The 144,179-nt window shown below is 35.5% G+C and overlaps 3 protein-coding genes, 4 long non-coding RNA genes and 1 pseudogene across 7 annotated transcripts; 4 read left to right on the top strand and 4 right to left on the bottom strand.

The window, feature by feature from the left end:
- The first annotated feature begins 2,913 nt into the window (after positions 1-2,913).
- Positions 2,914-4,286, top strand: LOC138127172 (uncharacterized). Its single transcript, XR_011158136.1, has 2 exons — positions 2,914-3,336; positions 3,396-4,286. It is a non-coding gene; the product is annotated as an uncharacterized lncRNA (long non-coding RNA).
- Positions 4,287-33,526: 29,240 nt separating this feature from the next.
- On the bottom strand, positions 33,527-34,630 carry LOC138126583 (golgin subfamily A member 6-like protein 22). The gene has a single exon (XM_069042375.1). It carries the CDS (start codon positions 34,628-34,630, stop codon positions 33,527-33,529), a length of 1,104 nt encoding a protein of 367 aa, XP_068898476.1.
- A 1,466-nt stretch (positions 34,631-36,096) lies between these two features.
- Positions 36,097-38,755, top strand: LOC138126288 (uncharacterized). Its single transcript, XM_069042023.1, has 5 exons — positions 36,097-36,986; positions 37,057-37,341; positions 37,394-37,601; positions 37,656-38,014; positions 38,075-38,755. The coding sequence occupies exons 1-5, from the start codon at positions 36,873-36,875 to the stop codon at positions 38,561-38,563; spliced, it is 1,455 nt and encodes a 484-aa protein (XP_068898124.1). The 5' UTR covers positions 36,097-36,872; the 3' UTR covers positions 38,564-38,755.
- An 8,285-nt stretch (positions 38,756-47,040) lies between these two features.
- Positions 47,041-101,989, bottom strand: LOC138126519 (receptor-type tyrosine-protein phosphatase C-like). Its single transcript, XM_069042276.1, has 12 exons — positions 101,513-101,989; positions 101,184-101,452; positions 50,944-51,076; positions 50,670-50,842; positions 50,157-50,610; positions 49,932-50,107; positions 49,790-49,877; positions 49,666-49,742; positions 49,350-49,616; positions 47,419-47,549; positions 47,223-47,358; positions 47,041-47,171 (listed from the first exon to the last, which is right to left on the bottom strand). The coding sequence occupies exons 1-12, from the start codon at positions 101,670-101,672 to the stop codon at positions 47,124-47,126; spliced, it is 2,112 nt and encodes a 703-aa protein (XP_068898377.1). The 5' UTR covers positions 101,673-101,989; the 3' UTR covers positions 47,041-47,123.
- An 11,367-nt stretch (positions 101,990-113,356) lies between these two features.
- On the top strand, positions 113,357-114,915 carry LOC138126454 (kynurenine aminotransferase-like; annotated as a pseudogene).
- Positions 114,916-115,297: 382 nt separating this feature from the next.
- On the bottom strand, positions 115,298-116,038 carry LOC138126452 (uncharacterized). The gene is made up of 3 exons (XR_011157826.1): positions 115,875-116,038; positions 115,683-115,818; positions 115,298-115,631 (listed from the first exon to the last, which is right to left on the bottom strand). It is a non-coding gene; the product is annotated as an uncharacterized lncRNA (long non-coding RNA).
- Positions 116,039-117,115: 1,077 nt separating this feature from the next.
- LOC138126453 (uncharacterized) lies at positions 117,116-118,345 on the bottom strand. The gene is made up of 2 exons (XR_011157827.1): positions 117,915-118,345; positions 117,116-117,861 (listed from the first exon to the last, which is right to left on the bottom strand). It is a non-coding gene; the product is annotated as an uncharacterized lncRNA (long non-coding RNA).
- Positions 118,346-133,484: 15,139 nt separating this feature from the next.
- On the top strand, positions 133,485-134,844 carry LOC138126754 (uncharacterized). Its single transcript, XR_011157946.1, has 2 exons — positions 133,485-133,700; positions 133,757-134,844. It is a non-coding gene; the product is annotated as an uncharacterized lncRNA (long non-coding RNA).
- Positions 134,845-144,179: the final 9,335 nt, after the last annotated feature.

Here is a 144,179-nt window from a genome sequence, read left to right on the forward strand (position 1 = left end):
ACTATTTGCGGATTTTTCCAATATGGCGAACGTCTTCATAGATCGACGGCAATAACTGCTGAAACTTTTAACAAAATAATCTCGGATCTTGCCATTGGAAGTAACTCTGTAATAGTGACCACCGACTAGAGTTTGGTGTCAATCCGAAAAAATAATAAGGTGGCATGGAAATTTGATTACCAGTTGAAAGGGCATGTGTTTTTATGTTGGAAATAATATTTACTATTTGCGAGAATTAGAAGACGATTTATGTGGGTTAACACGGACAAGATAGGCACGAGTATCTCGGGTCAATTCAGATTGGTTTTTAAAATTGATGTCGGGTAAGTTACTAGGCCGGGTCTTCGACTCGGCTCCATCCCAATTTTTTTAAAATAGCAACTACCATTTCTGATCCTAGATATAAATGTTAAATTTAATTTTAAGCCCAGTTTTATTAACATTGTGTATGTCTATTTCTAGCCGTTTTTGGTGTAATTTGTATTTTTTGAATTTTTTTTTTTTAAGAAATTGTTTTATTTGAATTTTTATTCAAAAATCGCAGGCCTTTAAAACGCTCGCTTCACTCACGTTTTAAACTGGCCCGCTAATGCCATAAAGAGCCCAATTTACACACGAACTCGTTAAATAAACTAAACGATGTTCACGTTGAGTTGACAATTTCAAGGTCAAATAATTTAATGTTTTGGCTCTGTAATTATGTTTTGTATATAGTGACATGCAGCTAACCAACATAATGCAATTTAGCAATGTTCAATTCAATGTGAACGGTATTTACCTGCATGTCACTGTTTGCTATAAATTATTTGAAAGTTGTACTGATGATGGGCATATTCGGTGGCCGTCGTGATTAATTATGTAAAGTGATGAATTGTTATACAGTGCGTTTTTTTAAGACTGGCCAGAGGGTTTTACATGCTAATTTTTCAACCTCCTGTTAACTTTGTATTTGTAATACCTAAATGGTTGTAATAGACAATTTACAAATAAAATGTTATTTGCAAAAAATAGTGTGAACATTAATATTTTATATTTTATAACAATAGATTCATTATTTATGTTATAACAAGTTTCTTTACTTTAATAAAAATTAAATGAAATGTTGAAAATGGCCTCCAGAGGCAGTTAAGCAAGCACATATCAAAATTACAAATGTCAGGTGAAATTTTAGCCTACTGAAAATTTAAAATTAGAGCAAACGGAATTCAAAAAATGTCTTTTTGCTATAATTTATTCCTTGATTCTGGTTATTAAATTGAAATTGTTTCAATACATTATCATATCCCACAACTTTACTACAAAACTGGGTTGAATATTTTCATGAGGACAAAAGTTAACAGGGGGTTGAAAAATGTAGCTTGTAAAACCCTATGGCCAGTCTTAAAAAAAACTCACTGTATAACAATTCATCACTTTACATAATTAATCACGATGGCCACCGAATATGCCCATCATCAGTACAACTTTCTGAAGCATCCACTCTTGGTCCGCCGCTTCCAGTAAAAACTTGCAAACATCGTTTCTTGAAGAAGTTGTAGCTTTTTTCGGCTGATAGTTTCTACATTTTGTTTTCAAAAAGGAGGTGAGACTGTTGAACCTGTACAATTTATTATATTAAAACAACTAATAGCTTATTAAAAAAAACCTCTTACCTGGATACCTGGAGATATAAACGTTTTGAAATACAAACAGTGTACTCTTCAACATTGAATAACCGCGCTGATGCTGCTTTCGTCTTTTCCCTTGATCTCGGTCTGCCATTGTGTAAATATTTCCAATTCTTTCTGGTATCGTAATTTTGATTTCGTAGGCACCATTTGGTACTTCGCGGCACTTGCCTCTTCCAGGACGTCATCAGGAACACAGAATTCTTCGTCATCCATTTCCACAACGTGGTGTGCACAATCACTTTATTGACTTTGCAAAACTTTGTTTATTTTGTATTTTATTTTTTTCCATAGCAACAGATCTCTCCGAAAATGTGATTTATTTATTTTATTTTAATTTTATTTAAAATTTTGAATATAAAGTTACAGACTCATTTTCTAAGGAGTTATGTCTGGTATCGAACAAAATCAAATACAGCACTCGAGAGTAAGGCCGCTTTTGTTCACTTGAATTGCTCCGCTGCGCGTCGTGGCCGAACATGCAATTCGCGCGAACAAAAGCTTTACCTTCCTCTCTCGTAGTGTAAATAACTATTTCATAAAATCGAATTTCAATTATGGGTGAGCGAAAGTGCGTGAGCGAAAGTTGTCACGGTTCGAAAATTTCATTCCGTTCGTTTTTCGTTTTTCGCGGATTTGGCCGGAGTGGAAGGCCCATGGGTTCCACTAATGCTTGGGGATGCACCATCGTTACTTGAACACCTCGAAAGTAACCTTAAAAGTAACGAATTCAGTAAACTCTCGCTCGCAGTTAGGCTGAGAGTAATCGCATGTTACCGCGACCGTTTTGTTTGTGTCTTTTTCGTTCCCGATCCCTCATCCTCCCGTTCGCTTGTCGTTGTCGTTAATCCTTTCTACCTTGCCTTCTCTTTTGGTTTTCCTTGTCGGCTTTTCTTCGTTTTCTTTTCGTTTGGCCCCAGCTGAAGAGGCAGCTGGAATCGTGCCCTTATCCTCACAATTTAAGCGGGACGGTAGCTATATACCGTCGGGTTTGTCAGGTCGCGAACCTTGGCCCTTCGCCAGAAAAATTTCGCTCTTTCCTATCTTCTTCTTTCTTCACGGCCTAGAGTTTATCGGAGTTGAGTAGGTCTCCATAAATTCCCTTCACCTTCTCGTCCCTGGACATTTTTTTTTTCTCCTTCTTTCACGGAACTCTCTTCATCTCCCAAAACACCTGGAGACGGTCTCGATCGACGGTTCTCATCGATGATCGACGGCGTAGGCCTTTTGGTGCCTTGGTTTTGATTTTTCTAACCTATCTCGGTCCCGCTGTCGCGCGTCAAAAATTCGACCACGCACGCACCTGTCGGTTCACGATATTCCTTCTGTCGACAGCTGTTAAGGTCTGTTTTCCTTCACCGAGACTGGTTAGACTTTTTTGGGCAAGGCGATAAGTTCGCGTTTCGATGCCACTCTTCCTCTTTCGCAAAAGTACCGTGACTGGGTGAACTTCGTGGCAGCGTTTTCTTGTGTATCGCACCGATTTTCGGGATTTTCACGAAGTCTCCTGTGCCCGTCAGAAGAGTTGCGTGGTTCTCCGTTTCGTGCTGGATAGCGTACCTTTTGGAACCCCAACTCTATCGGAATTTCCGGATCTTGGGAGTCACGGACTTTTTTTTTTGGCTTTTCGTCGCCCCAAAAAAAAAAAAAAAGACCTCACGCCGACTGAGTAAGTCACAGTTTTCCCGTCGTACGTTACCTAGTGGCGTTCTCTTCTTTCTATGAAAGGGTCTTTTAAGCGGATCTCTTACGAGGACCTTTTGCCGGACCCGTTCCAGCGGATCCGTCGAGTTTCCTGTTTTTCTGGCCTTCTTTTTTCATCTCCACCGGAATCAACAGCGGCCTCAACGGCAGCAGGACCGCCGAGCCGCGAACCCCACAGGACGCCGAAGGACGACGCAGGAGGCTCAGGTCAGATCGTTCCCGAATATCATATCGCGCCTACAGGAACAGAGCCTCCAGTTTGCTCGTGCCGGGTATCTCCTCTCTCGAGGCCGCAGCCGTTTTTTTTGGCAAGGAGATAACGTCTCTTCTTTTGTTTTACTGTCTCTCTCTCTTGTGTCGCGTGTTTTATCTTGTGTGTGTGTGTAATTTGGAATTCAAACCTTTTTTTGACAATATTATTTGTAAATCCGACGCCGGTAACTTAAGAGTTGCGTTTTAATTCGATACCGTTTGTTTTGCGGTCGCACCGAGCTTGTACAAGTATCGTCGGCGGCTCGCGGGAATTTCATCTTTAGTTTTAATTTATTTTGTGCGTTACCGGTCAGGACCGTTCCTTGATTTTTTGTTTGCTTGTTTGCTGCAATCGAACATCGAACAGTAATTTTATTTTTTTTTACCAACAATCAATTGTACACATTATTTTTTTTTTATGTTCACTTATTGTAAATATTTATTGTACCAGAGGATCTAATTTGATTAAATTTGTTAACTGGGACACGTGTGTTTCTTTTCGGGTATCGGCCCCGGAGTATCCTCGGATCCGGATACTCCCGAAGCATCAGTGCCGGAGGATCCTGGCGCCCTTATCTTCTTGTCTTTCGGGTCTGGCTAATTCGTTCGCTTACCCCGCCCAAGACTGAGCTACCGGCAACAATTGCCAACCGCCGACCCAAAGTAGAAAAATACCGTGGCAAAGTGGAACCTTCACTCACTGGTAACCATGGATACAGACCCACTTTCTAGGGAGGTATCGAACAAAAACATTTGACTACCGCCAAAACAGAATTTTATTAACTCTAGATTGAACAACTTAATACCAAAACTTTAGTATGATTATGTTAAATGCGTGTCTCACAAGTTTTGTAGTACTGTTTTGTAAATAAATGTTTGTTTCCAAAGTTTTGAATTAAATATAATAAATGGTGGGGGAAGCCAACAGGTACATCCTTTTTAGTTATCACCAAAATACTGCCAACAAAAACACTAGATAATCTTAGCCAACTCGATCCCAAAAAGTTGGTGATTGCCTAATAAGTTAAATTTTCTTAACCGCAGTTCGAGATAAGATTAGAGACGACCAGGTAATTCTTTGACCGCAGTTCAGGTGTCGGATTATTGGGCTTCTGACAGCTGACCGCAGTTCGGGTGCACCGTCGAAAGCAACGTAATTTACTTGACGCTAAAATAAAAAATGCTCTAGCAAAATGTTTCAAAGAGATAAAAAGATTATCATATTCATTTCCTTTATTCTAAAATCTTGAGTTGTAAAAATGGAACGCATTTTTCACCAAACAGTGTTGCCGGTTGTATTTCTGACGTAGAATTTCATTTACGTCTTGATCTAATTTTAATTACGATTTTCATTTGCAATCCAAATTATCTTATGTTGCTCTGACAGTGCTTTGACAAGCTTTGACATTAGTGCTGGTCTTTATCATCATTCATCACATTGTACACTGCATTGTACCGTTCATTGTACATACCCCTATTAAAAATGGTGTCGTATACCAACAACGAAAAAACCGATATGGTTTTAATATACGGAGAATGCAGAAAAAATGCTGTTGCTGCAATGAATTTGTATGCCCAACGTTTCCCGAATAGACGACATCCTAGTGACATGATTTTTAAACGTCTTGAGAGGGAACTTAGAATAAATTGGCCTCTTCGTAAAAGAAGAAGAACGCACTGCTAGGTCTTTGGAAAATGAACTTCGCGCAATAGCTTCTGTGGCATAGAACCCACAGATCGGCCAGAGAAGTGTGGCCCGAGAAGTTGGCATCATATTATTCATCATATTATTCTCTACCGTGGCCAGACTTTAGTTTGTCGTATTCTGAGGGAAAATAAATTTCATCCCCATCATGTGCAGCTAGCACAAGAACTTAAGGAAACTGATTTTGAACGCAGATGCAAGTTGACAGTAACTTTATTTAGAAAATTTTATTCAGTAATGAAGCTAAATTTTCTACAATGGTAGTGTTAACAAGCACAACTTCCACTACTATGCTCAGGAAAATCCACTGTGGATACGTGAAACACATCGGCGCAAACGAGTTCCTCCAAATGCAGGTATCAGGGTGGATATTAGGTCAGGTAATAAAATGTATAGGATTATCAGGGACGGGCTAATTACACAAAAATGATACGGGAAAGCAGCTAGGTACTCTTTATAGTTATTTGTATATCAAGAATGCGAAATCGTACTTTGACGAACCGAGAGAAAAATTGTCGCCAAGGCCGCTTTGCGTAGCCAAGGTGTACACAACATTTTGTGTGCAACCCGAAAATTTGTAATTATGAAATGAACAAGTAAAATTTCCTTCATTGTCAATAAAAATAAAGTCGGCCTACATGTCGCCATGTCGCTATGGAAACGACATAAATAAAACAATTCACTTTGAGAAAAATTGCAAAAATGTCCGAAGAAAATTACGATGTTTCAGTTACGTGTACTCATCCAGAGTTAAAAATAGTTATTTGTATATCAATGATGCGAAATCGTACTTTGACGAACCGAGAGAAAAATTGTCGTCAAGGCCGCTTTGCGGCCGAGACAAGACAATCTCGAGGTCGTCAAAGGATTTCGTAGCCAAGGTGTACACAACATTTTGTTTATTGAAGCGAAATTAAGTTAATCGTAATCAAATGCGAGATTGAACCAATCATGCAGCGAGTCAAATGTAACTACGGTTGGCTTAAAAAAAAAACGGGAACTGTCAGAAAAAGTTCTGTCAGATTTTATTAAATTTTTATAGTTTGAAACGGCCTTTTAGAATTTAGGTTAAAAAACTGCACTTATGTGTCAGAAATGTCAGTTATGCAAATACAGTACAAATACTGTCAAACAGACACAAATTGACATAAATTGACAAATTAAATTTCTAATTCACATTAGGTCAAATTTCATTTCCCGTTTTTTTTAAAGCCAACTGTAAGATATTGGAGAAGTTTTTAAAAAAAGAAGTAAGTCGATAGCCCGTATACTTGTTGAGAAAATAATTTTTTTATTTGACGAGCGAACGCACGGGGCTCCTGATAGGCAGAAATAACCCGAGAACTGAATGGCACTAATGATCGTTCTCTGCGCTGATGTCAGAGTGACATAAGATGATAACTTGGATTCAACTTGCAAATCCTAATTTAATTTTAAGGCGTAAATGAAATTTGTTTTTTGGGTTGCATCGACAGATCGTCAGGCTCATTATCTTATCTGAATCGCCCTGTATGTATATACCGTGCCTTCAAATAAATTTGGAATTAGAGTAGGCGTTGAATTTATTACGAAGTTGGTAACATGGAATTTTTAAAGGCACAGCAGTGACCTTAGACAGCACAATACACGTGTTTAATAGCTATTAACATACCTAGCGATGTTATGACTATCATAACCACCGCAAATGTCGGTTTGAAAGCCAAGCTCGTAGAGCGAGGATTTTAAGACATCTAAGGTTGTTATGATTCATAACATCCGTGGTTTGTTCATTAGTTTACCGGTTTCAGAATAAGCCGAAGAGAATTGAAAACAATTAAATCCAAAAACTCGTTTTAAAATAGATTGAGTTGATTGCGATTGCATGATATGTTCAGGTGTCATAGTTACATGTTTATACAAACAGACATTTCGCAAAATGAGTTTGAATGATAGTGTTTTACTGGAAAACATCTTAAATGAAGCAGAACAAGCTTTAAATAGCTTAATACCGGAAAAATCAAAAGGCAGGTACTTATCTCAAATTATAGAGACATTCAAACAACGGAAATAAGGTTACAACCGTAAATGAAAGTGATGTTGGCGTATTTTCATAAGTAAGTAAGTGCTTCTAGTGTTAGTTCCGTAGCGTATTTATCTTTTTGTTTATAGAGTCGAGGAAATATAGCCCCTCATCATTATGGATGCCCGATGCTACGAAGTGCAGTTCATTTTTACTATAGCAGAGTTCCGTCTATTTACGTAATTATTGTTGTTTTTATTTCCGTCTGTTTGAATTAATAATGAATAAAGTTAGATATTGTCTTCATTTGTTGATTGTTGTTGACTTGTCACTATGGCAATATTACCCTACAGCATGTACTAGTAGAGTTATGACTCACCTACCATCCAACTTTTGTGAATGTAAACCAAGGCTTACTATACTGAAACCGGTAAACGTCTATTACCAACCGTTAATAGACAAAATATATAAATCACAGCCTACTCTAATTCCGAATTTATTTCAAGGCACGGTACTATTCACGATTGTTTCAAATTCGAACTATCTATGAAAATCTGAAATTTTAGTTGGCAGTATTGTGATTTTTTATAATAAAAAGTGAGTGTTCATTGCATTGTTTTTAGTGGAAAAGGTGCCTCTTAATTGCACTAATGCAATAAAGTCTTTATTGCACGTATCTGTCAACAGTCTGTCTACGATCGTGCAAAAAGTGAGTGTTTATTGCATTTTTCACACACGACGCACAGGACTGAACTGTTGTTTATGGTTGCTTTTTTCTAATTTTTTTTGTTCGATGGTAGAAAAAATGTTGTATGCAACACGTGCAAAAAGTGTTATTGAACTTGACATGTTGTCTCGCCTGCGGCTCTTGGGACAATTTTCACGTCGCGTGCAATAATAATAATCATTCACTTTTTGCACTTGTTGCATAATAGTATATTATGATACGAGTCTTATAAGAAGCATTTTATCGCACGCACGGTTTTAGAGCACGACGATCGTAGCGAGGAGTGCCCTAAAGGAGTAAGTGCGATAAAATGCCTTATAAACGAGATGTCATACAGTATTTTTTCTACTTTGCCACTTATTCAATGAAAAAAAAAATTTAAGATTTAAAACCGTTAAAGTTGAAGGATTCCACCCAAGGTCACGTCTGGGGTCTGCCGCGACACCACAGTATCCGTCAAAATTAAAAAATTAAATTTCACTATTTTTAGTATTATTATTATATCACGCCTTTTCCTATTAGGATACGCAAAACAGTATCGTTATAGCATCAGTACGAACGCAAAGTAGAAAAATAACTATTAAGTTATAATTGAACCGAACATTGCTGCCAGTTTGCTACATTTTTTAAATAAGTCAACGCATTAAGAACAATAATTGAAATGAAACATACATATTTGTAACGCAGTTCTCGTTTAAGAACATTCATAATGTATTAAAATGGGTAAATTAATCACGGAACTGCAACAAGGCGAATATTTAAAAACGAAACGTTATATGACAGGATCTGACGCCAATCTAACAAAAAAAATATTATGGCCTGCTGCGTGTTTAAAAGAATCGTGAACGGCTAATACCAAGGCTATAGTTCTCCCAGAGCTGCAGCGATTTTATGGCAGGGCAATAGTAATTATTACTCCTGTTGAGATGCCGATAAGCGACATAAACAAATCCTGTCAATCATCATTTTCGTTCTATACCTGTCAGTTTACAGGATATAGTGCTTGTAACTTCCTAAGGAATTCTGACTTAAACCCTAAATAAACCCAACAAAGACCCTACTTAAAGACATTTATTGTCATATTGTGCCTGTCAATCACTAGAGGGTCTCCGACAAATATTTTGAGTACTACCCCAGGTAATTTTTTTCTCCGAGGCCGGCTTGTGATTGACAGGTATAATATCACAATAAATTTCTTTAAGTAGGGTCTTTGTTCGGTTTATTTATGACTTAAGCCAAAATTCCTTAGGAAGATAAAAATACTATAGTACTTGGACGAATTTACGATTAGGAGTTGTACTTGCGGTTTAAACCTATTGTTGGTGTTGTTAACGTTTATACAATGGTTTAGTGGCGGCCGGGGAAAATGAGAATGACTTAAATCCCTCTGGGCTCTATTCAAATAAAACTGTAATGGTTATCATTATAAAGATTTACGATAGGGCCAAATTTTTGCCTGTCACCACCTGCAAACAAAACCCTTCTTAAATCATTCCTTCTAAGAACACAGGTATTCAAAGAAATCGGTCCCTATCGTAAATCTTTATAATGATAACCATTACAGATATAGCCCAAAGTAATTTAAGTCATTCCCATTTTCCCCGGCCGCCACTATACCCTGCCATAAAATCCCTGCAGCTCTGGGAGATCACAAAGATTAATTTTCTAGCATCGTTTCTAATAATTATTGAATACTAGCTGACCCGACAGACGTTGTCTTGTCCAAATTTCAATACCTAAATTTGTTTGTGATCGTTTTGTGAATTTGTGAAAAGCTATTGGAAATGTATAAAGAAAGTAAAAATGAGGAATTTTACATGGGAGATGAATTCTATCTGCAGTATTCTACACTGCTGAAATGTTGGAAATGTGTGATGTGCCTGGAATGTGATCGAGTTGGAACCATGCGGTTTTGTTCCAGAATTTAAGTCACAATTTAATTAAGTCAGAATTTCATGTCCAAACAAATGATTTATTTTCTTCCATTAAATTTGACGTCACAATGAATTTCGAGCAGTTTTATTGGGTAATTCAAAATGATTGTGAGTAAGTATTGCAACTATGTACGAAAATTTATGTGGCAACTGTGTGAATGGGATAGAGATGACATTTGTATGACATTTCATCAGCGTGCATTTGATGTTTTTAATTCCATTAATTTGATTTGACAACTTTCAAAATTGCGCGACTATGAACTGTCAAAGAAATGTCAACTCTATCCTACCCACACAGTTGCCACATACATTTTCGTACATAGTTGCCAGATTTATCCACAATTATTTTGAATCACCTAATATTTACATTTCGATTGCAAAGATCGATGTTAAAGTAAACAATCCGATTGGTTTGATTCCCAATTTCACAATCAGCTGTCAAATGACATTTGTGCATCTAGGCAAATAAATTGGAATAGAAGTAAAACAACTACATACTACATTTGTTGGACAGATCGCGAAAAAATACAAAAGTAAAAGCAAATGTAATTTTATTTTTTTGTTCGACACTGTCAGAATTTGAGAATTTTCTCCTATGTGAACGGATTTTGATAAATGTCACAACTTGTCAAAACGAAACGTCAAGCTAATTTTCAAGGTTTTAAGTGATTTGGAGCTCGTGGCCCACTTGTGCCAAAAAAGGCCCAATTTACACACAAACTCGTCAAATAAACTACTATTACTATACTGGATTGCTTTTTTCCAGATTTTTCTTTAAATCTTCCAAATTTTTTTTCATATACAGGGTGTCCCAAAAATAGCGGACTAACTACTTACTACCGTATCCAGGTTTAAATGTACACGAAAAAAATATGGAAAAAATTTTTCAGACAAAAAAATAAATTATTATTATTTTTATTATTAACGGTAATACAATGTAAACAAAGATGTACTCGTACATCATTACCTTGCAATGTTACCGTAGTGGATTTAAAATATTTTTTTCGATTCCCAAAGCTTTTAAATTCACTATTGTGCAGGATTTGATATTGGTAGTGAATATAGTGATAATATGTACGATTAGAGGTAGCTGTCATGACAATTTAATACATATATTTCAAAATAATTTTCCTGTTAAGTGCCACTTTCAAGGACCGCCCAATCAGTAAATAAGTCCAATAGAATTTTTTAAACATTTTTCTGACGTTTACGGTAGTCTCTTCTACACCGTAGTGCACCGTTAGTCCGCTATTTTTGGGACACCCTGTATAATACAATAAGTGGTCTAATTTTTTCCGACAAAATTTGTTATTTAAGACATGAATAGCTTTTGCAACGAAAATTAGTTAATTTTCCAAAAGCAAAAGCTACGAATGCCTTAAATGACAAATTTTGCAGAAAAAATTAGACCACGAATTCGACTTGACAATCCACCGAGAAAATTTTTATCGAGTTGACCTAATAAATTTGACGTTTCACCACTAGTTGTTTTTTCACTCAGCTGGTTGTTTTTTCACTCTGCTCGGTGTTTTTTCACTATAAATCAATTTGATTGGTCCAAATTTGAAAAATGCTGCAATTTGATTGGTTAAAAATTTTCGAGTTGGATTGACTATTGAAAACATTCAATTGAGTTATTTTCATCCCTGGGCATATAGAACAAAAAAAAAGAAATTAATGAAATATGTCGTTCCTATCGTCAGTTATGATCGAGAATGCATACAAAAATTATAATTTTTGCAGTTTGCCCAAATTTTTCGACTTTCCTTTGTAATTGTCCTGATTTTTTTTCTTGAAAACTTTTTCACGACTATAACGAACAAAACAAAAAAAAAAAATAATTATGCATATCCATCACAAAAAAGCACTTTCAGTTTTTCCCGAATTTTACAATTTTCCGGGCAACTTTTTCAGTTTTTCTTTACATAAAAACCTCATACGGATTATAACGAACATTAAAAAAAAATTAGCCAAATCGTTTCAGCCGTTCCCACAGGAAAAAGCACTTTCAGTTTTTCCCGAATTTTTCAATTTTCCGGGCAACTTTTCCGATTTTTTTTTTCTTTTTAAACCACCCCTGAAGTAAAGCGAACAAAAGAAAAAAATTATTATTCAAATCGGTCGAGCCGTTTCTGAGTTTTAGCGAGACTAACGAACGGCGATTCATTTTTATACATACAGGTGTCCCAGAGTTGCGAAAAAGCTCCATAACTTGTTTGTCATTAAAGATATCAACTATTTCTTTTTTCTAGATGATAGCTACGCTTCTACTCCATATCCGGAAAATATTGCGGTATATATACAGAGTGTCCAATATTATAAAAACACTAAAGTTATGTTTTTTTAAATGGAAACTACCCAGTTTGATTTTATTTTTTGAACTCTATGCTAAATTATGAATCAAATTTATACAGGTCGTTTTTACTTATCTGCCATCGTTTTTAATCAGTGGCGCTTTTTTTACCACAATTTCGAATTGCAGAGGTCCCTTCGAAAATTCGTACCTTCCAAATCGTTGCACATAAATTAAAATGATTGACGTTGTTTGATTTCTGATGTTTGCTGCATCTGCCGAGTGTTTACTCAACAACCTGCTCAATCGCATATGCCTGCTGCGATTTTTTAAACTTAACGAAATAAAATTGTCAAAAACTCATTTTTTTCAAATGGCACCCCGTATTTATTATTGCACTGGTCGAAAGCTTTTTTGACAAGCTTTTGAACAATATAAGGTTTGTATAGTCGAATCTGAAAATCTAGGGTGCTATCCTAAAGGTGCTAAATTTGGTGTAATTTTTCCGTTAAAAAGACAATACAAAAATCTAGTAAGCCCAACAAAAGATAATCACACAATATGGTCACTGCATAAAGATGAATCAACCAACAAAACAGTGTTGAACAATTAAACATTTCATTATTTTAGTGATTTTAAGATAGCACCCTAGATAGTGCAGGGGTCCCTTCGAAACTTCATACCATCCAAATCGTTGCACATAAATTAAAATAGTTGACACTGTTTGATTCCTGAATGTTTGCCGCATCTGTTAAGTGTTTACTCAATAACGTGCTTAGTCGCATATGCCTACTGCGATTTTTTAAATATAACAAACTAAAAATGCATTTATTATTGCACTGGTCGAAAGCTTTTTTGACAAGCTTTCCAACTGTATAGGGTTTGTATAGCCGAATGTGAAAATCTAGGGTGCTGTCTTAAAAACACTGTTTTGTTGGTTGATTCATCTTTATGGAGTGACCATATTGTGTGATTATCTTTTGTTAGGCCTACTAGATTTTTGTATTGTCTTTTTAACGGAAAAATTGCACCATACAATTGCACTATACAAACCTTATATTGTTCAAAAGCTTGTCAAAAAAGCTTTCGACCAGTGCAATAATAAATACGTGGTGCCATTTGAAAAAAATGAATTTTTGATATTTTTATTTCGTTATGTTTAAAAAATCGCAGTAGGCATATGCGACTAAGCAGGTTGTTGAGTAAACACTCAGCAGATGCAGCAAACATTCAGAAATCAAACAGCGTCAATCATTTTAATTTATGTGCAACGATTTGGAAGGTACGAATTTTCGAAAGAACCCCTGCAATTCGAAATTGTGGTAAAAAAAGCGCCACTGATTAAAAACGATGGCAGATAAGTAAAAACGACCTATATAAATTTGATTCATAATTTAGCATAGAGTTCAAAAATAAAATCAAACTAGGTAGTTTCCATTTAAAAAAAACATAACTTTAGTGTTTTTATAATATTGGGACACTCTGTATATATACCGCAATATTTTCCGAATATGCAGTAGTAGCGTATCTATCATCTAGAATAAAGAAAAAGTTGATATCTTTAATAACAAACAAGTTATGGAGCTTTTTCGCAACTCTGGGACACCCTGCATAGATGGGATGTCATTTGAACCTTAATCGATGTTGTGATTGTTGTGGGATCAAAATAAACTATTAAGGCGGTGGGGGTACCAGTAAAAATTTAACCTTATAAGTACACTCACCGGCAGAAAAAGCGGAACACCATTATTATTTAAAAATCTATCGTCGCGGTATGTGGTTGCTCTTTTTCAATCAGTCTTTTGACACTTTCTAACAGTTCGGTGACGACTAGCAAGAGGAGCCTCAATAGCATTAGCTGCATAACGGAAACAACAACAGTCTTCAACCAAAGCTACTGCTCTGGCAATATTTACACCAGCTAGAGAAATTTTTTTACGTTCTGCACTTAAATTGGAAGTTAACAACAATAAAAAATTACAAAAGTTATAAAAATCTAACCAGGTTGCTTGATTATTATAAAAATTGTAAATTTAAGAAAAGAAGGTTTTTAAGGAAAAAATTTGTTTTTATGCGAAATTGCTAATAATAGCCTATGCTAATGTTCAAGGTTATGTTTGCTATCATCGCCTCCTGGTCAAAATACATCAAAATAGGTATTATGGGAATAATTTGTTGTTGACTAATTAGTGTTCCGTTTTTTTTTGCCGGTGAGTGTAGTTATCAAAAATTTATATCTTTGTGGACGAAGTTAAACACCAGGGTGTATTTTTCTGAATAAAATAATAATAATTATTATTATTGTAACAACATTTGGGAGACAATTTGAAATTTAATTTTCAATGAAATTTGTTGGGTTTTGTAAATAGTTAATTTTAGTTGTTTTGTCTCTGTTTGGTTTTGTTCGGTTTAGTTGTAGCTCGTAGTTAAGTTAGTTTTTAAAATTCAATTCAAAAATAGTTGCACCCTCTTTCATTGGTTATTGCGCGTTAACCGATTCACAATTTCGTGCAAAATCGGGGTTGACGAAACCTCCCCCGCCGGTGAGGGACATTTTTTGGAAGAAAGAGAGACTTCGAATTTGACCGTCTTATCTTAGTGAAAACACCTAGTTTCGTAACGATAGTCTTGTGTCGTGAAACCCACTTAATTGAAGTGGCACCGAAGTCCAAAATTATCGTTGAATTCCACCCATGCTAATCGGTCCATGGTCTCTTCGCGGTCCTCATAAAAAAGGTAAGTCAATTTTGATTTAACGAATTGTGGATCACGGGGAAAATCGAACAAAGCTCTTCGTTTAGGTAGGCTTAAGTCAACTAAAACTGACTTAAGTGCCCTGGAGACAAATATTTTTTGGTCCTTCGAGCCGGATTAGTCATAATTGGTCGTTTAATTGTGGCTTTTCATTGTTAAAATTGCCAATCAAAATTTTCAAAATTCATTTCATTGTCTAGTGCAGTGCAACTAAAGGTGACTCAAGTCGCAAAAAACTACTTTGCATTTGCAACAGCACTTTTATGGCATTAGTCATTGGAAATTACTTTAAAACTGTACTTATATGGAAAATATTCAACCCAAACTATGATTTTCTGGATCCTTTGTGCCTTTATTTGGTTCAGAAATATGAAAAAAATGCTGTTGCAAATGACAAGTGATTTTTTGCAACTTTCTGTCAACTTTATATTTTTTCTCCTTGTTTGTTTAGTCATATCGTCGTCATCTTGTTAACAAATTGATCGTCAATTGTTTTAATCAATTTAAAACAAAACCAAACAAACAAAATTATTCGTTGTGAAAGCGTTGCGCTAAAAATTCGACATTTTTCTGGGAAACTACCTGGAATCATTCGGTTTTTTCCATATATCTATTAACTACTATATACTATAGAGGTAACGTCGTATCTTTACTTTGCTCGAGAGTGAAGCAAACATTGCCGTGGGTGGGAGCAGTATAGAAACATCTTCTCAACTACTTTGTTAAGAGCAAGTATAATGTCAGATTCAGATTCAAATACATTTATTCAGAAGTTTATGTAATACATGTCATGATAAATTATTGTAATAATATAATGTGCAGTGAAGCTGCCGTTGAGGCTTATGACCTCTTCAGCAGCAGTATAATAGTATAATGTGTGCATGGCAGGAATTTAAATATAGGATGTTGCTGCTGTGCGCTGCGGATTGTGGGAAAAACAGCTCCAACCTCCACCAATCAGTTGCTCCAGAAAACGAGCCTGCGCATAAGTGAACTGCGTTTTGTATCTCGAGATCTTTGCTCCACGTTACCTATAAAGGTTGTTTTTTTTATAAATTTGGCGTCGAAGTAGGCGTTGGAGAGTCGATTGAGATCGCACCACTCGTGTAAAAGCGTAAGATTTAAACAGCTGATCCGTGATCCGTAACCTGTATAGTGCGTTCACAATCCACAGTTCAACGCCTACTTCCACGCCAAATTTAAAAAAACACCCGTTATAGTAGTTAATAGATATATGGTTTTTCCCAACATCTGTTCGACAACTTGGGGTTTGGCGGGAAAAGGTCCGTCTCACTGGCGTCGATTTTATTACTAAGACTAAGTACCTGGTTTCTTTTGTTCGTTCGCAAACACGGCATTCCTTCGCAAAAACTCGCAATTTTGGTATTGAATTGATCGGCAAAAATGGTTGCAAAGGCAAAAGAGAATCGCGCCCAACGGGATTGTTTGAAGACGCAAATGTTTGAATTTTGGGAGGTTGCTAAATCTTCGCAGGAACAACCACTGCACTCGGCAATTCTTGCACACACCGCGACCCAATCTGAACCGGATTTCGCCGCGGAAGAACAAATACGCAGGGAATTTTTTGAAGCGTTCGATAAAATCGAAGCCATTTATGTCAATCATTTTCCCGAAATAGATCGTCCAGCGTCAACAGAAACAAATCAAAGCACTTCGTCGTCGTCAAACTTACGCCTGCCGAAATTGTCGTTACGCAATTTTAATAGCAACTTCAGTGAGTGGAGTTCCTTTATTCAGTTCTTTAATAACGCGGTTCACTCTCGGGCAGACTTGGCCCTAATTCAAAAATTGCAATATGTACTTATACTTGGACCAACCAACAGATATAGTAATAAAACCGCCCCCTAGTGCCCGCGTATTTTAAATAGCAGCTTCCAATTGGCTTATTCAAAACGTGCGCAGATTTTCGAAAGCCTGATGTACATCCACAAAAATTACTTGACGGCATCCGGCATCTCATTCGTTTTAACCTCGCTTCGGGAGTTTGACCACGTGTTTATGTTTGTTTGTTTTTCTTGGCATTTTTCGATTTGTATTACAAAATAGTTTTTTTTTCAAGATTTATAAGAATGACAAATGGCAAAGAACCTGCTTCATTGTGAAACAGGCTTCGGCGTATATCGTTCTACGCAACTAGGCCACATCCCCTTTTTTTATTACTATATCTGTTGGTTGGCTCAAGTATAGTTGTTTGTCGAGGGAACCCTTGAACTTAGTGAAGGCCTTAACGCTGTCAGAAGAAAACTATCCGATAGCGAATAAGGCTCTTGTCGATCGATATGAGAACAAACGAAGGTTGTCATATCATTATTGGAACAACATTCAGGCATTGCCCAAGTTGAAATTAGAATCGTTACAAGGACTACGGGAAACAAACGACAAATTCACTGAAAATCGTTCGCCCTTGCTGGCCCTAAAATTATAGAATTCGTTAGAGGACTTCATGTGGCTGCAACTGTTACTTGAAAAACTCGATCCGGAAACGCGGAAACAGTTTGAGGCCGAAATTCGCTCGTTAGGACCAGCCGAGGTCCCGAAATATACTCAGCTGACCGAATTCGTCGAAAGCCAGTGCCGAGTACTTGATTCGTTGGGGAATTGCAATTCAAAACGGTCGTCAACTACCGCGTCGTCAAATCCCAAAAACAAAATTGGTTTTGCTTCAAATTCGATCGAAACAAATTCGTCAGCGCCGAACGTACCCAACTCACAATTAACCACGTTGACCAGTTCGATTCGGTAACAAAATTGTTTTACTAGCAACCGCGGTCATCGAGGTAAAAGATGTGCGTTGCAATTTTCATCGCGTCCGTGTTATCCTAGACAATTGTAGTCAGGGTAGTTTCATAACGCAGAAATGTCTTCGTCGTCTAGGGTTGCGGTTCACACCTTCAAAGATGCACGTGAAGGGAATTAATCCAGGCGCCGAATCCATTTCTCCTGGATTTTACCGGCGATCAGCCGTCCAGTGTCGTGGACATTAATCGTTGGAAACACATTAAAAACTTGAACCTCGCGGATCCGGAATTTAATAGACCACATCACATCGACATGCTTCTCGGTGGTGACGTTTACGCCACTCTTCTTCGACCTGGGGTTTTGTTGGGTACAAACTCAGGTGAGCCCACCGCGATAAATACCATATTTGGTTGGGTGATAAACGGCCCTGTAGATTCTCGCGTTCCATCGGTGGTAAGCACTCACTGCACCATAATGGAGTCGGAACCATTAGAGGTCACTTTGAAACGTAGATCGTTACCTCAATTGGAATTGTGCGGTGCTCAACTCTTTTCATTCATCAGTACGTACGCTCCATCTATGAAAGCGTTTCTAGTTTTGCTTCCGTGACCGCCTGGACCGATTCGATGATCGTCTTAGGTTGGCTCCGTTCATCCCCTCATAGATGGAAAACATTTGTGAGTAACCGCGTAGCGTACATTCAAGAAAAAATCTCTCCCGCGTCCTGGCGTTATATCCGGTCAAGTGACAACCCCGCCGATTGTGCTTCTCGCGGGTTGCTTCCGGCAGAATTGAAAAATCATCCGCTGTGGTGGAATGGTCTCACATGGTTGTGTCAACACCCGGACCACTGGCCAATCGAACTTTCTACGGCGTCTCCTACCGATGACACCATAATTAACAGTGAAACGCGCCGCGCTGTATTGTTAATTAGCACTGAAGATGCTGTCGATCTAGATCGGGTGATAAACAAATTTTCGTCGTTGTCCAAAATTGAAAATATCGTGGCATATCTCCTTCGGTTTGCAAACAATTGTCGTGTGTCAAACTCCACTCGTCGCTCCGGACCGATCACTAAGAACGAACACGTTGCAGCACTGAAGATTCTTGTGAAGCATGTCCAACGTTCGTCCTTTCAGGATATTTGCCAAAAATTGAAAACCAATCTGGCTTGTCCGAAGTCGATTCAACGCTTAGCCCTCTTTCTCGATGAAGATGAAATCATTCGTGTCGGAGGTCGCCTCTCCAACTCCAGACTGTGTTTTAACGAAAAACACCCCGCGTTGCTTCCTCGATCGCATCGTTTTACTCGGCTCCTAATTGAACACACCCATAAGGTTCATTTGCATCCCGGTTTGAAAACGTTACATTTTCTGCTATTACAAAATGTTTGGATATTATCTCCGCAAAGAACCATTCGATCGGTAATAGCGAGGTGTAACAAATGTTTCAAGGTGCGTCCTATTCCATTAGAGCCACCCATGGCACCCTTACCGGCGCACCGAGTCCAGCAGTTGAAACCCTTTCAATGCGTGGGTATCGACTTCACGGGTCCATTTTTTGTTACACAAATTCGCCGTCGGGGGGCGAAATCTACAAAGGCATACTTGTGCATTTCAGTCTGCTTCTCCACAAAAGTCGTTCACTTGGAGCTGGTGTCAGATTTGTCGACGGAGGCCTTCTTAGCGGCCCTGCGACGTTTCATCGGGCGTCGTGGTCGACGCAATCGAATCGTTAGCGATTGCGGTACTAACTTTCAAGGGGCCTTCCGACAAGTGCGAAAATTTGTGCAACCGCGGCTGAACAGGAAAAAATCGATTGGGATTATAACCCACCTTCAGCTCCACACTTCGGTGGACTGTGGGAAGCCGGAGTGAAGTCTGTCAAGACTCATTTGCGGCGGGTTGTTGGTGGCCAAATTTTGACTTTCGAAGAATTGATCATTGTGCTTGTTCAAATTGAAGCAGTGCTCAACTCGCGTCCGCTATGCCCATTAAGTTCTGACCCCAACGATCTTACCGCATTGACACCGGGTCATATTTTAACCTTAGCACCGTTGACATGTTTGCCCGAGCCAAATTTGAGGCACGTCAAGCTAAATTGCCTCTCGCTGGCAGCTGGCGCTGGCACCGCGAATACCTGCACACCTTACAACAGCGGTCCAAGTGGCATAAGCCTCAAACAGACTTGTCTCGGGGTACTGTAGTGTTAATCAAGAATGACCAAGTTCCACTCTTGTAGTGGAATCTGGGGCGTGTCGAAGACATCCATCCCGGTGCCGATGGCGTAATCCGTGTCGCGACTGTCAAGACAAACGGCGGCAGCTTTCGACGGCCTGTCGTAAAACTGTGCCCTCTGCCTTCGCAATAATAGAAAAATGCATCGCATTTTTGGCGTGCAGAATGTTGGGCTTTGTAAATAGTTAATTTTAGTTGTTTCATTTTGTTTGGTTTTGCTCGGTTTAGTTTTAGCGCGTAGTTTAAGTTAGTTTTAAAAATTCAATTCAAAAATAGTTAAACCCTCTTTCATTGGTTATTGCGCGTTAACCGATTCACAATGTCGTGCAAAATCGGAGTGGACGAAACCTACCCCGCCGGTGAGGGACATTTTTGGAAGAAAGAGAGACTTTGAATTTGACCGTCGTATTGAAAATACCGAGTTTCGTAATCATCGTCTCGTGTCGTGACACCCACTTAATGGAAGTGGCACCGAAGTCCAAAATTATCGTTGAATTCCACCCATGCCAATCGGTCCATGGTCTCTTCGCGGTCCTCATTAAAAGGTAAGTCAATTTTGATTTAACGAATTGTGGATCACGGGGAAAATCGAACAAAGCTCTTCGTTTAGGTAGGCTTAAGTCAACTAAAACTGATTTAAGTGCCCTGGACACAAACAGAGTCAGTAATTCAGTGTTCCTGTTTAATTCTGTTTGTTCCATTTTTAATTGTGTTTGTTTCTTGATGTTGAGGTTTATTATTGTATAGAGTCAGTACTTTAGTGTTCTTTTCAGAGTTCTAATTCAACAACAAATTATGTACATTCGGCCTGGTCTTAACAAAAGTCTAAATTTAAACATTTAAAATTATGGTGGAAAACGGAAACTGTTATTTCAAAACTTCTAGAGATATCGAAAAGTTGTCGCGATCGGCGTAAGTAACAAGTAAAGTAGAACCGAGCTGATTGGTCACTTTGGTCAAGTAGGGGTTGCGAAAGTGGGATGCGTCAAAAATGATAAAACCGAATGCGGAACGGGAAAAGGAGCTTTTTTTGATTCACTCGGGGTTCGATCTCCAAAGTAACCGGATGTACGTTCGGTACCTCCAGCAGTCGTTTTATGATCACGTGCTTTACATTTACATGGTAAATTATTCCTCTAATTCTTGTACTTAAATTGTAGTCGCGGTTTAATTATTCACACAACATTAGTTCATTATCCTGTTAAAATAAAGATTATATTATTTTCGTTAAGCATTTGATGACCACGTGACTATTTAGAATCTTGAATTAAATTCTTTATCGCAAAGTATGTGATCTTCTTGCATTTACCGATTGAGGAGAACGTGTTCTCGCCAAGGCGATCTAGTACAAAATTATTATAAAACATCTTCATTAATTATTCGTTGCTTGGGAGTCTTCGCCGTCGGGGAAGCAACCGCTAGTGTCCGTCGCACTCAATTAGCTGTGGTCCGGCGTAAGTGCACAAATAGCTGCGTCACCCGTAAACGGGACAGTGACCAAACTAGGCCAGCTGACACGTGAAAAGGAGAGGTACCCTATAAGTCTCTTATAACCCTTTTCCTTTTTATTTTCACCGGAGTAGACCAGGCTTTGACTGAAGGTTTCCAGGGTTATCGCGTCGGGTTTAACAAGTCAAATCTAAATCGGATCACATAGTTCGCCTTTCAAACTCGTATAATGCTGTTCGCGTCAGAAACTTCTATATTTGCCCAGCTTAGTCTTTTATTTATGGGTCATCTCTCAATTCACAGGACGAAAGCCAAATCTCATTGAGTCAAATATCCACCAACGTCTTTATTAAATTCACTGATTTATTCACACTGTTTGTTGGGACCAAACGCCACCACCCTCAATTATTTGTTAAATAAAATTTAAGTGAAGTGTGCTCAATCGTTTTAATTCTATTTTTTGAAAAACCTTCCGAAGCTACGGCCTCTCGTTAGAACCTAATTAAACAAAATGAAAAATAAAACACAACTTAGGATCCATAAATATTTCTTTCTCATTATTGTTGTTTCGTATTTTTCCGCAAAAATTTCATCCCAGGGAATGCGGCATCCGACAATACACCAAATGAGGGAGGAAAGTTTCATCGAGGAAAAGTCAAGGAAGTCGAAACGTTTCAATATTTAGTATTTGAAAAGGTTTTCGCACGATGACAGAACCGATATGATCCTACTTACCTTAATTGCTTAATAAAAAATGTGTTTTTCAGGATCATATCGGTTCTGTCATCGTTTCAATATTTAGTGTTTCAAAAGGGGTTTGCATGGTATATTAGGTGTCATTGTTACATTTGGTTTTTTATACAAATAGACATTTTGCAAAGTCAGTTTGACTGATAGTGTTTTACCGCAAAACGTTTTAAATGAAGCAGAACAAGCTTTAAATAGCTCAATACTGGAAAAATCAAAAAGGCAGGTATCATACAATACATTTTTGTTTATGCAGTCAAAGAAACGTAGTCCCTAATCAATCATTATGGACGTATTACTCGATGCTGCGAAGTACGAACACAAAAGACGTCTGAAAAGCTTACATTACTAGGAACTAACTTGTTAGGATGTATAGTTCATTTTTACTATGGCAAGCAGGAGTAGGTACAGTTACGATATTTAACGTACGACCGACGTTAGAATATCGTACCACGATGGGGGACGTGACGAGCCTGGGGGAGAGAGAGGACACTTAAAAACACCGCGATTTAAACCATTAACATCTTCGGAAAGGTCGCGGATCTCTAGTACTCCAGAACACCGTGCATGACTCGTGAAATACGAATGCGTCACCGCCGTCGAGTGGATCAATCCTGGGGCACTCAGAAAGGTAATCGGCAATCGCCTCCGCGCGAATCAAAGCGACCACCGGAAGCGGAAAAGACCTCACCTCATCCCGGAGGCCACATCACCTGGAGACAAGAAGGAAAGATGCCCGTTGTCCTCCTCACGAACCCCTTACCCCTCAAGGCCACTGGCCCACAGAACCAGCCCACCAGCCCATTAGCTCCGGCACCTACACTGGTCCGGAACAGTTCCGGGCGAGCACGGAGCTGCTCCACCGTCCAGGTCCACCACCCAAAGGTCGTACTCGGACCGCGCTAACCTAATAAGTAGCATTCACCTTAACTATTTATTTCCCTTTTTGAATCAAACTCAGCAATGCTGAAAATTATATTGTTTTAAGATAACGGATGTGTTATTTACATCCCATCCCCCTCGAAGCTACACAGTTGTCACGTACCAATCCGGGGCTACAACCAAAGGGTTTGTAGCGGTACCTATTGAGGCCTATTCTGTAACTTTTGTGTTAAAATTGACAGGGATGTTAAAAGTTTAATTATAACCAAACTGTTAAAATTTTAACATGGATGTGTATTCTGTAAGGTAATTTTTAAAGCAACTGTTATAGATTTTTTTTTCTTTATACCATACTGTTATTAGGATTTATCAGTACTCAATGCTTGATTGTTATGACACCTATAACAGTCTAGGCCGTTATTCAAAATTATCAGACCGAGGCCGTTATTTTTGCTGCCCTTGCTACGGTTACGGCACAAATGACAACTAAATTTAATTTTAAAGAGAAATGTCAGTCTTACAAATAAATCATCGTTAAATGTTAAGTATTATTGGTATAAAGAAAACTATAAAACAACATACGGCCGATATGGATACAACAGACTCGGTTGATTATAAAATCGAGGCGGAGCCTCGATTTTACAATATCTCAACCTCGTCTGTTATACAGGGTGTTAGGGAATGTTCTCCCAAGAATTTCAGGGTGAGTTTGTGAGGGAAAATGTGGTCGAAAACCTTAATACCATTTTTTTCTAACATGAATGGTTTTCTTAAAAATAAAAATTTTAAATAGTGCCCCACTGTTTGAGAGCTTTTGCACCATTTTATTGTTGTGATAATTAAATAAATAGTTAACATTTTGTAATGAAAGTCAATTGCTTAGCGATCAAAAACAACAATGCCTCATGTCAGATTTTATCGAGTACCTACTGTCACAATGACGTTTCGGTTTTAAATATTTCCCTTGAATAATAGATCATCAAAAACTACCAGGACTGCATTTTTTATTGACAAAATCAATAATTATATTCGAAATATTTATCTAGATTCACCACAACCGTGAGGTAAGTCCCCTTTTATTGCTGCAATGAACTGAAATTATTTGTGCAGCTTCATTTGTGATACCAGATCTCGATCAACCTCTAAAGGGATTTGAAATCGAACACTGACCCTAATAAGATTCGTTAATTTCTGTGTAACTTTATTTATTTGTATTGAAAACATTCATAATAAATGATTAAAATATTCTCCGTTTGCCATTACATAAGCATACCTTCGCACAGCAGCATTGGCATTTCCGCTACATTCCCCATACACAAAATGCATATCTGCATACTCCTCGATAGAATATTCTAGCATTGTAAACTATTGTAATCTTTGCAGGCGACGGATAAAAGATATATCAAGTCAAAGTTTAGACTTTGACAGTAGTAAATTTCAAATCGTTACCAAGCAATTATTTTTAAATCGAAACATACAAGCAATATTTCAGCAGTCCCAAAACAACAGGGAACAATTTTATTTTCAGAAAACGGTTCAATTTATCCAAAAGCGGTATAAAGGTTTTCGACCACATTTTCCCTGATAAACTCACCCTGAAATTCTTGGGAGACCATTCCCTAACACCCTGTATAACCCATATCGGCCTAATACCGTTATACAGGCTGTTTGATAAAAAACGCCTCAACCCATAACTTTTTTATTTATTATCCGATTTCAATGAAGAAAAAAACCAAAGATATGGTTTTTCATGCGCTACGAAGTAGCCATAAAAAAATTTTTTTTGACTTTATTTTCAGTAGCTAACGATAGTCAACTTTTTTTTTTAATGGACACATGTAATTTTTTAGGCTCAGTCTGGTAAAGTTCTTTTTCTGAATCTAATGATGTATTAAAAGTTATCGTTTGGTCCATAGCTGACTGAAAAAAAAATAAAACAATTTTTAATTGTGGTTAGCTTATTATGAAATTTTTAAGTGTGCCGTGAAAAACAATTGGAATACAAATAGCAACAAATGTGAGTATGAAAATTTTCAGGTGCAATTTTGAAGAGTTTTATTATTATTTTATTGGAAAACATGAATAATAATACATCTATCCTTACTTTTTCTATTAATTTTTTGTTTTTGACTAATTACGATTATTATTACACTCGAACATAAAATAATAGTCAAATGACTGCTATCCTGCATGACTGACAATGTTGTTATTTTATACTTAAATAAAAAAAGTTTCAAAAAAGCGGATGAAAATTTCTAAGCTGACGTTTAGATGACATTTATCGTATTTGGATTCCGATTGTTTTTCACGGCACTCTTAAAAATTTTATAATAAGCTGAACCACAAAAAATTGTTTTATTTTTTTTTCAGTTAGCTATGAACCAAATGATAACTTTCAATACATCATGAGATTAAAAAAAAAAAACCTTACCAGACCAAGCCTAAAAAACTACATGTGTCCATTTAAAAAAAAAAAAGTTGACAATCCTTAGCTATTGAAGATAACGCAAAAAAAAAATTAATTTTATGGCTGTTTTGTAGCTCTTGAAAAACCATATCTCTGATTTTTTTGTTCATTGAAATCGGGTAATAAATAAAAAAGTTATGGGTTGAGGCGTTTTTCATCAAACAGCCTGTATACTATAACACGCATGTTAACACTGACAACGTTGTCATATCATACAAATACGTTTCTCCTTTACTATCTCATATCATATCATAGTATCTCTCCTTGTTCTGATATTTAATTTTGACGTCTGTCATCATATTTTAGATTTTCATCATTAAAAGATTCAGAAAATGAGCGTGCGTTCAAGACTACGCATTACAACACGGCAACTAGAAGCTCTTGTTGCCTTTCTGAAGAACAATAAGGAGAATTTAGCGGAAAACAGAAAGCTGTTACAAAATGAAGCTGGGATAGTAGGTAGAAAGCAAATGGATAAACTTAAAATAGTAGTTTATTTGATGAGTTTGTGTGTAAATTGGGCCCTTTTTGGCACTCGTGGGCCTTTAAAACGCTCGTTTACGAACGAGTTGAATACGTTTTTTTGTTCGACGAGCCCCTTAAAAGCTCCAAATCGCTTAAAATTTTTAAAATTGGCTTGACGTTTTGTTCTGACAAGTTGTGACATTTATCAAAATCCGTTCACACAGGAGAAAATTCTCAAATTCTGACAGTGTCGAACAAAAAACAATATTAAATAATGATCTTGAAGGTCCAAAGCGCTCAGTAGAAGAGTGGAAACGTGTATTTCACTACTAATTCGTCTTGAAGAAAATATGCTTTTAAGGTCTTTGGGGATCTAAAAGCAAATACCAGAAGAAGAAATGGTGGTGGGTCAGTCAAGGAAAAACCTCTGACTGATATCAAAGAACCAATTTTAAACATACCTACTACATACCTACGTAGTATTGTTGTAATTGACGATTCACCAAACGTTTCTGAACCTGGACTTAACATAGGCGGAGATATAATAAATCTTGTGGGAGACGTAGAAGCAGAAGGAAGTGATAATGAAGATGTTGAAACATATTATTAATTATCTAAATAACAGAACCAGAGCCAATAACAATGGATGCACCTAATATGACACAACAGGTACCAGAGAGACAAAGAAAACGGAAATTGCCTCAAGTGTCGCTGCAAGACAATTTTAATCCAGTTGATCTTATAAAAAGCCAAGAAACATTGGCTTCATCTACGAAAAGTTTAGCTGAAGCTATCAGTGACTAGGTCGAAGCTATAAAATATGCCGTCGACAAATTGTAAATCAATGTCAACTCATTTTTCTTCGTGGACCTGGACCACGATACACTTACAGCTTGCTCATTGTAGCTTGAGCTGTGAGGGATGCGCAAAGTTGAATAAAGAGATCCGATAAAGAGGCTCTGGAAGCAGCAAAGAAATGCGACAAAATTAGTGTTAGACCACTGCGCATCCGGCTCTCACAGCTCAAGCTACAATGGGGAAGCTGTACAACGGTATGACAAGTAGCTGTGCGAGAACTGGCGAGCACTGCGCATGACGTCATGTGCGAGGCACTTATAAAGGAGCTTATGGCTGGTATCATTGTGTTTCATGAAAATTGGTAGTAAAACTAAGATTAATAGACTTTTATACATATTAAATATATTGTTATATTACATATATCATATATTATTATATCACTATAAAAAAAATTATGATATTATGTATGTACTATTATAAATACACTGACCGGCACAAAAAACGACTCACCTCGCGACTCACTTTGAATTTTAAGTATGTAATTCATTGTCTTAGAATTTTTTTTTGGTATCATGTTGTATTGGTAGGTGCTATTTAAATTACTCTTTGCCAAAGAATATCCGACAAACAAAACATTAAACATAGGAAATAAGATTTTAATGAAAAATGATGTTATTTTTTAGAAAAAAAATGTACGTTATAAAACATTGTAAAATTTTAACAGTATTTTGAATTAGTATCTCGTATTGTCAAATTAAAAATTTTAACAGGTAAAACAACCGACAAAAACACAACATGGAAGTAGCGCAAACTTTTCAATAATTTATTTAAACAAAACAATTCGGTTGCCATGGTGACCATAGCACTCCCCATCATTGAAAATATCCCAATTTAACTATTATAAAAAAAAATAAGCACAAATATAATTACCTAAATTTTATTAAAAGTAAATTATTACTTTTTGAATTATTCCAATTTTAACAGCGAAAAATTACCGAGATTTACTACGAATACAGTTAAGAACTTTTCTAGTAATTCTTAAGTCCATAAAGGGTACCATAAACAGTCCATGGCAACCTCTTTTGTGGATCGCCCAATTTAATAATAAATCATGGCAGAATTCTGCACTGCATCTGCATCAAATTCCATTTATTTCAAAAACCGGTAATGTTTTCATGATCTCAATGACACTAAATTTTTCCTACATGTTTGAAAGGACTCTCAGTGAAAAATTGTGTAAATTAATGTACTTACCTAGCTGTTATTGAATTAAACCGAAATATTTACCTGTTTCAGTAAAAAATTTGAAATTTTTTCAGAATGTTCTACAGCGATACATAATCATTCCTGAATTCTTTGAGAATTTTAAATCAATTAGAAGTAGGTGTTTTCCATCAATGCAATAACCAGTTAAAAGAACTCATGGGCTCTTGCCTCGCATATGACGTCAGACAGGACGTTCGGATGCGCGCTGGCATACCGTTGTAAGTGTATCGTGGACCTGGACCTATTAATAATGTTTATTTGTTTTTTTCTTCTTTCCAATTAAACTATGTATCTGTAAACGCATCTCTTTTCCTTTGTCCTTGAAGGAAAAATATATTTGAACATTATTTACCATAATGGTTTGCGAAGTTATAAATTCCACCATTTTCTTCTTCATTTATGTCAGGATCAGGTCAAGGAATTCGAAAATGTTGATAGATGTTATGAAGCACTTCGCAACTCTAAATGATTTTGGGTGCTTAATGTAATGTAAACAGTAATGTAAAGTTCTGTCTTTCAGAAGACATCTAAATTATGAATTGTGAAAATCGTTGTTTAGATCTGATACTATCAAGTTTTGATTGCAGTGTTATGCTCGATTCCGCTCCCCTGTTAATTGGAAGTGCGCTTCATCCTCCTTTATTTTGTATTTGTTCTCTAAAGTCGCCTTGTTGCAAGTTTTTCAAGAGTTCCAGGAGTTGCCGCGGGGAAGAACGATTTAATTTCCGTAAAGCTAACCTGTCGGGTCTTGTTACGATTTAAATTTCGCGGCAAATCGTAAATGCTAGAAGGTTCGCGAACGTTCCAGAACGGGCTCTCGGACCCCGACTTCCGGTGTCGGCCGCGACAAATTTGCGAGAGGAGGGGAAAAGATATAAAAGGTGGAACGGACGCCATTTTAGGGTTTTCGACAAGTTCTCGGTAGAGACATTTACGACCGAATCCGTGTGTGTGTGTTTGTGCTCAAAGGGGGAGATTAGGGGGTGTTTTCTCAATGCAACAGGTGCTGGCGAACCCGTGCAGGAAGACCGAAGCGGCTGGGAAATCGTCCAGCAGGAGCTCCAACCGTACGCTGCGGCGGATTTAGGCTTCCTTCACGAGGGTCAACGACCCTACGCGTCAGCGGATCACTTTCGCCACCCTGTTGGGCCGGCATCATCCCCCAGGATCCCACCAGAGAGCAGGACCTCACACCGGACAGTCCTTGGCCGAGGAACCCGAGTCCAGGAGCAACTCTTATCTGGCAAGGTCCTTCAGTGTCTTTCTTTTTCTGTCCGCCATTTTGGCACCTTTCTTTTACATAGTTTTGCGCTATCAGACCTGAAGTGACCTCGCCAGAAACGACGCGCCGGCTGGCACTCGGAAAGTTTTTATTACATCTCATTATCCTTTTTTTTACACCGGGGCTATCTCTTACTTACTTTCGTTTATTCCTAGGAAGGGTCGAGGTGAGGAAGGACCCCGAGGACTTTCCGAGGATACGGACGGCGTGATAGACCAGCGAGGGAAAAGGGACTCGGAGGACCTTACTCCAGCTCACTTTTCCCTGGACTCTCCTATTTGATTCCAAGCCCTAGACCCGGTGTAAGGGATATTCATTTTCACCTTCATTTTATTTTAATAAATTTTGAGTATAGCCTGGTAGAACCGGCACTTTTTGTGAATTTAAACTAGTAGTTTAAGCGCCTTCTGCGTTTTAATTTTGGATTGCATCTTGACTCATCACCTTCTTCATTTTTTTGGACTTTTGAATTTGTTAATTTTACCCTAGAGTCATTACTTTAACTTGGTATTAATTGTATCATTTTGAGATTAAGTTCTATTTTCTTCTTTTCATTAGACTACAGTGTATCGCCCGCAGTGGCATCTATAGGAACCGGACTCCATTCGTGATTTGGGTGTAACTTTTAATTCAAAGCTTTCGTTTAATGATCACATTGATCTTGTGGCCCAATCAGCATTTAAGTCTCTGGGGTTTATAATGAGGAATAGTCGAGAAATATCTGACGCTGATACGCTCAAAACCCTGTATGTGACGTACGTTCGATCACGTCTTGAGTATTCTTCGCTAGTTTGGTCACCCATCTACAATAGTCACATTTCTACGCTTGAAAGGGTACAGCGAAGGTTTCTCAAGGCTGTTGCTTGTTCTGTAGATGGAGTTTATCCTCCTAGAGGTTATCCTCAGGAACTCCTTCTTGAAAGATTTAATCTTGTGTTGTTGGTTTCAAGACGTGTGGAGCATTCAATAATTTTCCTGTATAAAGTTCTGCATAATTTATATGATTGCCCTTATATACTATCTAAGATCTCTCTACGAGTTGCTCGACCTAATTCCAGAACTAAAAGTGTATTTTACATTCCGACTGTCAGAACTAATGTAGGAGAGAGCTCTCCACTGATTCAGGTGCTCAGGAACTACTCGGAAGTTGAGAAGTTGTTAGATATTTTTGTCTGCTCAATTCCAAGTATTAGGAGTTGCTTGAAACCAACATTGGCGAACAGATCATAGCTGCTGTCTTGTACCTTGTCCTTTAAATGGGCTTCACCTGTTGGACATTGTAAAGAATAATAATAATAATAATAATAATAACAGCGCGCAAAATGTGAAGTACTAGCGGCTAGACTAGGAACTGCGAGCGGAAATATAGCGGGGGTTGAAGCTTTCTCGCGCGGGTGGTTGAAGGGTGGTAGGTCACTTTTGTTTGGTTTTTCGAAACGAACACACCTTGCGAAGAGCGATCCAGTTTCTCAAATTTGTAAGTTAAATCTGACTCAATTTCACTACCGTCCCGAGTAGATATTTGTGTCCCCGTGAGGAATTCGACGTTTTTCATTCACCTGGGTAATTTCTTCCACGTTCGTTGGTTTTTTTGTTTTTGTTTTGGGACCAGGACCACGTGGTAAGGGTATGTTGTAGATTTCATTTTGTTGCATGCTGTTTCTTTAAGAAGCGCCCATTTGTTAATTTTAAGCGTTATCTTTCTCCCGGGAGGTTCTTTTTTTAGCAATCTGGTAATTTCAAAAATTCGGAGCCGTCGTCCGAACCGCGTGCGTCCATTTTGTTTTTCTTTCACTAACATTTTCTAACGGCACTTGACCCGCCATATTTTTTATTTAGTATTGCCAGCGAGTATTGTATTCCTTTTTTTAAAGCGTTTTTATTTTATCGTTATTCAACCTGCGTTTTGTTTTGCTTATTCTATCATTGTTTAATGTTGCGTTTTGTTTTGCTTATTCTATCATTGTTTAATGTTGCGTTTTGTTTTGCTTATTCCATCATTGTTTAATGTTGCGCTTTGTTTTGCTGGATTTTCTCAGCGTCTAATGTTACGCTTTGTTCGATAGAATTAAACTCGGGTTTTTCCTTCGTGTTGTTGCTAGATTTCGGAAAAGTTAAAGTAAAATGTTGTAAGTGCGCCCCTGTGGGAGCTAGGTGACAATCACGAAGTCGTGGGGTTATTTAGTAAATTTCTGTGGAAGCTACGGTTATTTAGAGCCGTTAGCGGGGGCGGACCTTAGTCTTTGCGGGAGCGGCGTCGGGATGTTTTCGTGAAGCTTCCGTCGACGGTTATAGAGACGGGGTTTTGTCCGGACACGGTTGGTTGGGGACGGCGGACCTAGGTCTTTGCGGATGCGGTCTAGGAATGCTAATCGTACGACCCCGGAACGCTCTGTCACTCTTGCTTGGTCGGTGAAGTAGTCTGACGTTCATTAATACCCCGAATATTTATAAACGTCGCTTGATTTCAAGATGATTCAGATTATTCTTCTGAGTCCCCTCGCGGCCGAAAGTTTGTTACCGCCAGCTCTAAGCTCCCGTCGGCGTACCTTGACTGCGTAGTTCCAAATTAAACATTGTTTTGTCATTAATCGAATTGTAAAATATGAGTAATATCTGGGATACGGTTTTTGAACAGGGTTTTTCATCCGTCCCTGTCTGTAATAACTGCATTCTGATTTGTTTACTTGTTTTGCAAGCTTTAACCTCTCATTTTGTCTGTTATGTACCCGTTTCCTGTTATTTCAAATATTGTTGCATTCATCTTGTCGTTTATCTTTGTGATGTACTCAACTAGTTAATTTCTTGTACTTCGTTAAACTTAGTTTCTGTCTTTTTGGATTCGTTTAATTTTTTTTCATCAAAGTTATTGCAGGCATTTTTAATAAAAGGTATTTTGCGTCCCTCACATGTGTGTTTTATTTGCGGCACTCTTCCAACTGGAACCCTCATCGTTTGAATTCCGAACCTTTTTCCGCCAAAAGAAAGACACAACGTAGGGCTCCTCCGATTCGATGACGATCACGACCACATTTGTTACCGTTTTGCGCAGGTTCGAATATTTGGCGGAAAAAGTAATGTATTCAAATCATTACAATACAACTCGCCAAATTTCCATAGCCTACTCTGGTCTAAAACAAAAGTGAATGCACTATAGATTAATTGTCAAATCTGAGGTCCAGGCGTAATTGTTTTTAAAAGAACTGCTAACACGATTATTAATTGTGTAGTGAAATTTTTTAATAAACAATTGTCACTGTCAAAATTAAGTAAAAAACCACACTGTACTACCCTAAAATGTGCACTGTATAACAATTTTACACCAAATCATAGTTAAGGTTATGTTCACTTCACTTGCCGTACAGTTCGAGACACAGAATTTCGGACATCACTGTCGATATACTGCCAAAAAATGTAAAATAGGCTTTACATTATTAACCTCAAGGAGTGACATGCGACTGACTGGACAGAAAATAAATTTCAAAATTTAAATTTTGAATGTCACATTGACAATAAAGAGTGATTTACATCGCAATTTTTTGAAGTGACAGAAAAATGATGCCCGAAATTCTGTGTCCCGAACTGTACCTTTCTCCGTAAATTTATTTTCAAAACAAATTTAATGAGAAATTAGGAGAAATCTTTTTCGAATTTGAAATAAACTCTCGCTCGTCAGAGCACAGGGTCAGTTACATTAAAAAACTGTTGATATACTTCGTCCAGCGAGAGATTGGGAGATTTTATAGTATATTACATACCGAGGAGGAAAGTGTTCCATTCCTGTCGAGAGAACAATAGTTTACCGAGAGGCGTGCTCTCGAGGTGAACTAGTTCTCGAGACACAGGAATGGACTTTCGCCGAGGTTTGTATACTATTTTATTCACAATCAATCATTTAATAAAACAAGCAACATTATTATAATAAAAAATAAATAAAAACCAACCTCCGTAATATTATCGTTTATTTCGGCAAAATATTAAAACTTCGTAGGCGCGCACGATTGAGATTGTAGTACTACTACTTTACTTTATTTTACCCTACGGGCTTTAAAGGATTCCTATACTTTACACAGTTCTAAATAAACTTACAATTCCAAAATCATTCTTTTTTCTTTTTTAAATTAACCTACATTTTCTTTTATTCCCCACCCCTCTCCTTCTCTATCCTTTCCCTCCTCTTCCATACCTCTTTCATCCATCCTATCTCTCTTCCGTCTTCGATCAGTATTTCTCCCCGTTCCTTTTCCTCCCTTTCTCTCATTTCACCGCATCCTCTCCACATGTGCTCGATCGTCTCTCTCTCCTCACGGCACATCCTGCACATTCTTTCCTCCTCCTCCATCCAGTACTTGTTTTCTCTCTCTTCGTTCCCACATCTAAATCTCGCCATCATTTTCCTTTCTTTCGTGCTCTCTCTCCCCAGATACACCGGAACATCCTCTGTCACGCACCTTTCATACTCCCTGTTGTACCTCGCTTCTCTGATTCTCTCCCTTCTCTCCTGCTTGTCCGTATCTCTGTCCCTCTCGCTCAGCTCCGCACACATCCATCTTCCTTCCGCTCTCATTCTTTCCACTTCCTCGCTGGCATACCCGTTCCTCCTACAGTACTTCTCTCTCTCCTTCTCATCCGCGTTCTTTTTCTTTTCTCTATAGCACTCAGTCAGTATCCTGCATTCTTCCCTTCCGCCCATTCTGTCCTCGAACTTTGCCGCTCTCTTTCCCCCTTTTACTCTCAGCTTGCTCCTCTTGCACTCTTCCCTCACTATGTACCCTGGTGTTTCTCTGTCCACTCCTAGCACCCATCTCAAATATTTCTCTTGCACCCTCTCCACCTCCTCCCGTTCCTTCCATCCCCATATCTCTGCTCCGTACATCGGCACGCTCTCCACCATGCTCTCGAACATCATCATTCTCCTCCCGAACTCGCCTCCCCACATTCTCTCTCCTATTCCCCACACACATCCAACTACCTTGTTCGCCTTCCTCACTACCTCTCTCACTTGCGCCCTGACTGTGGCTCTCTCGTTGAAGGTGTAGCCCAGGTACTTAAACTCGCTCACTCTTTCTCTCTTGCTTTCTTCCCACTTCCACTCGCTCTCCTCATTCTTCCTCTTTCTCTTGCTGAACACCATCATTTTCGTCTTCTCTACATTCACTTCCAGCTTTTTCTTTCTCACATACTTTTCCAGGTTCCTCATCATTTCTTTCATCTCTCTCTCACTCTTTGCCACCATCACCATGTCGTCCGCAAACGCCAGGCTCCATACTTTCTCCCTACCCACTACAACCCCCCCCCCCCCCCCGCCTGCGCTTTCTTCAACATTTCGTCCACATCCGCTACGTATATCGTGAACAGCAGGGGACTGAGCGGGCAGCCCTGTCTCACTCCCTTTGTTGTCTCAAACCATTCGCCCTCTTTCTCTCCCACCTTCACCTTGTTCCTCGTTTTCGCATATATCTCCTCGACCTTCCGCACCAGCCATTCACTTATTCCTCTTTCTCTCATACATTCAAACATTTTCACTCTGTCAACCTTGTCGAACGCCGCCTTGAAGTCTATGAACAATGCGTACATCCTCCCCCCTTTCTTCCTCAATTCGTTCCTTGCTAGATGGTCCAGGATGTACACATTGTCCACAGTACCCCTTCCTTTTCTGAACCCTGCCTGACTATCCGGCAACACTCCCTTTTCCTCGATTTCCCTCTTCATCCTTTCGCTCAAAACAGACGCATACAACTTATACCCCGTGTTCAGGAGAGTTATTCCTCGGTAGTTTTCCGCTCTATTTTTCTCGCCTTTTTTAAAAATTGGGCAGATTACGCCTTCTCTCCAGTCCTCCGGGAATCCCTCTCCTCTCCATACCCCATTCATCAGTTCCACCATTCTCTCTACCATTCTTTCAGTCCCATACATCCACGCTTCATTTTGCACCCCGTCCCATCCCGGTGCCTTTCTCTTTTTCAAGTATCTTATGTGTCTTCCCACCTCCTCCGCTGTGGTTTCTGTTTCCTCCATCACCGTCTGCTTCTCTTTCCTTTGTGTTCCCACCTTTCCTTCTTCTTTCCTCCCTTCCAGCAGTCTCATGAAGTACTCTTCCCATTCTTGTATTGTTATTTTCTCGCTCACAGGTTCCTTTTTCTTCCTCTCTCTGTTTATGTATTTCCACACCTCCCTCTCTGTTCTTATTTCTTTTATCTCTTTCTCCTCCCTTTCCCTCTTCTGCTTCTTCTTCTCTCTACATCTCTCTCTGTATCTTCTTTTCGCTTCTAGGAATCTGCTTCTGTCAATTTTGTTCCTCCTCCATCCTCTCAGCGCCTTTACCACTTCCCTCTTTGCTTGCTCACATTCTCTGTCCCACCATCCATTTTTCTTTCCTGCCCCTTTCGCTCCCCTTACTATCACCTCCTTTTTCTTCGTCGCTTTCTCGATCACTTCCTTTAGCTCTGTCACCATCTTCTCTATTTCCTGCTCCTTGAATGTTGCTTCCTCCAGTCTCCTCCTGTACTCTCTCACTCCATGTTCACTCCACACTTTTACTGTCACCTTCTTCTCCTCCTCTCTCATTTCTCCCTTTTCCTTTTCTTCTTGGTTCGTTCCCTCTATGGTAATTTCTAGAGGGAGATGGTCGGAGTCCACTCTTTCTCCCACTTTGAACTCTTTCACTCTCTCCCATGCTGCCTCATTTACTATTGCGTAGTCTATGAGTCTAGGGCCCGGATTTTAGGCAAAATGGACTATTTTTATTTTTTAAGGCACATGTATGAAACTTGTCTATAAATGATTTCTGGCTTAATTAGAGTAATTAGAGCCATATTTGATTCTGCCTATTCGGCCTAAAATGCCCTTTAAATACCTATTTTACCTTTTAACTGCCTGAACATGCCTAAAATGACCAAAAATCAATTTCATTTTTGCGGTTTTTTCCCAATTTTCGAATTCTGGGAAGTTTACGGTATTGAAAATGTAAAAGTGGTACCTCAATAAAATTTACAATGCTTTATGATTTTAAAATTTAAGGAGATGTAATTACTGAAATGTACAAAGTGCAGTACAATACAGGAATTACTTTTTCGCTTTTACGGTTGGGACCATGATGTCAGCGGTAAATACTCCGACAATACCTAAGTACCACAAACCATTAGACTGGACTGGCATAAATTACAGAGTTTATCTGTTTGCCTCTGTTCGAAGGGGTGCAGGTATACGCGGTCTAATGTTTTCTGATACTTAGGTATTGTTAGAAGCTTTAACGTTTATAAAATGGTCCTTGCCATAAAAACGAAAATTAAAATCCCGAAGTGAAACAATAAGAGAAACCTTAAGGGTGTCATTTTCTAAAAATTTAAGAAATATAAAATTAACCATCTCCTCTGAAATTTGGTGGGAGACGTAAATATAAGCATTACAAATTTGTCATTTCTCGTTTACTTTATCTCCGTGCAGTGGTCGTGTTTCTTGTGAACCTGTTTAAAGTGAACATAATGCCGAAACAAAAAATTAGTTTACGCGAAAAAATATTACAGTGGACAAGCAAGAAAGATTTATATGAAATAAAATCAACCCGAGAAATGTTTTGTAAAGCTTGTGGTAAACTGGTAAGTTAAGCATAATTAAAAATATGTCATTTTATATTTTTTACTTATTTGAAAATTTTATTTTTTGTAGTTTATATGCGAAAAAAAATGTCACTTGCAACAGCATGAGCAAACGGCCATCCATAAAGAGAACATTATGACACCGCTTCGGCAAACGTTGCTGACACAGAACTTGGAGGAATCGGCAAATAGTACATTCAATATGGAACTTTGTAACGTCTTTTTAGCTGCCAATATACCATGGCACAAACTACAAAATCCTGCGTTTCAGAATTTTCTGACAAAATATTGTGGTAGAAAAATTCCGGATGAGTCTACTTTACGGAAAAATTATTTACCAAAATGCTACAAAGATGTATGAACATACTATCTTTTAATATTTAATTTAAAATTATTTTCACTTTTAGACTATTGACCGCATTCGGAATGAGCTGGATCCTTTTAACATATGGGTTTCAGTTGACGAAACAACAGATGCACTTGGGCGATATGTGGCGAATTGTCTGGTTGGGAAACTTTCAGAAGATGAACCTGGAAAATCTTATCTTTTGGCGTCTAAACAATTAGAAAGAACAAATCATGAGACAATAGCTAGATTCGTAAATCAATCTTTAGGTAAGGGTTTTTCACTTTTTTAAATTTATTTTGATTTAAAATTTCTATGCGTAGAAATCTTGTGGAGTACCAGAGTTGTTGCTGAAAAGTTTCTTTTGTTTGTAACGGATGGAGCACCATATATGATAAAATCTGGTAGACACCTTAAGGTGTTTTATCCAAAAATTGTGCATGTCACATGCTTAGCGCATGCTTTAAATCTAGTGGCTGAAAAAATTCGCTATCAATATGAAGATGTGGATAATTTAATTTCGAACGTGAAAAAAATTTTCGTTAAGGCACCTTTGAGAGTTGAAATGTACAAAGAAAAACTAAAAGAAATGCCACTGCCTCCACAGCCAATTTTAACACGATGGGGAACATGGCTTCAGGCTGCTATGTTTTACAGCGAACACTTTGATTCCATTAAAGAAGTAAGTATATAAAAGATAAGCAAATTAATTGATTGTTAAACTGTTTTTAACTACTCACAGGTTGTCATGTCCTTTGATGGAAGTTCTGCTGTTGCTATTCAAAAAGCACAGTCTATAATGAAGAAACCCGGAATAAAAAACCAATTAATTTATGTTCGCAGTAATTTTAAAATAATCTGCGAAAGTATTACTCAATTGGAAAAAAATGGGTTACCTTTAACCGATTCAATCAAAATTGTTGAAAACGTATTTACCTCCCTAAAAAAATCTCCAGGCCCTGTAGCAGCAGTAGCATTAAAAAAACTTGAAGATGTTACTGAAAAAAATCCTGGATACAAATTTCTTCTAGAATTGGCAAGAATTTTTAGAGGTGAAGATGTGCCGGAACATGACACCAAAATGGAAGAAATTTATTACAAATTTGCGCCCATTACCTCTTGCGAGGTAGAAAGAAGTTTTTCAAAATATAAGTCCATTTTGGTGGATAACCGACAATGTTTTAAAGTAGAAAATTTAGAGCAATATCTTGTATGCAATGTAAATACGTAACAATGTAAATAACTAACAAACTTGTAGTATTGTATATTAATTAATAAAAAATAATTAGTAAATATCTTGTTGTGTGTACCTACTTAAAACTTTAAAAACACATTTTTTAATTTAATTAACCACAACTTTAAGGACCTAGTATGGCTTATTTTCAGTTTTTAAGGGACTATTTGCAGTAGTTTAAGGGACTATTTTAGGCACCTATTTCCGACTTTTTAATTGCCTAAAATCCGGGCCCTAATGACTGTTTCCCCCCTGCTTCCTACGTATGTCACTTCCCCTTCCTCATCCCCTCGTTTATTCCCGTTCAGCACTTCCCATCCATTTTCTTCTATCCACTCTATCAGCCTCTTCCCCTCTGCATTTTCCACTTTGTCTTTCGTTTTTCTTCTCCCATCCCCTTTCTCTTCTTCCCAATTTCTGGCTCCTCTCTCTCCAATTCTCCCGTTAAAATCACCCCCTAACAGCATGCATTCGTCCCTGTCCATCTTCATTGTGTTCTCGACCCGTCTTGTTGTTTTCCTCATCTCCTTGCTATATACTGTTACTATTTTCCACCATTCGTTATCTATATGAACGTTTCTTTCCATGTATCCCTCTTCTTCCCCCTTTTCTTTTTGTTTCTCTTCAATTCCCAACTTCACCCCTGTTATTATTCCCCCTGCAGCTCTTCCTCTTTTTCTTTCTCTTTTTGCCCATTGTCCTTCCCATTTATATTCTTTCGGTAGCGTCTTTTCTACTTTTTCTCAGCTCTGTTTCTCCACCCAAGTCTCCACCAGTCCCACTACCTCGAATTGTCGTACATAGTCCCAAAATTCATCCCCTCTTTTTCTTAATCCCGCTACGTTCCAATATAATACTTTTGCTCCTTTCCTCCCTTTCGTACCTTGTTTCTCCTGTTCCCCCTTGTGCTTTCCTCCCGCTTTCCCTTTTTTTTGTCCATCTACCCTTTTCTTTATCCTTTGTCCATTTCCGTTGTCTCCCTTTCCTCCATCTCCTCTTCCTACATCTACTGAAAAACCTCCAGTCTCCCCTTTTCTTCATTCCATCTCATCTGCACCCCCTCTATGGTTATTTTCATGTACCCAACTTTTAGATCTTTCCCTTGTCTCCTTTCTTCTCTGGCGCGATTGAGATTGTATTAAATTTTAGTTCACAAAAGTCAAACCAAATTGACATTTGCTCACATTTTTTAACAAACAAAATGTGCGATAGTGAAATAGAGTGTACCCTCCCCAGAATTGCGGGAATCCGCACAGAAATTAACACTCAATCTCTTACCTGAGAAAAGCAAATTACGATACCAGAAAAATGTACAGAGATTTTTGCGATTGGTGCGACTGTAGCGCCACCACAGGTCAGTTATGGGTTTCATTACTGACCGCTTACGACTCATTACTGACTCCTTTTTTCACCATTACTGACCGGTTGATGTGTACACGAGTAATCGCTCACTTTCTAACCTTGAAGAGGTTAGAAAAGCTGTATGTTACTAACCGATTGTGAATAAAATGATAAAATTGTAATCCAACACTACTAAATCCACTAGAATACATTAATTTGAGCATCATTTCAGGGCAAACCATATTACTGCTTGAAGGTAAATAAATATATAATTTACGATAGGTAGTACTTTCTCTGCGTAGAATTTAGTGATTTTTATGTCAACCAATCTCTCACTGAAGAAACTATACACAGTATTGTTACGAAAATCACTGTTTGGTTCATACCAACATGACAACGTTTTGTTTATTTGTTTATTAAAAAATTTCAATTATACCTATGAACAAGTCTTCACCATTATTATCTCAATTATTGCTGTCTGGATCTACAGAATTAATTTGTCTCGGAGTTCTACAGCAATTATTGGCAAAATGATTTAATTTTTTACATTTGCCGCAAGTTTTATTGAATGCCGGACATTTATTTATTGTATGACTTGTTCCACAACGAGTGCGATTAGATATGTATTTATTGTTACCTCGGGAACTGCTGTTGGAGCGATTTTGATCTGTAGTCTGCCCTGTGTTTCCCTGAAATCGTCCTCGTTGTCTGTTTCCTAGGTCTCGGTTGCCTGGAGAATTTGACCTGGACGTAGACGTGATTCTGTCTATGATCCGGGGTTGTTCATTCGCTTCGCTTGGGATTTCGATTCTTCAATAATGTTGCAAGTCTTGATTGCTTTCTGCAGGTCTGGCTCCTCTTGAAGAAGACGCTGTCTGATTACCCCATTGTTTATACCGCGTATTAACATAAATTTGATGAGTTCATCGTGTAGATTTCCAAAGAAGCAAACCTTTGCTTGTCTTTTCAGGTCTGTGATGAATTGCTCCGTGGTCAGTTCTTCTGCTTGTTGCATGGTGAAAACGTTAAATTCGTGTGTAAATTAGGCTTTTTTTGTCTACCGATCTCTTTGGAAGGGTAGCACATAAGCAGTTCCCCCTTTAGTTGAGTTGGAAGTTGGAACGAAAATATACAACAAATAAAATAACAACGGCCGCACCGGGCCAGAACCGAAAATAAATGAACAAACGGCACCGTGAAACAAATGATATGATATTAGGAATAGACACTGCAAATGGGATGACTAAAACCCCCAAAAATCATCCACAAACGATGGCGCACCACAATCTTTTCAATCTCTAAGGTTACACAACATGTTACGTAACATTGCACAACAAGACTCAAGATTACAATAACTGACATCCTAGCTCTCTAAATGAATAATACGCTCCTCGGACTCTCAGCTCTTCAGGATAGCATGCGGTTTCCGATCACGAAGTTAACCTAGTTCTCGCCCCCCTGTCTCCTAATTTCTTCCTTGCGGCGTGGTCGTCCAAGTCCCTGCGACACCTAACTCGTTATGGGTGCAGTGGCCCTGGCTGGTGTCCTCCGAATCGCCACTGCGGAGACTACAACTGATGAAACAGAGGCCTTCCACCGAGGGCAGTCGGGAAGCAATGCGACCAGGATAACACGTCATGAAAGAGCCCCGCAGGAACGACGACGGCTCCCCCACGTCCGGCTCCTATGGCATGCACTCGTTTTTCATTGCAACGTGGAAACTACCCTCGCGTCGACAGCCTAACTTCGGCCGAACACTTGCATACGTTTTTCCTTGTGGCAAATGGATAGCCGTTCCCTAAATGGACTCCTGTTTTTCCCATTTAAATGGCTGACGCAACATGGTCGGTTAAGAGTTCCTACCTTCCTAACCCTAACTCTGAAAATGAACTCGCCCAACGGATTCCGTCTACCGGGTAAATTTATTGCGGCGTTCCCCCAAGAATTTACCCACACTCTCAATTCTTACTTCTCACCAGCTTATCGGAATAACAAATCGAAATAACATTCCTGCTAGACACGTGTTGTTGATGAGATTACACTACAGGTCGACCAGAACAGCTTGGCGAGTGACGCAGTGGACTGAAATCCCTCCCACTAGCGGAGTGCACTTGTCTGTTGGGTCTGGAAGTGTTTAGATCGTGTACAAACGGACGAAAATAAGCGCTTCAAGCTTCAAGTGAACAGCATGTCCGGGCTGTTTTGAGCAGATTTGCTTCATTGAGTGTACCGTACCTACAACCATAGCCATATCCTTGTTTTACAGAGACTCGCTCGTTTCCTCTTGTGCGCATCTCATACGCCAAGCTATTCTGGTCAAGCTTTACCTGAATTCCAACGCGCAGACTGACGGCGACGCACAAGGTTCGAATCTCTAAGCGACCAAAACGTGTCTCCTCCGCGATTGGTTTATGTTTTAAACACCGTGTTTCTAATCCGATTAAGAAAGACAATACACTAAAATTATACAACTGGAAATTTGTCACAGCAAATACTCAATTCCAAACTAAGACATTCAAGGTTCACAAAACAAGTTCGAACGATTGAAAAGCTGAAAGTCGAGTTCCTGCATTACCCATCCCGTAGCCAGAGGAAACGATCAAAAATCAAATCCTGCCCCTTCCTTGCTGTCTTGACCTTCGATCTTGTGTGTCTTATTTCCTCTCCTAGTTCTTTTGGTGTTTGTTTCGGCGGCGGCCATTTGAATTCAAATTGTGGTTTTACACTAGATTTTTTATTAAACTATGTATATCTGTTTATAAATATGTATTTTAAAATATTTTCGAGAAAGCTATAGCTACTTTGAACCAAAACAATTGTGCATTTTTAAATTAACATCTAAAGAGCTGATAGTTAAAAGAGACTACATCTCGAAAATTTTGTATGTCACTGGTACGGAACCGTTGATTCCTGAAGGCGGATACTTTATGGACTCCCTTAGGCCCAGTTGTACAAAGCGTTGTCAAGTTCGTTGTTAAAGTTAACATAATGCCAAGCGAACGGATTGGGGTATATTATTATTAACATTGGATTTGAAGCAGCCAATCAAATGGGCGTATTTCCGACTTGACGCGTTGTTAGCTGACAAGATGTTAACTACAACCGGGCCTTAGGCTAGGGCCACACTACAGACTATAGTCCTACAGAAACTCTAGTGGAATTCGGCTTTGGTTGTAAATTTAACAATAACAACCCAAGAATAAGATTTTATTATCAAGTAATAACCGTTGTCATAAATACAACTACCACTACCTGTAACATTCGTGCCTGAAGCTAACATTGCGAACCCCAAACTGACAACCCTCATTAGCATTTATCAGTAGGATTATTGCTGCAGCATAAAATTCTATTTTTCAAGTGACAAACATAAATTTACAACCAAAGTCGAATTCCACTAGAGTTTCTGTAGGACTATAAATAATTGGCCGATAATTTAGTCCGATTGGGTAGCTTCCGCGCACATCAGGCAAACTAAACTGTTTGGTTGGCTATTGGTGGCGTTGGTGCGCAGACAGTCGACTATTAATCGGCCGACTGCTTATGCACAGTTGATAAAATCAATGCGATTTTAATTAAATATGACATCTGACATAGGATAAAGATATCCTTTAGTTCAACATATCGAATACCTTTCATAATCATAAATTAAAAATCAAAATTTTTGCACTGTGCGAGGACTCACTGCTGATTTACTACATGAAGCTGGTCTTTTTTCAATTTCTTCAATTCTAATAATGAGTCATTAATTAAGCAATAAGGGTAATGTGAAGGCGGGGAGAAGATAGGTATAAATTAATCAAATCATTGTCCATCCAAAAACACAGGAAAGCAGTCGGACATTAAGTTTTGAAGGCACCACGGGTGATATAATGATACGCCCTCGGTCGGCGTACGAAAATTTGGTCGTAACTAAGGCGGCCCCTAGACGGTCAATAATATTGCACAATACTTTTATTGTGCAATATTATTGTATGACCTCTCGAACCCAAACGATCAATATTTATTGCACAATAATATTGACAGCACACAAGCGTCAATACTTTCGCCATATGAGCAGGACCGTCAACATTTCTTTGTAATACCATAAGCTTGATTCATATACATCGTCTGCACCAGTTCCTGATTTTAAGGACTGGTGGTGTTTTTTAAACTCCTTCCGATAATTCGTTCTTAAAGATTTAAATTTTTTTTTCACATCATCTTTGGTTGCGTCGGGATACATTTCCTTATATTTCACTAATAATGTTTCATATGCACTGTTCTTTTTATCCCGGTTATGACATTGTTTGCTTTTAACGTTCCATAGAGCTGGCAACTCTCTATATAGGTGAATACATTCCATAATAAAATCTCTTTCTTTACTAATTTTCTGCTTCCCCGCCATGTTGAATGCGAACATCTTTCTTCTTCGAATGCTAAACATGGACTAAACAATATTGCGCAATATTAATCCTATACGGTTCAATGAAAACCTATGGTGCAATAAAATTTAAACTCGTAATATTGTGCAATATTATTGACCGTCTAGGGGCCGTCTAAGCAACGAAGACCTTATAACGCCCTAGAGCCTGTTATTTGAAGATAATGCCCTAGGGGATTATTTCTCTAATAACGTATCAGAAAACTGTGTCATTATCGTTCAATAACAACACAGTAGGACATTAAAGTTCTTTGTTGCTTAGTTACGACCAGGTTTAATGTATTTGCAAACAATTTTTGATTGAGTGATATAAATTAATCAAACTATTGTCAATCCAAAAATAGACGAAACTAGTTAAACGTAGAAGGCACCACGGCTGTTATAATGATCACGACCTTCTAAATAGTCGAGACGCAAACGCTCTCTCCGGCCTGTTCATTTGAGCAAAATACCATTATGTACTTGTAAGCCGTTTGGCGCTAGTGAACGGGGGATTTGAGTTCGGAACCACGCGATTTGAAACTTGGCTTTCTGTCATTGTGTTGTCACTTTGTCGGATAAAGGCATTTTAATCGAAATTTTCTGTTAGTTAAGCATATTAATTGCATAGATAATCGTTCCTAATATACATATTCTTAAATACAACGAAATTTATGGAGATGTGAGTATGAATTTAATTATTTCACGGAATTCAGTACTTGCTATAATACCCACAACATTGGAAGTAGATGAAGGAAAAGAATATGAAGATTTAAGCAGGCAAAGGAGTGTTTGCGGTGACAGAGAATGTTTCAGTCGGGATCGGTACATTAGCAGCACTATTGGAAAGGCTTGCCTACAACATTATGTTAGTGAAGAATATTTTTCAAATACATTTTAAATTATTGCAAGTCCATTACTGATTAAAAGATTTTTGAAATCCCTACCTGGGCAAATATTTAAACTTTCTGAAGCCAATTCATTAAATGTTTTTGTCTTTTTATAATCCTTACACGTCTCCAAATAGCATTTTACATGCCATCTTTTTGACATTTAACGTTTCGCGCCAATTTCGGCGCCGGCAAAGTAGCGCCAAAAATGAACAGGCCGGAGAGAGTCAAGCGTCAAGCGTCTCGACTATTTAGAAGGTCGTGATAATGATATGCCTTCGGTCGGCGTGCACCCCTCGGGCACCCGGAGGCCCTCGGGTTTCACTCTGCCGACCTCGCGCCTTGTCAACCTTATAACACCCTTGACATAGTGCGTATATTTAAATTTATCCTCAAAGTAGGCGTTGAAGACTCGATTGTGAACGTACTATACGGATAAAGGATCACAGATTAGCTGTTTAAATCTCCGCTTTTACACGAGTGGTCGACTCTCCAAAGCCAAATTTGAGGATACATTTAAATGAAAGCACGATACCTTAATAACTATAAGTGGCCCATACACACTCCGGAAATCCTTAGAGGAAAAAACTGTGCAGTCCTGGCCTTCGGTATTTCAGAAGTCGGCCTGAATACCCCCTCCGCCATACACGATCTGCAAATCTTCTGAGAAAAAGCTGTGCAGTCCTGTGGAACGAGTGTTTTATTGCAACGTTCATCTCAACGATGCGATACAAATTCAATGAAGGTTCTTAATTTAGCGAACCTATTGAGACCATTACAGTGCCAAGTAATAATTAACATGTCAACCGAAAATTATTATACATTATTAGGTACGGTTGGTTTTCCATTCCAAATTTTATCATAGTTCGTTTCAACGATGATGATGTGAGTTGATCAACAAATTGCAATAATCTAAACCAGCACTAAAACAAAAATGCTCTTCTGATATCTTAATGCTTTCCCGTCATATAATCATGTTCCTTACTAATTTTGGTTGAACTGTTAAAAAAAGCATCCTCTGACAAACATTTCAGGTATGATCTACTATGACCACTTAAATTTTTGCCTGAATGGCAAGAAAATGTCGAACAGTCACTGACAGAAAAAAAGTTACATCCGGTGCATCACTGAATCAGTTAGTTCTACATCAAAAGAAAAAACCATCCAACTCAGTCCCAAAAACATCGTGAATGGCTTATACGTATGTTTCTCTTGGATACTTCTAACTAAAAAACGACTAAACGTGTTTTGATGGGTTTTCTTAATTCTAGTTTTAAATTTGTGGTCAAGCAAGCCGTTTCTCTCTTTTTTCCAAACGTAAGTCATCCGTCATTTGTTATGATAAACGACAAATTGAAGTTTTCAGTTTGTTTTATATTATTTCCCCAACTCTTTCAACGGTTTTTGAAATTCGCATTGATGGTCGTCTACTTCCATTCTTTCATTCTACTCTTCCTGTTTCACAAAATACTTATTTGACACTTGATGAAGCCACGCTATACCTTATCGCAAACAAAAGCAAACACAAGACCATATTACCACAATTTTTTTAACACGTTATTTTATTAGTAAGTATGTATGTTCATCAAATCACTGCCAATACTTATTGCTAATCAGTTACAAATTGTTTTACTTTGAATGTAAAATGTACAGTCGCGAGCAATAAATTTTGGTCGTCAATGTCACTCTTTGACGCAATGGAAAATGCTCCATTATAAACATCATAACCTATCATCATGTTGAATGGTATTAATTGTCATTTTTTTCTCATTTTCTTGACACTTTGTTGAGATGGTCATAATCAGGCAGGGATTTTTTTTTAAATTTGTCACATTCTAACCAAATTTTGAAATGACATTGACGACCAAAATTTATTGCTCGCGACAGTAGTTAAAATACATGTTTTTGTTCCACAAATCTACAGTATTTACGACACAATATCTCTTACTATTAAGTGAGCCAGTTTATATTGCTCCTGTAAAACAACGTAGTTATAACAGTATTACGTGTTGTGCTGAATTCTCACCAAGTCTGACACCATGTTTGCTCTAAAATTTCTCAATTCCATCGTAAAACCGTAGAAGTCAATTTTTTCCGTGATGGGAAGTGCTCTCAGTACAGCATCACATAAAACAATGGTTCCACATCGACCTGCTCCGTTTCTGTAAAACATTTTTGCACAATTATACATTAATGAATTTGTTTTTGTTCTGAAAAACTACTTGCTATGAACTATCACTGGGGCTACATGATGAGGGATCTTCAGTAAATGGTTCATAAATTCCTTACATGTATGCGATGTTAGATTTAGATCATTATCTATTTTCCATGAGTTATAATGCAACTGATCTATCTAAAAAATGTTATAAACATTAGTCAATTTTATGTCGATTAATACTGAATTTTCATTTCAACTAAAAATGCATCTCCATAAATACGTTTTTTGTTCGACACTGTCAGAATTTGAGAATAATCTCCTGTGTGAACGGATTCTGACAAACGTCACAGCTTGTCTAAACGAAATGTCAAGCTAATTTTAAGCAATTTGGAGCCTTTAAGGGGCTCATCGAACAAAAAAAACGTTGTATTCAACTCGTTCTTGTGTAAATTGGGCTTTTTTGGCAGGAGTGGGCCAGTTTAAAACACGAGTGAAACGTTGAATAAACAAGTTACGTGTTATACATATTTGCATTGTTCATTTGGTCGTAGAAAATGCTTATTTACGAAGCGTGTGCGAGAAGACATTTTTCGCACATGAGGGCATTATTTGAGGCACAATCGACGAAGAAGCGAGTGTTTCATTTGCGCGAATGTGCCGAATACATCTTCTCGCGTCGAGTTTTGTACAATATTTTTTGAAACGAGCATTAGCATTTTTAAATTATTACCCAATAGTTCCTAATTTAGTGAATAGATGGCGCTTGCCCAAGTGTCAATCCAATTAATATCATTTATTTTCATTCTTTCGAAATTTTCAACATCCAAATTGGAGAAATGACTTTTCGTAATCCAAATTTTATTATTATCAAGTCAAATTATTTTCAGAATCCTCAAAAAGGTCAATGCTTTTTTAATAATTTTGAAGCACTAGTGCGCGAAATCTACGTTCGCGGTTAACTGTTGCGTTTGCGAAATGTCATTGTGAAGTTAGTGAGTTCAAAAAGTATAGTATGTAACTCTTTTATAAACTTCTCTAGACACTCGTTTATTAAACACTCGCTCCGCTCATGCCTAATAAAACTCGTGTCTAAAGTGCCGTTTATAGTAAATCTTGTTGCGTAACATACTATCCCTCCGCCACCCGGAGGCACGGCAATTTTGCCGGAGTACATACACTATTACGGATATTACTATCAAGTAATAGTGCAGTGCTTATCAACATAATTCTGTGTCAATGTTAAGGAATTTCCTCACGATATGACATGAGTACAATAATATACCTTTTTGAATTTCAACTACCAATGTGTTCTCTATATCCAGAATTTTTAAATTTTTAAAAAGAAATTGCGGTACTATTCCCGTTGCTGAAATTATAAGTGGTAAAATAGAAATTTATTCTAAACTCCAAAGATTTCTCATAGCAACGGAGAGCTCTAAATATTTATTAATTTTTGTGTTATATGTCTGTGTCATATTATGGGAATTTGGAACAGCTATATCTAAAAGATATGCTTGCTTTTGTTGTTTATTTAAAATAATAATGTCTGGTCTGTTATGCTGAATGTGAATGTCAGTTAAAACTGTGCGATCAAAATATAATTTGTAATGGTCTTTTTCCAAACAACTTTCTGGTTTATAAATGTAATGTGGTTGTGTATCCTTTAATAAATTGAATTTAACAGCTAAATTCATGTGTATAATTTTAGCGAATATATCATGACGTTTCTTATATTCGCTTTGAGCCAAAACGGTGCAAGAAGAAGTGATGTGTTCAATGGTTTCCCCTTCAGTTCCGCAAATCCTACATTTATCGATGATCGATTGTAAACCGCATATGTGTTTTTTATAATTTCTTGTATTGATAACACGATCTTGTATTGCAAATATAAAACCCTCAATTTATTAAGGCGTTTGGCAAATAATTGAAATAATATAAATAATTTGATATTTTAAACACGACTTTCCAAGATATCTTAATATCTACAAAATCCACCTGTCTACTTTTTCCCTTGCGTTGCACTTGCAGTTTGCGATGAATATAAAACTTATTATTGCAAATTTCGTTTAGGCTAACTCGTATGTCATCAAAACAGACGGGATCGCCTTTTATTTTGGGCCAATAATAAACAAATTCTTCATTGGGACTTGAAATCATAACGATATGATTAACGTTTTCTTGCCAAATCATGTGCCAAAAATCGTTAATAGTGTTCTCTAAAGGATTTTGAGTGACAATATATTCTTTCTCGTTATCGGAAATCTGGAATTGTGGAGGTGAGAAAACATTCTTTACGTTTAATACAACTCACTTGAACATAACTTGCATTAATGTAATCTGTAGACCTACGTTCCTTCTTATTATTTAATTTCACACGATTCACGTCATCTAAAAATCGCAAAATATTACATGACGACAAAATACTTTAGATTTACATGGAAGAATGCTCTGGTCTTGATTTTTGGGGATATTCTCTTTCTTCAGACTTTCCGTGTTGTTCTTGAGATAACCAGTAGGAAAATCCTGAAATTTAATGGACGTAGAAATAGTGCACACAAGCTAAGTTTAAAAACATACCGAAAACTGATCATCGATAAATGTGCAAGAGGGTTCGAACCGCAGTTTAACATATTTCAAGTAATCCTTTCTGCAAATTTTTTCCCATCCATCATTATAAATACGTTCGTAAACAGTTTGATCTTCCCTAATATTTAACATTTCTTGCATGTCATCAATTTGGTTATGTGAAATTTCTACGATTTTATTTAACTACCTAATGAGTTTAAGTAGAAAAAATTATACCTTTCCATTGAATTTCCAATTTGAATTTTATTTTCCTTATTAAGAAAATATAACAGCACGCCATCAGAGATGCAATCAACACAATTGGAAGAATTATCAGCAGGTACAGAGGGTTGAAGGAAGATGTAGCGAGATCACTAGATCTCTTGTCCTCTATTACACTCGTAGCATTCTCATCTATAACATTCCTACTATACTTTTCGTAATCCAGTAAACTGGATGTTGTATTTATTTTTTCATTTAAAGCATTTTCACAAGTTATATTTGTAGTATTTTCAGTGGTGCATATGTATCTTTTATTCTCTTCACAACTTAGATTTGAAGACAAATATGCAGTGTCGCCAATAGCCGAAAACCCTGTTTCATCAGAGATATGGTTCGTTGTTATTGATATGTTGAAACAAGTAGTAAAGTTTTTCAATGGAAATTGTTGTTTTTTCCATCTTCCGTTGCCCTAAAAAGAGATCTCTTTAATCGTGGTTAAGGTATATTAATTTGTTACAATAAAGTTACAATAAACGATTCAGTTATATTATTATGGATTGAGTTTAATAATTGAATTGTAATATTGCAGCCAGGACACATTGCCAAATACATAGAAAAACATCCTGTTTCTACAGTTGTGCAGTTTTCTAGTTTTGTGTAGATCGTTTCTGTTCTACTTTGAGTCGTTTGTAGATAAGTATCTGTAATAGATAGATCCGAATATAAGTAAATGAAAACAATTAATTGTACACCGAAGCAAGACAAAATTATTTGACAACATAATATTGTCTTTATTACTTACAGTTGTGCAGTTTCCATGTGTCCATTGCATTGCTGATGTAATATTGTGAAGCATTAACATTTAAGGGGATATAACACCTCCTGCTGATATTGGCACACTCGAATTTATTGTTTTTTAGTTTTAGGTGATACCACTGAAAATGTCAGCGAAAATAATAAACCAAGAAATCACACATTGGTAGTTTAAAAATTGATTTATCTAATTTTTATTTTAAATAAATCTGAAATAAGTATAGTAATACAATTCTTTCGAAAACAAATTTCATACTACTGACGTTTTCACAAATTCCACGGTACATGGTAGTACCTTATTTCAATTACATCATTTTGGGCATAAGTGGCGCTCGTCGTCGAGAAGAGTTAGTAAAATTGACAATCGATGACATAGAAGATGTAGGCTCTGTGTTGATTGTGAAAATCTCGGACTCAAAAACTCATTCTGAACGTTCTTTTACTGTTTCAAATGCGAAATATGTATATTGAGATATATATATACCCCGTGTCCGTTCTCAAACTCGAACATAGGCAATTAACGTTTTTGCTGATTCCTGCTCGCCAATTGAACTTACAGGTAAGGTAATGGTATCAAAAGAAAGATAAAATTATTGCGCTTGAAATGATACCAGTAATAAGATTAAAGGTGCTATTTTTATTTTAATATGCTAATTTAAAACTTGGCGATTTTTAAATATGACATGCCATGATTTTCAAATTTGACAGCATTTGTCAAAAAATTTGAAATTTGTTGGTTTAAGTCAAGTGAAAAATGAATTGTTACTCCAATGAAGAACGAATTTTTATGGTAAAAACCTTTTACAGTGGCGTTAGTTTGCGGAGAGTTAGAGATTTGTTTGCCGTAAAGTTTCATACCAGACCTATACCTTCTGTTAGTACTATTCACAAATTTGTACAAAAATTTAAAAGATGTGCAAATATTTCTTTAGAATCAGAAGCTAGGGGTGGTAAGTAATAATATTTTGTATTGGTAAGAGAAAATATTCAAAAACAATAATTATATCGCAGGAAATAGACAAATAGTTGACCGCACGGAAGAACGTGTTTTGGCGATGGTAAATTTGGACCCAACATCCAGTTTAAGGCAAATTTCCCTTGAAGTAGGTTTATGCAAATCGCGGATACAGACTATCCTCAGAAAATATAAATATCATCCCTACAAGGCACAGTGCCATCAAGAGATATTTGCTGTTGACGAAGAAAGTAGGAGTGCCTTCTGTTATGAAATGCAGGAGCGTGCTAACAATGATCGTCGCTTTCTGTCGGCAATTTGCTTTACAGACGAATGCACTTTTACGTTAAATAACGAACCAAATGTTCAAAACACGCGATATTGGGCTCAGGAAAACCCTGGAGTTAATATTTCTACTCGAACTCAGTATCCTCAAAAAATTAATATTTGGGCTGGGATTTTTAATAACATTTGAAATAGAGGGAAATTTAAATTCAGCAACTTATTTAGATTTATTAGTAACTAAGGTAGGACCTGCATTGGAAGAAGTTGCAAGAGAAAATCAGGAAATCTGCTTCCAACAAGATGGCTGTCCCGCGCATTTCGGCCTAGAAGTTAGAAATTTTTTAAATTATTCATTGCAAATTGTTGGATTGGTAGAGGTGGTGCTATAAATTGGCCAGCAAGATCTCCTGATTTAGCACCTTGCGAATTTTTCTTGTGGGCTCACCTTAAAAGCAAAATTTACAAAAGACGCCACCCAGATATTAATTCTTTGAGAGAAACAATAACTGCCGAGTGCGCGTTAATTACTGAAAGGCAGTTGGCTAATGTAAGAAATGCTTTTTATAACAGATTGGGGTATTGCTTATTTCAAAACGGGGGGTTATTTGAATATTTATTGTAATTTTACCTTTTTCTTTAGTTTCTTTGCTTTTTTTTATTAAGAATTTTATAATAAAAACTGCTTTTAAAATGTTAATTACTTTATTATTATTAATTCTTTAATGTGTGATGTATAAAAATAATAGCATAATGCCTATAAACTGAATGCACAATGTTAATTGCCTATGTTCGACTTTGAGAATGGACACTCGGTATATGTATATATATATGTATGTAGAAAGGGACTTTCGGGGAGCTTCTTTATTCGTTGTCGTACGAAGGTGAGGATTTCACTAAAATTCATCTAATTTTTACCTGAAGCCATTTTTATAAGGAAAGTAAAGAAAAGACAATTTTTGCAAAAAAAGTATACAAAGATACTTATGGGGTGTTTTTTTGGTTTGTAGCAAAGCTAGACGTTTGAAGGAATTTTGGGGAACCTTCAGGACTTTCGAGGAGTTTCGCAGCAAAATTGGTTGCCTAAAATTTCACAACTTTTTATACTCTATTGGGACTTTCGAAGACCCTAAGTTTAAGCGAAAATAGTTGCCTAGCTTATGCAGTCTTAACTTCAAGAAAAAAATCAGCAGTATTAATTAGCCCCTGAATTAATTAAAAATACGTCAGGCCAACTTTATAAAAAAATATTCCTCTTTGTGAATTCACTTTAAAAAAAGATACTTTTGGGGAATTCGTGTTCTTCAAAAGTACCCCTACGTGATATCAATTTTAAGGTTATATTCTATTGGAAATGATGTTACAGACTACGCTGGCCTATCTGAGATTTTTAAAAAGATCTAATTATTTTGGAGACAAAGCTGACATTAAATTGCTATCCACAGGAATCCCGCTGCAACCCCATTCTTAAAAATGTTAAATATGAAACGGAAACGGGTGACCCTTCTAGTACAATTTGGCGTAATATTTTTTACAACCGATTTTACTTGATTGGTTATTAAAAAATACTCAAAATTCCTTGAAATTGTCCCAAACACAAACAAATAAAAAAGCCGGATTCCGAATCATTTTTCAATTCCCGCAAAGGTACCTTTGGGGAATTAGTGTTCTTCAAAAGAACCTTTACGTGATATCAATTTTAAGGTTATGTTCTATTGGAAATGATGTTACAGACAATGCTGGCCTTTCTGAGCCTTTTTAAAAAGACCTAATTATTTTGAAGACAAAGTTGTCATTAAATTATTATCAATAGGAATCCCGCTGCAACCCCATTCGTAAATATGTAAAATATGAAACGGAATCGGATGACCCTTCTAATTTTTGGCGAAATATTTTTACAACCGATTTTACTTGATTGGTGATTAAAAAATACTCAAAATTTCTTGAAATTATCCCAAACACAAATAAATAAAAAAGCCGGATTCCGAATCATTCTCCAATTCGCGCAAAGGTACTTTTGGGGAATTCGTGTTCCTCAAAAGTACCTTTACGTGATATCAATTTTAAGGTTATGTTCTATTGGAAATTGTGTAACAGACAATGCTGGCCTTTCTGAACCTTTTTAAAAAGACCTCATTATTTTGAAGTCAAAGTTAACATTGAATTGTTATCAACAGGAATCCTGCTGCAACCCCACTCCTAAAAATGTAAAATATGAGACGGAATCGGGTGACCCCTCTAGTATTTGGCGAAATATTTTTACAACCGATTTTACTTGATTGATGATTAAAAAATACTCAAAATTCCTTGAAATTATCCCAATCACAAACGAACAAACAAGCCGGATTCCGGATCATTCTTCAATTCCCGCAAAGGTACTTTTGGGGAATTCGTGTTCCTCAAAAGTACCTTTACGTGATATCCGTTTTAGGAACATGTTTAATTGGAAATGATGTTACAGATTATCCTGGCCTTTCTAAGCCTTTTTAAAAAGACCTACTTATTTTGAAAACAAAGTTGTCATTAAATTATTATCAATAGGAATCCCACTGCAACTCCATTCGTAAATATGTAAAATATGAAACGGAATCGGATGACCCCTCTAGTATTTGGTGAAATATTTTTATAACCGATTTTACTTGATTGGTGATTAAAAAATACTCAAAATCCCTTAAAATTATCCCAGTCACAAACGAATAAACAAGCCGGATTCCGAATCATTCTTCAATTTCCGCAAAGGTACTTTTAGAGAATTCGTGTTCCTCAAAAGTACCTTTACGTGATATCAATTTTAAGGTTACGTTCTATTTAAAATGATGTTACAGACAATGCTGGCTTTTCTGAGCCTTTTTAAAAATACCTAATTATTTTGAAGACAAGTTTGTCATTAAATTATTATCAATAGGAATCCCGTTGCAACCCCATTCGTAAAAATGTAAAATATGAAACGGAATCGGGTGACCCCTCTAGTATTTGGCGAAATATTTTTATAACCGATTTTACTTGATTGGTGATTAAAAAAACCTCAAAATTCCTTGAAATTATCCCAAAAACAAATAAATAAAAAAGCCGGATTCCGAATCATTCTCCAATTCCCGCAAAGGTACTTTTGGGGAATTTGTGTTCCTCAAAAGTACCTTTACGTGATATGCCTTTTAGGAGTATGTTCAATTGGAAATGATGTTACAGACTATGTTGGCCTTTCTGAACCTTTTTAAAAAGACCTAATTATTTTGAAGTCAAAGTTAACATTGAATTGTTATCAACAGGAATCCTGCTGCAACCCCACTCTTAAAAATGTAAAATATGAGACGGAATCGGGTGACCCCTCTAGTATTTGGCGAAATATTTTTACAACCGATTTTACTTGATTGGTGATTAAAAAATACTCAAAATTCCTTGAAATTATCCCAAACACAAATAAATAAAAAAGCCGGATTCCGAATCATTCTCCAATTCCCGCAAAGGTACTTTTAGGGAATTTGTGTTCCTCAAAAGTACCTTTACGTGATATGCGTTTTAGGAGTATGTTCAATTGGAAATGATGTTACAGACTATGCTGGCCTTTCTGAACCTTTTTAAAAAGACCTAATAATTTTGAAGTCAAAGTTAACATTGAATTATTATCAACAGGAATCCTGCTGCAACCCCACTCTTAAAAATGTAAAATATGAGACGGAATCGGGTGACCCCTCTAGTATTTGGCGAAATATTTTTACAACCGATTTTACTTGATTGGTGATTAAAAAATACTCAAAATTCCTTGAAATTATCCCAAACACTTAAATAAAAAAGCCGGATTCCGAATCATTCTCCAAATCCCGCAAAGGTACTTTTTGGGAATTTGTGTTCCTCAAAAGTACCTTTACGTGATATGCGTTTTAGGAGTATGTTCAATTGGAAATGATGTTACAGACTATGCTGGCCTTTCTGAACCTTTTTAAAAAGACCTAATTATTTTGAAGTCAAAGTTAACATTGAATTGTTATCAACAGGAATCCTGCTGCAACCCCACTCTTAAAAATGTAAAATATGAGACGGAATCGGGTGACCCCTCTAGTATTTGGCGAAATATTTTTACAACCGATTTTACTTGATTGGTGATTAAAAAATACTCAAAATTCCTTGAAATTATCCCAAACACAAATAAATAAAAAAGCCGGATTCCGAATCATTCCCCAATTCCCGCAAAGGTACTTTTGGGGAATTTGTGTTCCTCAAAAGTACCTTTACGTGATATGCGTTTTAGGAGTATGTTCAATTGGAAATGATGTTACAGACTATGCTGGCCTTTCTGAACCTTTTTAAAAAGACCTAATTATTTTGAAGTCAAAGTTAACATTGAATTATTATCAACAGGAATCCTGCTGCAATCCCACTCTTAAAAATGTAAAATATGAGACGGAATCGGGTGACCCCTCTAGTATTTGGCGAAATATTTTTACAACCGATTTTACTTGATTGGTGATTAAAAAATACTCAAAATTCCTTGAAATTATCCCAAACACAAATAAATAAAAAAGCCGGATTCCGAATCATTCCCCAATTCCCGCAAAAGTACTTTTGGGGAATTTGTGTTCCTCAAAAGTACCTTTACGTGATATGCGTTTTAGGAGTATGTTCAATTGGAAATGATGTTACAGACTATGCTGGCCTTTCTGAACCTTTTTAAAAAGACCTAATTATTTTGAAGTCAAAGTTAACATTGAATTGTTATCAACAGGAATCCTGCTGCAACCCCACTCTTAAAAATGTAAAATATGAGACGGATTCGGGTGACCCCTCTAGTATTTGGCGAAATATTTTTACAACCGATTTTACTTGATTGGTGATTAAAAAATACTCAAAATTCCTTGAAATTATCCCAAACACAAATAAATAAAAAAGCCGGATTCCGAATCATTCCCCAATTCCCGCAAAGGTACTTTTGGGGAATTTGTGTTCCTCAAAAGTACCTTTACGTGATATGCGTTTTAGGAGTATGTTCAATTGGAAATGATGTTACAGACTATGCTGGCCATTCTGAACCTTTTTAAAAAGACCTAATTATTTTGAAGTCAAAGTTAACATTGAATTATTATCAACAGGAATCCTGCTGCAACCCCACTCTTAAAAATATAAAATATGTAACGGAATCGGTTGACCCCTCTAGTATTTGGCGTAATATTTTTACAACCGATTTTACTTGATTGGTGATTAAAAAATACTCAAAATTCCTTGAAATTATCCCAAAACACAAATAAATAAAAAAGCCGGATTCCGAATCATTCTCCAATTTCCGCAAAGGTACTTTTAGGGAATTTGTGTTCCTCAAAAGTACCTTTACGTGATATGCGTTTTAGGAGTATGTTCAATTGGAAATGATGTTACAGACTATGCTGGCCTTTCTGAACCTTTTTAAAAAGACCTAATTATTTTGAAGTCAAAGTTAACATTGAATTGTTATCAACAGGAATCCTGCTGCAACCCCACTCTTAAAAATGTAAAATATGAGACGGAATCGGGTGACCCCTCTAGTATTTGGCGAAATATTTTTACAACCGATTTTACTTGATTAATGATTAAAAAATACTCAAAATTCCTTGAAATTATCCCAAACACAAATAAATAAAAAAGCCGGATTCCGAATCATTCCCCAATTCCCACAAAGGTACTTTTGGGGAATTTGTGTTCCTCAAAAGTACCTTTACGAGATATGCGTTTTAGGAGTATGTTCAATTGGAAATGATTTTACAGACTATGCTGGCCTTTCTGAACCTTTTTAAAAAGACCTAATTATTTTGAAGTCAAAGTTAACATTGAATTGTTATCAACAGGAATCCTGCTGCAACCCCACTCTAAAAAATGTAAAATATGAGACGGATTCGGGTGACCCCTCTAGTATTTGGCGAAATATTTTTACAACCGATTTTACTTGATTGGTGATTAAAAAATACTCAAAATTCCTTGAAATTATCCCAAACACAAATAAATAAAAAAGCCGGATTCCGAATCATTCCCCAATTCCCACAAAGGTACTTTTGGGGAATTTGTGTTCCTCAAAAGTACCTTTACGTGATATGCGTTTTAGGATTATGTTCAATTGGGAATGATTTTACAGACTATGCTGGCCTTTCTGAACCTTTTTAAAAAGACCTAATTATTTTGAAGTCAAAGTTAACATTGAATTGTTATCAACAGGAATCCTGCTGCAACCCCACTCTTAAAAATGTAAAATATGAGACGGAATCGGGTGACCCCTCTAGTATTTGGCGAAATATTTTTACAACCGATTTTACTTGATTGGTGATTAAAAAATACTCAAAATTCCTTGAAATTATCCCAAACACAAATAAATAAAAAAGCCGGATTCCGAATCATTCCCCAATTCCCGCAAAGGTACTTTTAGGGAATTTTTGTTCCTCAAAAGTACCTTTACGTGATATGCGTTTTAGGAGTATGTTCAATTGGAAATGATGTTACAGACTATGCTGGCCTTTCTGAACCTTTTTAAAAAGACCTAATTATTTTGAAGTCAAAGTTAACATTGAATTGTTATCAACAGGAATCCTGCTGCAACCCCACTCTTAAAAATGTAAAATATGAGACGGAATCGGGTGACCCCTCTAGTATTTGGCGAAATATTTTTACAACCGATTTTACTTGATTAATGATTAAAAAATACTCAAAATTCCTTGAAATTATCCCAAACACAAATAAATAAAAAAGCCGGATTCCGAATCATTCCCCAATTCCCACAAAGGTACTTTTGGGGAATTTGTGTTCCTCAAAAGTACCTTTACGTGATATGCGTTTTAGGAGTATGTTCAATTGGAAATGATGTTACAGACTATGCTGGCCTTTCTGAACCTTTTTAAAAAGACCTAATTATTTTGAAGTCAAAGTTAACATTGAATTGTTATCAACAGGAATCCTGCTGCAACCCCACTCTTAAAAATGTAAAATATGAGACGGATTCGGGTGACCCCTCTAGTATTTGGCGAAATATTTTTACAACTGATTTTACTTGATTGGTGATTAAAAAATACTCAAAATTCCTTGAAATTATCCCAAACACAAATAAATAAAAAAGCCGGATTCCGAATCATTCCCCAATTCCCGCAAAGGTACTTTTGGGGAATTTGTGTTCCTCAAAAGTACCTTTACGTGATATGCCTTTTAGGAGTATGTTCAATTGGAAATGATGTTACAGACTATGCTGGTCTTTCTGAACCTTTTTAAAAAGACCTAATTATTTTGAAGTCAAAGTTGACATTGAATTGTTATCAACAGGAATCCTGCTGCAACCCCACTCTTAAAAATGTAAAATATGAGACGGAATCGGTTGACCCCTCTAGTATTTGGCGAAATATTTTTACAACCGATTTTACTTGATTGGTGATTAAAAAATACTCAAAATTCCTTGAAATTATCCCAAAACACAAATAAATAAAAAAGCCGGATTCCGAATCATTCTCCAATTTCCGCAAAGGTACTTTTAGGGAATTTGTGTTCCTCAAAAGTACCTTTACGTGATATGCGTTTTAGGAGTATGTTCAATTGGAAATGATGTTACAGACTATGCTGGCCTTTCTGAACCTTTTTAAAAAGACCTAATTATTTTGAAGTCAAAGTTAACATTGAATTGTTATCAACAGGAATCCTGCTGCAACCCCACTCTTAAAAATGTAAAATATGAGACGGAATCGGGTGACCCCTCTAGTATTTGGCGAAATATTTTTACAACCGATTTTACTTGATTGGTGATTAAAAAATACTCAAAATTCCTTGAAATTATCCCAAAACACAAATAAATAAAAAAGCCGGATTCCGAACCATTCTCCAATTTCCGCAAAGGTACTTTTAGGGAATTTGTGTTCCTCAAAAGTACCTTTACGTGATATGCGTTTTAGGAGTATGTTCAATTGGAAATGATTTTACAGACTATGCTGGCCTTTCTGAACCTTTTTAAAAAGACCTAATTATTTTGAAGTCAAAGTTAACATTGAATTGTTATCAACAGGAATCCTGCTGCAACCCCACTCTTAAAAATGTAAAATATGAGACGGATTCGGGTGACCCCTCTAGTATTTGGCGAAATATTTTTACAACCGATTTTACTTGATTGGTGATTAAAAAATACTCAAAATTCCTTGAAATTATCCCAAACACAAATAAATAAAAAAGCCGGATTCCGAATCATTCCCCAATTCCCGCAAAGGTACTTTTGGGGAATTTGTGTTCCTCAAAAGTACCTTTACGTGATATGCCTTTTAGGAGTATGTTCAATTGGAAATGATGTTACAGACTATGCTGGCCTTTCTGAACCTTTTTAAAAAGACCTAATTATTTTGAAGTCAAAGTTGACATTGAATTGTTATCAACAGGAATCCTGCTGCAACCCCACTCTTAAAAATGTAAAATATGAGACGGAATCGGTTGACCCCTCTAGTATTTGGCGAAATATTTTTACAACCGATTTTACTTGATTGGTGATTAAAAAATACTCAAAATTCCTTGAAATTATCCCAAAACACAAATAAATAAAAAAGCCGGATTCCGAATCATTCTCCAATTTCCGCAAAGGTACTTTTAGGGAATTTGTGTTCCTCAAAAGTACCTTTACGTGATATGCGTTTTAGGAGTATGTTCAATTGGAAATGATGTTACAGACTATGCTGGCCTTTCTGAACCTTTTTAAAAAGACCTAATTATTTTGAAGTCAAAGTTGACATTGAATTGTTATCAACAGGAATCCTGCTGCAACCCCACTCTTAAAAATGTAAAATATGAGACGGAATCGGTTGACCCCTCTATTATTTGGCGAAATATTTTTACAACCGATTTTACTTGATTGGTGATTAAAAAATACTCAAAATTCCTTGAAATTATCCCAAACACAAATAAAAAAAAAGCCGGATTCCGAATCATTCCCCAATTCCCGCAAAGGTACTTTTGGGGAATTTGTGTTCCTCAAAAGTACCTTTACGTGATATGCGTTTTAGGAGTATGTTCAATTGGAAATGATGTTACAGACTATGCTGGCCTTTCTGAACCTTTTTAAAAAGACCTAATTATTTTGAAGTCAAAGTTAACATTGAATTGTTATCAACAGGAATCCTGCTGCAACCCCACTCTTAAAAATGTAAAATATGAGACGGAATCGGGTGACCCCTCTAGTATTTGGCGAAATATTTTTACAACCGATTTTACTTGATTAATGATTAAAAAATACTCAAAATTCCTTGAAATTATCCCAAACACAAATAAATAAAAAAGCCGGATTCCGAATCATTCCCCAATTCCCACAAAGGTACTTTTGGGGAATTTGTGTTCCTCAAAAGTACCTTTACGTGATATGCGTTTTAGGAGTATGTTCAATTGGAAATGATGTTACAGACTATGCTGGCCTTTCTGAACCTTTTTAAAAAGACCTAATTATTTTGAAGTCAAAGTTAACATTGAATTGTTATCAACAGGAATCCTGCTGCAACCCCACTCTTAAAAATGTAAAATATGAGACGGATTCGGGTGACCCCTCTAGTATTTGGCGAAATATTTTTACAACTGATTTTACTTGATTGGTGATTAAAAAATACTCAAAATTCCTTGAAATTATCCCAAACACAAATAAATAAAAAAGCCGGATTCCGAATCATTCCCCAATTCCCGCAAAGGTACTTTTGGGGAATTTGTGTTCCTCAAAAGTACCTTTACGTGATATGCCTTTTAGGAGTATGTTCAATTGGAAATGATGTTACAGACTATGCTGGTCTTTCTGAACCTTTTTAAAAAGACCTAATTATTTTGAAGTCAAAGTTGACATTGAATTGTTATCAACAGGAATCCTGCTGCAACCCCACTCTTAAAAATGTAAAATATGAGACGGAATCGGTTGACCCCTCTAGTATTTGGCGAAATATTTTTACAACCGATTTTACTTGATTGGTGATTAAAAAATACTCAAAATTCCTTGAAATTATCCCAAAACACAAATAAATAAAAAAGCCGGATTCCGAATCATTCTCCAATTTCCGCAAAGGTACTTTTAGGGAATTTGTGTTCCTCAAAAGTACCTTTACGTGATATGCGTTTTAGGAGTATGTTCAATTGGAAATGATGTTACAGACTATGCTGGCCTTTCTGAACCTTTTTAAAAAGACCTAATTATTTTGAAGTCAAAGTTAACATTGAATTGTTATCAACAGGAATCCTGCTGCAACCCCACTCTTAAAAATGTAAAATATGAGACGGAATCGGGTGACCCCTCTAGTATTTGGCGAAATATTTTTACAACCGATTTTACTTGATTGGTGATTAAAAAATACTCAAAATTCCTTGAAATTATCCCAAAACACAAATAAATAAAAAAGCCGGATTCCGAACCATTCTCCAATTTCCGCAAAGGTACTTTTAGGGAATTTGTGTTCCTCAAAAGTACCTTTACGTGATATGCGTTTTAGGAGTATGTTCAATTGGAAATGATTTTACAGACTATGCTGGCCTTTCTGAACCTTTTTAAAAAGACCTAATTATTTTGAAGTCAAAGTTAACATTGAATTGTTATCAACAGGAATCCTGCTGCAACCCCACTCTTAAAAATGTAAAATATGAGACGGATTCGGGTGACCCCTCTAGTATTTGGCGAAATATTTTTACAACCGATTTTACTTGATTGGTGATTAAAAAATACTCAAAATTCCTTGAAATTATCCCAAACACAAATAAATAAAAAAGCCGGATTCCGAATCATTCCCCAATTCCCGCAAAGGTACTTTTGGGGAATTTGTGTTCCTCAAAAGTACCTTTACGTGATATGCCTTTTAGGAGTATGTTCAATTGGAAATGATGTTACAGACTATGCTGGCCTTTCTGAACCTTTTTAAAAAGACCTAATTATTTTGAAGTCAAAGTTGACATTGAATTGTTATCAACAGGAATCCTGCTGCAACCCCACTCTTAAAAATGTAAAATATGAGACGGAATCGGTTGACCCCTCTAGTATTTGGCGAAATATTTTTACAACCGATTTTACTTGATTGGTGATTAAAAAATACTCAAAATTCCTTGAAATTATCCCAAAACACAAATAAATAAAAAAGCCGGATTCCGAATCATTCTCCAATTTCCGCAAAGGTACTTTTAGGGAATTTGTGTTCCTCAAAAGTACCTTTACGTGATATGCGTTTTAGGAGTATGTTCAATTGGAAATGATGTTACAGACTATGCTGGCCTTTCTGAACCTTTTTAAAAAGACCTAATTATTTTGAAGTCAAAGTTGACATTGAATTGTTATCAACAGGAATCCTGCTGCAACCCCACTCTTAAAAATGTAAAATATGAGACGGAATCGGTTGACCCCTCTATTATTTGGCGAAATATTTTTACAACCGATTTTACTTGATTGGTGATTAAAAAATACTCAAAATTCCTTGAAATTATCCCAAACACAAATAAAAAAAAAGCCGGATTCCGAATCATTCCCCAATTCCCGCAAAGGTACTTTTGGGGAATTTGTGTTCCTCAAAAGTACCTTTACGTGATATGCGTTTTAGGAGTATGTTCAATTGGAAATGATGTTACAGACTATGCTGGCCTTTCTGAACCTTTTTAAAAAGACCTAATTATTTTGAAGTCAAAGTTAACATTGAATTGTTATCAACAGGAATCCTGCTGCAACCCCACTCTTAAAAATGTAAAATATGAGACGGATTCGGGTGACCCCTCTAGTATTTGGCGAAATATTTTTACAACCGATTTTACTTGATTGGTGATTAAAAAATACTCAAAATTCCTTGAAATTATCCCAAGCACAAATAAATAAAAAAGCCGGATTCCGAATCATTCCCCAATTCCCGCAAAGGTACTTTTGGGGAATTTGTGTTCCTCAAAAGTACCTTTACGTGATATGCGTTTTAGGAGTATGTTCAATTGGAAATGATGTTACAGACTATGCTGGCCTTTCTGAACCTTTTTAAAAAGACCTAATTATTTTGAAGTCAAAGTTAACATTGAATTGTTATCAACAGGAATCCTGCTGCAACCCCACTCTTAAAAATGTAAAATATGAGACGGATTCGGGTGACCCCTCTAGTATTTGGCGAAATATTTTTACAACCGATTTTACTTGATTGGTGATTAAAAAATACTCAAAATTCCTTGAAATTATCCCAAGCACAAATAAATAAAAAAGCCGGATTCCGAATCATTCCCCAATTCCCGCAAAGGTACTTTTGGGGAATTTGTGTTCCTCAAAAGTACCTTTACGTGATATGCGTTTTAGGAGTATGTTCAATTGGAAATGATGTTACAGACTATGCTGGCCTTTCTGAACCTTTTTAAAAAGACCTAATTATTTTGAAGTCAAAGTTAACATTGAATTGTTATCAACAGGAATCCTGCTGCAACCCCACTCTTAAAAATGTAAAATATGAGACGGATTCGGGTGACCCCTCTAGTATTTGGCGAAATATTTTTACAACCGATTTTACTTGATTGGTGATTAAAAAATACTCAAAATTCCTTGAAATTATCCCAAACACAAATAAATAAAAAAGCCGGATTCCGAATCATTCCCCAATTCCCGCAAAGGTACTTTTGGGGAATTTGTGTTCCTCAAAGGTACCTTTACGTGATATGCGTTTTAGGAGTATGTTCAATTGGAAATGATGTTACAGACTATGCTGGCCATTCTGAACCTTTTTAAAAAGACCTAATTATTTTGAAGTCAAAGTTAACATTGAATTATTATCAACAGGAATCCTGCTGCAACCCCACTCTTAAAAATATAAAATATGTAACGGAATCGGTTGACCCCTCTAGTATTTGGCGTAATATTTTTACAACCGATTTTACTTGATTGGTGATTAAAAAATACTCAAAATTCCTTGAAATTATCCCAAACACAAATAAATAAAAAAGCCGGATTCCGAATCATTCCCCAATTCCCGCAAAGGTACTTTTGGGGAATTTGTGTTCCTCAAAAGTACCTTTACGTGATATGCCTTTTAGGAGTATGTTCAATTGGAAATGATGTTACAGACTATGCTGGCCTTTCTGAACCTTTTTAAAAAGACCTAATTATTTTGAAGTCAAAGTTGACATTGAATTGTTATCAACAGGAATCCTGCTGCAACCCCACTCTTAAAAATGTAAAATATGAGACGGAATCGGTTGACCCCTCTAGTATTTGGCGAAATATTTTTACAACCGATTTTACTTGATTGGTGATTAAAAAATACTCAAAATTCCTTGAAATTATCCCAAAACACAAATAAATAAAAAAGCCGGATTCCGAATCATTCTCCAATTTCCGCAAAGGTACTTTTAGGGAATTTGTGTTCCTCAAAAGTACCTTTACGTGATATGCGTTTTAGGAGTATGTTCAATTGGAAATGATGTTACAGACTATGCTGGCCTTTCTGAACCTTTTTAAAAAGACCTAATTATTTTGAAGTCAAAGTTAACATTGAATTGTTATCAACAGGAATCCTGCTGCAACCCCACTCTTAACAATGTAAAATATGAGACGGAATCGGGTGACCCCTCTAGTATTTGGCGAAATATTTTTACAACCGATTTTACTTGATTAATGATTAAAAAATACTCAAAATTCCTTGAAATTATCCCAAACACAAATAAATAAAAAAGCCGGATTCCGAATCATTCCCCAATTCCCGCAAAGGTACTTTTGGGGAATTTGTGTTCCTCAAAAGTACCTTTACGTGATATGCCTTTTAGGAGTATGTTCAATTGGAAATGATGTTACAGACTATGCTGGCCTTTCTGAACCTTTTTAAAAAGACCTAATTATTTTGAAGTCAAAGTTGACATTGAATTGTTATCAACAGGAATCCTGCTGCAACCCCACTCTTAAAAATGTAAAATATGAGACGGAATCGGTTGACCCCTCTAGTATTTGGCGAAATATTTTTACAACCGATTTTACTTGATTGGTGATTAAAAAATACTCAAAATTCCTTGAAATTATCCCAAAACACAAATAAATAAAAAAGCCGGATTCCGAATCATTCTCCAATTTCCGCAAAGGTACTTTTAGGGAATTTGTGTTCCTCAAAAGTACCTTTACGTGATATGCGTTTTAGGAGTATGTTCAATTGGAAATGATGTTACAGACTATGCTGGCCTTTCTGAACCTTTTTAAAAAGACCTAATTATTTTGAAGTCAAAGTTAACATTGAATTGTTATCAACAGGAATCCTGCTGCAACCCCACTCTTAAAAATGTAAAATATGAGACGGATTCGGGTGACCCCTCTAGTATTTGGCGAAATATTTTTACAACCGATTTTACTTGATTGGTGATTAAAAAATACTCAAAATTCCTTGAAATTATCCCAAACACAAATAAATAAAAAAGCCGGATTCCGAATCATTCCCCAATTCCCGCAAAGGTACTTTTGGGGAATTTGTGTTCCTCAAAAGTACCTTTACGTGATATGCGTTTTAGGAGTATGTTCAATTGGAAATGATGTTACAGACTATGCTGGCCATTCTGAACCTTTTTAAAAAGACCTAATTATTTTGAAGTCAAAGTTAACATTGAATTATTATCAACAGGAATCCTGCTGCAACCCCACTCTTAAAAATATAAAATATGTAACGGAATCGGTTGACCCCTCTAGTATTTGGCGTAATATTTTTACAACCGATTTTACTTGATTGGTGATTAAAAAATACTCAAAATTCCTTGAAATTATCCCAAACACAAATAAATAAAAAAGCCGGATTCCGAATCATTCCCCAATTCCCACAAAGGTACTTTTGGGGAATTTGTGTTCCTCAAAAGTACCTTTACGTGATATGCGTTTTAGGAGTATGTTCAATTGGAAATGATGTTACAGACTATGCTGGCCTTTCCGAACCTTTTTAAAAAGACCTAATTATTTTGAAGTCAAAGTTAACATTGAATTGTTATCAACAGGAATCCTGCTGCAACCCCACTCTTAAAAATGTAAAATATGAGACGGATTCGGGTGACCCCTCTAGTATTTGGCGAAATATTTTTACAACCGATTTTAGTTGATTGGTGATTAAAAAATACTCAAAATTCCTTGAAATTATCCCAAACACAAATAAATAAAAAAGCCGGATTCCGAATCATTCCCCAATTCCCGCAAAGGTACTTTTGGGGAATTTGTGTTCCTCAAAAGTACCTTTACGTGATATGCCTTTTAGGAGTATGTTCAATTGGAAATGATGTTACAGACTATGCTGGCCATTCTGAACCTTTTTAAAAAGACCTAATTATTTTGAAGTCAAAGTTAACATTGAATTATTATCAACAGGAATCCTGCTGCAACCCCACTCTTAAAAATATAAAATATGTAACGGAATCGGTTGACCCCTCTAGTATTTGGCGTAATATTTTTACAACCGATTTTACTTGATTGGTGATTAAAAAATACTCAAAATTCCTTGAAATTATCCCAAAACACAAATAAATAAAAAAGCCGGATTCCGAATCATTCTCCAATTTCCGCAAAGGTACTTTTAGGGAATTTGTGTTCCTCAAAAGTACCTTTACGTGATATGCGTTTTAGGAGTATGTTCAATTGGAAATGATGTTACAGACTATGCTGGCCTTTCTGAACCTTTTTAAAAAGACCTAATTATTTTGAAGTCAAAGTTAACATTGAATTGTTATCAACAGGAATCCTGCTGCAACCCCACTCTTAAAAATGTAAAATATGAGACGGAATCGGGTGACCCCTCTAGTATTTGGCGAAATATTTTTACAACCGATTTTACTTGATTAATGATTAAAAAATACTCAAAATTCCTTGAAATTATCCCAAACACAAATAAATAAAAAAGCCGGATTCCGAATCATTCCCCAATTCCCGCAAAGGTACTTTTGGGGAATTTGTGTTCCTCAAAAGTACCTTTACGTGATATGCCTTTTAGGAGTATGTTCAATTGGAAATGATGTTACAGACTATGCTGGCCTTTCTGAACCTTTTTAAAAAGACCTAATTATTTTGAAGTCAAAGTTGACATTGAATTGTTATCAACAGGAATCCTGCTGCAACCCCACTCTTAAAAATGTAAAATATGAGACGGAATCGGTTGACCCCTCTAGTATTTGGCGAAATATTTTTACAACCGATTTTACTTGATTGGTGATTAAAAAATACTCAAAATTCCTTGAAATTATCCCAAAACACAAATAAATAAAAAAGCCGGATTCCGAATCATTCTCCAATTTCCGCAAAGGTACTTTTAGGGAATTTGTGTTCCTCAAAAGTACCTTTACGTGATATGCGTTTTAGGAGTATGTTCAATTGGAAATGATGTTACAGACTATGCTGGCCTTTCTGAACCTTTTTAAAAAGACCTAATTATTTTGAAGTCAAAGTTAACATTGAATTGTTATCAACAGGAATCCTGCTGCAACCCCACTCTTAAAAATGTAAAATATGAGACGGATTCGGGTGACCCCTCTAGTATTTGGCGAAATATTTTTACAACCGATTTTACTTGATTGGTGATTAAAAAATACTCAAAATTCCTTGAAATTATCCCAAACACAAATAAATAAAAAAGCCGGATTCCGAATCATTCCCCAATTCCCACAAAGGTACTTTTGGGGAATTTGTGTTCCTCAAAAGTACCTTTACGTGATATGCGTTTTAGGAGTATGTTCAATTGGAAATGATGTTACAGACTATGCTGGCCATTCTGAACCTTTTTAAAAAGACCTAATTATTTTGAAGTCAAAGTTAACATTGAATTGTTATCAACAGGAATCCTGCTGCAACCCCACTCTTAAAAATGTAAAATATGAGACGGAATCGGGTGACCCCTCTAGTATTTGGCGAAATATTTTTACAACCGATTTTACTTGATTAATGATTAAAAAATACTCAAAATTCCTTGAAATTATCCCAAACACAAATAAATAAAAAAGCCGGATTCCGAATCATTCCCCAATTCCCACAAAGGTACTTTTGGGGAATTTGTGTTCCTCAAAAGTACCTTTACGTGATATGCGTTTTAGGAGTATGTTCAATTGGAAATGATTTTACAGACTATGCTGGCCTTTCTGAACCTTTTTAAAAAGACCTAATTATTTTGAAGTCAAAGTTAACATTGAATTGTTATCAACAGGAATCCTGCTGCAACCCCACTCTTAAAAATGTAAAATATGAGACGGAATCGGGTGACCCCTCTAGTATTTGGCGAAATATTTTTACAACCGATTTTACTTGATTGGTGATTAAAAAATACTCAAAATTCCTTGAAATTATCCCAAACACAAATAAATAAAAAAGCCGGATTCCGAATCATTCCCCAATTCCCGCAAAGGTACTTTTGGGGAATTTGTGTTCCTCAAAAGTACCTTTACGTGATATGCGTTTTAGGAGTATGTTCAATTGGAAATGATGTTACAGACTATGCTGGCCTTTCTGAACCTTTTTAAAAAGACCTAATTATTTTGAAGTCAAAGTTAACATTGAATTGTTATCAACAGGAATCCTGCTGCAACCCCACTCTTAAAAATGTAAAATATGAGACGGATTCGGGTGACCCCTCTAGTATTTGGCGAAATATTTTTACAACCGATTTTAGTTGATTGGTGATTAAAAAATACTCAAAATTCCTTGAAATTATCCCAAACACAAATAAATAAAAAAGCCGGATTCCGAATCATTCCCCAATTCCCGCAAAGGTACTTTTGGGGAATTTGTGTTCCTCAAAAGTACCTTTACGTGATATGCCTTTTAGGAGTATGTTCAATTGGAAATGATGTTACAGACTATGCTGGCCATTCTGAACCTTTTTAAAAAGACCTAATTATTTTGAAGTCAAAGTTAACATTGAATTATTATCAACAGGAATCCTGCTGCAACCCCACTCTTAAAAATATAAAATATGTAACGGAATCGGTTGACCTCTCTAGTATTTGGCGTAATATTTTTACAACCGATTTTACTTGATTGGTGATTAAAAAATACTCAAAATTCCTTGAAATTATCCCAAAACACAAATAAATAAAAAAGCCGGATTCCGAATCATTCTCCAATTTCCGCAAAGGTACTTTTAGGGAATTTGTGTTCCTCAAAAGTACCTTTACGTGATATGCGTTTTAGGAGTATGTTCAATTGGAAATGATGTTACAGACTATGCTGGCCTTTCTGAACCTTTTTAAAAAGACCTAATTATTTTGAAGTCAAAGTTAACATTGAATTGTTATCAACAGGAATCCTGCTGCAACCCCACTCTTAAAAATGTAAAATATGAGACGGAATCGGGTGACCCCTCTAGTATTTGGCGAAATATTTTTACAACCGATTTTACTTGATTAATGATTAAAAAATACTCAAAATTCCTTGAAATTATCCCAAACACAAATAAATAAAAAAGCCGGATTCCGAATCATTCCCCAATTCCCGCAAAGGTACTTTTGGGGAATTTGTGTTCCTCAAAAGTACCTTTACGTGATATGCCTTTTAGGAGTATGTTCAATTGGAAATGATGTTACAGACTATGCTGGCCTTTCTGAACCTTTTTAAAAAGACCTAATTATTTTGAAGTCAAAGTTGACATTGAATTGTTATCAACAGGAATCCTGCTGCAACCCCACTCTTAAAAATGTAAAATATGAGACGGAATCGGTTGACCCCTCTAGTATTTGGCGAAATATTTTTACAACCGATTTTACTTGATTGGTGATTAAAAAATACTCAAAATTCCTTGAAATTATCCCAAAACACAAATAAATAAAAAAGCCGGATTCCGAATCATTCTCCAATTTCCGCAAAGGTACTTTTAGGGAATTTGTGTTCCTCAAAAGTACCTTTACGTGATATGCGTTTTAGGAGTATGTTCAATTGGAAATGATGTTACAGACTATGCTGGCCTTTCTGAACCTTTTTAAAAAGACCTAATTATTTTGAAGTCAAAGTTAACATTGAATTGTTATCAACAGGAATCCTGCTGCAACCCCACTCTTAAAAATGTAAAATATGAGACGGATTCGGGTGACCCCTCTAGTATTTGGCGAAATATTTTTACAACCGATTTTACTTGATTGGTGATTAAAAAATACTCAAAATTCCTTGAAATTATCCCAAACACAAATAAATAAAAAAGCCGGATTCCGAATCATTCCCCAATTCCCGCAAAGGTACTTTTGGGGAATTTGTGTTCCTCAAAGGTACCTTTACGTGATATGCGTTTTAGGAGTATGTTCAATTGGAAATGATGTTACAGACTATGCTGGCCATTCTGAACCTTTTTAAAAAGACCTAATTATTTTGAAGTCAAAGTTAACATTGAATTATTATCAACAGGAATCCTGCTGCAACCCCACTCTTAAAAATATAAAATATGTAACGGAATCGGTTGACCCCTCTAGTATTTGGCGTAATATTTTTACAACCGATTTTACTTGATTGGTGATTAAAAAATACTCAAAATTCCTTGAAATTATCCCAAACACAAATAAATAAAAAAGCCGGATTCCGAATCATTCCCCAATTCCCGCAAAGGTACTTTTGGGGAATTTGTGTTCCTCAAAAGTACCTTTACGTGATATGCCTTTTAGGAGTATGTTCAATTGGAAATGATGTTACAGACTATGCTGGCCTTTCTGAACCTTTTTAAAAAGACCTAATTATTTTGAAGTCAAAGTTGACATTGAATTGTTATCAACAGGAATCCTGCTGCAACCCCACTCTTAAAAATGTAAAATATGAGACGGAATCGGTTGACCCCTCTAGTATTTGGCGAAATATTTTTACAACCGATTTTACTTGATTAGTGATTAAAAAATACTCAAAATTCCTTGAAATTATCCCAAAACACAAATAAATAAAAAAGCCGGATTCCGAATCATTCTCCAATTTCCGCAAAGGTACTTTTAGGGAATTTGTGTTCCTCAAAAGTACCTTTACGTGATATGCGTTTTAGGAGTATGTTCAATTGGAAATGATGTTACAGACTATGCTGGCCTTTCTGAACCTTTTTAAAAAGACCTAATTATTTTGAAGTCAAAGTTAACATTGAATTGTTATCAACAGGAATCCTGCTGCAACCCCACTCTTAACAATGTAAAATATGAGACGGAATCGGGTGACCCCTCTAGTATTTGGCGAAATATTTTTACAACCGATTTTACTTGATTAATGATTAAAAAATACTCAAAATTCCTTGAAATTATCCCAAACACAAATAAATAAAAAAGCCGGATTCCGAATCATTCCCCAATTCCCGCAAAGGTACTTTTGGGGAATTTGTGTTCCTCAAAAGTACCTTTACGTGATATGCCTTTTAGGAGTATGTTCAATTGGAAATGATGTTACAGACTATGCTGGCCATTCTGAACCTTTTTAAAAAGACCTAATTATTTTGAAGTCAAAGTTAACATTGAATTATTATCAACAGGAATCCTGCTGCAACCCCACTCTTAAAAATATAAAATATGTAACGGAATCGGTTGACCCCTCTAGTATTTGGCGTAATATTTTTACAACCGATTTTACTTGATTGGTGATTAAAAAATACTCAAAATTCCTTGAAATTATCCCAAACACAAATAAATAAAAAAGCCGGATTCCGAATCATTCCCCAATTCCCACAAAGGTACTTTTGGGGAATTTGTGTTCCTCAAAAGTACCTTTACGTGATATGCGTTTTAGGAGTATGTTCAATTGGAAATGATGTTACAGACTATGCTGGCCTTTCCGAACCTTTTTAAAAAGACCTAATTATTTTGAAGTCAAAGTTAACATTGAATTGTTATCAACAGGAATCCTGCTGCAACCCCACTCTTAAAAATGTAAAATATGAGACGGATTCGGGTGACCCCTCTAGTATTTGGCGAAATATTTTTACAACCGATTTTAGTTGATTGGTGATTAAAAAATACTCAAAATTCCTTGAAATTATCCCAAACACAAATAAATAAAAAAGCCGGATTCCGAATCATTCCCCAATTCCCGCAAAGGTACTTTTGGGGAATTTGTGTTCCTCAAAAGTACCTTTACGTGATATGCCTTTTAGGAGTATGTTCAATTGGAAATGATGTTACAGACTATGCTGGCCATTCTGAACCTTTTTAAAAAGACCTAATTATTTTGAAGTCAAAGTTAACATTGAATTATTATCAACAGGAATCCTGCTGCAACCCCACTCTTAAAAATATAAAATATGTAACGGAATCGGTTGACCCCTCTAGTATTTGGCGTAATATTTTTACAACCGATTTTACTTGATTGGTGATTAAAAAATACTCAAAATTCCTTGAAATTATCCCAAAACACAAATAAATAAAAAAGCCGGATTCCGAATCATTCTCCAATTTCCGCAAAGGTACTTTTAGGGAATTTGTGTTCCTCAAAAGTACCTTTACGTGATATGCGTTTTAGGAGTATGTTCAATTGGAAATGATGTTACAGACTATGCTGGCCTTTCTGAACCTTTTTAAAAAGACCTAATTATTTTGAAGTCAAAGTTAACATTGAATTGTTATCAACAGGAATCCTGCTGCAACCCCACTCTTAAAAATGTAAAATATGAGACGGAATCGGGTGACCCCTCTAGTATTTGGCGAAATATTTTTACAACCGATTTTACTTGATTAATGATTAAAAAATACTCAAAATTCCTTGAAATTATCCCAAACACAAATAAATAAAAAAGCCGGATTCCGAATCATTCCCCAATTCCCGCAAAGGTACTTTTGGGGAATTTGTGTTCCTCAAAAGTACCTTTACGTGATATGCGTTTTAGGAGTATGTTCAATTGGAAATGATGTTACAGACTATGCTGGCCTTTCTGAACCTTTTTAAAAAGACCTAATTATTTTGAAGTCAAAGTTGACATTGAATTGTTATCAACAGGAATCCTGCTGCAACCCCACTCTTAAAAATGTAAAATATGAGACGGAATCGGTTGACCCCTCTAGTATTTGGCGAAATATTTTTACAACCGATTTTACTTGATTGGTGATTAAAAAATACTCAAAATTCCTTGAAATTATCCCAAAACACAAATAAATAAAAAAGCCGGATTCCGAATCATTCTCCAATTTCCGCAAAGGTACTTTTAGGGAATTTGTGTTCCTCAAAAGTACCTTTACGTGATATGCGTTTTAGGAGTATGTTCAATTGGAAATGATGTTACAGACTATGCTGGCCTTTCTGAACCTTTTTAAAAAGACCTAATTATTTTGAAGTCAAAGTTAACATTGAATTGTTATCAACAGGAATCCTGCTGCAACCCCACTCTTAAAAATGTAAAATATGAGACGGATTCGGGTGACCCCTCTAGTATTTGGCGAAATATTTTTACAACCGATTTTACTTGATTGGTGATTAAAAAATACTCAAAATTCCTTGAAATTATCCCAAACACAAATAAATAAAAAAGCCGGATTCCGAATCATTCCCCAATTCCCACAAAGGTACTTTTGGGGAATTTGTGTTCCTCAAAAGTACCTTTACGTGATATGCGTTTTAGGAGTATGTTCAATTGGAAATGATGTTACAGACTATGCTGGCCATTCTGAACCTTTTTAAAAAGACCTAATTATTTTGAAGTCAAAGTTAACATTGAATTGTTATCAACAGGAATCCTGCTGCAACCCCACTCTTAAAAATGTAAAATATGAGACGGAATCGGGTGACCCCTCTAGTATTTGGCGAAATATTTTTACAACCGATTTTACTTGATTAATGATTAAAAAATACTCAAAATTCCTTGAAATTATCCCAAACACAAATAAATAAAAAAGCCGGATTCCGAATCATTCCCCAATTCCCACAAAGGTACTTTTGGGGAATTTGTGTTCCTCAAAAGTACCTTTACGTGATATGCGTTTTAGGAGTATGTTCAATTGGAAATGATTTTACAGACTATGCTGGCCTTTCTGAACCTTTTTAAAAAGACCTAATTATTTTGAAGTCAAAGTTAACATTGAATTGTTATCAACAGGAATCCTGCTGCAACCCCACTCTTAAAAATGTAAAATATGAGACGGAATCGGGTGACCCCTCTAGTATTTGGCGAAATATTTTTACAACCGATTTTACTTGATTGGTGATTAAAAAATACTCAAAATTCCTTGAAATTATCCCAAACACAAATAAATAAAAAAGCCGGATTCCGAATCATTCCCCAATTCCCGCAAAGGTACTTTTGGGGAATTTGTGTTCCTCAAAAGTACCTTTACGTGATATGCGTTTTAGGAGTATGTTCAATTGGAAATGATGTTACAGACTATGCTGGCCTTTCTGAACCTTTTTAAAAAGACCTAATTATTTTGAAGTCAAAGTTAACATTGAATTGTTATCAACAGGAATCCTGCTGCAACCCCACTCTTAAAAATGTAAAATATGAGACGGATTCGGGTGACCCCTCTAGTATTTGGCGAAATATTTTTACAACCGATTTTAGTTGATTGGTGATTAAAAAATACTCAAAATTCCTTGAAATTATCCCAAACACAAATAAATAAAAAAGCCGGATTCCGAATCATTCCCCAATTCCCGCAAAGGTACTTTTGGGGAATTTGTGTTCCTCAAAAGTACCTTTACGTGATATGCCTTTTAGGAGTATGTTCAATTGGAAATGATGTTACAGACTATGCTGGCCATTCTGAACCTTTTTAAAAAGACCTAATTATTTTGAAGTCAAAGTTAACATTGAATTATTATCAACAGGAATCCTGCTGCAACCCCACTCTTAAAAATATAAAATATGTAACGGAATCGGTTGACCTCTCTAGTATTTGGCGTAATATTTTTACAACCGATTTTACTTGATTGGTGATTAAAAAATACTCAAAATTCCTTGAAATTATCCCAAAACACAAATAAATAAAAAAGCCGGATTCCGAATCATTCTCCAATTTCCGCAAAGGTACTTTTAGGGAATTTGTGTTCCTCAAAAGTACCTTTACGTGATATGCGTTTTAGGAGTATGTTCAATTGGAAATGATGTTACAGACTATGCTGGCCTTTCTGAACCTTTTTAAAAAGACCTAATTATTTTGAAGTCAAAGTTAACATTGAATTGTTATCAACAGGAATCCTGCTGCAACCCCACTCTTAAAAATGTAAAATATGAGACGGAATCGGGTGACCCCTCTAGTATTTGGCGAAATATTTTTACAACCGATTTTACTTGATTAATGATTAAAAAATACTCAAAATTCCTTGAAATTATCCCAAACACAAATAAATAAAAAAGCCGGATTCCGAATCATTCCCCAATTCCCGCAAAGGTACTTTTGGGGAATTTGTGTTCCTCAAAAGTACCTTTACGTGATATGCCTTTTAGGAGTATGTTCAATTGGAAATGATGTTACAGACTATGCTGGCCTTTCTGAACCTTTTTAAAAAGACCTAATTATTTTGAAGTCAAAGTTGACATTGAATTGTTATCAACAGGAATCCTGCTGCAACCCCACTCTTAAAAATGTAAAATATGAGACGGAATCGGTTGACCCCTCTAGTATTTGGCGAAATATTTTTACAACCGATTTTACTTGATTGGTGATTAAAAAATACTCAAAATTCCTTGAAATTATCCCAAAACACAAATAAATAAAAAAGCCGGATTCCGAATCATTCTCCAATTTCCGCAAAGGTACTTTTAGGGAATTTGTGTTCCTCAAAAGTACCTTTACGTGATATGCGTTTTAGGAGTATGTTCAATTGGAAATGATGTTACAGACTATGCTGGCCTTTCTGAACCTTTTTAAAAAGACCTAATTATTTTGAAGTCAAAGTTAACATTGAATTGTTATCAACAGGAATCCTGCTGCAACCCCACTCTTAAAAATGTAAAATATGAGACGGATTCGGGTGACCCCTCTAGTATTTGGCGAAATATTTTTACAACCGATTTTACTTGATTGGTGATTAAAAAATACTCAAAATTCCTTGAAATTATCCCAAACACAAATAAATAAAAAAGCCGGATTCCGAATCATTCCCCAATTCCCGCAAAGGTACTTTTGGGGAATTTGTGTTCCTCAAAAGTACCTTTACGTGATATGCGTTTTAGGAGTATGTTCAATTGGAAATGATGTTACAGACTATGCTGGCCATTCTGAACCTTTTTAAAAAGACCTAATTATTTTGAAGTCAAAGTTAACATTGAATTGTTATCAACAGGAATCCTGCTGCAACCCCACTCTTAAAAATGTAAAATATGAGACGGAATCGGGTGACCCCTCTAGTATTTGGCGAAATATTTTTACAACCGATTTTACTTGATTAATGATTAAAAAATACTCAAAATTCCTTGAAATTATCCCAAACACAAATAAATAAAAAAGCCGGATTCCGAATCATTCCCCAATTCCCACAAAGGTACTTTTGGGGAATTTGTGTTCCTCAAAAGTACCTTTACGTGATATGCGTTTTAGGAGTATGTTCAATTGGAAATGATTTTACAGACTATGCTGGCCTTTCTGAACCTTTTTAAAAAGACCTAATTATTTTGAAGTCAAAGTTGACATTGAATTGTTATCAACAGGAATCCTGCTGCAACCCCACTCTTAAAAATGTAAAATATGAGACGGAATCGGTTGACCCCTCTAGTATTTGGCGAAATATTTTTACAACCGATTTTACTTGATTGGTGATTAAAAAATACTCAAAATTCCTTGAAATTATCCCAAAACACAAATAAATAAAAAAGCCGGATTCCGAATCATTCTCCAATTTCCGCAAAGGTACTTTTAGGGAATTTGTGTTCCTCAAAAGTACCTTTACGTGATATGCGTTTTAGGAGTATGTTCAATTGGAAATGATGTTACAGACTATGCTGGCCTTTCTGAACCTTTTTAAAAAGACCTAATTATTTTGAAGTCAAAGTTAACATTGAATTGTTATCAACAGGAATCCTGCTGCAACCCCACTCTTAAAAATGTAAAATATGAGACGGATTCGGGTGACCCCTCTAGTATTTGGCGAAATATTTTTACAACCGATTTTACTTGATTGGTGATTAAAAAATACTCAAAATTCCTTGAAATTATCCCAAACACAAATAAATAAAAAAGCCGGATTCCGAATCATTCCCCAATTCCCGCAAAGGTACTTTTGGGGAATTTGTGTTCCTCAAAAGTACCTTTACGTGATATGCGTTTTAGGAGTATGTTCAATTGGAAATGATGTTACAGACTATGCTGGCCATTCTGAACCTTTTTAAAAAGACCTAATTATTTTGAAGTCAAAGTTAACATTGAATTATTATCAACAGGAATCCTGCTGCAACCCCACTCTTAAAAATATAAAATATGTAACGGAATCGGTTGACCCCTCTAGTATTTGGCGTAATATTTTTACAACCGATTTTACTTGACTGGTGATTAAAAAATACTCAAAATTCCTTGAAATTATCCCAAACACAAATAAATAAAAAAGCCGGATTCCGAATCATTCCCCAATTCCCACAAAGGTACTTTTGGGGAATTTGTGTTCCTCAAAAGTACCTTTACGTGATATGCGTTTTAGGAGTATGTTCAATTGGAAATGATGTTACAGACTATGCTGGCCTTTCCGAACCTTTTTAAAAAGACCTAATTATTTTGAAGTCAAAGTTAACATTGAATTGTTATCAACAGGAATCCTGCTGCAACCCCACTCTTAAAAATGTAAAATATGAGACGGAATCGGGTGACCCCTCTAGTATTTGGCGAAATATTTTTACAACCGATTTTACTTGATTGGTGATTAAAAAATACTCAAAATTCCTTGAAATTATCCCAAACACAAATAAATAAAAAAGCCGGATTCCGAATCATTCCCCAATTCCCACAAAGGTACTTTTGGGGAATTTGTGTTCCTCAAAAGTACCTTTACGTGATATGCGTTTTAGGAGTATGTTCAATTGGAAATGATGTTACAGACTATGCTGGCCTTTCTGAACCTTTTTAAAAAGACCTAATTATTTTGAAGTCAAAGTTAACATTTAATTGTTATCAACAGGAATCCTGCTGCAACCCCACTCTTAAAAATGTAAAATATGAGACGGAATCGGTTGACCCCTCTAGTATTTGGCGAAATATTTTTACAACCGATTTTACTTGATTGGTGATTAAAAAGGTTCAGAAAGGCCAGGATAGTCTGTAACATCATTTCCAATTGAACATACTCCTAAAAGGCATATCACGTAAAGGTACTTTTGAGGAACACAAATTCCCCAAAAGTACCTTTGCGGGAATTGGAGAATGATTCGGAATCCGGCTTTTTTATTTATTTGTTTTTGGGATAATTTCAAGGAATTTTGAGTATTTTTTAATCACCAATCAAGTAAAATCGGTTATAAAAATATTTCGCCAAAAACTAGAGGGGTCATCCGATTCCGTTTCATATTTTACATATTTACGAATGGGGTTGCAGCGGGATTTGACTTTGTCTTCAAAATAATTAGGTCTTTTTAAAAAGGCTCAGAAGGGCCAGGATAATCTGTAACATCATTTCCAATTGAACATACTCCTAAAACGCATATCACGTAAAGGTACTTTTGAGGAATTTGTGTTCCTCAAAAGTACCTTTACGTGGTATGCGTTTTAGGAGTATGTTCAATTGGAAATGATGTTACAGACTATGCTGGCCCTTCTGAGCCTTTTTAAAAAGACCTAATTATTTTGAAGACAAAGTCAAATCCCGCTGCAACCCCACTCTTAAAAATGTAAAATATGAGACGGAATCGGGTGACCCCTCTAGTATTTAGCGAAATATTTTTACAACCGATTTTACTTGATTGGTGATTAAAAAATACTCAAAATTCCTTGAAATTATCCCAAACACAAATAAATAAAAAAGCCGGATTCCGAATCATTCTCCAATTCCCGCAAAGGTACTTTTGGGGAATTCGTGTTCCTCAAAAGTACCTTTACGTGATATGCGTTTTAGGAGTATGTTCAATTGGAAATGATGTTACAGATTATCCTGGCCCTTCTGAGCCTTTTTAAAAAGACCTAATTATTTTGAAGACAAATTTGTCATTAAATTATTACCAATAGGAATCCCACTGCAACCCCATTCGTAAATATGTAAAATATGAAACGGAATCGGATGACCCCTCTAGTATTTGGTGAAATATTTTTATAACCGATTTTACTTGATTGGTGTTTAAAAAATACTCAAAATCCCTTAAAATTATCCCAGTCGCAAACGAATAAACAAGCCGGATTCCGAATCATTCTTCAATTCCCGCAAAGGTACTTTTAGGGAATTCGTGTTCCTCAAAAGTACCTTTACGTGATATCAATTTTAAGGTTATGTTCTATTGGAAATGATGTTACAGACAATGCTGGCCTTTCTGAGCCTTTTTAAAAAGAACTAATTATTTTGAAGACAAAGTTGTCATTCAATGACAATAGGAATCCCGCTGCAACCCCGTTCGTAAAAATGTAAAATATGAAACAGAATCGAGTTACCCCTCTAGTATTTGGCGAAATATTTTTATAACCGATTTTTCTTGATTGGTGATTAAAAAATTTTTTAAATTCCTTGAAATTATCCCAATCACAAACGAATAAACAAGCCGGATTCCGAATCATTCTTCAATTCACGCAAAGGTACTTTTAGGGAATTCGTGTTCCTCAAAAGTACCTTTACGTGATATCAATTTTAAGGTTATGTTCTATTTAAAATGATGTTAAAGACAATGCTGGCTGTTCTTAGCCTTTTTAAAAAGACCTAATTATTTTGAAGATAAGTTTGTCATTAAATTATTATCAATAGGAATCCCGCTGCAACCCCATTCGTAAAAATGTAAAATATGAAACGGAATCGTGTGACCCCTCTAGTATTTGGCGAAATATTTTTACAACCGATTTTACTTGATTGGTGATTAAAAAATACTCAAAATTCCTTGAAATTATCGCAATCACAAACGGATAAACCATTCTTCAGTTCTCGCAAAGGTACTTTTAGGGAATTCGTGTTCTTCGAATGTACCTTTACGTGATATCAAATTTGAGGTTATGTTGTATTGGAAATGATGTTACAGAGTATGTTGCCCTTTCTGACCCTTTTTATACAGACCTAATTATCTTGAAGACATAGTTGACAATAAATTATTATCAGCATGAATCCCGCTGCAGCCCCATTCTTAAAAATGAATGAACGAATGAGAATCTGATTGGAATAGCATAAACATAACCGACATAACCAAAAAATCTTTTTGATGTCATCTCAAGTTAAAAAATTCGGTCATTGCCAATTACGAGACAAAAAACCACAAGTGCTTTTCAATTGTTTTATTGCCAACAGACTCTGTCATTGTTCATCACGTGAAAATAGAAATTGATGTGTCTGAAGATTTTTTTCACAAATTGTTTGTTTACAATTTATGAAATTTAATCCACGGTTAATGGGTGCAGTTTACATCCAAAGGTGTCCAGGGGTTCTTTTTTCTCAACAGTACCTGTCTGAACGTGCATTTCAACACCTTACTCTACATTATATAAAATAACACACCGATACGTTTTAATTATTATTATTTAAATAAAACAAAATGCATATTTTATTTTCAGTAAACAATCAACTGCTTGTTAGAAATACTTCTCAAAACCTAAAAAATTAACATTTATTTCATCAAAGTACAAGATCGTTCCTAAAAATCTTGCCCGACTTACTCCTTCTTACAACACCTAATTAGGCCCCATATTTTAAACAAAGGATACATTACATTTCGATTCTAAATCTATAAATAGTTCATTCTCTGGAAATGAGGATCAAGCACCGATCAGGTGTTCAACATCGCCGTCCTTGCAATGGCTTGCAATAAAAAATATTATGGGTGTTTACAAATTACTACAGCTAAAATATACAGCGTGTTTGTTTAATATTCCGCCACATTATGTTAATGCAAAATACAATCAATTTTCCCTCAATCATTTTTACCTTAAACCTGAATTTCATTCTCTATTAAAAAAATGTTTGCAAACAACTGATTTTTTTTGCTTATGACTCACATTAAGCCGGAAGCCAAGTATCAGTTTTACAATTCTTGAGGTTATATAGGTATGTTCTACTGGAAATGATGTTACAGACTAGGCTGGCCTTTCTGAGCCATTTTAAAAAGACCTAATTATTTTGAAGACAAAGTTGACATTAAATTGTTATCAACATTAATCCCGCTGCAACCCCATTCTATAAAATGTTAAATGTGAAACGGAATCGGGTGGCCCTTCTAGTATTTGGGGAAATATTTTTTTCAACCGATTTTACTTGATTGGTGATTAAAAAATACTCAAAATTCTTTGAAATTATCCCAATCAGAAACGAATAAAAAGCCGGATTCCGGATCATTCTTCAATTCCCGCAAAGGTACTTTTGGGGAATTCGTGTTCTTCAAAAGTACCTTTACGTGATATCACTTTTAAGGTTATGTTCTATTGGAAATGATGTTACAGAGAATGGCATTTCAGAGCTTTCTAAAAAAAGCCTAATATATTGTAATTAGCATGTACAACATCTCTTCGGTGCAGGCGACTTTTTTTTTTTTTTTTTTTTTCATTGTGTGGATGACAGACAATACTTTTTTTTGCTTTATCCTCGAACGCTACACTTCCGGATTTGCAATTTTTCAAGTTCGTACATTGTCAAAGTGAAATCCGTTAATTCAGTAATTGAATACATAGGATGCTGCAGTTCCGGATATTTTAATCATTTTACGGAAATATTCAATAAAATTCTGGAAGTGCCGCGTTCACGAAGACAAAGTTAACATAAAATTATTGTCAACAAGAATTTCGCTGAAACCCAATCTTAAAATTATTAAATATGAAAGAAAATCGGGTGACCCCTAATTTAAAATATCCTTTTCAGACGACCACTGTGAAATATGACACATTTCACACGGTTTCTCCTTAGTGAAAATTTAAAATTGCAAACGATTTCAACACGAACACGAACGAACAGCCTAACCGTGTAGAATGAAAAATTTGAGAAATCTGATTGGCCGACAGCTGTGTGTTTTTATATTGTACACGGGCCGATGATTAACGATGTCTATCTCCCCGCAACGGCATAATTATTTTGTCCGCAGCTCTGTCGAATGATATTTGAAGTTTGAAGGGATGCCGAATATTAGCGTTTTTTTTTGTGGTCGTCGGAAAAATATCGTGTATACCACGTGTTGAAAATTCGATTTCACACTCGTTTACTTAAGCCACGCGCCTACGGCTTGTGGCTCAATTCTGCAAACTCGTGTGAAATCTTTCATTTTCAACTCTTGATATACAATATACTATTCAATGGTTAATTATAAGAGAATGCATGTTTTTGTAACAGCTATTGGCTCCCATTTGCTATTTAAATTCTTTAAAATGAGGGTTGCCAATTGCTTCCTAACGACATTTTAAGGTCAACTTTCTCATTAAAATATGTCTTCTAGAAAATAGAATTTGATCTGTCCGAAGATTGTTTTTCAAAAATTGTTTGTTTGCATTTTTTCGAAATTAATTCACCTTTTATGGGCGCACTATACATCCAACGATACTTTCAAGGAGTTCTTGTTTCTCAACAGTACCAATCTGTATCTAGGGGTTGCGCAACAAATTTCGAAAATATAATTTTATGTAAAATTTAATATTTTATAAATTGACGGGGGATGGGGTGTGGAACGTGTGCGGTGGAAGTCCTAAAATACTTTTCATTTTGTTCATGTCATCTCCAATTAGACAGTTTATAAGCGTAGTACAAAAATAAATCAAAAATGCTACATCAACGGGAGTGGTAAGAATAGCGTAAACATCGGGAAAGGCTCCATTTCAAGCGTTCCCACAGCGAAACAAAAAAATCGCGCGGGAAAGTTTTACAACTTCGGCGAAAACTGATCGTTTGATTTAATGACGCCGGCTATACAATATGTACTTATCAGGCCTGGAATGAAGATTACGTTTTTAAGATAAACAGAAAACACGATCTTAATATTACTTGAAGAGCCGATTCTATGCACTAATATTTTTGTCGAATTAATTTAATTAAAAATAAATAAATTAATCCAAACACATTAAAACACAATCTTGTCCGGGTTAATTATTCAACTAGTAATACTTCTTATAATAATGAATTAATAATTAATTGAGAACGAAAGACCAACAATTCCACAATTTCAGAAGAATTGGGATAATATCAATACCAAACGAATAATTGCCAATGACTTAAACTTTAAATCACCTAGAGACTTGGCTCGTTATAAAGGCGGCCTTACACCAAGGCAACAATTGGCAACATGTTGCCTGCAACATTTTCTATTAATCTTGCCGGTGATTACTAAAAAATGTTGCGGGCAACATGTTGCCAATTGTTGCCTTGGTGTAAGGCCGCCTTTAGGCTTTGCAATGCCGAAAATCTTGGTTACATGCAATACCTTCTCCTAATATTGGTACTCTTTTAGATAACACTTCCTTCCAAGTTTGTATTCGTTTAATATTGGGTTGTAATCTTTGTACACCTCATATTTGCAAATGCAATGCGAAAGTTGACGAAATTGGCACCCACGGTCTAAGCTGTTTCAAAAGCAGTGGTAGATTTTCAAGACACACTGAAATTAATTCCATTATCAATCGGTCTTTGACTTCTATTCATGTTAATTCAACTTTAGAACCAAACGGACTGTCTCGGGATGACGGAAAACGCCCAGATGGGATTAAAGGTTTGGGACGTTACTGTTGCAGATAGCTACGTTTTGAAAACTTCTGAAGTTTGCAAACGCAAACATAGCAAATATAGTTCAATTATTTCATCAAATTATGTATTTAAAGGTTTAGCCTTTGAAACCTTAGACCCTTGGTGCAAAGAAGCCATCGATTTCATTAATGTCATCGGAATCCGCAAAGGTACCTTTGGGGAATTCGTATTCTTAAAGTACCTTTACGAGAAATCAATTTTAAGGTTATGTTCTATTGGAAATGATGTTACAGAGTATGTTGGCCTTTCTGAACCTTTTTATAAAGACCTAATTATCTTGAAGACAAAGTTGACATTAAATTATTATCAACAGGAATCCCGCTTCAACCTCTCTAGTATTTGACGAAGTATTGCTTACAACCGATCCTACTTGATTAGTGATTAAAAAATACTAAAAATCCCTTGAAATTATCCCAATCACAAACAAATAAATCATTCTTCATTTCTCGCAAAGGTACTTTTGGGGAATTCGTGTTCTTCAAAAGTACCTTTACGTGATATCAAATTTGAGGTTATGTTCTATTGGAAATGATGTTACATAGTATGTTGCCCTTTGTGAGCCTTTTTAAAAAGACCTAATTATCTTGAAGACAAAGTTGACATTAAATTATTATCAACATGAATCCCGCTGCAGCCCCATTCTTAAAAATGAATGAATGAAAGGGAATCTGATTGGAATAGCATAAACATAACCGGCATAACCAAAAATCTATTTAATGTCATCTCAAGTTAAAAAATCCGGTCAGTGCCAATTACGAGACAAAAAACCACCAGTACTTTTCAACTGTTTCATTGCCAACAGACTAAGAGGTCGATTTCAAGTTGACTTGCAACTTGTATTGTCATGGTAACGGCACAAAATTGCAAATTTGAGAAAGATGACGCATATTAGTAATTAATGTGTACGACAAAGATAGCTACACATTTGTGCTGCACCACCTATTTGACACCCTGACTTGAAATCGGGCTCTCAGTCATTGTTCATCACGTGAAAATAGAAATTGATCTGTCCGAAGATGATTTTTTTTACAAATTGTTTGTTTGCATTTTATAGAATTTAATCCACGGTTTATGGGTGCACTTTACATCGAAAGGAGTCCAGGGGTTCTTACTGTACATTATATAAAATAACACACCGAGACTTTTTAATAAAAAAATAAAATAAAAATAACACCCTGTATAAAATAACACACCGATACGTTTTAATTGTTTTTATTTAAATAAAACAAAATGAAAATTTTATTTTCAGTAAACAATCAACTGCTTGTAAGAAATACTGCTCAAAACCTAAAAAATTAACATTTATTTCGTCTGAGTACAAGATCGTTCCTAAAAATCTTGCCCGACTTACTCCTCCTTACAACACCTAATTAGGCCCCACATTTTAAACATAGGCTACATTAAATTTCGATTCTAAATCTATAAATAGTTCATTCTCTCGAAACCAGGGTCAAGCACCGATCAGGTGTTCAACATCGCCGTCCTTGCAATGGCTCGCAAGGTACTTTTGGGGAATTCGTGTTCCTCAAAAGTACCTTCACGTGATATGCGTTTTAGGAGTATGTTCAATTGGAAATGATGTTACAGACTGTGCTGGCCTTTTTGATCCTTTTTAAAAATACCTAATTATCTTGAAGACAAAGTTGACATTAAATTATTATCAACAGGAATCCCGCTGCAATCTCATTCTTACAAGTGTTAAATATGAAAGGGAATCGGGTGACCCCTCTAGTATTTGGCGACAATTTTTTACAACTGATATTACTTGATTAGTGATAAAAAACACTAAAAATGCTTGAAGTTATCCCAATCACAAACGAATAAATAAGCTGGATTCCGAATCATTCTTCAATTCTCGCAAAGGTACTTTTGGGGAACTTACGTTCTTCAAAAGTACCTTTACGTGATATCAATTTTATCGTAATCACAAACGAACAAAAAAGCCGGATTCCGAATCATTCTTCAATTCTCGCAAAGGTACTTTTGGGGAATTCGTGTTTTTCAAAAGTACCTTTACGTGTTGTCAATTTTGAGGTTATATAAGTATGTTCTACTGGAAATGATGTTACAGAGTAGGTATGTCCGCCTCTCTGAGTTTTTTATAAAGACCTAATTATTTTGAAGACCAAGTTGACATTAAATTATTATCAACAGGAATGCCGCTGCAACCCCATTCTTAAAAATATTAAATATGACAGGGAATCGGGTGACCCTCTAGTATTTGGGAAATGTTTTTTACAACGGATGTTAATTGATTAGTGAAAAGAAAAATACTTGAAATTATCCCAATCACAAACGAATTAAAAAGCCGGATTCCGAATCATTCTTCAATTCTCGCAAAGGTACTTTTGGGGAATTTATGTTCTTCAAAAGTACCTTTACGTCATATCAATTTTGAGGTTATATAGGTATGTTCTACTGGAAATGATGTTACAGAGTATGTCGGCCTCTCTGAGCCTTTTTAAAAAGACCTAATTATCTTGAAGGCAAAGTTGACATTAAATTATTATCAACAGGAATCCCGCAGTAACCCCATTTAAAAAAAATATTAAATATGAAATGGAATCGAGTGACTCTTCTAGTATTTGGCGAAATATTTTTTACATCCGATTTTACTTCATTAGTGATTATTAAACAGTACTAAAAATACTTGCAATTGTCCAAATCACAAACGAATTAAAAAGCACTGATTCCGAATATACCTTCGATTCTCGTAAAGGTACTTTTGGGGAATTCGTGTTCTTCAAAAGTATCTTTACGTGATATCAATTTTTTAAGGTTATGTTCTATTCGAAATGATGTTACATAAACATGAATTTATATTATTAAAAAAACAAATCTTGAAGACAAAATTGACCCTAAAATGATATTAGAAACTAGAAATTATAAATAGAAAATGGAGTCGACTAACCTTTCGTTTAAAAAGTCTTTTCAAAGTTTTTGATTCAAATCTTTTTTGTAAGTATAGACCACCTGGAGTCTCCTTGACATAGATTAAAGATTGCAAAAGTGGATAAAGTGTCTCTCAATAATTGAAATTTATTTTAATTCTTTACTTGCATTTTTTATTTTCTTAACAGTTTTCACAAAAATAATTTTTAATTTTACAAAATTTACAAAAGGAGTAGTTTTTCAAATGGTTGAACGCAAAACGACAAAAAAATATCCTTTCCCGTAAGGGAACAGAAACTCCTTGAAAGTATCATTAGATACAGTCAATGAAGATTATGTACCTAATGAAACTTTCAGGGAGTTTCTGTTTCTCAAAAGTGCCAATTCGTATGTAGAGGGTTGCGGCACAGATTAGTAAGGCAGTTATGAGGAAAACAAAATTTTTGATTAGCCATTAATGTTGTGACAGTTTTTAAGATGATCGCATCATTTTAAAAAACTTCTACGAGATTTTGTTTTTTGAAAAAAAAAGTGGAGGGTGAAACTTGAAAAAAAGTTACTGTTTGTTCGTCATCTGAAATTAGACAGTTAAGGTTTGTAGTATTTTCCTTTTTTGTACATAAAAAAGTTTGGGGGTTGAAAGGGGGTGGGAGGGTATTTTCTTGTCACACTGTTAACATTAAAACTAAGAATTCTTAGTGTGAACAATCAATGCTAAAAACAAAAAAATTATGGGAGCAAATTTACAAAAGGGGGTAGTTTTTCAAAGGGTTGAGCGTAAAACAACAAAAAAATATAATTGCCCTTGATAATAGAGTTTATGTATCTAATGATACTTTCAAGGAGTTACGGTTTCTCAAAAGTACCAATTCGTGTGTAGGGGGTTGCGGCACAGATTTGTAAATAAGCCAGTTATGAGCAAAACAAAATTTTTGATTAGCCATTAGTGTTGTGACAGTTTTTAAGATCATCACAACACTTTAAAAAACTTTTACGACATTTAGGAATTGTGAAAGTTAACGCAGGGGGTGAAAATAAAAAAAAATACCGTTGATCATTATCCGAAATTAGACAGTTAACGTTTGTGGTATTTTGCTTTCACAAACATAAAAAAAGGTTGGAGGGTAACTTCTTATCAAAATTGTTAACATTAGAACTAAAAATTCTTGGGGTTAACGAAAAATATTGCAAAAAAATATTGATTATTCATTGGATTTATTTCACAAAAAGAGGTAGTTTTACAAATTGTTGATTAAAACGGGATGAAGAATATGATTGATCATGTGGAAGAACTTATTTAAAGGCAGATTTTTATTATGCCAAAATAAGAATAATAATAATAATTTATAAACATTTTGTCAATTAAAATAAGGGTTGAAAACCAGTTTTATGGCAATGAAATAGCTGTCCAAATTTGAAAATAATTTCGTAATGTATTTCACCACCTAGGGGACAATAGCCAAGTTAAACTCATTACAGTGTCGATACAGTGTTAGTTCATGTAGTGGGCAGCACATCCCAATGAGATCTTGATACCTCAAAGGTACCTTTCCGTTGCATGGAATTTCGAGGAGCTCCTCGAAATTCCCAAATTCTCCTCGAAAGTACCATTCCGTGCTACAAATCTCCTCAAAAGTATCTTTCCCCATACATTGAGATATATATATATAAACATATATAATATATATAATATATATAATATCAAACTGTTTCGACAAATGTATACTCAGAGCTTACTTAGTCATTTGGAGCATTTAGAACAAACTTCTCTCTTGTTTATTTTGGTCACTTGATTTTTAAATTTTGTACATTTACTCTTTAATTTCTTGACTTTTGTTTAATGAATAGGTATAGTTCTTTGGATTTTTATATTTAGAAGACAAATCTCTACAATACTGTATAAAAAAAAATGTACAGTGCTATTTGAAAAAAAGAAGCTGATGTTCATTTGTCTAAAACTAGACGCAATATGTTTTTTTTTATTTAGTTGGTATTGAAGTGTTTTCAAAATTATTTCTTTTGATGTGTCATTTATTCAAATCGGATAAAAAAATAAGCAAGATACAGCATCAAAGGTTTTTCGTCAGTCACCCTGTATATATCCCAAGTGCAAAATTTTTTATCGGAATTTTTTTTGCTAATGAACGAAAACATCCATAAATGAAGTCAGAAGACCAATTATTATCAAATAAGAGCACGAGACGAAGTCGAGGGCTTTTATTTGATAATACAGTAGAACCCCTCTATAACGAGAACTCAAGGGACCAACATACTTACTCGTTATAACCGATTTTCGCTATAAACAGTCATGGACAATAAAAGTTTATACATATGTATTACGAAATAAATTTATTAAATAAGAAAGTTAAATACACATACAACTAATGTTTAACAAGATTTAGTGAAAAAAATCTGTAATTTTAGTTTGTTTGCGGTAATGGAGTATTTTAATCTTATCAATTGCACTTTCTAAATATGCCAAGTTATTAAAAAGAGCATCGTGATGAGGTGTGGAAACACCCATTAACAAAAACTCTCTAACAGTTTTTAAACATTGTTCTACATTTTGAATATTTATTAAAATTTCTTCATCATCTTCTTCTTCCTCTTCCTTTTCGCTATCACTATTGTTTTTATTTTCATTGTAGACTTCTTCAATAATTTCCTCATCCGTTAAAGAGGCGCAAGTGGCAATGTTTTCATCGAAGTTGAGGAATGCGTTATCTTCACTGTCGTTGATTTCATCTGTTTGAATATTAATCCATTCCGCTAATGGAAGATCATCATCTTCATCGAAGTCCTCTTGCCGCCATTTGGCATGTTGAAAACAGTTTTTAATTGTTTTTGTCTGCACAAGTGACCACGCTTTGTGTATGTAATGTACAGCATCCAGAAGACTAATTGTACTTCTTTTTTTTTCTTCTAAGTCCTGCACTAATCGTTTCACCAGAAGTTTCCTATAGTGCGATTTTAAAGATCTTATAATCCCTTGGTCCATTGGCTGTAAAACTGAAGTCGCATTAGGAGGCAAAAATTCCAGTTGAATATTCTGTAAATTTTTTATTTGTGGATGTGCACTATAGTTGTCTATGAGCAACAGAATTTTCCGATTTAATTTTCTGTCCCATCCTCGTAACACTTCTTCAAAAATAGCACTTGTCATCCAAGCCCTTTTGTTTGATTGGTAATCCACCGGCAAGTTTTTTATTCCTTTAAAGCATCTAGGCTTAGCTGACTTTCCAATCACCAACAATTTACATTTTTCAGAACCTGTCATATTTGCACAAACGAGTACAGTAATTCGTTCTTTAGAAAGTTTGCCGCCTTTGCAAGTCTCGTTTTTAAACTTGAGGGTTTTGTCCGGAGTAAGTTTCTAGAACAAACCTAATTCTTCAGCATTAAAAATGTCTTTATCTGCATATTTTTCACGGAATTTTGGCCAAACATTTGATAACCAGTTTTTTATACTTTCTTGGGGAACACTTTTTGATTCACCACATATTTTACCGCAATTGATGCTATGTCTACTTTTAAACCGATTCAGCCACCCATTTGACCATTTTAACTCCGGAGAATTCCCAATTTTTTCCGAAAATTGTTCTGCTTTTTCTTTTAACATGGCCCACTAATGGGCACATTGGATTCGCGATTCACTCTAAACCAAGTAAGGACAGCTTTATCTAGTTTGTTGCCGATTCTTCAATATCTGCGGGAAATCTGTCGTCGATATCGGCATCGTTAACGTCGTTTTCTTTGCATTCCATGTTTGCGAATGCAATAATGTGGAATTGAAAGTGTTTTACAAAACGAATGAAAACTTTTTTAACGTTTCTAATAAACAAATGTCAATACAAGACTAGCTACCTGATTTTTGCCGCAGAAATTAAAATAAACATCAAAAATACGACTGCGTTTTTTAATGCAATGCAAACCAGTTGTATAAAAAATAGATGTATGATGGACGTGTTAAAAGTGATTTTATTTTGTTCGTGGGGTTGGTCAACTCGCTGCGCTCGTTTCCGAATCTACCCCACTTACAAAATAAAATCTCACTTTTAACACTTACATCATAAATAACTATTGTCTAGTTTTAAAAAAAGATACTCGTATCTTGGCGCCATAAAGGAGGCAAAAATGAAAGCAAATGAATGTTTTGTAAGACATAACAAAGGTAATCCCAAAGCCCTTTGGAGCATCATAAATCAACATAAACCTAAAAAAGACCTTCAGTGTATATAGTTCTCCCAGAGCTGCAGCGGTTTTATGGCAGGGTACCATTGTATAAACGTTAACAACACCCACAATAGGTTTAAACCGCAAGTACAACCCCTAATCGTAAATTCGTCCAAGTACTACCCTGTAAACTGACAGGTATAGAACGAAAATGATGATTGACAGGGGTCTGTTTATGTCGCTTATCGGCATTTCAACAGGCGTAATAATTACTATTGCCCTGCCATAAAACCGCTGCAGCTCTGGAAGAACTATACTGCATTCATTTTAAATGTTGGGTTTTGTAATAAAACTTGCCTGCTTTGACACTTGTCCGAAACTCAGTGAATCTAAAACTGTGTTCAATATATTCGGGTCCAAAATTAAAGAATGGTGGGATCGAGATCAACTTTTAGAAGACCAAGTGAAACCATTAACATTTGTTGCCAATACTGGTGAATCATCTAGTGAATTTGATTCAGATGACGATTAATTTTTTATTTGTTTACGTATGTTATTATTTATTTTTTACTTACTTTAAAAGATACATGTAATGGATACTTTACTAATTACTCTTATTTCTTTATTAAGTAATCTTATTTGTCAAATACATTATTTAAAATCAACAATCTCTTTACATTTTTTTGGTCACTGATCACAAAATGTGTTTTAATTTTTTTTTACTTGTGGATATTTTAACGTCTCTTTCTTTTGCTCGTCGATAAGATGGTGAAAGTACGACGTGGTACCAGTTTTATATGAACAGAGGGATTCCTACTTTACGGTACCGATACAATGAAAATTTGCCGCTTTCGTAATTTATGGTGTTTTGATTTTACAACTTTACCATAACACCAATACCATAACCATAACATACCATACCATAACAGCAAACGAGTTTAATGATTATTTCTCATCTATAGCCGATAAAATTATCTCCAGTTTACCGACAACCACAGATAGTCCCATAAATATAATGAGGTCCACGAATGTTACTGATGCCAAGTGCAATGTTTTTTTTTTATTTTCACGAAGTTTCGGAAGTAGAAGTCAGAGATGTAATTAAACAATTAAAAAATAATAACACCAAGGACATTTTTGGATTTTCGACGTCTCTTGTAAAAACGGTGCAGAACTGTTTGATCTCGCCCTTAACTAAATTATTCAACTGTGCTGTTAAACAAGGGTTATTTCCCGACCAGCTTAAAAAAGCAGCAGTGGCACCGATTTTTAAGAAAGGCGACGCTGAGGATGTAAATAATTATAGACCCATTTCTGCATTGCCCATCTTTTCTAAAATTTTTGAAAGACTTATGTTATCTCAAATCATCAAGTTCTTGGATAATAATAAACTACTTACACCCTACCAGTTTGGTTTCAGAAAGAACTACTCAACGACTTTAGCAATTCTCCATCTTACGTGTAACATTTTAAACAGCTTCGAACAAAATGAATTTTATCACACATATTTTCTTGATTTAACCAAAGCGTTTGATTGTGTATCGCATGAATTATTAATCAAAAAACTTTTATTATATAATTTCCACCAATTACAAGTACAAAATTTATTTTGTCATTTTTAAGTGATCACTGATCATACTCAAATTGTTCGTACAAATGGGTCTTACTCAGTCGAAAAGAAGATTATCCACGGTGTACCTCAGGGATCTATACTTGGTCCCATTCTCTTTTTAATTTTTATTAATGACCTCCCAGGATATTTATCAAATAAAAATGTCACAATGTATGCCGACGATACGACTGTTAGTAATAAGGCCAAATCTTTAACCGAACTGTTGACTAATCAAAAGAATCTTCTTACACTAGCTGAAAACTGGTTCATATCAAACAAATTAACTCTAAATAAAGAAAAAAAGATCTCTATAATTTGCACCTAAAAAACTATGCCACTGCAGAAACTTTTTCTAATTTTACAAAATTCTTGGGGGTTTTTATAGATAAACAGCTAAATTGGAATAAGCATGGTGATGAGGTGGCCACAAGGATATCTAAAAATTTGTATCTCTTACGTAACTTGAGCGATGTCTTATCCCAACAGTATTTAAAAATTGCTTATTACGCTTTAATTCAGAGTCATCTACAGTATGCCATTTTGGCATGGGGTCATTCACCTTCGCGGCATAGACTGTTTAGGTTGCAGAGAAGAGCCATTAGAAAAATTGCAAAATTAGGGTACAAGGATGACTGCCACGAATATTTTCACAAACTCAATATTCTTACTCTACCCTGTCTATACATCTCCAAGTGTCTAGATTAGAACATATTATGAAAAATCTTGATTCCTACCCTACTCTTGGTGCATTTCATGACTACCACACCCGAGCCGAAGCCATTAGCTTTAAACCAATAAGACTATCTAAATCCAAGGATGGTATAAATTATTTTTGCATAAAATTTTTTAACAAACTTCCGACAAAAATAACAAAAACCATTAATGAAAAGATGCTGTTGAGTAAAATCAAATCATATCTTATAGAAAAATCATCTTATTCGTTTGAAGAGTTTTTAGAGAATAAATTCACTGATTTTACATGATATGGGTGCACAAAGTCTTGTAGTTAATCAATAATTTTTCTTTGCTTTCTTTTTTGCTCTTTTAGTTTAATTTTTTTAGGTGAATTCTCTTCTAGTTAAATCTAGTTGTCTGACGTGTGCAAATACGCTGTATCTTCGCACGAATAAACTTATTAATATTATTATTATTGTTTGGGGCCTAATGGGGGCTCCAGGAATTGCTCGGAACCAAATGGGGCTCCTGGGTTTGCTCAGCCTAATGGAGGCTTCACTGGTTTGACTGTAGGCGCGCGTGAACTGACACACCGTATCGCTTTGTGTAAAACCTTTATTTACATTTATACAATTCTTTGGACCGTACGACCGTACTCGAGATGTTGGGTAAGAATGACTTCTGACTTGTGACTCTGACTGTTCTACCCTGAGTCCATCTCGGTACTGTCGTCTCAAATCTCTCTCTTCACCCACGCAGGGGTGGTTCTCGGTTCTGAAAGGAGGGGGGTGGCTCTACGCCCCGACATCCTGCCCCCGATTGAAACAATCGTTTCAATGAACAAGATTATACGAGCTATTAAATTACAAAATATTCATAACTACGAACTACGTATCTACATTTTATCATTTTACGAATACAAATTTCAAAAAACCTAATATGTGACCTTAAATTAATTCAATTGATTAATTATCCTTAACTAATGAGTAATGACAGTCTTTTCTGATAAAAATTGCGCCACTTCACTGCACAAAATTGCCCATGAAACATATCACCACTGCACTAATCGTCGATGGGGAGTACGCACAGATTTCTGACGGCTCGTTTCGTGGTGCCTGAGTCCGTCTTCACCGTGGCCACGCGGATGATGTCGTCGGCGCCTGGGTGGACGGCTGTGACGCGACCAAGTTTCCAGGTGAGCGGGGGTGTGACCTCCTTCAGAACTACCAGATCGCCTTCTTTGATTGCTGCGCTGGAATTGCCCTTCTGCCATTTTGGCCGCTCTTGCAGCTGGCCGACGTACTCCTTGGACCAGCGGTTCCAGAAGTGCTGTCTCATCTGCTCTAGGTGCTGCCATCGCGTCAAGCGGTTCTGGGGAACGTCGACGATTTGATGCTCCAGTGGGGATGTCATCGCCGTGCCAATCAGGAAGTGTCCGGGTGTTAAGACGTTTAAATCGCTCGGATCTTCAGTCAGCGGGCACAAGGGTCGCGAATTGAGGCAAGCTTCAATACCTGTCAACAATGTGTACATTTCCTCATATGTTAACGAGGTTTGGCCAATTACGCGTTTGATATGCCCCTTTACTGCTTTAATTCCGGCTTCCCAAAGACCTCCGAAATGAGGTGACCGGGCGGGTATGAAATGCCAATTGATATTAAACTCCGCTAGGTGTCTTAACACGATGTTGCCGAATTCGTCAGCCAAAAACACGTCACGTAGGTCCCGTTGAGCTCCAACAAAATTGGTGGCGTTGTCGGAGTAGATATTCGCTACCATTCCTCTACGCGCGATAAATCGTTTTAGGCCGTTCAAAAAATTCGCCGCGGTCAAATCGCTGACGAGTTCTAAGTGAATCGCCTTCGTTGAAAAGCATACGAACAGACATATGTAAGCTTTGGTAGTTTTTTTACTACGAATCCCGCCGATTTTCAAGAATATGGGACCGCCAAAATCAACGCCACAGTTAGTGAACGGCCTGCTCGCTTTAACTCGGTGCGATGGTAGATTGCCCATAATCGGGTTATTGTCGTGCGGTTTTGTTCTGAAACATGGGATGCACCTGTGCACGACTTTCCGAATTTCACTGCGGCCATCTAACGGCCAGAATTTTTCGCGTACCGCCGCTAGTGTGGCCGTTGGTCCAGCATGTAGTTGATCGCGATGTGTGTTTTCAAGTATCAGTCGGGTTACGTGACCCTTTGGCAAAACAATGGGATATTTTTTGTCGTGTGGGTATTGTGAATTGGACAATCGTCCTCCCACTCTTATCATCCCCGAATTGTCAATGAATGGGTTTAACAGTTTTAATTTACTCTTCGAGTTTACCTGTCTACCTGCTTTTAGGTCCCGTATTTCGTGTTCGAAATTCGCCTTTTGCACCAGAAGTATTATTTTCTCTTCCGCGTTTTGCAGTTCCGCTGTCGATGGATGATTATAACCGTTTTTTGTTATTCTCCTTTTGCAAAGATCGGCAAATCGAAGACATAAAGCTATTATCCGTCGTAGTTTCCGAAATGTGGAAAATTGATTGATAACCCAAAGATTTGGGTGACTATCATCCGTCCCGGTGACCGTAAAGGTTACTACCTGTCGTAATTCCGGTACTTCGTCCGTGATTTGTTGTGCCGTCTGTGAGGGCCAACCATCTGGGTTTTGCGACAGCCAGTGCGGTCCCGTGAACCATAAATTATTTATCAATAATTCGGAGGGATAGACTCCGCGCGATATGATGTCTGCTGGGTTATCCGCCGAGTTTACGTGCTTCCAATTTTGTATGTTCGACAGATTTAGAATTTCGCTCACTCTATTCGCAACAAAGGTTTTAAAACTACCGGGAGATCCTGTCAGCCACGCGAGTACTATCGTAGAATCTGTCCAGTAGTGAACCGTATCAGCTTTGATTTTTATTATATCTTGTATGTTTGATATTAACCTTGCTAATAGGACAGCTGCGGCTAATTCCAAACGCGGTATGGAAATAGTTTTTAACGGTGCTACCCGCGACTTCGCACATAACAATTTTACGGATATTTTTCCGTTTGCATCAATTACCCTTACATATACGCAGCATCCATATGCAACTTGGGATGCATCTGAAAACCCGTGAATTTCGAGTGACTTATACGGATAACTTTCAATGACTTTCCTCGGTATTCTGATTTGGTTTAGCAAGTGTAATTGATTCAGAATTATGGTCCAGCTGGTTTTGAGGTCCTCAGGTAGTTCTTCGTCCCAACCGATTTCCCGTTTCCATAACTCTTGCATAATGAGCTTTGCTTTTACGATGACCGGACCGATTAATTGTAAGGGGTCGTAAATTTTTACAATCGCCGACAAAACCTTGCGCTTGGTAAATATTGATTGAGGATTTTCGCTTTTGACTTCGTATCTTAGGTTATCGTCACGACAATTCCACCATAACCCTAAAATTTTTGTGTCGCCGTTTTTATCAAAGTTTATTAAATGCGAATCAGCGTTATTTAGGTCCGGCAGAAGTTGGTCGTGGTTCGCCGCGAATTTCCTAAGTTCGAATCCGCCGCTCGCTAATAACCTTGTTAGTTGTTCGCGTATTTGATTGGTTTCTTCTATGCTGTTAGCGCCGGTTAATGCGTCGTCCATAAAGAAATCGTTTAATAGGGCCGGGTAAGCTGCAGGGTATTTATCTTTTTCTTCTTCTGCGAGTTGTTGTAAGCAACGTATCGCGAGAAAAGGTGCGCAATTTAACCCGTAAGTAACCGTCGCCAGTTGATATTCTCGAATCGGTATATCTGGACTTTCTCTCCACAAAATGGTTTGATATTTCCGATGTTGATCCGCGACAATTATCTGCCGGTACATCTTGTTGATATCCGCCGTGAAAACGTACTGGTGCGTCCGAAACCGAATGATGATATCAAACAAGTCGTTTTGTAGTTTTGGACCGACCATAACCGCGTCATTTAGACTAACACCTGTGGTCGTTTTCGCGTAGGCGTCGAAAACTACCCTCAGCTTTGTGGTGGTGCTCGTTTCCTTCGTGACCGCGTGATGCGGAAGAAACACCCGCTCGTTAACGTTCATTTGGGTTGGTGGTACTAGCTCCATATGATTGAGTCGGATGTACTCCTTAATAAATTCCGTGTAATCACGCTTCAACGCTGGGTCTTTTCGGAACTTATTTTCCAATGATAAAAAACGTTTTATGGCCATCTCTTTTGAGACGCCGATATTGGGGCCATTTAGCTTGAATGGTATTTCGACCGTAAATCTACCCTCAGCATTTCGAGAACACGTGTTTTTGAAATGGGTTTCGCACTCGATGTCCTCCTTTTTTACAATTACGACTCTTTTGTTCGTTGGATATTCGTCCACGTCCCAAAATTTGGAAAGTTGTTTATTGATGGAGTTCAATGACACGTTACAAAGAGTCCCGTAAGATGGTTTACGACCTGCAACCATATCGCCCCCAACAACCCACCCCAGGATTGTTTCTTGCAGATGTGGGTTGTTTCGAGTTGCCTTGATTTGGCCGACACTTAAAACACGCCAGAAAATACTGGACCCCAATAAAACGTCTACTTTTCTGGACACATTGAATTCTGGGTCCGCCAGATTTATGTTACCCGGAATTTGCCGTGACTCGAACTCAAAGGAAGATAACGGTAATTCTTCCGTAATTTTATTTAACACCAAACAATCGATGTGAGCATTGAATGGGTTATGTAGCGATTTGAAATGAATTTGCGCTAACTGCCGTGCACAACCCTGCAACCCTTCTACCGTCGTTATCGGCCAGTTAACCGGCTTCGTTCCGATCCCTAACCTTTTGACCGTTTCCTCACTGATGAAGTTAGACTGGGAGCCTGGGTCTAATAGCCCACGGCATCGCTGCCAGTTGCCCTGACTATCGCGAATTAAAATCTCCGCCGTTGCGAGTAGATTTTGTTTGGCTTTTCCGACTGATGAGTAAGTAACAACTGAAGTCTGCACGTTATTTTCTACATGCAAAAGAGAATTATGTTTCTCCTTGCAGTACCGACATGCTCGCGATTTGCATTGTGAGGCTTCGTGGCCTTTTCGGAAGCAGTTTTCGCAGACCTTCCATTCTTTGACCTGTGTGACCCGCTGCGCGATAACTAAATTCAAAAATTGAGGACATTGGTACAGTCCGTGCGCCTCTTTGCACATGTAGCACTGTATTTGTTTGTTTGTGCTAGCGTTGCACAGCGTCCTGTCCTTGCTGAAATGGTTCGCGGAGGTCTTGTTATTTGATTTGGGCGTCGCGTTGTTGGTTTTTGCGCTCTGTTGCTCTGCGACGCTGAGCGATTCCAAAGTTACGCATTTTTTCTGCAAAAAGGATTTTAACGTCTCAACAGTCGGTGGATCCGGACCCAATTGAGCTTCCCATTCGCGCTTTGTGAAAAAGTCCATTTTCTGACTTATGATAGGTACTAATAAACCCGACCAATGTTCCGTGGGTTGCCCTAGATTCGTCAACGCTGCGAGGTTGATGTTGAAATCGTCAACTAATTTTCTCAGCGACTGATACGAGTTTTTCACCAGCGGAGGCAGGTTTATTATGGCGTACGCGTGTTCTTGTATTATGAGGCGTTTGTTTTCAAATCGAGTGATTAGTGTTTCCCATGCTACCCTATAGTTTGCCTCTGAAACCGCAATTGATTCTATTGCCTTAAGGGCTTCGTCTTTTAAGCAACTTCTAAGGTAGTGGAATTTCTCGATACTCGTGTACAGATTGCTATCATGTATCAACGCCGTGAATGTGTCGCGAAATGACAACCAATCCCAATAATTACCACTGAATGTGGGTAATTCTAGTATGGGCAATCTAACATTGCTGTTACCGGTACCATGGCTTGATACCGATGGGGTGAAGCCCGTCGCGTTAGCGATAGTCGCGGCTTCATTAACGGTGGCGGTTTCTATTTTCTCTAAAATGGTCGATTCAATGTTGTAGTACGCGTTCTCAAAATCGGCGCGCTCGTTGCCTTGTAAGGCCGTTTCGTCGAGTACTTCGATTTGTAATTGAACCGCGTCAAATTCTTTGAACGCCTCCCGTAAATTCACGAGACGTGTCTTTAGCTGAAAAATGTTACCGTCGCCGAAATCCCTTACGAAGTTAGATACACGCGTGACGGCGCTCTTGATCGTACCGCGACGTATTCTAAGTGATTTCAATTCTTGCTCGTTAGCCATGTTTTTAGGAAATGTACACACTAATCAACAGATAAAAAAGGCATGCACTCTACCTTTGCCTCTGTCGCTGTGGCTTCCTCGATGTCGATACGATCCGGCTCGAAGGACCAATGTTTGGGGCCTAATGGGGGCTCCAGGAATTGCTCGGAACCAAATGGGGCTCCTGGGTTTGCTCAGCCTAATGGAGGCTTCACTGGTTTGACTGTAGGCGCGCGTGAACTGACACACCGTATCGCTTTGTGTAAAACCTTTATTTACATTTATACAATTCTTTGGACCGTACGACCGTACTCGAGATGTTGGGTAAGAATGACTTCTGACTTGTGACTCTGACTGTTCTACCCTGAGTCCATCTCGGTACTGTCGTCTCAAATCTCTCTCTTCACCCACGCAGGGGTGGTTCTCGGTTCTGAAAGGAGGGGGGTGGCTCTACGCCCCGACAATTATTATTATTATTATAAAAAAAAATATGTATAATAAACTTATTTTATTACGTATCCCACCTCCATTATTATTATTATTATTATTATTATGCTATGGTATTAAAACGCCTGTCCGTCCTTTTTGACATATCCGATATAAATCATGTAGGGTGTTCATAGTTTTATTTAGTTTTTTAAGGTAGCAGTAGCAGCAGTGCAAAATAAATTAACAAAATTTTGCATTAATGACAAATTAGTCATTGAAGAAATTTGCTCGCATAATTATAAAATAGAATACATGATCTTGCAACTTAATTTTTTTGTAGTTTTCTAGCTCAAGGAATACATATTTTTGTACCTGACCTTGTGTTCCATCTTTTGTCCCATTGTGTCTCTGACTAAAATTCATATTCCAATAAGATAAGCTTCCATTCCTAAGAATCTCGTCAAACTCTGTGTGAAAATCATGATTGTTCTTAAATATTTCCCATCGTTCGTCTATAACAATATCGTTTATGTGATGATTGTATTCTGCGGAATTAATAACTTTCCAAACATTCGTCTCTTCGACTTTCTCTGTTAAGAGAAGGGTAATCGTAGAATTATCTAAATAGGATGATGAATTACCTGGAACATATAATTAGCAGTAGCAAGAGTGGGTAGAAAACTGTAGTAACACAAATTTACCAACGTAAGTACCATCTTTTCCCGAACCGTCATTAAAAAATATTCCAGGACTGTCACCATCCACTACACAGTACTTAGTAGAACTACTATTTTCACACACAGCAAAAGTAGAAAATAGAAGAATAAATGGTACATTATTAAACGTCTTACAATTTGTCATAGTGATTATAAATTTCTAAACGGTTTATTTAATTTTATGTTTTATCTTATGTGTTATCTCAGATATAAGATAATATAAATTTACCATTTATCAAGAACCTCAAATACTACGGATTAAACATTATTCTGCAAATAAGGATATGATAACACCCAAAAACATCTGGCACAAGAGAAAGCTTTTATTGCATCTTGTTTTATAATATTTATGTAGTTACACATTTGGAACTTTTTTTTGGACACACATATTTACGGTTTACAGATTCACTTGTGAGACACGCTGTAAACACCAATGTTCTACATTAAAACTGGAAGTTACTATAAAAATGTACTCACTTTAATCGTTATCTTTCCAATGATGAGTCATTTGAAACATGCGTTATCAACATAAATAGAAAGATTATTCAGAAATTTGTTCAACCTATACTCGAATATAAATATAATAAATCTGAAGATTCTGAATTTCTTTTATCTATTTTGACTGCAATATGAGAATTGCCCGATAGATTTCTTAAAACATTATCCCACTAAAAATTTCGCTACAAAATTCACAATTACTTTCTGTACAAACTGTATATCATTTATTAATTCCTCTGTTGCGGTTCATTTGATAAAATTATTATTATCAAACCGCAAATTTGTAAGGTACCTACATTTTATTTAAAAATAACACTAGGTACACCTTTTTCAATTGTATTTCAGAAAACATCACATGTAATTCAGATTAGTTAATTTGATTTCAGAAAACATAAATTGTAATTCAGATTTGTCAATTGTATTTCAGAAAGTGTTAATTGTAATTCAGAATAGTAAATTCAATTTCAGAAAGCGTTGTTTGTAATTCAGAATAGTTAATTCAATTTCAGAAAGCGTTAATTGTAATTCAGAAAGTATCAATTGTAATTCAGATCAGCAACTTACTTGTACATATTCTTGTCTCAAACAACCATGTATGTACCTATACAGGGTGTTTTCGAAGTTGAGGCGTTTCTCATAACATCTGATAGTATGCGTTGTTCTAAAGACTTTTAGCCAAAATCACCTTAGTAAAATGTGTATGGCAATGAAGATGCAATAAGTTAATTTTTTTGAAAATTTTGAAACCGGTCCTGCTCAAATTTGCGCTGATTTGTTAGAAATTAGAATTGACACAAAAAAATCAAATGAGCATGGACGTTAATCAAAAATACTGTCATAGTTGTCATTTAATTGTCGGAATGGCTTTATCATTACGGAAATAATGAGCTCACAAATATGTTGCTAATCTATGGGCAATGTTATCACCACTATCACGTTATCAGAATGCAGCTGCAGCGTCCAGAGAGTACGCAGAGCGATTTCCAGAAAGACACGATCCTGGACCACGTCAGTTATTAATCTACATAGTACAGCCAAAGAGTAACTATATAGTCTTTGGTACAGCGGAGAAATAAACAGGACCGGACTCAAAATTTTAGAAAACAATAAAAATATACAATTAATTATCTCCGCTAATACAAACATTTTACTAAGAAGATTTAGGCTAAAATTCTTAAGAATAATGTATAGCATCTCGTGTTACAAGGAACGCCTCAACTTCGAAAAGACCCTGTATGTATAGGTTGTATTTTTATTCAATATAACAATTCTTTACAAAATTAACAGAATACAATCATATTTAACGGCCTACTAATATGTCATCCCTTGCTAAAGCGACAGCATGATGTATGGTGGTGTGCTGCGCTGCACGAGCACAATCTCCCCGGTAATAGTATCTTTTGCTGCATCAATAATTTCCTCCAAGTAAACCAATCTTTGTTCTATAACCCCAGGTGCCACTACTTGGGGAACACGAAGATGAGTTTTCGTGTAACACTTAACTTTAGGCCAAATATACTCAATAGGATTTAACATTGGTGAGGTCCCAACCTTAACAGTGTTGCGGTAGCTCCATTGGTAACTGCTTCAAGTCTCGAATGGCACCGAGCGTTATCACAAACTATCACCAAATCTGCTAACTGATTTCCCATTTCTTGCCAGTGTTGTAGGAATGATGTTGCCCAAGCATTGGCCAAATTTGCGGTGAATGACCCTCTACGCCGCTCCATTGTTACAATTCCTGCTGTCGAAATTGCTACAATTTGATGTACATTGGGACCTCTTGCCGCTGAAAGCTGCTGTATTGCTCTCAACCCAATATGAGCACGCCCTCTTGTTCGGCGGCAAAACAAATTAAAATTCGTTTCATGGATCCAAACAATTTGTTTGCCTTTCTCTACATATGTAATGGTTCAAAGCCTGAACATATTCTGCGTTTCCGTTTGTTTTCTTCTATGTTAATGGCGGCTGGTTCACAATGTGTTTGTTTTATAGTGAAAACCCTTCCTTCCAAATAATTTCCCACTGTGGTTACCGATACCATATTTCGGAAAATTTGCAAAATTTTCTGTTGTAGCTGCTTTAATGTGACGCTGCACTCTTCTTCTACCCATGAGATCATTACATCAATCTGTTCATCAGTTAGAATTTTTGGTTTAATGCCTCCTTTGTGTAACATAAAGTCACGTCCTGAATGCACCCATTGAAATGCTGTCTTATATTTTACATCTAATGCTACCGCCAGAGCTACCCAATCTTCGCCTTTGTTGGCACATGCTACAATCCTTTCTCGATCTTGGCACATATGTTTCTTATAACGTTGTCTTTCAATAGGCTCACTTTCATTCGAAATAACTCTACAAATTGGACAAAACACTTCTGGACCATTCTGTAAGCGTTCAGCACATTTTCTGTGTAACCGGTGTCTACATGGCAGCAATCGAATCACTGCATTTCTTGCCATTGATACTCGACAAATTGCATAATTGTCTTTTTCTATAATTGATTCCAAAAATTGAAATTCACGCATAGTTATCTGTGCCTGAAGTGGGTCATTTTCTAACGTGTATTTTTTTTTTGCATTGTTAGTAAGAAACCATAGAAACCATACAAAACAGTGTGTGAAATGCAATTTCTCGCATACGACTATTTCTGTTTTTCATTTCACGCACTGTTTTTTATTAGTTACCTAGCAACATGGTCACTGCATTGAAACTTCAGAGTTCCTTCAAAAATTTCAAAGGCTTATACTGCCTCGACCTTCGTCTCGGCATAAAAGACCTTTTCATGCACAAAAACACTCTCTTCGCGCACTTAATATAAAAATAACTATTTAAATTCATCATAAAAAATATTGAACACTTTCTGTCAAACTTTTCTGTTTAATAATTATTGCAAACATACATTACCAACAGAATAACAAACTTTGTTTTTACATAGAAGTACCTACCTATTTTGAGAATATCATTTTTACATCAATAAAGTAACGAATTCTGAATTACAAATGACGGACTCTGAATAACAATGTATGCTTTCTGAAATACAAGTTCCTAATCTGAATTACAATTAAGACTATCTGAAATTCATTTCATTAATCTGAATTACATACTTATAACGCGTTCTGAAATACAATTAACTATTCTGAATTACAATTTACGCTCTCTGAAATACAATTTACTAATCCGAATTATAATTCACGTTTTCTGAAATATATCTTACCGTTTCTGAATTACACTTGAAAAAGGTGTAGATATAAAAATATTCAATTTGGGTTTGATACATAGCAAAATTGTCCTTTTTAGGTCTGCTTAGTTGATCTTTGTCAGGATTTGTATAACCTTCTTTTCCTTGTTATAGCCTGTACCTTTGTGTTAAACATGACTCACTTTAATGTAACCGGGTTTTGCTAGTTTTTCTATTGAGCTTTACCCAATTTTCATTTTTTAAAATTACAAAATGTCAAATTCCGTCGGGCTCATTATCACTCGTGAAATACCCTGTACAAATACACAGGGTGATTCACGTAGTCAGTTCTTGTTTGACTTCCCAAAATTAAATATCAAAAATTGGTAGCCGACTATAATCGACTGCTCCAAGTTCAAATAAAATACTTTCAAAATGGTGACACTTCCGGAAATATCGGAAATTGACGCCATCTTTGTTTTTTTAAATGGAAAGGTCCCATTTTGATTTCAAATTTCGATTCTACGTTAAATTTTGAGTTTAGGAGGTCCTTTTGTCAACACTTATCTGTCATCGTTTTTGACCTACTCGTATGTCATCTTTTTCGCAAAAAAGCGGGGTTGCAGGGATTCATTAAAAAAATGATCACTTCTGAACCATTGAAAATAAATAATTGTTTTTTTTTTTGTTGAATAGGTACCTAAAGGTTTGGCCGATCTTTTGCGCCGCCATCTTTTTTATGTTTCATACGCCTACTGCAATTTTTCAAAATTGATAAATAAAAAATGTTGAAAACTTCATTTTTAACTTACCCAACCAAAGGTGGGTAAGTTATTGTGATCGGTTCAAAATTTCGAATTGCTAATTTCATCAGATCTTTGAGGTCCCCTGAACACGTTTATGAAGTTTTTAGAATGATGTCTGTCTGTGCGTCTGTGCGTCTGTCAGTCCCACTTTTCGTTCTCCCACGATTACTCAAAAACGCTTTGACTGATTGCTTTCAAATTTGACCAACACAAACTTACCCGTGGTCTTTCGAGTTGAAAAGCTGTTGGTGTCAATCGGACCACGGGGGGTGGAGTGGAAGAGGATGGGGCTAGGCCGAAAAAATAATAAGGAAACATGGAAATTTGATTTTACCGTTTGAAAGGGATGTGTCTTTATGTCGGAAACGATGTTTACCATTTGCGGATTTTTCCAATGTGGCGGACTTATAATAGTTATTTACACAATTAGTGGGATAAAAGCAATATTACAGGATTCGAGTGTGAAGATTGCAGATAACGAGGGCGTTAGCCCGAGTTCATCTGTAATCACACGAGTTTCCTGTAATATGCTTTAGCCCACGTGTTATGTACAAAATTTTATCTAAGACCGCCCCGAATTAAAAAAAAAGGTAAATCTTATTTATTTCCGCCAGTTTCATTACACCACTCAGTGGAATAATGACTTCCTTATCCCACTGAGTGGGGTAATGAAGCTCACTTATCCCACTGAGTGGAGTAATGAAATGCGTCCGGTAATGAAGTTCCTTATTCCACTCAAATGAGTGGGATAAGTGCCATTTATCCCACGGGATTAGATAACGTTATTTACGTCTTCATAGATCGACGGCAATAACTGCTGAAACTTTTAACAAAATAATCTCGAATCTTGCCATTGGAAGTAACTCTGTAATAGTGACCACCGACTAGAGTTTGGTGTCAATCCGAGTACGAGGGGTGGAAGAGGGTGGGGGTTGCTCGAAAAAATAATGAGGTGGCATGGAAATTTGATTACCAGTTGAAAGGGCATGTGTTTTTATGTTGGAAATGATATTTACTATTTGCGAGAATTAGAAGACGATTTATAACACGGACAAGGTAGGTATCTCGGGTCAATTCAGATTGGTTTTTAAAATTGATGTCGGGTAAGTTACTAGGCCGGGTCTTCGACTCGGCTCCATCCCAATTTTTTTTAAATAACAACTACCATTTCTGATCCTAGATATAAATGTTAAATTTAATTTTAAGCCCAGTTTTATTAACATTGTGTATGTCTATTTCTAGCCGTTTTGGTGTAATTTGTATTTTTTGAATATTCTTTTTTTATCAAGAAATTGTTTTAATGAATTTTTATTCAAAAATCGCAGGCCTTTAAAACGCTCGTTTCACTCACGTTTTAAACTGGCCCGCTAATGCCATAAAGAGCCCAATTTACGCACGAACTCGTTAAATAAACTAAACGTTGTTCACGTTGAGTTGACAATTTCAAGGTCAAATAATTTAATTTATCCAATTTTGCCTTATAAAGTCATGTTTAAATACTTAGATACTAGTTTAATGAATAATCGAATAAAATTTTAATTGCTCTAGCGGTTTAAAAATGTCAAGTAAATGTCAAAGAAAATAAATAAAAATCTATTAAACAATAATTATACATACATTACAGGTATTGGGAAGCAATTGTTCATAATTGTATCATCCATTTTCTAGATTTTCACCTTCTATACGTGTATACGCCGTAAAGACCTAATTTTATTAGGAGTACTTAATATTGGATAAAATAATTCACTGTCACACCGATTTTTTCTTTCTCGTGTCGTGTTGGCTTTGTTTGTAAGTGAAAAATTATCAAAAAATTATGAAATGTACCTTACCAATAGCCAGGTAATTAGAAGTCGCGATTTCTTGCGTGCGCGTATACGATGCCCCACCTGGTATTTGTAAATCGCTTATGAAACTACAATAGGTGACGTTGTCAAATCTTCTCTACGATGACATATGTCAAAGTTAAGCCAGTCAACTTTTTTTTTTAAATAGTACACTATACATTTCTTGCCTATTCTTGTAAAGCTTTTTTTTCTACATTTGAATATGAAAAAAAATTAACACTTACATCAGAAAAAAATCGAGAAAAATAATAAAATATGATTTAATTTATTCGAAAGCGTTATTTTCTAAAAAGAACTAGTAAGCCAAACATTTGTAAATTCGCATTATGTTGGTTCCCTGCATGTCAGTATTTACAAGACAACCACGTAGCCAAAAAATAAAATGATTTGACCTTGTTTGTTTTCAAGCCTCGGGTGTGCCTCGGCCAGAAAACTGATACTCGGACGAAATACCAAATCCATACTGAATTTACTATGCTAAATTCGCGTTATGTTGGTTCCCTGCATCGCACTATTTTAAGAATTACATAACCAAAAAATAAAACTATTTGACAGTGAAATACCCGATCCATCCTGAACTTACTTTATTCGAATATTAGAATTTACACTTATTCGAATTTTACATAGTCACCTATTCAAATATTCGAATAATTCGAATACGATTCCCAAGACTCATCATGTCATTCATGCACTATCAAAATTCAAATACATATTTTCATCGTGTATGCATTCAAAGCGGTATAGTCAGGAAGAAGTTAGGTTTCGAAGCCAGATGTTATATCATAGTTATTTATTTAAATGTAGGTTATAACATAGCTATTTATTTAAATGTAGGTACGTTAATAATTGACGCTATTAATGTCAAAATTCAATTGTCTCCATGGCTAACTAGCTCTTTTTAGAAAATAACACTTTCGAATAAATTAAATCATTTTTTTTTTTCTCGATTTTTTCCTATTGCAAGTGTCAACTTTTTTTACACATTCAAATGTAGAAAAAAAAGCTTTACAAGAATAGACTAAGAAATGTATAATGTACCATTTAAAAAAAAAAGTTGACTGTCTTAACTTTGACATATGTCATCGTAGAGAAGATTTGACAACGTCACCTATTGTAGTTTCATAAGCGATTTACAAATACCAGGTGGGGCATCGTATACGCGCACGCAAGAAATCGCGACTTCTAATTAAATAAAATTGTCGAAATTTTTCAGACTTACCTGGCTATTGGTAAGGTACATTTCATAATTTTTTGATAATTTTTCACTTACAAACAAAGCCAAAAAAAATTAAAATGTAAATTTCAACCAAAAAGTCAAATTCTGATTTTTATACTAATCTACCCAGATTCACTTCCTATAATTATTTATGAAATCTACGGAAAAAAATACCAATTAGATTTTGAATTAAACGCAGTTTTACATTTCAACTTTCAAAATCATTTTTATTTATGACCTGCTACTTGTGCTATCGTAAATTTAGGTGACAACGGAAACTGTCAATTTTATGGCAAAAAGGTTTAAAACGGTCGGCTATACCTTTGTTGGGAAATTATACCCTTGTGCCGTAAATCACCCGTCTGGTTTACGTTTAAATAAAAAAGCGAATTATTTAGCTAACCAAGTCAAAATTTGTAATTCTGCCACCAGGGTTTGATGGGCTAGCAGATACAGATTCATTTAGTGTAAAAACTTTATAGGTAAATTAACAGTTAATTTCAGAAAACGAATAAAACTGTTACGGCCTCATTCATTAACAAAAAAAATTTAAAAAATTCTCAAATAAACCTTATCAATAATTAGTCAGGTAGGTATATAAAATTTCGCCAATTTTATTTAATAGAAGTCGCGATTTCTCGCGTGCGCGTATACGATGCCCCACCCGGTATATATGGTTTGCTATACTTTTTTCTTAAAATAAAAAAGATATTGGGGCGCGAATACCAATCTGAATCACCCGGTATAGTGATATGCAGCTAACCAACATAATGCAATTTAGCAATGTTCAATTCAATGTGAACGGTGTTTACCTGCATGTCACTATTTACAAAACATAATTACAGAGCCAAAAATAGTATATTATACAGGGTGACTGACGAAAAACCTTTGACGTTGTATCTTACTTATTTTGTATGCGATTTGAATAAATGACACATTAAATGAAATAGTTCGAAAAACACTTCATTATTATCCTATTCGATATTTTTTTCGACATCTATTTTTTGACAGACGATAGCCAACTTTTTTTTTTCAAATTACACTCTATATATTTTTTTATTCGTTCTTATAAAGAACCTTCTTCTGAATATTCGTACATTAAAAGAAAAAATAAAAAATGTATTTTAATTGAAAAAAATTGAAAATCAAAAATCAAGTAATCAAATTTGTAAGCAATACAAAATCTATTCTGGTTGCTCAAAATTTCCTCAATGCTGTTGCAGACACTGCAACCTACCTACAAATGAATATTCAGAGCTTAGTTAGTCATTTCGAGCATTTAGAACAAACTTCTCTCTTGTTTATTTTGGTCACTTGATTTTTAAATTTTGTACATTTACTCTTTAATTTCTTGACTTTTGTTTAATGAATGGGTATAGTTCTTTGCATTTTTATATTCAGAAGACAAATCTCTACAATACTGAATAAAAAAAAACAGTGCTATTTGAAAAAAAGAAGGTAATGTTCATCTGTCAAAAACTGAACGCAATATATTTTTTTTATTTAGTTGGTATTGAAGTGTTTTCAAAATTATTTCATTTGATGTGTCATTTATTCAAATCGGATAAAAAATAAGCAAGATACAGCATCAAAGGTTTTTCGTCAATCACCCTGTATATGCCGTTCACGATTGTTTTATTAGCAGCACGTTTCACTTATTTATTGATTCTTATTATTTATATTTAAACATGCCCAGAAAAACAAGACACTTAATGAACATTTAACCTCAAAATTACAAGTCTCAACAAATTGTACACTAGACAGCGTTGCCGATAGTAATTATCGAGGAAAATGCGACGTTGGTGGTTTTTTGATTTTTGAATTTTATACGCTGATTTTTTTTATCAATGAACCATAGGGATTTACATGGTATAAACTTTATTTCTCGTTAATGGTGTTTCTACTTCTAATTTCAAAATTATTTTTTGCACACTGTTAGCTTACTTAATTTTTTATAAGATCTGATAGTTTTTTTTTAAATGTTATTTATTATAATCTGTTTCAAAATCAAAAATCCACCCACACTGCATTCTACCTCGAAAATACAACCGATAACGTCGCCAACTTTTGTTTTTAGTGTGTTTGCAAGCGTCAGAAAAAAGTGGGGTTATGAAAGAAAACTTTTGACAGTCATTTAGGTCGTAATTCGTCGTGTTTTTTTGTTCTCATTTTATTATATCACTCAAAAGTTGTATAGTCTGCTTTTTAATCAAAGAACCAGGACCTGTTGATTTAGGTTTGTAATAATAAAATTTTACTAAATATAGGGAATTTAATGATATCTGTTGGCTACGACTGCCAACGCCTGTCATTTTTAATTCCCTTGAAAATACGCAAACTCGCATTTAAAATTTGAACGTGTTATTAAAAATTTCTTGCAGTTATTTTGAAATTAGCAGTAGAAAAGCTATTAACACGAAATAAAGTTTACATTAGTAAATCCCTATGGTTCATTGATAAAAAAATTCACTCTAGGTATGTAGGAAAAAGCCACAAACTAAAAATCGTTGCTGACTGCTCCGAGTACCTGGTTGTTTAAAAGATTTGTATATTTCTGATCATTCTCATTTATAGATTATTTGTAACATAAAACAATTTGAGTCAAAAGTGAATGTAATAGAGGTATTTTCAAATTTGGTGGCGGAAACAAAAGACTGAGAAATGTCACAAAAATGTATTGTCAGTGTCGAATTTCTCATAAGCGCCGTAAAAAGGAATGTCTAGGAGTCTAGGTAAATTTAAATTTTCGTTAAATAGATTGAAAAATTAATTCTAATAATTATTATTATCACTAATTACATTATTGTTGTCGACATGAACTAATAAAATGTGGAAAGTAGTTTTATGTTTCTTTTTTTTTACACAACAAATATTTTTAATAAAAAAATTCAGTCACTCTCGTCACTAGAACTATCTGCACCTAAGTTTATGATAATTTCTGGAACTCTTACTTCTAGGCGATGTTCATTTAACAAATAGTTATCTTCATTTGCAATAACACCACTACAAACATTTTTCCAAATTGTATTAAACTTAGTATCGCTAAATTCATTTTCCGCTAAAATTTTTGCGTCATCCAGTTTGAAAGTTACGTTTTTTTTTGCCACACTGTTTTTTACCAAAGCCCAAATTTTCTCTATCGGATTAAGATCCGGATGATACGGAGGTAACCTCAGTATATTATGACCATGTCTCTCTAACAATACATCAAATTTATATATTATATGCCGCTTTTTGTGTCTCTTGATAATATCATATAATTGAATCTTATAACTATTTTCGTCAAAGGGTATATTTTTCTGCATTAGCCACTCTTTCATTTCTAACTTTCTGGACACGGACGTAGGAGCACGGTTTAATTGTACATTGTGATAAGATGCATTATCTGTTACTACCACGCTGTTTTGGGGCAAATTTGGTATCAACTTCTCTTTAAGCCACCTTTCATAATTCTCTGCATTCATATCATCATGGTAGTCTGAACTTTTACTTTTACATCCCGACTTAAAAATTAACAAGGCATTTGGCACGAAACCCATTTCTCCGCCAGCATGAACAATAATCAGTCTTCTTCCTTTAGAAATTGGTGCTAGCAGACCCTGTGCAGATCCATCGGTCCAACATTTTGTGATAGTATGTCCTGCATTGATGTAGGTTTCGTCCAAATAGACAATAGGCCTTCCTTCACGTCGGTATTCCTTAATTTTGTCTAAGTACTTGAACCTTAGTAACCTTATTTCACTAGTTTCGACCAGAATTTTTCTGTTATCGGGAGTCTTGGCCCATTTAAATCCAATTTTCATTAAAACTCTTCTTAGGGACGACGTACTACCTTTCCATCCATAGTCATTTTTTAACTTTAGATTTAAGTGCTCCATAGTTACTCGACATTTTTCAGTAATATGAAAATTATAAACAAAATTTCGAAAATCACCTAACTCATACTCTTCCAAATTAGTGACCGTACATTTTCGGTGTCTTTTTGGTGGTGAATTCAAAATAGGAATTCCATTATTTCTCTCAGCTGAATCTTTACGTTGTTTTAAAATTCGCTCGACGCTTCTGAGGGAAACTTTTGTACATTCGGAAACCCGTTCTTTAATTTTTGTCACTGGTTCACAAGGAAAAGTTATTCTCATATAATCAAACGTATTACAAATTATTTCTCTAGTTTGACCGTGAATAACTTTCTTATTGCCAATATGCTGCATTTTTGTCGAAATCACGATATCACGAACGTCTCTGAGAAATTTGACACTGACAATACAATTTTGTGACATTTCTCAGTCTTTTCTTTCCGCCACCAAATTTGAAAATACCTCTACGAGTATAATGTGCATCTGTTGAATGTCAGTTAAATGACAACTGTTCATCACGTAAATATTATAATTAAACTAAATGGTATTTATTTGCAAATTGCTGTGAAATATCGCTTGGATGGTTGTAAGAAACCTACTACTCAAGGACTTTTTACGTTCGTTTCTAAATTATTCTATCAAACAGTGCACTCGAAACATTCGTTTGTCACTTGTGAACGCATCATCAGACATTGACGACAAGTTCAAATTACCATCAAGATACGCAGGAAGTGAACAGAGCATCTGGGTGGAGTATCTTGAATTGTTTTTAAAATACAAATCTTTAAATTTAGGACACGGATTCCCAGATTATTGTTCACAAAAACTCGTCGTCGCCGCATTGGCAGAAGTTGCCAACAGTGATAATTCATCAATATACAAGAGGATTTGGTCATCCGCGTACGGTTACCGCTATTGCTAAATTATATTCTAAACTAATTGATCGTCAAATTAATCCTGACACTGAGGTCCTCGTCACAATTGGAGGCTACGAAGCCCTCTTTTCGATAATAAACGGACATATAGATTTTGGCGATGAAGTTATTATCATTGAACCGTATTTTGATTGTTACGAACCCATGGTGAGGTACGCTGGTGGTATATCGAGATTCATACCGTTGAGAAGAGCGAACAAAGACTCCTCGACAGACTGGGTTTTGGACAAGAAAGAGTTAGAGTGCCTTTTTAATTCTAAAACAAAAATTATAATCGTGAACACTCCCCACAATCCTTTCGGGAAAGTTTATAGAAAAGAGGAACTGGCACACGTAGCGGATTTGTGTAAGAAATGGAATGTTCTATGCATTGTTGATGAAGTGTACGAGTGGATAGTCTACGAACCAAATGAACACATCAGGATGGCCACCTTGCCCGGCATGTGGGAAAGAACAATCACAGTTGGTTCCATTGGAAAAACGTTCGGTGTTACTGGATGGAAAATGGGTTGGGCTTATGATCCTGCAAACCTGATGGTCAATCTGCAGATGGTCCACCAGAATTGCATCTACACGGGCGTCGCACCCATACAAGAAGCCGCAGCCATCGCTTTCGAGAAAGCGATGACCACTTTGAACCAAAAAAATTGTGTATTTAAGTCAACATCTAAAGAGCTTATAGTTAAAAGAAACTACATGGCAAAGATTTTGTGTGACGCTGGTATGGAACCATTGATTCCTGAAGGCGGATACTTTATGATTGCTGACTGGACTCCTTTAGAATCTCAAGTAGCTCTCAGTTCCGAGAAAGACAAATTCAAGGACTACCGTTTTACCAAATGAATGATTAAAAATGTGGGATTGGGTGCAATTCCCCCAAGTGCATTTTTTAGCCAAGAACATAAGTATTTGGGTGAAAATTTTGTCCGATATTGTTTTTTTAAAAAAGACGAGAACTTGCAGAAAGCAGCCGAAATACTGAAAAAATGGACAACTGAAAGAAATAAATGATGTTTGTATATACACAATTAAACACAACAAATGAAGCTTGTACATTTTATGATGTGCAATATTTTGTAGATCTTTTAAATAATAAGTATGTATTAATAGTCAAAAAGTAGGTACAAAAGTTATGAATAGTTATATGAACATTAATACATACAATTAACTAACTTATCATAGAAAGCAACATTTAAGTATACTTCTCTTGGACACTACTAACTAAAAAATTACGTATTTTGATGGGGTTTTCTTAACTCTAGTTTTAAATTAGTGGTCAAGCAAGCCGCGGTTTGCTCTTTACAAACGCAGGTCATCTTGTAAGTTGACAAATTCTTCAGATACAACCACATTTTGATTATTCTGTCATTTGTTGTGATAAATGATGAACGGAAGTTTTTAATTTATTTTATTTTATTTTCCCAACTCTTCCAAAGGTTCCTGAAAGTCGTATTGATGGTGTTCCACTTCTATAACGTCTACACTTCCTGTTTGACTAAATATTTGGCAGCTGATGAAGCTACACCATACCTTAACGAAAACAAAAGCAAGCAGCAGCTCATTTGACCACAATTTTTTTAACACGTTATTTTATTAGTAAGTATGTATTATCATCAAATCAGTGCTAATACTTATTGTTAATCAGTTACAAAATTTTACTTTAAAAGTAAAATCTATTCAAAATACATCTTTTTGTTCCACAAATCTGCAATATTTACGACACCATATCTCTTACTATTAAGTGAGCCAGTTTATATTGCTCCTGTAAAACAACGTAGTCATGACAGTGAAACTTGTTGTGCTAAATTCTCACCAAGTCGGACACCATATTTGCTCGAACATTTCTCAACTTTACGGTAAATCTGTACAAGTCAATTTTATCCGTGACTGGAAGTGCTCTTAGTACAGCATCACATAATACAATGGTTCCACATCGACCTGCTCCGTTTCTGCAAAATATTTTTTGTATAAATTATACATTAATGAATTTGTTCGAAAAAACTACTTGCTATGAACTACAACTGGGGCTACATGATGAGGGATTTTCAGTAAATGGTTCATAAATTCCTTACATGTACGCGATGTTAGACTTAGATCATTATCTATTTCCCATAAGTTATAACTTATAATGCAGCTGATCTATCTAAAAATTAGTAAGTACATATAAATATTAGTCAATTTTATACTGATTAATAACGAATTTTCATTTCAACTAGAAATGCATCTCCATTTCAATTTATTAAAGCGTTTGGAAAATAATTGAAATAACATATAATTTGATATTTTATGTCTTACTAATATCGCGTGTTCATTTAAATTTCTGCTCAAAGGTGGCGTTGAAGGGTCGATTGTGAACGCACCACTCGGCAGTCTGCTCAGTAAAAACACAAATAACGCAAAAAGTGGGGTTATATTTAAATAACTGCTTCGAGAAATTTAAATGAACACCCGATGTATTATGTGATGTTAAGAACTTCGATAAACTATGGCATTAAGAATGGCTAACATTAACAGTAGCAGTAACACTAAGATTTCCTCCAGTTAAATTTAACGATCTGGTAGTAGATGTGGAAGGTTCTCCGGCTATAAATTTCACTACTTTGTTTTTCGATGAACTACTGTCTTCCAAGAACCCCTCTGCAACGCTCGAACTCCTCCAACTTCCAATATTCTTCTTCGTATGCTCCTTTAGCTTCTGCATCAACAGATTTTCTGTTGCTCTCGCAGCTGATTTTAGAATTTCTTCTGGAATTTTACTAGTTTCCTTCTAATCGCTGATTTTTGCACACTTTTCGTTTTAAACAAAAATTGCTTTTGTTTCTTCATAGTTTAAGAACTTCACTAAATACCAAATTCATAAACTACTTTGTAATAAACGACAAACTGTAACGGTAAACTGTATCATCAATAATAATTATTTCCAGGATGCAAAATTACTAGTAAGACATAATAGTTATTTATGCATCAAGGGAATTACATAGGTCATAACGACAGAGGGCAACGAGTACTATCCTGAGGGTCCCTTTAGGGCCCGAGGGGAAGTAACGTTGCCCGAGGTCGTTACTGACCTTGTAATTTACGCGATTCATAAAATATTTTATGCGCTGCCAAGCAATTTTGGCCGTTTTATTTACCTCATTAGAGTGCATAAAAGGGTAATTTATTGCTCTAAAGCATTGGCGTAATTTTTATGCTCTAAAGAAAATTCTATTACATGAAATTGCGTATTTCTTAATAAAGTAACAATTTAATTAAACGAAAAATTTACTTCTACTTTAGCATTGTTACAACTATTAATTACAATCGAAGGTAAATTGATTTTTTCTGAAAATATTTGATTCTGTCGATTTTGAATGTTCAACTCCGCATTTGTCTGAAGAATGGAAACTCCTTTACTTTTCTTATCCTCCGGTTCTTCAGTGTAGTCATTTGAAAAAGCACTGGATGTTGATGGGACTACTGTTTTTTCATGTTGACGTTTCCCTTGAATTTTTTCGGCTATCTTGAGCTTGTTTTGAATATTATCTTCTATATATCCTTCTGCGATTGTACCAGAACGCCAACCTCCGTGACGTTTTAAGTCTGTAATATGTCCATTGTCCACCAGAATCTGCAAGTAAAGTAGCGGAACTGCGACGCAAACAATGTCCGGTATAAGATTTGGGGTCGGGAAGGTTCAAATATGTTGCTACTTTTGATGGAATGTTTCCAAACGTATTTCTGCCTACGGGTTGCGTGGAACATTTCCCATTTTTGTAAAAAATGAAGAATCGATTATGTTTAGTATGTGGAGGCCGCAAAACAAAGTACTTGCGGAAAAGTTCTAAGAAATTTTGCTCATTTTGTATTATAGTAAACCGTCTTGATACTTTTGTTTTCGTTTCAGTTAGTCTTATCAGTATCGCAGAGCCCAAATCCTCAATTTCTTTTGTTGTTAAAAAGCACAACTCTTGCGATCTGCAAGCACCGGCAATTCCTACGATTACAGCAACCTAGAATAATTACAAATTAACTATTGAAATATAAAAGCAACAAAGTAATTTACCTTGATCATTAAATACGTATCATCTGGTGCTTCCGTAATAAATTTGTCAATTTCGCTTTTTGAAAGGACTTTTGACTTTTTAGGTTTGTAAGTATCACATTGTCATATAGTCTTCTTACCATTTTCAGCTAAATTGAAAAATCTTTTGCACACAAAAGCAAATGTCTGCCACTTGTTTACAAAATTTCGTAGTTACGGTAGTTTGGAAAAATTATCAATCTTTGGCTACTTTGTTTAAATTAATACCAAGGAAATTTTTGTGTTGGTTTTTTCAATTTTTGAGGGCAGCGCATAAAATTTTGTATGCATTACGAGCATAAATTGCATTTTGCTGCTCTTATCGTCTTAATGCCCTCGGCTAGCGCCTCTGGCATCAATATGACAATGCGAGCAGCAAAATGCAAAATTATGCTCTTAATGCATAAATAACTATTATTCCATACTAATAAAATTAAATCCAAAAAAAATTGTTAAGGTTAAATTGAGCGAACTGTCATGTAATGTCATGTCATATCAGACGAAAAAAGTGCGACATCAAAATCATGTTTTTCTTCAAACGTCCGTAAATTATGACATTATCCTGCTGCATTGATAATGCTAAAGTGTCACTTCATTGTCATGGCATCTAACGAGCTGACGAGCGGCAAATAAAGTTATTATCTCCGCTGAGGGCGTCCGTGAAGTTATTATCTCCGCTGATGAGCGGCAGTAAAGTAAACTAGCTAAATCATTTGAAATTCCTACCTGGTTTCTTAACATGTCTTAAATAATTTGTTATGAAGGTTAGAAGAAAAAATAGTATGTGATATTCGGAGCAAAAATGGTTTTATGTGCTTTGGCTGGTTTGTCTGCCTCACTGCGTTCGGCAGCCAATCTACCAGCCGCAGCACATAAAACTTCATTTTTGCTCCTCATAACATAATACAGCGTGTCCCAGAATTAGCGCCATACCCTTGTATGGCAGATACAGAATCGTTTAAGAAACTCATTTTTGTAAAAAGAAAGGTCCAGACTAGAACGGTTTAAGAGTTAGATGCTATTAAAATTGACCAATGAGGAGACAATTTTTCAAATTGAACTTAAGGACGTTGAAAGTGAGCCATGTAAAAAATCTAAATCCAAGTATTAATGAAGTTTGAATGATTTTTTTTTGACAATACGTTTCTAAATGTCATAAGATAGATGGTTATTTTAAAGAAATTCCATGATCACGGAAAAAAAAACTACAAAAACCTTTATTAGAAACCATGGTTTTCAATAACAATTTCACATAAGATGTTCAAACTGCCTTCCACCCACTTCAATACACAGAGCTGCTCGTCGCAGCAAGTTATTTTGAACATTTCTTAACATTACAGGTGTCAGAGTCGCAATAGACTCCTGCAGTCTGTTTTCCAATTCTTCCAAAGTGTCCACTGGCTCACGGTAGATGTAGTCTTTAAATTGATTCCACAGAAAAAAATCCAATGGCGTGAGATCTGGAGATCTTGGAGGCCAAGCTACAGGACCTCCTCGACCGATCCATCTATGCGGATACCATGTATTCAGCACTTGCTGAGTTAACCTTGAATTGTGGGGAGGGGCACCGTCATGCTGAAACCACATTTGTCTCCTCAAGTTTAAATCGATGTCTTCTAATAATTCCAGAAGATTGTTTTCAAGAAAATCTGAATAATTTTCACCATTTAGACGTCGAGGAAGACGAAAAGGTCCTATCTAAAAAATACAAACATTAGAAACCTTGATTAAAAGTGAAACACTAAAGTTATTACCAAGCAGTCATCAATTATTCCAGCCCACACATTAATACTAAATTTTTCTTGAAAACCTCGAACTCTAATAATATTTGGATTTTCATCCGCCCAGAAGTGCCAGTTGTGAACGTTAAACATCCCTTCTCTTGAAAATGAGCATTCATCGTTAAAAAATATATTCCGAGCGAAGTTTGGATTCAGATCATTTTGCTGCAACAGCCATCGGCAAAATCTTATTCTTCTAGGATAGTCTGCTTCTTGAAGGTGTTGAACCCTCGTATAATGATAAGGATGTAACTGCTGCTCTTGAATAATGCGATGTGTAGTGGATTTCGAAGAACCAACCATACGCGCAATTACACGAACACTTCTTCTTGGGTCATCATCCACAGCTTCAAGAACTGCTTCTTCCACTTCTACTTCACGTGCCTGACGTGGAGCTCCAGCTACACCTTTTTTTACTGGAATTACACTACCCGTTTCTCGAATTCGATTGAGTAATCTTAATATGACATGATTGTCGGGATGACGCCGATCTGGAAAACAGATGGCATACTCACGAGCAGCGGCTGCTGCGTTACGGTCACATTGGCCATAGAGGATGGCCATTTCTAAATATTCTTCATTAGAAAATGACATGACTGACAAAATTATAAAAAAAAACGTCCTCATTGGTTAACTTAAATAGTCTCTAACTCTCTAATCCTTAAAGCCTGACCAATTTTTTTGCAGATTTGGATTTCTTTAGTGATCACGATTCTGTTATTCATCGGTATGGCGCCAATTCTGGGACACGCTGTATACAGAGTGTCTATAAATGATTGTGGGATCCAAGTCGGCTTTGATTGTTTGCCGACTCTTTCACCAGAAATCGAATAATATTTGTCTGAGCTACGATATGCAACCCCGAATAAATTGGTTTTCCTGGTTGCCTATTGCCTAGCTTGACAAAATTAACGCTTACAAAATAAAAATAAATTAATGAAATGCATTATTGATAGATCTCAACTCTCTCAACAAATTACGTATTTATTGAACACTTAAGAAGAAGGTAAATAACATCAGTGACTTAATTAAAAAATGTAGCAATGAAAATTAAAGAAATGGCTCGAAGTGTCCTCCATTTTGCTGTAAACATCTGCTTACTCTCATTTTCTTATTTTCAAAAATATTTTGTAACATCTGTTCATTGATGTTACGACAACAGTTGGTAATCTCTTCCATTAACTGATTTAAATTATTCATTTGTCGTTTATACACTTCATTTTTCAAGTAGCCGAACACAGAAAAGTCTAAGGGAGTTAAGTCCGGCGAACGCGGAGGCCAAGGCGTATTTGTACCTCTACTTATGACACGATCACCGAAAAAGTCACTTAAATACTGTAGATTTGCTTGAGTTGTATGCGGTGTCGCACCGTCTTGCTGAAAATAATCATACTGAAGCTCTTCATCATCTAACTGGTTAATGAATTCATTCAAAATTAATTCCCTGTATCTCTCAGCATTAATAGTTTGATGAAAAAATATAGGACCAATAAGTCTCCTGCGCGAAACTGCAATCCATACGCCAACTTTCATTGGATGTAAGGGGGCTTCAACAAACACATGTGGATTTTCAGAACTCCAATAGCGAACATTTTGTGAATTAACGTATCCTGATACATAACACCAAGCTTCATCTGAGAAGAAACTCAAGTCTAACAATCTGTCATTATTGAGATTATTCTGAAACCAGTTACAATAATTTATGCGGCTTTCAGGGTCATTAGGCAGGAGCTCTTGTACAGTTGTTACTTTGTACGGATGGAAATGCAAGTTCTTTTTAACAATTTTATGACATGTACTGCGAGGTACACCAGTCTGAAGAGCCAGTCTTGTAAGGGATGTTCTCGGATGCTCTTCTAAAGTATCTCGTATGTTTTCAACTACATCTTCCATCACCTTGGGACGACCTGATGATTTCCCATTTTCAACACTACCAGTAGCAACAAAACGATCAACAATTCGATTAATGTGAGCTGCAAGGGACTTTTCTAAAATATTTTGGTCCGGGTAGTTGGCTAAAAATTCTTCTTTACAAGCTTGAACGCTGTATGTCCATTCTCCGTCTCTTTTAATACCGTTGCGGTAATAAGACATTATAATGAACTTATTTTGTTCAAGTGTGAACACCATTTTAGCAATTACTTCTAAAATATTTGAGAGGTAATAAAATTATAAAAACAGATAAAGACAATACGTTTGTACTATGCCGGCCAAAAAATTTTGGCCGTCATTGTCTGTCAATTCAAAAAAAAAAAAATGTAATCCGTACTTTATTGTCATTATGATTACCGTCTTGATTATGAACGTTATTTTTTGGGTGGAAAATTTCAAAACTCAAAATTATTTTGTCATTTCTACTACACAGAACGTTTACCTCAGGTTATCTATGTACGATTGCTCTAATTTTGTTTATTCATGTCGGATTTTTGGAATATCTGAGCTTCAAACAGTTTAAATTGATTGTCAACATGACAAGAATCGAAAGTTGGGTTACGATTCCTAAAGGTTTATTTACACTTTACTTGAATGTCAAGAAAGTGACGGCCAAAATTTTTTGGCCGCCATAGTAACACCACCGGAAGTTATCTAGCTTTGAAAAAAGCTTTTTTTAAACAATAAGCAGACCAGGATCGCAAGAAACAACAAAACAAGACTTCGAAAGCGGAAATGAGGTTAAGTTGACTTCGTGTTGACAGCTTGTGAATATATTTGACAATTTGGCGAATTTGGCGGTTAGTAGTCGACGAATTTAAAGGGGTTGGCAAATTCAAATTCCAGAGCCCTCTGCGATCCCACATTCTTTTATAGACAGTCTGTACACAATCGTGAGTACTATAATATGTTTCAAAATCAAAAATCCACCACCTGTTGAATTATGTTGGCAGAAAAAAAGAAATCCCTAGAATAAGTTTCATTTTTTGGGTTTGCCCAACCTCCCGCCAAAATTTGACATTGAACTGTTAAGTTTATTTACGTAACACAAAATAATTATTATGTACAAACAGGTGGTAGCTACCGTATCATAACTTTTGAGTGATATGATAAAATGAGAATAAAAAAACACGATGAATTACGATCGAAATAACTGTCAACAGTTTTCTTTCATAACCTCACTTTTTTCTGACACTTACAAACACACTAAAAACAAAAGTTGGCGACGTTGTCAGTTGTATTTTCGAGGTAGAATGCAGTGTTGGTGGATCTTTGATTTTGAAACAGATTATAGAGATATTTTCATATTTGGTGGCGGAAACAAAAGACTGAGAAATGTCACAAATTTGTATTGTCAGTGTAAAATTTCTCAAAGACGTTCGTGATTATGACAGAAATATATACATGACCGCTCACAAGAAGTATTCTATAACTCCCAGACCTCTGGCAGTGTTATGCTTAATATGGGAGTTCCACAGGGGTCAATACTGGGCCCTCTACTATTCATCATCTATGCAAACGACTTTGAATCAAACATAACAACAGCAACTCCATATCTTTATGCAGATGATACCACCTTGGTATCTGTAAATTCCAATCCTGCCGCTGTAGAGATTCAATCTCAGCAAAGTTACGGTGAAGCAAAACAGTGGTTCTTAATGAATCAAATGACATTAAATGAAGAAAAAACTGCACAACTACATTTCACGTTGAAATCTTTCACATGCAATGATGCGACTAATCATGAAAAGTTTCTGGGGGTCGTCATAGATTCAAAATTAACATGGAATGAACACATAAGTGAAGTTGCAAATAAACTCTCCAGACAAATATATTTATTCAGAAGTTTGAATCAAATCGTGTCAAATGAAACTTTAAAGTGTGTGTATTACGCTCACTTTCAGTCAATCATGAACTACGGTATCATTCTGTGGGGACATAGTAGTGGGTGTCAACGACTTTTTCGACTCCAAAAGAAAGTCATCCGGTTACTAGCCAGGGCAAAGAAAAGGGATTCCTGCAAACCGCTGTTCATACAACTGAAGATACTCTCTCTGTCTTCTTTGTACGTGTATAGGTGTCTAGAATATGTAGTGCAAAAAAGGTCGTCTGTTGATAGGGCACAGGATGTTCATCAGCATGATACCCGTCACAAAACAAACTTATACTTACCATGTCACAGACTTGCAAAATCCATAAAGCACTTTGAGTATCTATCACCTAAATTTTATGACGCCATCGAGAGAACAGTAAGAGAACAGCCAACCAAAGTATTTTTAGCGATTGTTAGAAATTTTCTAATAAACAACCCATTATATGATTACAATGAATTTTTTAGCATTAGTAAACATTTAACTTTATAAGTATGTAGTTAACAAAAATTAGTATTTTTATGGACGAAGTTAAACCTGTGTATTTATGGGTATTTTCTGAATAAAAATTATAAGAAAAAAATATTTTTTTTTAAATTATTAAAAAAATTTGTTACACAGTCTAGGACTGGTTTACAAATCTATGAGGGGCATGATTACCAACTCAATAGACCGGGACCAATGGCTTAACGTGACTTCCGAATGACGAGCTTTTTTTTTTTTTTTTTTAAATTTCGCCTATTATTATAAATTTTTTTTAATTATAATTAAAATTAATTATAATTTAAAAAAAAATATTTTTTTTTTTTTTATAATAATAATAAATAAATAAATGTCAATAAATTCGCTCTCTAATAAAAACGCGCCAAATGTTGTTGCAAGTGCTTCACTGCAATCCAATGGTGCTACACTAGTTAGAAAATGGACTATGGAAATGAATATTTTCATTATACGGGAATATTTTCGGATCACGAAACTACAGGATGTTGTGAGTACTTACAGGCTTGATTTATTTAAAGCATTCCAAAGTAAGTACCCCCAGTTTCCTGTTACTATTCAAAATTTAGCTGACCAGAGGAGAGCCATTATGAAGAAAAACTATATCCCTTCGGCAATTTTAGGAAAGATAAAAAATGATGTAAAGTTAGAATTGTCAATTAATTATTCTGACAATATGAAGTTTCTAATAATTTAGTTGAAAATTCTGTTGAACCGCAAAGTTTACAAAGTTTACCAAATCATAATGACTCTTTCTGTTATCAAAGTAATTCAACACCAAACAACACGATACAAAACGACATAAATAATTTAGACTTGAGTTATAATGATATACATGTTATTAATCAAAATTTTTACTACCATCAAAATTTTAAAGAACAAATTGAAGATGAATTTAATAGAACTCTGAACGAATTTGAACATATAGAACCATTTAATAGACCACTATTACCTAAACAACAAAGCTCCAAAAAATTCTTTGCAATGATTGAAATTTTAAATCAATTCATTTTACCTAAATTTGTAAATAACACGACAAGTTTTAGAAAATTACACAGTATCATATATAGTGGAGCTTTAACAATTATCAGATTAAATGGTTCAAAAGAAATTGACCAGACAAATAATATAAAAGCTAAAGAATTACCAAAATGGGAACGAAGACTAAATAAACGCATTAACAATATCAGACGAGATTTAGGTAGAATAACTCAATATTTAAAAGGTATAAATTCGAATCATCTAAATAACTGTATTAAATCGATTTTAAATAAAAACAGAATACATTATTTAAAATATAACGAATATAATGAAACACTAATAGAAATTAAAGACACTTTATTACAAAAATTGAATATTTATTCTAAACGATTAAAAAATTAATTAATTAATTAATTAATTAAAAACATAGTAAGTTAATGTCAGTGTCAAGTTGTGAAAATTTTTCTCCAGTTAAAAAAACATATATTGGAAGTAGTCGTTTGAGAAGTGGAACTTCGGATGCTTTACGTAATTTCAAAGTGTCTACACAAGACATCATTGATGCAGGTCCGTCGAGTTCTTTTGATTTACAACAATCTTCACAATGTTCCTGGATTTTTGACAAAAGTTTTAACAAAAGTGAGAAAATTTGTTTAAAATGTGACATTTGCCATAAAGAATTTTTGTCAAAACGTGGATTAAACATACATCTTGGAAAAAGCCACTCGAATAGCTCTATTGTTACAACAACTTGTTCTTCTAATAATAAATGTGAGATTTGTCCAAATTCAAGAACCTTTGTTAACGCTCATGGTTTAAAAATTCACAATTCCAGATGCCATAAAGAATCTTTTGTTAATATATCACCGGTTGAAGAATGTAAGAGTTTTCAAGAAAGAATTGCTAACTTTAAATCTAATGTTCCCGTACTCAAAAGAATTCCTAAAGGTGCACGAATTTCAGTTGCAAACAAACTATCTTCCGTGATAAATGCTTGTGTTAACCTTAAAAATACGATGAATGCTTGGGAAGAACTTTTTCTATTTTCTTATAGGATTTTGAATATTTCAACTAAAAATTTAAAGGATAAATCTTTGACTTCAAAAGTAAAGGAAAACATCTCTCATTATGAAGTTCCTAATACATTTATTAAAAAAAAGAATTCAAAATTTTCCGTTTACAAAACAGCAGAGAATAAAATTAGCGATGGTGACATCCGTGGAGCTATTCGTTTACTTTCTTCGTCAGATGTTTTTGCAGCAAACAACTCAGATACTTTTGCTCAATTAGAAGAAAAACATCCTCCTCCTTCTAGACCACTTAATCTACCTGAAGCACCAAATGAAAATGTTGATTATTTATCAGTTTCTGAAGATAAAGTTTTTAAAGCCATAATGTCTTTTCCGAATGGTTCTTCAGCTGGTTTAGATGGCATAAGACCACAACATCTAAAAGATTTAATTGGTAAAAGTTCATGTGATGCTGGCCAACGTTTGCTGTCTGAAATAACGCGTTTATGCAATTTTATGTTCTCTGGGAAAATAATTTCGAATTTTACACCTTTTATCTATGGAGCTTCTTTATGCGCCCTGTCTAAGAAAGATGGTGGAATACGCCCAATCGCTATTGGATCAACTTTTAGACGCCTTGCATCGAAATTAGGATGTTATTATCTTTCTGGAGAGATTTCAAATTATCTTAAACCAAAACAACTTGGTTTCGGTACGAGAAGTGGTTGCGAAGCAGCTGTGCATTCCGTAAGATCATATTTAACAAACTATTCAGCCGAAGTTTTTTTGAAGATTGACGTTAAAAATGCTTTTAATTCTGTTGAACGTGACTCACTGCTGATAATGGTTAACAACAAGATTCCCCTGATTTATCCTTATTTATGGCAATGTTACTCTTCTCCTTCATATCTGATTTACAATGGAAATTTAATTTATTCCCAAGTTGGTTGTCAACAAGGCGACCCCCTTGGTCCTGCTATATTCAGCTTATCAATTCACCCGACCATTGAAAGACTTTCGTCGCACCTTAATGTTTGGTATCTGGATGATGGCGCTTTAGGAGGTTCAGCTGAAACTGTTTTAAAAGATCTGGAAACCATTATAGTTGAATTTGAAAAAATTGGGTTATCATTGAATTACTCTAAATGTGAATTATTCCTCTCTCCTGATGTTTCTGAAGAACGCAAAATCGACATTTTGAAGAAATTTGAATCTCTTTCTCCAGATATTAGAAAGACCTCTGCAGAAGATTTATCTTTACTTGGTTCGCCGTTATTTGAAGATGCAATGCCTAATTTTTTCTCAACAATTTTGGAAAAATTCGACTTGTTAGTGAAAAATATCGAAAACATAAAACCTCATATGGCTTTATTTCTGCTACGTCATTGTCTTTGGATTCCGAAACTTAATTATTTTCTTCGTTGCTGTCCTTTTTGGAAATTCAAAAATTATTGTAAAGCTTTTGATGAAAAAATTCAATCAACCTTGGAAAAAATTTTGAATATTAAATTATCTTCAAACTCATGGAATCAAGCATCACTTCCATTGGATTTTGGTGGACTAGGTATCCGTTCAGTGACTGATTTATCTTCAGTTGCATTCCTTGCTTCAATACATTCTTCAATTGCTCTCATCGGATGTATACTCTCTCCTTTAAACAATACATTTGAGATCAAATATTTGTCAGAAGCTCTGGATTGTTGGAAGCTCCTCTGTCCCGGCATTGAGATACCTGATTCACCTAATTTGCAAAGACTATGGGATGCTCCAATTATCAACAAAAAGTTTAATGAAATTTTGGATTCTTCTGATCATTGCAATAAAGCAAGACTGCTAGCTGTTTCTGAATTGGAATCTGGAGCCTGGTTAAAAGCTCTACCATCTTCTAACCTTGGTACTTTATTGGACCGTCAAACACTTCAAATAGCTGTTGCTCTTAGAATTGGATCTGAAATCTGTCATCCACACATTTGCATTTGTGGCTCTCAGGTGGATAAATGGGGTCATCATGGTCTTTCGTGTTTAAAAAGTGCTGGTAGAATTCCACGCCACAGTGCCTTAAATGATATTTTAAAGCGTACCTTCTCTTCAGTCAACATTCCTTGTATTATTGAACCTTACGGATTGCTTCGTGAAGATGGTAAAAGACCAGATGGGATTACTTTAATTCCTTGGAAACGTGGTAGAACACTTGTTTGGGATGTAACATGTGTTGATACCTTGGCTGCAACACATTTAGATGGTTGTTCAAGAAAATCAGGTTCCGCTGCTCTTTCAGCCGAAAAATTAAAACACGGCAAATATTGTACAATTAAAGAAAATCATAATTTTGTCGCATTTTCGTTAGAAACCTTTGGCCCATGGAGCCCAGATGCTAAAGAGCTTTTTAAAGATATAAGCAAGTTGCTGCTTGAAAAATCTGGTGTTTCCGAGTCCCCTAGCTATTTCCAGCAAAGAATAAGTATTGCTATCCAAAGAGGAAATGCTGCTAGTGTTCTGGGAACTGTGGCCAAAACCTCAGGACTTGAAGAAGTTTTTTATTTGTTTAAAATTTAGTTTACATATCATATAAAAAATAATTAATTCCGTAATTATTTTATTCTGTAGTATAAAATAAACTAAAACATTAGTATAATTATGTTAAATGCGTGTCTCACAAGTTTTGTAAATAAATGTTTGTTTCCAAAAAAAAAAAAAAAACGATTAAAAAGATATAAAAATAATAAACAACGGAAATTTGAAAATAAACTATTTAGAAATAATGAGAAGTTGTTTTACAAAAATTTAGCAGATAATAAAACTCAAAATAATAATGGTCTACCAAATATAAATGAAATTAAAGAATTCTGGTCAAACATATGGTCAAATGAAGTTCAATTTAATAGGCAGAATGGATTCCTAATTTAGAAAATGAGATACCAGATAGTAATAATCCACATCATATTCAAATTAGCCTTGAAATTTTAGTTAAAAATATGAATAGTTCACATAATTGGAAATCCCCTGGAGGTGACCAAATTCATAACTTTTGGTTAAAAAAATTTACTTGTATTCATAAATGCTTACTTGATCACTTTAACGGATTTATTAGGGAACCTAACACATTTCCAGAGTTTTTGGCCCATGGTATAACATATCTGAAACCAAAAGATTCCGATACTAAAAATCCATCAAAATATAGGCCAATCACATGTCTGCCTACAATTTATAAAATTATGACATCTTGCATTAAAGTAATAATTTACGACCATTGTCAAAAATTAAATATACTTAATGAAGAACAAAAAGGTTGTGTTAAGGAGTGTTTTGGTTGTAAAGAACAACTCATAATAGATACGGTAATAATGGAACAAGCTAGAAAAAATAATAGAAATATTTGTACCGCATTCATAGACTACAAAAAAGCCTATGATTCAGTACCACATTCATGGTTAATTAAAATTCTTAAAATTTATAAAATTAATTTGGATTTGATTAACTTTTTATCCCATGTTATGACATTTTGGAAAACTACTTTAAATTTATCAATAAACAATACTAAATTAAAATCCGAGCCTATTCAAATTAAACGGGGAATTTATCAAGGAGATTCTTTAAGTCCTTTATGGTTTTGTCTAGCCATCAATCCTTTGACAAATCTATTAAATAGCACTGGATATGGTTTCAATATTAGAGTTAATAATACCACACTATCCAAATTAAATCACCTTCTTTATATGGATGACATAAAACTTTATGCATCTAAAAGAATCACATTTTATCTTTACTAACAATAACTGAAAATTTCTCAAATGATATTGGCATGAGTTTTGGTATTGATAAGTGTAAAACGCAATCAATATGTCGTGGTCATTACGAAAATTTAGAATATATAACTAAAGAAGGAGAAATCATTAAAAATTTAAATAAAGGAGAATTTTATAAATATTTAGGTATTAATCAATCAAATCATATTCAACATTCAATTATAAAAGAAAATTTAGAAAAACAATTTTATTTAAGAATTAAATCTATTTTAAAATCAAAATTAAACGGTAATAATTTAATTAAAGCAGTTAATACATATGCTGTTCCATTGTTGACCTATTCTTTTGGTGTTATAAAATGGTCCAAAACTAATTTACAGAATATAAATATTCAAACTAGAGTTCTCTTTACAAAATTTTGTAAACATCACCCCAAATCTGCTATTGAAAGATTTAATTTACCACGCGAAAATGGTGGTAGGGGTTTTTCAAATCTAGAAATTCTACAACACAATCAAATTGCTTCACTAAAAAATTATTTTCTCAATAGAGCTCGTGATAACACTTTTTTTAATGCTTTGGTTTCAGCGGATAAAAGTTACACACCTTTAAATTTAAGTGATAATGTAATTTCAGATATTGTTGAGCCAAATATACCTGACACTATAGCAAATATAAAACAAAAGTCTTTAAATGGGAGATATTTTAAAGAGCTAGAACAGCCAGAAATTAATATTCAAGCTTCTCATGCATGGCTTAAAAAATCAAATATTCATCCTGAGACTGAGGGTTTTATATTTGCAATACAAGATCGTGTTATAAATACAAGAAATTATAAAAAACACATATGCGGTTTACAATCGATCATCGATAAATGTAGGATTTGCGGAACTGAAGGGGAAACCATTGAACACATCATTTCCTCTTGCACCGTTTTGGCTCAAAGCGAATATAAAAAACGTCATGATATATTCGCAAAAATTATACACATGAATTTAGCAGTTAAATTCAATTTATTAAAGGATACACAACCACATTACATTTATAAACCAGAAAGTTGTTTAGAAAATGATAATTACAAATTATATTTTGATCGCACAGTTTTAACTGACATTCACATTCAGCATAACAGACCAGACATTATTATTTTAAATAAACAACAAAAGCAAGCATATCTTTTAGATATAGCTGTTCCAAATTCACACAATATAACACAAACATATAATACAAAAATTAATAAATATTTAGAACTATCCGTTGCTATGAGAAATCTTTGGTGTTTAGAAAAAAATTCGATTTTACCATTTATAATTTCAGCAACAGGAATAGTACCGCAATCTCTTTTTAAAAATTTAAAAATTTTGGACTTAGAGAACACATTGGTGGTTGAAATTCAAAAAGGTATATTATTATACTCATGTCACATCGTGAGGAAATTCCTTAACATTGACACAGAACATAAAACACAAAAAAGTCAAAATGTGGAGGCGAGACGCCGGTAATTATGTTGATAAGCACTGCACTATTACTTGATAGTATTATCCGTAATAGTGTATGTACTCCGGCAAAATTGCCGTGCCGCCGGGTGGAGGTGGGATACGAGGCTGTATAGAAAGTTTTTTGAAATCTTCTTTTTCGAAAACGATTTATGTTTCTTACAGATTATTCATGATTGAGTTGATACTTCAAAAACAAGGCTTTCAAAATTTTTAACAGCTATTAGATATATCTGCGAGTGCATAGATAGAATTTTGTATATTTCAATAATCATACAATTATTAGTGATAAAACATTCAAATTTTTAAGGATTTACTTACTTAATGTTTTGAGTGTAAGTTCATTCATTGTAAACTTATGATTCTATGATGCAATTATTCCTGATAGTGATATTTTATATTGTTTTTCTTATCTTTTGGCTTATTAATTAATCAGTAGGTAAGCACCACGGTATAGAATAATATAGGTAGACTAGGAATAAAGTGTAAAGGGACGGTCACGTGATCTGCGCGCAAAACCAATTTGTGTGGTCGAGTCCATTCGACGGAAAATAGGGGAGGTTGTTTACATGTTCATGTAGTGCAACTTTATTTATGATTTTGCTTTATACGCATACCAAATTTACCCAAGACTTCAAATCTGTCTTCTCGAGACAACTGAAGATAACTTTACAGTGTTTTCGTAAGTACAAAAAAATAATAGGAAAATTAATTTTATAACCTCTTTCAATTTAATTGACTTGTAAATAAAATGAAATGAAAACTTAACTAACACTACTGGAATTTTGTAGGTTTTTTTAGCAGTTGATTGGAATGGCTTCGCATCAAACTTTTTGCCAGCATGGGAAAATTTTACACAGTCGAGCTCGCGAAATTCTCGCTAACGTTATCGCATTTATAAAACACGAATCAGTGTGTTTTGTGTTAGAAAAAATCAGGAGATAAAATTTAATAGAAAGTTGATTTTACGTGTAATACTTTTATCCACAATTATATTAGTATTATAAAATAATGATGCTAGACTTCGCCCTCAAATCTGACAAAAATCCCCTATTCAATATTATTGATTATATCACAAACTGCTTAAACGTTTTATTCTACGGTGAAAATTTCCCATTACATGATGCGCCACTGTCGTGGTTTCCAGTGATTCTCATTTTCTCTACGCTACTGACGTGTTAAAGGCCGCGCAAGCTAAGCTCCGCCCCAGGTCCTTTACAGTTTAATACGATTCTAAGACGACGAAGCGTGTCCAGCGCTGAGATTGTGTCCCTCGAACGCTAGACATGTGCGAGTGAGAGATCAATATAAAGGATGGAAAAGGTAGTGCTCAGTCCAATGCACGTATACGAAGGACTGCTATTATTTTTTGCATTTTTTGCCTGACAATTTACAAATTTGCCGTAAAATAACGGGTATGGATTTAAAACCATCTAGTTTACATAAAATACCCGTCAAATTAGCTACACAGGTAAGGTTACAATAAAGTTTGCATAAAAAAATCTGAAGGGTTGTCTAGATATTTATTAATGCAGTAGCGGATGGATTAAAATATTATAAGGATAAGGATGATTATTTAAAACATTGAGATGTAACAATATTATTTACAAAAATATAAATGATTTATTCGATGCTTTAAACCGCCGGCGCCGTCACCCTGCAGAAGCTATCAGAGTTAATAGTAAGTTCCTAATAGTCCGAGAGCTGATGACGAATTTGGAGAAGGTATTTTAGGCAATAAGAAATTAAAAAAAATGTACTATTTGATTGTTAGTGAATCTGGAATCGACAGTCGCTAAGGGCGTTTGCGGTTATTTTACTACTGCGCAGCATATGAAATTTGCAAAAAATTAATCCCAAAAAACATACTTTAGGCAACTTGAAATTATACTGATTTTTTAGTTTAGCATTTATAGATTACAGAAATAAAAATGCCAGATTATTTGGACGGTTTTAAAGTACAACCCGACTGCCCCAAAGTCATTTTTTAGTATACGCAAAAAATATACTTTAGGCAGTCTGAAATTTTTATGGCAGATTTATTAATTGATATTAAAAATATGTGCAAAAGAGCCAGACTAATACGAGGGTTTTAAATAATAACCCGACGCGAATAAACATTTTAAATAAGTGCGACAAAAAAGTCTTATGCGTATACATAGGTACGAGAGAGATAGTTTATCGATGTCTGCCAGCAGTAGCTAAGGAAGCCCTCGGCTCCGATAAAACTGTATAGTCCATTTTTTAATTATAGTCCGATGGCTCAATTAAAAAGTAGAGCAACTGTTATATTGCTATCTCTTTTCAACACATATAAAAGAAGCTATTGAATTCTTGTACGTATGGTATTAAGTCCGTCCCACTATCCATCTCGCTTTGGCATGTGCGATTGGAGCAAGACGCGAGTTGTACGTTTATTACATTATCCCGATGGCCCGATGTCAAATTTTTAGGTTAGGTTTTAACCACATTTGTGGTGGTTTTGTTTAATTTTACTTGAAATTTCCAGTTCCACCATAATTATGATACCAATGAAAAGCTACGCAGCAAGTGGACAGATTCATTTGCCGAATTTGTAATAATTGCAAGAACAATATTGAAATTGTGCAGAAACTTATAAGATTGGAAGTTTTCTTTATTAAGAACTGAATATGTACAAAAATTAACGGCGAGAATTTCAGCGCAGTGTCATTTATCATTCGTCAGACGTAGACGTATCGCTAAAGTCGGAGTCGCCAGTGTTCACACTAAAAATTAATGGTTGCACTTCTTGCTGTTCAATAACTTGTTCTTTTTCCCACCAATCTACTATTTCTTTTTCAGCATGGTCCACGCATTTGGCCCATATTTCAGGGGTTACAGTAGACAAAGCTTCCAACCACATTGCTTTAACATGCTCATCACCGTATCCATCTCTACCAATATGAGAATCGTAATAGTTCTTACAAATACCCCATACCATTTCGATGGGATTGAACTGACAATGATATGGAGGCAGCCTCAAAACCTTATGACCATGTTGACTAACTATTGAATCTATTACATATTCTTTTTGCTCTTTATTATTTTTTACAATTCCCAGAAGTTCTGCTTTTAACATTGTTTGGTCATAAGGGAGGTTATTATTTTCAAGCCATTTTTGAATATCCCCTTTTCTCCAATTGGAGGTGGGAGATCTATTTAAAACTTCAGAGTGGTAGGCGGCATTATCCATTATGATAATGGAAGGCACTTTTAATTGTGGTAAAAGTTGCGTTTCTAACCATTTCTTGAAATTTGCAGCGTTCATTGAATCATGGTAGTCGCTACTTTTATTGGTTGATGAAAACACGAGATCAGCTCCTGTTATGAAACCATTCCTTGATCCCGCATGCAAAATAATGTACCGCTTCCCTTCAGAACCAGTGTGCTTGACACATTTACTGCTGCCGTCATCCCAGGAACGTTTAAAACCTCCTTTCGCGAATATCCAGGTTTCGTCAAGATAAACGAACTGTTTGTATGTCCTCGTTTCCAATAAATGCTACGTTTTGTCGAAACATTTGGATCAGCATTTTCATTTGTAGAGTCTAGAATAATAAAGATCGCAAACGTTAATGGGTATTAATAACTGCAAACTATTGTAAAAACCCTCTGAAAAATATACAATAATTTCAATGTGTTATACAATAATTACAAAATTTAAAATTGATTTTAATAAGTACGATTGTCAATTGCAAATGTTGCAAAGTTCAAATCTTTTAATACAATTTACAAAATAGGTATGTCCTTACAGAAAAAAGAGGAAACTATTGCGCTCAATTTTAAATTGACACACTTATACCACTTATTCATAAAGGTCTTAAATAATGATGCAAATTACCGTTGTTTGTATCGCTTGCTTTTTTCGCCCTATAAACTGTTTGCATGCTAATATCCAACCCTTCTGCAACTCTTTCTTGAACAGCAGCCACTGGCAGAAGCGGACCATTATTATCTCGTTCCCGTGTAAAATACATTAACAAATTTCTGATCAGCGTGTAAGCGGATAAACTAATTCGTGGCATTGCCGAAATAATCTAAGAAGAAAGGAAGACAATCCAAACCTGGTTGTTTAATCTTGTTTTCAATAAGTTTCAATGTATCTTACCTATTAGTTGATAAATAGTTATCGAAAGAGTTCTGAAAAGAACTGTTTTTTGAAAAATAAAACGAAAACGGAGGAATAAATTTGCAGAAAAACCAAGAAAGCACGAAAGAACACAAGTCAAAATCTCAAAAATTGAAATTTGTGATGACATTTATTTCAAGTTGCCAACATAAATTTTCAAATATTGGTAGCATCGTGCTCTGCTGTCAAATGTCAAAAGCAGACGCACGTCATGTCGACTTCTTGATTCGCACGAAGCTCATCGGACTATAATTAAAAAATGGACTATAACTATTAATATCTGAGAAAAATCATCGAACAGGTCAACTTTGTTTGTAAAAAGTGCATATTGTTCAGTACTTTACTTATGTTGACAGCTTTTCATCTCCTAATAATGACGTCATCAATAATTTTTTTCAATGACAAGTCCCACTTTTTTCTCCTTTTTCTAATAGATCTTCTCACTACCTATAAAGGCATTCACCGTCTTTTTGGGACCGAGTTGGCTATGACCATCTAGTGATTTTGTTGGCAGTACCTCGGTGATAACTACATTCCCTAAAGGAAATTGACACTTTTTGTGTTAGGTTAGGTTGTTTTCAAATTAAGGTTATATTTTCTGAATAGGTACATTGTTGCCGGATCTCTTAAATCTGGTCTGTCCTTTTTAAATTAAATTAAATCTTTTAATAGAAATTTTTTATCGTAATAAAATTATTTTGGCAATTTTGTTGACTGTTCCTTTGACAGAAATTTAAATTATTTTTACACACCTAATGTTAGTTTTTTAGTTTCTTACGAATATTAAAATAATAAATCTGGGAATGCGGTGGCAAGAAAATGTCGAATAGACACTGACAGGAAAAAAAGTTGTATCCCTTGCATCACTGAGTCAGTTAGTCCAACATGAAAAGAAAAAATCATAGCCAACTCGGTCCCAAAAAGATCGTGAATGCCTAATAAACACCTAAACCATAAACTACAGTTCTATCGAATTTATTCCGAACTTTACGAACTAAACTAATTTTAATATAAAAGCCGTAAATTTATTAATGAAAATTCGAAAAATATTATTTCTAAACAGCAATTTGTTTCTGTTAATCTGAAATTATTGATTTTTTTTCATATGTAACTTTAATTCAGACAATATTCATTCGCATATTTGAAGCGAATTTTTAATATTAGGTAATTAACATCACATTTATTTAAATAGAATATCTAAGCAGACATATGTATAAGCTCTATAGTAAAGAAAGGCGTTGCTGAAGAAAATATTTGTTTAACAATCTATTTTAAAAAAACGAGCCGGGGCCGCCCTTAGCTACTGCTGGCAGACATCGATAAACTATCTCTCTCGTACCTATGTATACGCATAAGACTTTTTTGTCGCACTTATTTAAAATGTTTATTCGCGTCGGGTTATTATTTAAAACCCTCGTATTAGTCTGGCTCTTTTGCACATATTTTTAATATCAATTAATAAATCTGCCATAAAAATTTCAGACTGCCTAAAGTATATTTTTTGCGTATACTAAAAAAATGACTTTGGAGCAGTCGGGTTGTACTTTAAAACCGTCCAAATAATCTGGCATTTTCATTTCTGTAATCTATAAATGCTAAACTAAAAAATCTGTATAATTTCAAGTTGCCTAAAGTATGTTTTTTGGGATAAATTTTTGGCAAGTTTCATATGCTGCGCAGTAGTAAAATAACCGCAAACGCCCTTAGCGACTCTCGAATCCAGATTCACTAATATTCAAATAATATATTTTTTTTAATTTCTGATTGCCTAAAATACGTTCTCCAAATTCGTCATCAGCTCTCCGACTATAAGTATAATGAAGCATTTTGTCGAATAAATGAGAATATTTCCAGATATTGAATTCAAATTTGAATTACTTAGACAAATGGGAAAAAAATGGTCGTAGATAGGCAAATTACTAAAAATCAGTTTCTAACAAAAAGTACCACAGAAGGTTTGCGCGTTACAATTTTGTCTATTATTCAATTAAGTCAATGTTTATTAAGTTGTGGATTTCATTACGTACTAAGCAATAAGTTTAATCAGGATCCTATCGAGGTAATCTAAGGAATGCACGTATGTTAGCTAGAAAACTACTTGTTTTATTTAAATACATACTTAACTAAAAAAAAATTTCGCTTATCTGATGGGTACTGTACACACAGAGAGATTGTGCATTTCTTTTTTAGAACCATTACTGGTATATATGTTGTTTAACTTTTCAAAAAGTATTTCCGATTTAACATTTATTTTACAGATTTTTTGTCACTTGTACCTCAGGCTGGAGGGACCAACGATCATCCGACGTTTACAAATTTTGTACAGTTGTACAGAATGTTGTCAACTTATAATTTATTAAACCCACCACAGTTCCGTAAATGTTCAGTATGTACAGGTGTCCCAAAAATGTTAAAAAAATTCTATTGGACTTATTTGCTGATTTAGCGGTCCTTGAAAGTGGCACTTAACACGTCAATTATTTTGAAATATGTATATGTATGAAATTGTCATGACAGCTACCTTTAGTTGTACATATTATCACAAAGTACATGATCAGTCACTATAGTGCATTCATTTTAAATGTTGGGTTTTGTAATAAAACTTGCCTGCTTTGACACTTGTCCGAAACTCAGTGAATCTAAAACTGTGTTCAATATATTCGGGTCCAAAATTAAAGAATGGTGGGATCGAGATCAACTTTTAGAAGACCAAGTGAAACCATTAACATTTGTTGCCAATACTGGTGAATCATCTAGTGAATTTGATTCAGATGACGATTAATTTTTTATTTGTTTACGTATTTTATTATTTATTTTTTACTTACTTTAAAAGATACATGTAATGGATACTTTACTAATTACTCTTATTTCTTTATTAAGTAATCTTATTTGTCAAATACATTATTTAAAATCAACAATCTCTTTACATTTTTTTGGTCACTGATCACAAAATGTGTTTTAATTTTTTTTACTTGTGGATATTTTAACGTCTCTTTCTTTTGCTCGTCAATAAGATGGTGAAAGTACGACGTGGTACCAGTTTTATATGAACAGAGGGATTCCTACTTTACGGTACCGATACAATGAAAATTTGCCGCTTTCGTAATTTATGGTGTTTTGAGTTTACAACTTTACCCAACGTTTAAAATGAATGCCCTATACCAATATTTAATCCTGGATGATAGAAAATTTAGAAGCTTTGGAAATCGAAAAAAATATTTTAAATCCACTACGGTAACATTGCAAGGTAATGATGTACGAATATATCTTTGTTTACATTTTTTCCATATTTTTTTCATGTACATTTAAGCATCCTCGATAAGGTAGTAAGTAGTTTGTACGCCAATTTTGGGACATCCTGTATGTACTAGATTCCGATACGAAGAAAATCAAAAAATCAATAAGAGAAAATTCGGAAAAAATAGATTTGCTTAATGGAAAAACTGATACGAATAAGGATATGATATGATATGATAATGATATGATTTTTCATAGTCTTGATCAAGACACCGTAGATTGTATAATCTATTATCTGACCGAATTCATTTGTAAAAAAAGTTATAAAAACAGTAACTGTGATATAGTTCTCGCAGAGCTGCAGCGGTTTTATGGCAGGGCAATAGTAATTGTTACGCCTGTTGAGATGCCGATAAGCGACATAAACAGACCCTGTCAATCATCATTTTCGTTCTATACCTGTCAGTTTACAGGGTAGTACTTGGACGAATTTACGATTAGGGGTTGTACTTGCGGTTTAAACCTATTGTCGGTGTTGTTAACTTTTATACAATGGTACCCTGCCATAAAACCGCTGCAGCTCTGGGAGAACTATACATGTCGCAAGAATCTCAAGATGCCAAATAGAAGAGATAAATTTTAGCGCTCTTACCAACATAAAATCCCGAGGTGGTGTAAATCACCCACCTTTAGCAATTTTCAATCTTTTTTGAAAAATAGAGTGCATATTTAAAAATATGTACGTTCTCTGTGTTGATGCATTTGACCAAACAATAGACGAGATTTTCTCTAAAAATAATGTATGCACTTGAATTTTCCTGTTAAATACATCAACAAGAAATTATGTCAAAATTAATTTATTATTTTTTAGTGATGAGAATAAATAGTTATTTGTACTAGTTATGAAAGTCATACTTCTTTACTGAATTTGCAGTTTAATCAAGCAATGAGTGAAAAAAAAAGACTTTCATAACGTGTTATACAAACTATTTTTTTGCAAATCGTTGTAAGTTGAGAAATTTGGCCTAAGGGGATTTATGAAAAATTAAAAAAAAGTAGGTATGCTTTGCCAATCATCTCCAAGGAGATGGAAAAAAATGATGCAACTTTTATTACGATTTTTCGTTTAAAAAAGTGCAACTTTCATTACGATTTTTTGTTTAGAAAAGTGCTATTTTCATTGCGATAATTATGCAAAAAATAATATTACAAAACTGATTTCAAAAATACAAAAAAATTGTCATAAAAAAAGAAAGAGTCAAGACTTCAAGCGCGATAAATATTTAATATTTTTATAATCTCATTTTCATTTGATTTTATTCCCTAACTTTTACTCCCAAAAACTGATGCAAAAGAAAACTGAAATAAGAGATTCAATAACAGTGAATAATTAATATACGAGGTACCATTAGCTAATACAGTCTTTTTGAAATACGTTTGCCGTATTTACGTTAAACGTTAAAATGTTTATTGCCTAGATACATCACTATTTTAAGTCATCTTATTGGTTTATAAAGTCGTTTACCGTTATGGTACTACAGCAAACCTATTCAAGAACTCTCTAATCCTTGGCTGGGTTTTTATATTAATTTACACGCCGAAATTAGTGAGCCGCTGCAGCACTACCTTCTCCGTCTCTTTCTAACACGATCGACTACCACTCGAGAGTCACTGCTTGGCGCTTCGTCGTTTTACCTTATATTATTCTCTACCGTGGTAAGCACCATATACATTGCTCAAGAAATAGTTACTGAAATTTCCAATTTCACGTTACGACAATTACTTGTTTTGTTTCCCAATGTTTATAATTGAGTACAAAAACATCGTGTTATCAAAAAAATGTGTAGTCAAGTCAGCTCTGGAAATGTCGCCGATTAAATTACATCGAGAATCGCCCTTAAATGTCACATGATTTATATTGACAAATCACAACTCCGAATTGTTTGAATAGCAACCAATCACAATTTAATTAAGCGGAAATTTTCCCTAGGGAAAATTTCCGATATAATTGCCCTAGGGAAAAATTTTTTCGGGCGATTCTCTTCCGAATATACCTCGGGACAGATATATATCGCCAGAAATTTTTTCTTGCAGTCCAACACTCGTGTTTGTCGCTCAAAATTACCCTCGGGCTGAAGCCCTCGTGTAATTTTCTTGCGGCAAACACTCGTCTGTCAGGACTGCTCGAAAAAATTTCCGGCAATATATCTGTCCCTTGGTATATTATATATGATAATAAATGTGAAATAAAATAAAAAAGAAATCAAAATGCACTAGGAGTTTTATCAAATTGTATAAAATTATTTGTATGAAGTAGTTGCCTGTTGAAGTTTCATGTAAAGATGTGTTCAGCCGAAGTTTAAGTTATACCAACAATTTGTCAAAAAATTTAAATTGCGAAGTTCCAAAGGCTGCAGTTTCTAACAATACGTTCAAAATATTGATTAAAGTTAAAAAAAAAACAACTTTAGATAACACAATTATGTATATCCCTTGGAGAAGACATGCGGTTTCTTCCGTAAGGCTGACTTGGTTTTTAAATTTTTTAATCACACTTTATCACGTGATTTTTATTGAACAACAATAAAACAACGCATAAGATCAGAAAATAGACGCAACTGTGGAAATATTCTATCCTAAAACATTAATTAGCACATTTTTGCACTTATAATATAATACGAGTAAGTATACTATTTCCGGGACGAGAATTAAAATAACGATTGACGCTGATGCCACTACATCGAAAGGCAAATTTTTGTCTCAAGAAATCATTCGTTTTTTCACAGAAGAGAAAATTGAATTTTTGCTGTTTATGTAGTTGCTAAGGCGTTGGCTACATTTTGAAAACAATACAAAATTAATGATAATGTGTTGATTTTGAAACATTCTGAGTGGTCGTTGATAAAAATTCATGCGCCGCACGTGGAATACTACGAGTATGTTATTGCATTTTGTGATTAGCTATTGCACATACTGAATCTCGTTGTGCAAACCTGCGTAAATAACTATTACATACATACAGCGTGATCAACAGTGACTGAGTCTGTTGGCAATGAAACAATTGAAAAATATTGGTGTTTTTCTGTTTCGTAATTGGCACTGACCGGAAGTTTTAACTTGACACGACATTTAAAAAAAATAGGTTATGTCGGGTATGTTTATGCTATTACCATATATCTATTAACTAGTTAATAGATATTAGGCATTCACGATCTTTTTGGGACCGCGTTGGCTATGATTTTTTCTTTTCATGTTGGACTAACTGACTCAGTGATACAACGGATGCAATTTTTTCTTCTGTCAGTGTCTGTTCGACATTTTCTTGCCAGCGCATTACCAGATTTTTTTATTTTAATCTTCGTAAGGAACTAAATGATTTATTAAGTGTGTAAAAATAATTTAAATTTCCGTCAAAGGAACAGTCAAAATTGCCAAAATAATTTTATTACGATAAAAAACTTCTATTAAAAGATTCAATTTAATTTAAAAAGGACAGACCAGATTTAAGAGATCCGGCAACAATTACAATCGATGGACAAATAAAACTGGGACAAAAATGACAATCACATAAGTCAAAATTTACAAATTTGCATGGTTTAATTACGGCTTTATCACAAATAGGTTAACTTTGGTATGACATATTATAGACACTGACAAATATATTGACAATTCAATGGTCTGATTTACATAGATTAAATTTTAAGTGTCCCAGTTTTATTTGTCCACCGACCGTACCTATTCAGAAAATTTAACCCTAAACTGAAAACAACCTAACCTAACACAAAAAATGTCAATTTCCTTTAGGGATTTTTCTTATCACCGAGGTACTGCCAACAGAATCACTAGATGGTCATAGCCAACTCGGTCCCAAAAAGATCGTCTCTTATCTAAGGTCACTAAATCAACACACTACGTGTTAAGGTAACGCCATTAGTGATTTTATATATCTATCCTTGTCGCACAATAAACTCAATCTGGGGATAAACAAAACAGTCACGTTTGAAAATTTTGAAGTGTCACTAAAGACTGTTGTCATTTTGCCAAACTAAATTCCCTGAAACTGATGTCTTCCTCGTCGCACTTACGACATTTGCATTTGTTATCTTTGTTCCACAATAAACTCACGCCAGGAATGTAATGGCGCTACCTTAACACGTAGTGTGTTGATCTAGTGACCTTAGACATAGACAACACAGTAAACCTATAGAACGCAAACTCCTATAATCTGTTTCAAAATCAAAAATCCACCACCTGTTCAATTATGTTGGCAGAAAAAAAGAAATCCCTAGAATAAGTTTCATTTTTTTGGGTTGGCCCTCCCTCCCGCCATAATTTGACATTGAACTGTTGAGTTTATTTACGTAACACAAAATAATTATTATGTACAAAAAGGTGGTAGCTACCATAACATCCCTTTTGAGTGAAATAATAAAATGATAATAAAAAACACGATAAACTACGACTAAAACGACTCTCCAACAGTTTTCTTTCTAACCCCACTTTTTTCTAACACTTGCAGACACACTAAAAACAAAAGTAGGCGACGTTGTCGGTTGTATTTTCGAGGTAGAATGCAGTGTTGGTGGATTTTTGATTTTGAAACAGATTATATGCATTTTATCGGTTTTTTTGGAAACGCACCCACCACAAGCCGTCAGGGGACGCTGCCGTTTTATAAAAATAAAAATCGCGGAAACTTATGCCAAAATTAAAAAAATATATATATTTTGACATATTAAGTCATAAATAATAAATCTACTGTTACGAGAATTTGCTTTTTGCAGAGTGCAAAGGTATTTAAACCATGTGGAACACGCCATAGATTTTCAAATCCAATTAAATATCCTGGGCATTTTATGGAATGGATTAAAAACACGGGTAACAAGCAGTTATCAACTTTGTAGCCTATTAAAGTGTAGGTATAACAGCTACACTGTGTGTGGACTTCATTTACCAGCAAATACTTCGGCACGAACAATAGATTGCTGAATGTCGCCGTACCCTCGACTCAGTATAACTTCCCTCCTTTTCCAGTCCAGGCTTACTACCAGTAATAGTAAAAAAATATTGATAATTAGGTATATTTTAACTGAAAACTATTTTTTATAGTCAAAATAAAGAGCAAAATTTTGAAGGTGAGGAAGCCATAAATCTCTGTTTGTCGCAATTGAGGAAAAGAAACACCAAATCAAAATTTATAAAAATGTAATGGAAATGTATCGAAAAAAATTGAAAATAACAACTTCAAAATATAATACATATGTAGTCTTTTAATTTCATAAATAAATTATTTTGAAAATTAAAATAAATAAAAAAGCCAGGATATCCAGCTGGCTGTGTCTTATTTTGCACCTACCACAAGCCAGTAGATGGCGTCGGGACACAAAAAACTATGGGAGTTTGCGTTCTATAGGTTTACTGTGTTGTCTATGAAAGTAGAAAAGTAGACATAAAGTAGAACCGAGCTGATTGGTCACTTTGGTCAAGTAGGGGTTGCGAAAGTGGGATGCGTCAGAAATGATAAAACCGAATGCGGAACGGGAAA

The sequence above is a fragment of the Tenebrio molitor genome, chromosome 3 (genome assembly GCF_963966145.1).
Source record: "Tenebrio molitor chromosome 3, icTenMoli1.1, whole genome shotgun sequence".
In the NCBI taxonomy this organism is placed as follows: domain Eukaryota; kingdom Metazoa; phylum Arthropoda; class Insecta; order Coleoptera; family Tenebrionidae; genus Tenebrio; species Tenebrio molitor.

What these genes read in the sequence shown, in the direction of transcription:
- LOC138126583 (XM_069042375.1), bottom strand. Translation starts at nt 34,630, where the DNA reads ATGGTGATGGTGGCAAAGAGTGAGAGAGAGATGAAAGAAATGATGAGG.
- LOC138126288 (XM_069042023.1), top strand. Translation starts at nt 36,873, where the DNA reads ATGCCGAAACAAAAAATTAGTTTACGCGAAAAAATATTACAGTGGACA. An exon ending in GTAAAGCTTGTGGTAAACTG is followed by an intron (nt 36,987 to 37,056) that starts GTAAGTTAAGCA and finishes TATTTTTTGTAG; the next exon opens with TTTATATGCGAAAAAAAATG. An exon ending in ACTTTGATTCCATTAAAGAA is followed by an intron (nt 38,015 to 38,074) that starts GTAAGTATATAA and finishes AACTACTCACAG; the next exon opens with GTTGTCATGTCCTTTGATGG.
- LOC138126519 (XM_069042276.1), bottom strand. Translation starts at nt 101,672, where the DNA reads ATGACAAATTGTAAGACGTTTAATAATGTACCATTTATTCTTCTATTT. An exon ending in CACATGGAAACTGCACAACT is followed by an intron (nt 50,843 to 50,943) that starts GTAAGTAATAAA and finishes TATCTATTACAG; the next exon opens with ATACTTATCTACAAACGACT. An exon ending in ATTGGAAATTCAATGGAAAG is followed by an intron (nt 50,108 to 50,156) that starts GTATAATTTTTT and finishes ATAAAATCGTAG; the next exon opens with AAATTTCACATAACCAAATT.